Source organism: Bufo gargarizans, chromosome 4, assembly GCF_014858855.1.
Source record: "Bufo gargarizans isolate SCDJY-AF-19 chromosome 4, ASM1485885v1, whole genome shotgun sequence".
NCBI lineage: Eukaryota > Metazoa > Chordata > Amphibia > Anura > Bufonidae > Bufo > Bufo gargarizans.
In genome coordinates this window covers 15,673,335-15,817,513 of record NC_058083.1, presented here as the reverse complement: position 1 = coordinate 15,817,513, position 144,179 = coordinate 15,673,335, and the positions used below count along the sequence as shown (strand labels likewise).

General features: G+C 45.9%; 1 protein-coding gene across 4 annotated transcripts; it reads right to left on the bottom strand.

Moving 5' to 3' along the window:
- Nucleotides 1–47,332: 47,332 nt before the first annotated feature.
- On the bottom strand, nt 47,333–103,769 carry PUM2 (pumilio RNA binding family member 2). 4 transcript variants are annotated; one of them, XM_044289533.1, is made up of 22 exons: nt 103,502–103,769; nt 90,983–91,289; nt 90,266–90,334; nt 88,447–88,549; nt 76,763–76,950; nt 74,553–74,725; nt 73,866–74,136; nt 72,971–73,073; nt 72,234–72,350; nt 71,123–71,277; nt 70,135–70,264; nt 69,913–70,056; nt 69,377–69,661; nt 67,224–67,370; nt 63,086–63,353; nt 62,760–62,889; nt 61,324–61,452; nt 58,582–58,719; nt 56,550–56,675; nt 54,062–54,183; nt 50,338–50,530; nt 47,333–49,628 (listed from the first exon to the last, which is right to left on the bottom strand). In XM_044289533.1, the coding sequence occupies exons 2-22, from the start codon at nt 91,274–91,276 to the stop codon at nt 49,497–49,499; spliced, it is 3,417 nt and encodes a 1,138-aa protein (XP_044145468.1). In that variant the 5' UTR covers nt 91,277–91,289; nt 103,502–103,769; the 3' UTR covers nt 47,333–49,496. The 4 variants fall into 4 exon arrangements, with proteins under 4 accessions (XP_044145468.1, XP_044145467.1, XP_044145466.1 ...); XM_044289532.1 differs by having other exon boundaries at nt 67,134–67,370; nt 69,377–69,658; XM_044289531.1 differs by having other exon boundaries at nt 67,134–67,370; nt 72,234–72,347; nt 103,502–103,767.
- Between the last annotated feature and the right edge of the window lie 40,410 nt (nt 103,770–144,179).

The following is a 144,179-nucleotide window of genomic DNA, read 5'->3' as shown; positions in this document are numbered from 1 at the left end:
AAGTTCAAAATATTTTTACACTTTTGCTCATCAGTGTATCTAGGTAGTAACCTTGGTTCTGGTACCATATCTATGTAGTAGCCTTGGTTCTGATAACATATCGATGAAGTAAAAGTTTTCTATCTATGTAATATCTATGTGGTAATCTTGGTTCTGTTACTACCACTGGGTCCTGCCAGGGATCATCGCCAAAAAGCCAGTGAACCTGAGAACCCTGCTTAGTAGATCTTGCATACACAACACTGACACTTAGGCCAACCATATACTTAAGATCACTCCCAATTCCCACATACACGTTTGCTCGATTTGGCCAAACATAGAGTTCTCAGTAGATTCCTCTGGCAGCAGCTTATCTCATTGAGAACAAAGGCATTAAGTATTTGAAATCCAAAATACCTGATCCTTATCTTACCCAACATCAACCATCGGGGAGAGTCAGGAGGCCCCATACACATTAGATGGCCTGCTGGTCCTGCCAAAAACATCTTGTTTAGCCGACATTTTAAAGTCTGCAGATCAACCCCCTTCCAACAAGCAGCTATTACAGTTGACCACCCCACATGATATGAAGCTTGTGGGATGTTGCCAGTAGCAAAACAGCTATTTTACTCATTTGGACGCTCAACGTCGGAGGATGAAAGCAATAAGTACACGTTTATGAGCTTTATTTCCAGCTGATATGTTCTATACGTTGTGTTGGAGGGAAAGGTTATTTCTACACGTATCTCATTCTAAGCCATGCAAATCTGTATTAGAGAAGACAGGCTCAGGCAAGTCTGAGGGAATCAGAGCTGATGTGTCCCAATGGTCATCATCCTGTCTATGTGATTCAGCACCAAGCCCTGGGTTATGATGAGTCACAATATCTCCAGCTTGTTTTGGAAGTGCAGAAGTTCTCTAGTGACTCAGAAATAAAGTGGATTATAGCTACTTACCTACATAGAGATATTGCTTTGTGACATTTCTGAAGAAGACTGTGGGAAAAATGCCAAAAATAACGCCACACTGAGAACGTGCAGAAAAATATAGTGCTGACCCCAAAAACAAAACATGCTGTGTAGGAAGACTTTTCAATATACTGCTGTTGACTTTAAAAACATATTGTCGTTTCATTTTTTCTTTTCCATAAATTAATGGTACAAGTGACTATACAAAACTGTGTAATATATCTTACCAGAGAAAGATGATTCCTCCTCCTCTTACCAGGCTCCTCTCCTGCTCCCACCTCTTCTTCATTGAAGGTCCTGTCACATGAACCGATGCTACAGGCAATTATTGGAAATGAACTGTTTGTACCCAATAACTACCTGGTTCTCACCTGCATATTCTGTTCATGCAACAATCATCTCCTCTGTATGGAGCTAGTGACCACTATAGCGATCATTTGTCTCCATAGAAAATAATTGTTTCTGGGCGGCAGATCCCTGTTGAGCTGCACAGAAATTATGATTTTTGGTGCCAGCTGAAAGAGGCAATCACCCGATGCCAGTTCATCGGGTCATCGCTGGTACTATACATGGGCTAATTATTGGGAACGAGCGCTTGTACAAATACTCACTTTTCATTCTGTGTAAAAAGACCTTAGAGGGTTAAAAAATGGATAGATCAAGCCAAACCCATGGAAACGGTTAAATATCAATCATTATTCCAAGACGACAAATAGTGATATCAGCTCATAGAGGTAACTGCATGCACAGTGCCCCCTAGTGTACTAGAATGTAATTACAAGCTGCACAGCATAGAGGAGTCAGACAGGGAAGCGAATCCTCAGAAACACTGCAAGTTCAGATATTTGTGAGGGCTAATTTGTTGTGGGAAGATCTGTCGTTTTTACTGATACCAGTGCGAAAACTGCAGGATTCTATAGTTTTTGTTTAAGTATATTGACATGTAAAAGAAAATATGTTAAACATAAAAATGTGATTTAAACAATAGGTCGTTTTCTGATAACACATTGCCTTTAACTGTCACAAGCGGTGATGGAGTGAGGAAGGCTGCACTGGGGGCACTATGGGGTGGGGGCGAAAGTATACCAAGGAGGCAATTATATATAGAAAAAAAGGGGCCATTATTACAATAGCTATACAGAGGGTCAGTAATAATACCACAGAGGGGGCCATTATAATAATACAGAATGGCCCCTCTGTAATATTATTATTATGGACCCTCTGTATAATTATTAAATATTTTGGCCCCTATATTGAATAATTATACAGACGTTCCATAATAATAAGGCTACATGCGAACGACAGTGAAAAACGGATGTGTGATGTGAATTTTTTTTAACGGCCATCACACGTCCATTTTAAGATTAATAGTCGTCTATGGGGTTATTCACACAGCAGTTTCTTTGACTGTCAATGAAAAACGGAAATAAAAAAATAGAACACGTTCTATCTTGTCCGTTTTTTACTGACAGACTTTCCCTATGCAATTGAATGGGTCAATGTTTAGCGTCTGTTTCTCAGAAAGGCATCAGTGAAAAAAACATCTGTTAAAACTACAGTAGGGGTCATTATAATGCAGAGGGGCCATTATAATAATACAGAATGGCCCCTCTGTATTATTATTATGGCCCCTCTGTATAATTATTAAATATAGTGACCCCTATATTTAATAATAATACAGAGGGGGCCATTATTATAATAATAATAATAATTATACAGAGGGGGCATTATAATAATAATAAAACAGAGGGGGGCATTATAATTAGGGATGAGCGAATCGATTTCGGATGAAACATCCGAAGTCGATTCACATAAAACTTTGTTTCAATACTGTACGGAGCGAGCGCTCGGTACAGTATTAGACTGTATTGGCGCCGATGAGTCGAAGTTATTACTTTGTGAAGTCTCGTGAGACTTTGCATAGTAACTTCACAAATTGATTTATACTGTAAAAAACATGTCCCAAACTTGGGTTCGGTTCCAAGTGGTACCTGTTTTTTTTCAGTATAAATGAATTTCTGAAGTTATTATGTGAAGTCTCGTGAGACTTCACAAAGTAATAACTTCGGCTCATCGGCGCCAATACATTCTAATACTAATGTTTCATCCAAAGTCGATTCGCTCATCCCTAATTATAATAATAATACAGGGGGACTATAATATACAGGGGGAATAATATTATGGGGGACTATCTGTCTGGCACTAGCACAGTATTGGGGGCAGCAGGATGACAGTGTTGAGGCACCAGGAGGGGAGGATGATTATTTTTTCTGTGAAACTCTGCAAAGACGAGACGCGGATAAAAGAAGTTATCATGGCGGTCTTATCTCCAAATGAAGACGTTGAGGAAAGAGTCTACATGACAGGAGATGTCACTGGATGTAAGAGGTATGTGGTGCTGTATTCTCCTGTATATATCGTAGCAATGTATGTCATGTCCATCCATATATCTGTTTATGGAGGATTTGGGAGGGGGGGGGGGTGGATATAGAATTTGGCCCACCCTGCCACATCCTGGCCCCAGACTTCAGGTCACACTGTGCGTGTTCTGAATTCTGGGGCCTCATCTTCTACATTATCTGTACTCAGAGAGCTATCACTGTATTATCTGTGGTGTTACGTAGGACTGCAGGTAACATCTACTGCATTATCTGTACTCAGAGAGCTATCACTGTATTATCTGTGGTGTTACGTAGGACTGCAGGTAACATCTACTGCATTATCTGTACTCAGAGAGCTATCACTGTATTATCTGTGGTGTTACGTAGGACTGCAGGTAACATCTACTGCATTATCTGTACTCAGAGAGCTATCACTGTGTTCCAGAATTCTTATTACATGGGAAGTGCATGAAGCTATTAAAACAGGTGTGTCAGGAGTGGTGAAAGGTCCTCTTTAACCTACGTTGAAATCCAACTCAAGGACAACATCTGCATGGAGGTTGTATTTTCTTCCTGTATTTGCATGGGTTCAGTGGCGGATCCGGAAGGGGGCGGGGGGGAGCAACGGGGCAATTGCCCCCCTGAGCTGGCGGGGCACAAGAAGATGAGCACTTCCATTGTAGAAGCACTCATCTCCATAGTCATCTGTATCGCCGTCCTCAGGACAGCGATACAGATAGCTGTGCTGAGGCAGGGGAGGGAGAGGCGTGTCCCTTTCCCTTCCTCTGATAGGCTTCAGGCACTAGTGCCTGCAGCCTATCAGAGGCCGGCGCAGGTGGCGCAATGACGTCATCACGCCGCCTGAGCCGTACAGCGCGGGACACAGGCCAGAATAGGCCTGCATCGCATCGCTGACAAGGAGGTAAGTATGGTTCTTTTTTTTATTTTTTTTATATATACAATACTTTTACTGGCACATGGGGGGGGCTGTTATTGCTGGCACATGGGGGGGCTGTTATTGCTGGCACATGGGGGGGGCTGTTATTGCTGGCACATGGGGGGGCTGTTATTGCTGGCACATGGGGGGCTGTTATTGCTGGCACATGGGGGGCTGTTATTGCTGGCACATGGGGGGGCTGTTATTGCTGGCACATGGAGGGCTGTTATTAATACTGGCACATGTGGGCTGTTATTAATACTGGCACATGGGGGGCTGTTATTAATACTGGCACATGGGGGGCTGTTATTAATACTGGCACATGGGGGGCTGTTATTAATACTGGCACATGGGGGGGCTGTTATTAATACTGGCACATGGGGGGTTGTTATTACTGGCACATGGGGGGCTGTTATTGCTGGCACATGGAGGGGCTGTTATTGCTGGCACATGGGGGGCTGTAATTAATACTGGCACATGGAGGGGCTGTTATTGCTGGCACATGGGGGGCTGTTATTGCTGGCACATGGGGGGCTGTTATTAATACTGGCACATGTGGGCTGTTATTAATACTGGCACATGGGGGGCTGTTATTAATACTGGCACATGGGGGGCTGTTATTGCTGGCACATGGGGGGCTGTTATTGCTGGCACATGGGGGCTGTAATTAATACTGGCACATGGAGGGGCTGTTATTGCTGGCACATGGGGGGCTGTTATTAATACTGGCACATGTGGGCTGTTATTAATACTGGCACATGGGGGGCTGTTATTAATACTGGCACGTGGGGGCTGTTATTAATACTGGCACATGGGGGGGCTGTTATTAATACTGGCACATGGGGGTTGTTATTACTGGCACATGGGGGCTGTTATTGCTGGCACATGGAGGGGCTGTTATTGCTGGCACATGGGGGGCTGTAATTAATACTGGCACATGGAGGGGCTGTTATTGCTGGCACATGGGGGGCTGTTATTGCTGGCACATGGGGGGCTGTTATTAATACTGGCACATGTGGGCTGTTATTAATACTGCCACATGGGGGGCTGTTATTAATACTGGCACATGGGGGGCTGTTATTAATACTGGCACATGGGGGGCTGTTATTGCTGGCACATGGGGGGGCTGTTATTGCTGGCACATGGGGGGCTGTAATTAATACTGGCACATGAAGGGGCTGTTATTGCTGGCACATGGGGGGCTGTTATTGCTGGCACATGGGGGGCTGTTATTAATACTGGCACATGTGGGCTGTTATTAATACTGGCACATGGGGGGCTGTTATTAATACTGGCACATGGGGGGCTGTTATTAATACTGGCACATGGGGGGCTGTTATTAATACTGGCACATGGCGGGGCTGTTATTAATACTGGCACATGGCGGGGCTGTTATTAATACTGGCACATGGGGGGGGTTGTTATTACTGGCACATGGGGGGCTGTTATTGCTGGCACATGGAGGGGCTGTTATTGTTGGCACATGGGGGGCTGTAATTAATACTGGCACATGGAGGGGCTGTTATTGCTGGCACATGGGGGGCTGTTACTGCTGGCACATGGGGGGGCTGTTATTAATGCTGGCGCATGCGGGCTGTTATTAATACTGGCACATGGGGGGCTGTTATTAATACTGGCACATGGGGGGCTGTTATTAATACTGGCACATGGGGGGCTGTTATTGCTGGCACATGGGGGGGCTGTTATTGCTGGCACATGGGGGGCTGTAATTAATACTGGCACATGGAGGGGCTGTTATTGCTGGCACATGGGGGGCTGTTATTGCTGGCACATGGGGGGCTGTTATTAATACTGGCACATGTGGGCTGTTATTAATACTGGCACATGGGGGGCTGTTATTAATAATGGCACATGGGGGGCTGTTATTAATACTGGCACATGGGGGGCTGTTATTAATACTGGCACATGGCGGGGCTGTTATTAATACTGGCACATGGGGGGTTGTTATTACTGGCACATGGGGGGCTGTTATTGCTGGCACATGGAGGGGCTGTTATTGTTGGCACATGGGGGGCTGTAATTAATACTGGCACATGGAGGGGCTGTTATTGCTGGCACATGGGGGTCTGTTACTGCTGGCACATGGGGGGGCTGTTATTAATGCTGGCGCATGCGGGCTGTTATTAATACTGGCACATGGGGGGCTGTTTTTAATACTGGCACATGGGGGGCTGGTATTAATACTGGCACATGGGGGCCTGTTATTAATACTGGCACATGGGGGGCTGTTATTAATACTGGCACATGGGGGGCTGTTATTAATACTGGCACATGGGGGCTGTTATTAATACTGGCACATGGGGGGCTGTTATTAATACTGGCACATGGGGGGGCTGTTATTACTGGCACATGGGGGCTGTTATTACTGGCACATGGGGGGCTGCTCTCGTTACTGGAACATTATTGGGGGCACTATAGGGGCATCTACTGAGGCCACAAAGAAGAGGTATTTTATATGGGTGCTCTGTACAGTACAATTTTATACTGGGACACATTATGGTGGGTACTATGGGGAAGGGGGGGAGAGGAGTACTATGGGGTCATCTACGGGGGGCACTAAGAAGGGGTATTTTATACTTGCAAATTATGGGGGAAACTGAGGGCATCTACTGGAGCATTTTATACTACACTATGGGGGCACTAGGAGGAAGGAGGGTGTGGAGCACTATGGGGGCATTTACTGGGGGCACTATATAGGGGTATTTTATACTGGCACATTATGGGGCCACTATGGGGACATTAGCTCACCTGGGGCATTACAAGGGGGTATGTTTTGCACATTATAAGGAGAATTATTACTACTGGGGGGCATTATGCTGGGCTTTATTACTCCCCCATGGTATGACCCCCTAGTAGCAGCACCAGCCTCTCCCTGCTCTGCTATCCCTCTGCCTCTTCTCCAAATCCTTATTATGAAATCTTTCTCATTAGGATAAAACACATCAGCTCCGCCGAGCCCCCCGGCCAAAGTGTGGAAGTGGCGTCTGAGATCCCCAAGGGCCAAGCCAAGTAACTGTAAGTTTTCATGTGAAATATGTTTGTTATACACATATAGCCTACACTGTGCCCCACAATATACAGTATACCGCTACACTGTGCACACAATATACAGTATACCTCTACACTGTGCCACACAATATACAGTATACCGCTACACTGTGCCACACAATATACAGTATACCTCTACACTGTGCCACACAATATACAGTATACCTCTACACTGTGCCACACAATGTACAGTATACCGCTACACTGTGCCTCACAATATACAGTATACCGCTACACTGTGCACACAATATACAGTATACCTCTACACTGTGCCACACAATATACAGTATACCGCTACACTGTGCCTCACAATATACAGTATATCTCTACACGGTGCCCCACAATATACAGTATACCTCTACACTGTGCCACACAATATACAGTATACCGCTACACTGTGCCACACAATATACAGTATACCTCTACACTGTAGAGTCTGTTCTATAAGCACCATTGTTTTGTGGCGGTGGCGGACAGAAAATAATTTGGAAGTGCCCCTCCCGAGACCAGGCTCTGAATCCGCCACTGCATGGGTTTTCTCCCAAAGACATACTGATAGGGAACTGAGATAGCGAGCTCCACCGGAGACAGCGAGTGACGGTATTGTCTGTACAGCGCTGCAGAATATGTTTATGCTATATGAGTATAATAAATAATATACTGCATAATGTACTGTATCACTTATGTTCACTGCCTACCTCCGCTAGGGAAAGAATCATACTCGTCTGCTCTCTGCCGCTCCGATCCTGCCCATCTTCTAGAGTGTGACTTCCTCCCACCATGGTCACCTGCTCCTCTGCAGCCAACCACTGGTTTTAGCTGGGATATGTCTCTTGTGGACATGTCACTGCTGAAACCAGTCACTGGCTGCAGCAGAGCAGGTGACCATGCAGTGAGCGGGCAAGTACGACTCTTTCCCTAGCAGAAGCACGTCGTGGGAATCAGTGAAACGTTATTTATCCCTAGATAACCCCTGTAGGGCTCATACACACAAAAGTATTTTTTTTTCCGTTCAGGTCTTTTTACAGGTCTGTATGCGGAAGCATTCACTTCGAGTCCGTATTATGTTTCCGTATGTCCATTCTGCAAAAAAATAGAACATGTCCTATTCTTGTCTTTTTTCCACAGACAAGGGCAGGCATTGATACAATGGATCCGCAAAAAAAGAAAAACAGATGCAATGCGGATGTCATCAGTTTTTTTTTTTGTTTTGTTTTGCAGACCGCAAAATACATACGGTTGTGTGCATGAGCCCTTGGGCTGTTTTCAGGCGAGCGAGTGTCACGCTCCGGACTCGCAGCGCAGCTCCCGTACTGGACTTCCAGCACTGCCGGGGTCGCATAGCATTATATTGATTTATGATGCTATGTAACCCTTACAGTTCTGCAATGTACTGGATAACACTGACAGCATTATGTCAGTGTTATCCAGTACACTCCAGAGCTCTATGGGTTACATAACATCATAAATCAATATAATGCTATGCGACCCGGGTGCTGCGCTGCGATTCCGGAGCACGACACTGCCCATCTGATTATGAGCTCACTGTTCATTAGTAGAGTTGAGCGAACACCTGGATGTTTGGGTTCGAGAAGTTCGGCCGAACATCCCGGAAATGTTCGGGTTCGGGATCCGAACCCGATCCGAACTTCGTCCCGAACCCGAACCCCATTGAAGTCAATGGGGACCCGAACTTTTCGGCACTAAAAAGGCTGTAAAACAGCCCAGGAAAGAGCTAGAGGGCTGCAAAAGGCAGCAACATGTAGGTAAATCCCCTGCAAACAAATGTGGATAGGGAAATGAATTAAAATAAAAATTAAATAAATAAAAATTAACCAAAATCTATTGGAGAGAGGTCCCATAGCAGAGAATCTGGCTTCACGTCACCCACCACTGGAACAGTCCATTCTCAGATATTTAGGCCCCGGCACCCAGGCAGAGGAGAGAGGTCCCGTAACAGAGAATCTGTCTTCATGTCAGCAGAGAATCAGTCTGCATGTCATAGTAGAGAATCAGGCTTCACGTCAGCCACCACTGCAACAGTCCATTGGCATATATTTAGGCCCAGCACCCAGGCAGAGGAGGGAGGTCCCGTAACAGAGAATCTGGCTTCATGTCAGCAGAGAATCAGTCTGCATGTCATAGCAGAGAATGAGGCTTCACGTCAGCCACCACTGCAACAGTCCATTGGCATATATTTAGGCCCAGCACCCAGGCAGAGGAGAGAGGTCCCGTAACAGAGAATCTGTCTTCATGTCAGCAGAGAATCAGTCTGCATGTCATAGCAGAGAATGAGGCTTCACGTCAGCCACCACTGCAACAGTCCATTGGCATATATTTAGGCCCAGCACCCAGGCAGAGGAGGGAGGTCCCGTAACAGAGAATCTGGCTTCATGTCAGCAGAGAATCAGTCTGCATGTCATAGCAGAGAATGAGGCTTCACGTCAGCCACCACTGCAACAGTCCATTGGCATATATTTAGGCCCAGCACACAGGCAGAGGAGAGAGGTCCCGTAACAGAGAATCTGTCTTCATGTCAGCAGAGAATTAGTCTGCATGTCATAGCAGAGAATGAGGCTTCACGTCAGCCACCACTGCAACAGTCCATTGGCATATATTTAGGCCCAGCACACAGGCAGAGGAGGGAGGTCCCGTAACAGAGAATCTGGCTTTATGTCAGCAGAGAATCAGTCTGCATGTCATAGCAGAGAATGAGGCTTCACGTCAGCCACCACTGCAACAGTCCATTGGCATATATTTAGGCCCAGCACCCAGGCAGAGGAGAGAGGTCCCGTAACAGAGAATCTGTCTTCATGTCAGCAGAGAATTAGTCTGCATGTCATAGCAGAGAATGAGGCTTCACGTCAGCCACCACTGCAACAGTCCATTGGCATATATTTAGGCCCAGCACACAGGCAGAGGAGGGAGGTCCCGTAACAGAGAATCTGGCTTCATGTCAGCAGAGAATCAGTCTGCATGTCATAGCAGAGAATGAGGCTTCACGTCAGCCACCACTGCAACAGTCCATTGGCATATATTTAGGCCCAGCACCCAGGCAGAGGAGAGAGGTCCCGTAACAGAGAATCTGTCTTCATGTCAGCAGAGAATTAGTCTGCATGTCATAGCAGAGAATGAGGCTTCACGTCAGCCACCACTGCAACAGTCCATTGGCATATATTTAGGCCCAGCACCCAGGCAGAGGAGAGAGGTCCCGTAACAGAGAATCTGGCTTCATGTCAGCAGAGAATCAGTCTGCATGTCATAGCAGAGAATCAGGCTTCACGTCAGCCACCACTGCAACAGTCCATTGGCATATATTTAGGCCCAGCACCCAGGCAGAGGAGAGAGGTCCCGTAACAGAGAATCTGGCTTCATGTCAGCAGAGAATCAGTCTGCATGTCATAGCAGAGAATGAGGCTTCACGTCAGCCACCACTGCAACAGTCCATTGGCATATATTTAGGCCCAGCACACACACAGGCAGAGGAGAGAGGTCCCGTAACAGACAATCTGTCTTCATGTCAGCAGAGAATTAGTCTGCATGTCATAGCAGAGAATCAGGCTTCACGTCACCCACCACTGCAACAGTCCATTGGCATATATTTAGGCCCAGCACCCAGGCAGAGGAGGGAGGTCCCGTAACAGAGAATCTGTCTTCATGTCAGCAGAGAATCAGTCTGCATGTCATAGCAGAGAATCAGGCTTCACGTCAGCCACCACTGCAACAGTCCATTGGCATATATTTAGGCCCAGCACACACCCAGGCAGAGGAGAGAGGTCCCGTAACAGAGAATCTGTCTTCATGTCAGCAGAGAATTAGTCTGCATGTCATAGCAGAGAATGAGGCTTCACGTCAGCCACCACTGCAACAGTCCATTGGCATATATTTAGGCCCAGCACACACACAGGCAGAGGAGAGAGGTCCCGTAACAGAGAATCTGTCTTCATGTCAGCAGAGAATTAGTCTGCATGTCATAGCAGAGAATGAGGCTTCACGTCAGCCACCACTGCAACAGTCCATTGGCATATATTTAGGCCCAGCACCCAGGCAGAGGAGGGAGGTCCCGTAACAGACAATCTGGCTTCATGTCAGCAGAGAATTAGTCTGCATGTCATAGCAGAGAATCAGGCTTCACGTCACCCAACATTGGAACAGTCCATTGGCATATATTTAGGCCCCGGCACCCAGACAGAGGAGAGGTTCATTCAACTTTGGGTAGCCTCGCAATATAATGGTAAAATGAAAATAAAAATAGGATTGAATGAGGAAGTGCCCTGGAGTCCAATAATATATGGTTAAGGGGAGGTAGTTAATGTCTAATCTGCACAAGGGATGGACAGGTCCTGTGGGATCCATGCCTGGTTCATTTTTATGAACGTTAGCTTGTCCACATTGGCTGTAGACAGGCGGCTGCGTTTGTCTGTAATGACGCCAGCTGCCGTGCTGAATACACGTTCAGACAAAACGCTGGCCGCCGGGCAGGCCAGCACCTCCAAGGCATAAAAGGCTAGCTCTGGCCACGTGGACAATTTAGAGACCCAGAAGTTGAATGGGGCCGAACCATCAGTCAGTACGTGGAGGGGTGTGCACATGTACTGTTCCACCATGTTAGTGAAATGTTGCCTCCTGCTAACACGTTGCGTATCAGGTGGTGGTGCAGTTAGCTGTGGCGTGTTGACAAAAGTTTTCCACATCTCTGCCATGCTAACCCTGCCCTCAAAGGAGCTGGCATTGACACAGCTGCCTTGGCGACCTCTTGCTCCTCCTCTGCCTTGGCCTTGGGCTTCCACTTGTTCCCCTGTGACATTTGGGAATGCTCTCAGTAGCGCGTCTACCAACGTGCGCTTGTACTCGCGCATCTTCCTATCACGCTCCAGTGCAGGAAGTAAGGTGGGCACATTGTCTTTGTAGCGTGGATCCAGCAGGGTGGCAACCCAGTAGTCCGCACAGGTTAAAATGTGGGCAACTCTGCTGTCGTTGCGCAGGCACTGCAGCATGTAGTCGCTCATGTGTGCCAGGCTGCCCAGGGGTAAGGACAAGCTGTCCTCTGTGGGAGGCGTATCGTCATCGTCCTGCCTTTCCCCCCAGCCACGCACCAGTGATGGACCCGAGCTGCGTTGGGTGCCACCCCACTGTGACCATGCTTCATCCTCATCCTCCTCCACCTCCTCCTCATCCTCGTCCTCCTCGTCCTCCAGTAGTGGGCCCTGTCTGGCCACATTTGTACCTGGCCTCTGCTGTTGCCAAAAACCTCCCTCTGAGTCACTTCGAAGAGACTGGCCTGAAAGTGCTAAAAATGACCCCTCTTCCTCCTCCTCCTCCTCCTCCTGGGCCACCTCCTCTTGCATCATCGCCCTAAGTGTTTTCTCAAGGAGACATAGAAGTGGTATTGTAACGCTGATAACGGCGTCATCGCCACTGGCCATGTTGGTGGAGTACTCGAAACAGCGCAACAGGGCACACAGGTCTCGCATGGAGGCCCAGTCATTGGTGGTGAAGTGGTGCTGTTCTGTAGTGCGACTGACCCGTGCGTGCTGCAGCTGAAACTCCACTATGGCCTGCTGCTGCTCGCACAGTCTGTCCAGCATGTGCAAGGTGGAGTTCCACCTGGTGGACACGTCGCATATGAGGCGGTGAGCGGGAAGGCCGAAGTTACGCTGTAGCGCAGACAGGCGAGCAGCAGCAGGATGTGAACGCCGGAAGCGCGAACAGACGGCCCGCACTTTATGCAGCAGCTCTGACATGTCGGGGTAGTTGTGAATGAACTTCTGCACCACCAAATTCAGCACATGCGCCAAGCAAGGGATGTGCGTCAAATTGGCTAGTCCCAGAGCTGCAACGAGATTTCGCCCATTATCGCACACCACCAGGCCGGGCTTGAGGCTCACCGGCAGCAACCACTCGTCGGTCTGTTGTTCTATACCCCGCCACAACTCCTGTGCGGTGTGGGGCCTGTCCCCCAAACATATGAGTTTCAGAATGGCCTGCTGACGTTTACCCCGGGCTGTGCTGAAGTTGGTGGTGAAGGTGTGTGGCTGACTGGATGAGCAGGTGGAAGAAGAGGAGGAGGAAGCCGAGAAGGAGGAGGTGGCAACAGGAGGCAAAGAATGTTGCCCTGCGATCCTTGGCGGCGGAAGGACGTGCGCCAAACAGCTCTCCGCCTGGGGCCCAGCTGCCACTACATTTACCCAGTGTGCAGTTAGGGAGATATAGCGTCCCTGGCCGTGCTTACTGGTCCACGTATCTGTGGTTAGGTGGACCTTGCTACAGATGGCGTTGCGCAGTGCACACTTGATTTTATCGGATACTTGGTTGTGCAGGGAAGGCACGGCTCTCTTGGAGAAGTAGTGGCGGCTGGGAACAACATACTGTGGGACAGCAAGCGACATGAACTGTTTGAAGCTGTCTGTGTCCACCAGCCTAAATGACAGCATTTCATAGGCCAGTAGTTTAGAAATGCTGGCATTCAGGGCCAGGAGAGCTGAACGCTGGCGTGTGACATGGTTGAGACGCTTGGTGACGGAGGTGGTGGTGGTGGTGTTGGTGGTACATCCCCTGTTTGCTGGGCGGCAGGTGCCAACGTTCCTCCAGAGGCGGAGGAAGAGGCCGAGGCGGCAGCAGCAGAAGAGGCCGAGGCGGCAGCAGCAGAAGAGGGAGCAGGGGGAGCCTGAGTGACTTCCTTGGTTTTAAGGTGTTTACTCCACTGCAGTTCATGCTTTGCATGCAGGTGCCTGGTCATGCAGGTTGTGCTCAGGTTCAGAACGTTAATGCCTCGCTTCAGGCTCTGATGGCACAGCGTGCAAACCACTCGGGTCTTGTCGTCAGCACATTGTTTGAAGAAGTGCAATGCCAGGGAACTCCTTGAAGCTGCCTTTGGGGTGCTCGGTCCCAGATGGCGGCGGTCAGTAGCAGGCGGAGTCTCTTGGCGGCGGGTGTTCTGCTTTTGCCCACTGCTCCCTCTTTTGCTACGCTGTTGGCTCGGTCTCACCACTGCCTCTTCCTCCGAACTGTGAAAGTCAGTGGCACGACCTTCATTCCATGTGGGGTCTAGGACCTCATCGTCCCCTGCATCGTCTTCCACCCAGTCTTGATCCCTGACCTCCTGTTCGGTCTGCACACTGCAGAAAGACGCAGCAGTTGGCACCTGTGTTTCGTCATCATCAGAGAACATGCTGAGGTGGTATTCCCATGTCCTCATCATCAGGAAACATAAGTGGTTGTGCGTCAGTGCATTCTATGTCTTTCACCGCTGGGGAAGGGCTAGGTGGATGCCCTTGGGAAACCCTGCCAGCGGAGTCTTCAAACAGCATAAGAGACTGCTGCATAACTTGAGGCTGAGACAGTTTCCCTGGTATGCATGGGGGTGATGTGACAGACTGATGGGGTTGGTTTTCAGGCGCCATCTGTGCGCTTTCTGCAGAAGACTGGGTGGGAGATAATGTGAACGTGCTGGATCCACTGTCGGCCACCCAATTGACTAATGCCTGTACCTGCTCAGGCCTTACCATCCTTAGAACGGCATTGGGCCCCACCATATATCGCTGTAAATTCTGGCGGCTACTGGGACCTGAGGTAGTTGGTACACTAGGACGTGTGGATGTGGCAGAACGGCCACGTCCTCTCCCAGCACCAGAGGGTCCACTAACACCACCACGACCATGTCCGCGTCCCTTACTAGATATTTTCCTCATTGTTATCGTTCACCACAACAACAAAAATATTATTTGGCCCAATGTATTGTATTCAGATTCAGCTGGATATAAATTTGAGGCCTAGTATTTAGGCGCTGGGTGACAGGTATGGGTTTAGTGACAGAATTAGACTTGGAAATGCACAGTAGCGGGTGTGTGAAGTTATTCTGAATGACCCTATGTGCACCTTCAATATGATCTACCCTTTTAGGGATAGATTTCAAATAGCTCTGATACAGCAGAAACCACTAAATTTTTAAATTGCTAAATTGGGAATTGTATTTCAACCCAGAACAAAAAATGTGCTTTGACGGACACTAAATAACTTTCCCAGCCACAACAGGACAGCGGTAACGAGAGATTTAGCGGGATATAAATTTGAGGCCTAGTATTTAGGCGCTGGGTGACCGGTATGGATTTAGTGACAGAATTAGACTGGGATATGCACAGTAGCGTGTGTGTGTGAAGTTATTCTGAATGACCCTATGTGCACCTTGAATATTATATACCCTTTTAGGGATAGATTTCAAATAGCTCTGATATAGCAGAAACCACTAAATTTTTAAATTGCTAAATTGGGAATTGTATTTCAACCCAGAACAAAAAATGTGCTTTGACGGACACTAAATAACTTGCCCAGCAACAACAGTACAGCGGTAACGAGAGATTTAGCGGGATATAAATTTGAGGCCTAGTATTTAGGCGCTGGGTGACCGGTATGGATTTAGTGACAGAATTAGACTGGGATATGCACAGTAGCGTGTGTGTGTGAAGTTATTCTGAATGACCCTATGTGCACCTTGAATATTATATACCCTTTTAGGGATAGATTTCAAATAGCTCTGATATAGCAGAAACCACTAAATTTTTAAATTGCTAAATTGGGAATTGTATTTCAACCCAGAACAAAAAATGTGCTTTGACGGACACTAAATAACTTTCCCAGCCACAACAGGACAGCGGTAACGAGAGATTTAGCGGGATATAAATTTGAGGCCTAGTATTTAGGCGCTGGGTGACAGGTATGGGTTTAGTGACAGAATTAGACTTGGAAATGCACAGTAGCGGGTGTGTGTGAAGTTATTCTGAATACCCTATGTGCACCTTGAATATGATCTACCCTTTTAGGGATAGATTTCAAATAGCTCTGATATAGCAGAAACCACTAAATTATGAAATTGCTAAATTGGGAATTGTATTTCAACCCAGAACAAAAAATGTGCTTTGACGGACACTAAATAACTTTCCCAGCCACAACAGGACAGCGGTAACGAGAGATTTAGCGGGATATAAATTTGAGGCCTAGTATTTAGGCGCTGGGTGACAGGTATGGGTTTAGTGACAGAATTAGACTTGGAAATGCACAGTAGCGGGTGTGTGTGAAGTTATTCTGAATGACCCTATGTGCACCTTCAATATGATCTACCCTTTTAGGGATAGATTTCAAATAGCTCTGATATAGCAGAAACCACTAAATTATGAAATTGCTAAATTGGGAATTGTATTTCAACCCAGAACAAAAAATGTGCTTTGACGGACACTAAATAACTTGCCCAGCAACAACAGTACAGCGGTAACGAGAGATTTAGCGGGATATAAATTTGAGGCCTAGTATTTAGGCGCTGGGTGACCGGTATGGATTTAGTGACAGAATTAGACTGGGATATGCACAGTAGCGTGTGTGTGTGAAGTTATTCTGAATGACCCTATGTGCACCTTGAATATTATATACCCTTTTAGGGATAGATTTCAAATAGCTCTGATATAGCAGAAACCACTAAATTTTTAAATTGCTAAATTGGGAATTGTATTTCAACCCAGAACAAAAAATGTGCTTTGACGGACACTAAATAACTTGCCCAGCAACAACAGTACAGCGGTAACGAGAGATTTAGCGGGATATAAATTTGAGGCCTAGTATTTAGGCGCTGGGTGACAGGTATGGATTTAGTGACAGAATTAGACTGGGATATGCACAGTAGCGTGTGTGTGTGAAGTTATTCTGAATGACCCTATGTGCACCTTGAATATTATATACCCTTTTAGGGATAGATTTCAAATAGCTCTGATACAGCAGAAACCACTAAATTTTTTAATTGCTAAATTGGGAATTGTATTTCAACCCAGAACAAAAAATGTGCTTTGACGGACACTAAATAACTTTCCCAGCCACAACAGGACAGCGGTAACGAGAGATTTAGCGGGATATAAATTTGAGGCCTAGTATTTAGGCGCTGGGTGACCGGTATGGATTTACTGACAGAATTAGACTGGGATATGGCCAAAAAATAACCACACTATTGCTGGTTAAATGCACTTGGTGACGGGCGCAGCTTGCCCCTGATGTAGTATATGGCCAAAAAATGAACAGACTATTGCTGGTTAAATGCACTTGGTGTCACAGCTTGACCAACCACACTACTGAGGGTTAAATGCACTTGGTGACGGGCGCAGCTTGCCCCTGATGTAGTATATGGCCAAAAAATGAACAGACTATTGCTGGTTAAATGCACTTGGTGTCACAGCTTGACCAACCACACTACTGAGGGTTAAATGCACTTGGTGACGGGCGCAGCTTGCCCCTGATGTAGTATATGGCCAAAAAATGAACAGACTATTGCTGGTTAAATGCACTTGGTGACGGGCGCAGCTTGCCCCTGATTTAGTATATGGCCAAAAAATGAACAGACTATTGCTGGTTAAATGCACTTGGTGTGATAGCTTGACCAACCACACTACTGAGGGTTAAATGCACTTGGTGACGGGCGCAGCTTGCCCCTGATGTAGTATATGGCCAAAAAATGAACAGACTATTGCTGGTTAAATGCACTTGGTGTCACAGCTTGACCAACCACACTACTGAGGGTTAAATGCACTTGGTGACGGGCGCAGCTTGCCCCTGATGTAGTATATGGCCAAAAAATGAACAGACTATTGCTGGTTAAATGCACTTGGTGTCACAGCTTGACCAACCACACTACTGAGGGTTAAATGCACTTGGTGACGGGCGCAGCTTGCCCCTGATGTAGTATATGGCCAAAAAATGAACAGACTATTGCTGGTTAAATGCACTTGGTGACGGGCGCAGCTTGCCCCTGATTTAGTATATGGCCAAAAAATGAACAGACTATTGCTGGTTAAATGCACTTGGTGTGATAGCTTGACCAACCACACTACTGAGGGTTAAATGCACTTGGTGACGGGCGCAGCTTGCCCCTGATGTAGTATATGGCCAAAAAATAAACAGACTATTGCTGGTTAAATGCACTTGGTGTGACAGCTTCACCCTGATGTAGGCTTTAGCCAAAAAACAACCACACCATTGAGGGTTAAATGCACTTGGTGACAGGCGCAGCTTGCCCCTGATGTAGTATATGGCCAAAAAATAAACAGACTATTGCTGGTTAAATGCACTTGGTGTGACAGCTTCACCCTGATGTAGGCTTTAGCCAAAAAACAACCACACCATTGAGGGTTAAATGCACTTGGTGACGGGCGCAGCTTGCCCCTGATGTAGTATATGGCCAAAAAATAAACAGACTATTGCTGGTTAAATGCACTTGGTGTGACAGCTTCACCCTGGTGTAGGCTTTAGCCAAAAAACAACCACACCATTGAGGGTTAAATGCACTTGGTCGCAGCTTGTGCTGGCGCACCACAAGACACAAAATGGCCGCCGATCACCCCAGAAAAATGTGACTGACAAACGGTCTGGGCAGCCTAAAAACAGTGAGCAATTGAGGATCAGCAGCTCAATGATCCACAGCTGCAGATCGATCAGTTAATCAAGTCCTTTGGAGGAGTTAATCTGCCTAATCTCGCCCTACTGTCGCAGCCGCAACCTCTCCCTACGCTAATCAGAGCAGAGTGACGGGCGGCGCTATGTGACTCCAGCTTAAATAGAGGCTGGGTCACATGGTGCTCTGGCCAATCACAGCCATGCCAATAGTAGGCATGGCTGTGATGGCCTCTTGGGGCAAGTAGTATGACGCTTGTTGATTGGCTGCTTTGCAGCCTTTCAAAAAGCGCCAAGAAAGCGTCACAAAAGCGCCAAGAAAGCGACGAACACCGAACCCGAACCCGGACTTTTACGAAAATGTCCGGGTTCGGGTCCGTGTCACGGACACCCCAAAATTCGGTACGTTCGAGTTCGCTCATCCCTATTCATTAGCCCTTTCAGCCCCAGAGAATTTTTTGTTTTTCACTTCCTGCCTTCTGGGGACATAACTTTTTTATTTTTCTGTTCACAAAGCCGTATTAGAGGGCTTAATTTATGCGGGATAAGTTACACTTTCTAATTCCACCATTTATTATTGCATATGATGTAGTGGGGAGCTGGAATGGAGTGAAATTGGAAATTCTGCAAGTTTTATAGGCTTTGTTCTTGGACCTGTTATTTAAATTCCCCAGGTCATATGCATAGATTTTCTTGCGTTTTAATACTGAAAACATATATATTTTTTTTTTCTTTACACCATATTTTGACTCTTGTAACTTTTTTGAAGTTGTGTATGGAGCTGTGTGAGAGCTAATTTTTTGCAGGGCGATCTTTCCTTTTCATTGATACTATTATGGGGTGTGTATGACTTTCTGATCACTTTTTATTCAATTTTTTGTGGGAGGTGAATCAACCAAAAAACAGCGAATCATCTTTTCCATTTCGCCGTATGGGATAAGTGGGATTACACTTACTGGTAATCTGTTTTCCTTGAGCCTGGATAGTGACCGCCCCCTCCTCAGGACAGGAAACAGGAACCGCAACCTCTTTAAAAGGAGGGACCATCCCTCTTCACACCCGTATTATTCCAAAAACTAAGGAAATAATCATCTAATAATAATAACTTTTTTAAATATATATATAACCCACAGAGAGAAACACGATCCTACGTTTTGACAGTAACCATCCCAGGAACACGATTAAACATCTTCCCTTCTCACAGTTTCTGAGGGATAAACGTATAATTTTGGATAGCAATATACTTACTAATACACTTGAAGTTATGTCCGATAGATTTAAGAAAAGGGGATATCCACACAGTCTACTAAAAACCCAAAGGGAGAAAGTATCTACCATTGAAAGATAGGATACACTGATTAGTAAACAATCCAAGGAAGCCTATACCAGAATTCCATTTATTTCATCATACACTGAATGTAGTGTAGGGATTAACCAAATAATCAGACGACACTGGGGTATCCTGAGAGGGTGCCTGGGTAAGATTACAGAATTTAAATCACCTCCATTGTTCTCGTACCGTAGGACGAGGAATTTACGTGATCAATTGACCAAAGCTGATGTTGGTCCCAAAAGTAAGATGATGCAGACTACACTGACACGGCCAGGCTTGGGCGGTTTCCCTTGCCTGTGCTGTGTCAACTGTCGCTATATTTGTAGGGGTAGCGGATTTACACACCCCAATACATGGGTGATATTCGCTTCCATCTCACGTGTGACTCAAATTATGTCATTTATGTGTTAACATATCCCTGCAAATTACTTTATGTGGGAGAGACGTCCACAGACCTAGAAACTCGATTAAATAACCACCGGTTGTCTATACGCAAAAAACGACGTGACTTACCTGTACCGAAACATTTCACAGACCTCAACCATGCAGAAAGAGATTTAAAGTGTTGGATTCTTGACCATGTCCCCTTGCCTAGGAGGGGTGGTAATAGAACATTACTTTAAAAAAAAAATGGAAGATGCATTGGATTTATACACTCAACCGTCTCAAACCAATGGGTCTTAATGTTGAGTATAATCCAGGAGTGCTTGTATGAAGGGCGGTTTGCCGTCGTAACCCTGTTTTTATTTCGTTCCAATTACCTCATAGGTATATGGTGACATGCAAAATAACACAATTATTATGTTTTATTGAATGATTTGAATAAATTCTCATCCTTGTTTCTTTTTGTCTGTAGATGCTGTAATGGACCGGTGTGGGAGTGTGGTGACCTTTGTCATGCGTCCATTGGAGTTGGATTACGACCTTCGTGCATATTTTTGGTGCATGCGCATGCGTCGTCTTTCGGTCTTATGGATACCACTACCAAAATGGCTGGTGTTGGCTCACAGTTGGCGTGCGCAGGCTCCGAGATGAGTCAGCGTGACCGCTTCCTGTTTGAAGGCTTGCGATGCTTGGCGCAGTACATGTTACAGCACGCCGAGATTTCGGCTTTTTGAATGCATGAGGTCGCCTCCGCACCTGGATGGTATGTACAGTCGTCAGCCCTCTCCCACATTCCGGTGTGTTACACCATTATCTTGATTCACATCACCTGATAAGGACTTATAAGGATGTACACTGATTAAATATCATGAATACACTGTATTTCTAACACAGATATGATGTTACTTATGTTATGTCACTTATATCATGGAAGTATGTGATCATCACTCGATTTTATGTCATTTAATCAAGTCTTTTGACACGATTTTATCTAATGATTTGTTATTATTATCACTTATGCACTTATATAATCCAACCAATCAATAAATCTCATATTTGCCAATAGTCACATGTGTTATTTTCTTGAGAAAGGCTCTATGGATCAGCCGAAACGTCGTCGCTGCTGCTGCTGTATTGTTCCACATGGGTGAATAAACTTTTTCATGGTTTTATAGCTTTTGGAGTGCTATCCATTTTTATATATATAATTTTTTTTTTTTTGGAAGGGAATTAACCGGGTGCTGTCATAGGCTCAAGGAAAACAGATTACCGGTAAGTGTAATCACACTTTTCCCGATCACCTATGACAGCACCCCTGGATCTAAGCAAGATTTAATCAGGGTGGGACAACTGCCTGAAGGACTTTACGTGAAAATATTAGACCCTCATTAGAGAGTAACTGAAGTCTGTAGTGTCTGAAAAACTTGTGAGGGGAACTCCAGGTGGCCGCTCTACAAATCTGTTCTATAGAGGCTGAGGCTCTTTCTGCCCAAGACGTGGAGCCCGCTCTGGTAGAATGGGCTCCAAATCCAGTAGACAGGGAGACTCCCTCGGAGGAATAGGCTAACTGAATAGCCTGTTTTATCCATCTGGCAATGGTCTGGGATGAAGCAGCCAAACTCTTTCTCTTGCCCTGAAAGGAAAGCAGTAGTCTAGAGGAAGCTCTCCAAGGTTGAGTGATCTCTAGATACTGTAATAAACATCTTCTAACATCTAGACAGTGTAATTCCGATTTTAGGTCAAGACAGGAGATTCCATTATGCTAAGATCTTTCTTTTTATTCCCAGCAGCAAAATAGTTAATATAAACAGAGAACCAATTAATGGCTTGATCATTTAGCCTTTTCACTGCTTTTCCTATCTGTTGCCTTACCTGTCTTCTAGCCATCAGTGCTCACTTTCGGTTTACCTCACCGCTCCATCTGCAGTGCGCACGCGCGGCTGGTCCTCAGCCTGCACGCCCTTTCTCCTCAGTGAAGGTTTTCTTCTAACTCGTTTGGTTTCCCGTCAGCTTCAGCGCTACCAGCTGCTTCCAATTCGGCTCTCTTTCTCTATACTTGACTGCCTTTCTCTATACGTGAGCAAATTCATGGCTTCTCGATAATATATATATTTTACAAACAATTTTTTCATTATATTTCTTAAGTGTGCATACATATATATATATTTTCACCCGCCATGTCTGCGGCTGAAACTCCAGGTTCAGGTATTGTAGAGGAAGACCTCCTCCAATCCATTGTAAATGAGACAGTGGCAAAATCCGTACAATGTGTGGTCGATACTGCCATGTCGTCATTACAAAATATCATCACACAATCTGTGGCTATGGCTATTACCAATACGCAAACTGCGCAAAATTCCAAAGACCCTACTACCCCGTCCGACCAATTTTGGTCTACGGAGGAATCCACTTCCTGTTTAGCGGAGGGTTTAAATAAATGAAAAACTGCCTTAAAAAGGCGCTTTTTTTTACCGATCCCACTCCAAAAAAGGTGCAAAAATTACAGGATAAATGGGATCAGGACAAATCTAAAGCTTTTTTAAAAAGCACACTTACCACTGCTAAAGCAGTTAATGTTAAACCATCCACCCCTGAGGTTGTTGGCACGAAGCGAGCAACCTATGGCTTTAAAAATTAAGCCGGAATCATACAACTCTTCCCCTTCTGAATCCTCCTGTGAAGAGGATAATACTTCTGACAGTGAGAATATGTCTTTATATGAGGACATTTCTGATGAGGGAGACAAAAAGCTGGAAAAATAAACTTTCTTAACCTATAATTTTAGATGGGTCAGGTGTCCCTTTTTTTTTTTTTTTTTTTTTTTTTACCCTGGGACCATTAAACATCCTAGGTCAGGAGAATGGGTACCATTACCGCAGGTGTCCAAATTTGTTTCTTCATGGCTCAAAAAGCCATTAGAAAAATTTAACCAAGGAACAAATTACGATCAGAATGCCCTAGACCCACTCTCCCTCATAAAATTTCAGACACTCCGAACATTGATCCAACCCTTGTAAAATTTTTGTCAAAATCGGGAAAAAAAATCCCCAAAAATCCCTCATTCCTTTAGATCGATCCAAGACAGATTATTAGACGCTGTCAGTCCTTTAGCAAAAATCTTAGATTTAGCCGAACAGGCTTCCACCTCGGGCGCTCCAGTGGACTTATCAGTCCTGAAAGGTTGGTCTCAAAGGGCAATATGTTTATTGGGTAACACCAATGGAACTATATGCACAGAAAGAAAGAGGTCTATCCTCATCAGACTAGACCCACAACTAGCACACCTTGCCACTGTACATAGCAGCCCAGATAATAACCCATCTTCTGATGGTTTACTCTTCGGAGACTCTTTTGTAAAAAACAAATAAATATGTAGGGCTATTTTCATCCCTGGATAAAAGCCCAAACTTCTTTAAGGCAAGTTTTTCAAGGCCGTGTTTTTGGAAGGGCTGGGAAACGAAAGGTCCGGTTTCCCAGCTGAGGGTCCCATGAGAGACAATATTTTAGAGGCCCGTTCCCCCCTCAACAGGAATACTCTACCTTCCCAACCACCTCCTACACCACCACCCCTTTTTTTTCCCACAAGAGGAAGACCATGGCGTGCCAGAGGCCATAGAGGATTCCCAAGGTCAAGATCCTCTGCAGGTAAGGAATCTTCTTCTACATTCTTCCCACATTCCCTTGGGAGGTCGGATAAAACATTTTATCCACGTCTGGGCTATGATTTCAACAGACACATGGATATTATACACTGTGAGAGGTTACCAAATCAATTTTTGCTACAATCCAATTCAAACACAAATACCCCATCCAATAATATGTTCACAGACAGACCAGGTTCTGATACAATCGGAAATCAAGGGCACTTTAATATAAATACTCGTACAATCTCCAGGTTTTTTGAGCAACCTCTTAGTGAAAAAGAGGGATGGCGGTCACAGACCGGTAATAAACCTAAAAACCCTCAACAGTTATGCCAGTTAGACATTTCAGAATGGAGGGCATCCATTTAATGAGAGATCTACTTTTACAAAAAGATTGGCTAGCAAAAATAGATCTGAAAGACGCCTATCTCACGGTGCCTATGCACCCAATATCTCAACCTTACCTCCAATTTCTATAGAAGGGTCACAAATATCAATTCACCAGCCTACCATTCGGCCTATCGTCAGCTCCATGGTGTTTCACAAAATTATTAAAACCAGTGGTAGCAACCCTTCGAACACGAGGTGTACGTCTCATCATTTATTTAGACAACACCCTCATTATGGCTCAATCTCTTTCATTAATTCATCTTCATATCCACTGGACGTTAACTCTTTTGACCAACCTGGGTTTTTTAATCAACCACAAAAAAAAAATCTGTATTAAACCCATCAAGACTTCTAGTGGATACTCAATCTGCTACTCTGAGTCTTCCATCCAAGAATTTAGTGTCTCTGCGGACCATCGCACGGATTGTGGACCTACTCTTTGCCTCAATCCAAGCGATTTTTCCTGCTCCCTACACAGCATTTAAGGGAGGGGTTAGGCTATTCGGACGAAGTAACACTAACCCCGGATACCATGGAGGAACTGCTTTGGTGGCTACATAATATCCAGAACTGGAATGGGAAAACTATATTGAATTCCGTCCCAAATATAATTATCGAGTCGGACGCCAGTCGAGTAGGTTGGGGTACTCGGTGTGGCTCCCTTTCCACAGGAGGGAAATGGTCCGAAGAAGAATCTTCCCTTTATATCCATTGCTTAGAACTCTTGGCAAGCTCTTTTGCCCCCAAAAGCTTCACGAAACACAAATCCCACTGTTGTCTCCTTCTTCGGATGGACAATATAGCGGCAGTACAATACATCAACCGCTTGGGAGGAACAAGATCAGAGACGTTAGCCAACATTGACAAAGATTTTTGGCATTTCTGCCTAGAGAAACATATTACTCTGAAGGCAGAATACCTTCTGGGTTTTATCCAACACCATTGCAGATTGGAACTCCCGATTTCTCTCAGATTCAAGTGACTGGAAACTAGACCCCAATATCTTCCATCAGATAGATTTGCTTTGGGGTCCAATGTATATAGACCTTTTTGACTCTCGACTCAATCGTCAACTTCCTCCCTTTTTCAGTTGGCGTACCGATTCAGAATCTCTACCGACGCGCTCTCTCAGTCGTGGCCCTCAAAAATTTTGTACGCTTTCCCTCCTTTCAAACTCATCCCGAGAACTCTTCTCCTAACCATGTCACAACAATCAACTCTGGTATTAATAACCCCACACTGGACAACTCAAACCTGGTTTCCCCAGATACTGACAATGACGATAGATTATCCACAGATCCTTCCGATTCATCCGTCAATCCTTTTAAATCGGACAGGACACCAACATCCTCTGATTCTATCAAACCTTCTATCCTTAATAGCCTGGTTCATCTCCGGCCGTCAGGAGTTGATTTCGAAATTTCACAATCAGCTAGTAACATCCTCTCTGACGCCTGGGCTCCAGGCACCCGATCTTCTTACAGATCAGCCCGGAAGATTTGGTCTGATTGGGGCAGTCAACGGTCTTTGGATTCCATATATGCACCTTTAAATCAGATTATAAACTTCCTGTCTGATTCTTTTGACGCAGGGAAAGCATATAGAACGATTAATGTCTACCGATCAGCCATCTCCTTTTTTCATTCTCCTATCCAAACTTTACCAGTAGGCAAACACCCTTTAATTTGCAAACTTATGAAGGGCATTAAGTTTCGAAGACCTCCTACTCCCAAATATAATTCTACTTGGGACGTCAATTTGGTATTGAACTTGTTTTTAAATTGGGAGGATAATGATCTCCTTCCGTTGAAATTGTTGTCCTTTAAATTAACCATGTTACTATGGCTAATATCTTTTAAACGTGCTTCAGATGTCCGATCTTTAGACATTTCTCGTAGACAATTCCTATCACAAGGAGTTCAATTTTCTATTGTTCGTCGTACAAAAACTCTCTCTTCGGTTTTCTACCCTGCCTTCTCTTTACAGGAAAAACTTTGTGTAGTTAGGTGTGTACAATCCTACGAACCTAGAACTCTACCTCTCAGAAATTCATCGGTATCCCAACTCCTTATTTCATATTGTAAACCCCATTTACCAGTGTCACCAGCAACCCTAGCTAGATGGGTCTCTCAAACTATGTCCTTAGCTGGGGTGGATACTTCTCTTTTTGGAGAACACTCCACTAGAGTAGCTATGTCTACAAAAGTTAGACAAGCCGGAGGATCTTTATCTGACATCTTAAAAGCAGTCAACTTTACCTCCGAATCAACTTTTAAAACTTTTTATTTTCAACCGGAATCACACGTTTCCATGGTATTGTTCAATAACAAGTAACTAGGTCTTAATAATTTGTTTATAGTCATATCTTAGAACATAAGCTTATAACTTGCATAAGGAAGTCTCCTGTCTTGACATAAAATTGAAGATTTTCCTAGTTTTAATGAAGGAAAAAATAGATTTTATGAAAGACCGGAGACGAACATTATCCCACCCTATTGACCCGACCCTTGTTGTTTATATTTCCTTTTTTCCATTTTAGTTTAAAACACCTACTATATTCAAGATCATTTGGTTCTCAACGGGTCATCGAATCCAAATTTAGTCTCCGACGACTGTGTTTACGATGGATGTCTATCTTCCTAATTTTCCTGCTATCCTTTACCATATCATCAAGAAAGAAGGACAATGCCATGTTGGATTAAACCTTATATAACCTATGCTGCCTGCTCATTGGCAACTCCTGAATGCTGATTTACATTATTTTTTGTTCTCTGTTTAAATTAACTATTTTGCTGCTGGGAGTAAAAAGAATGATCTTAGCATAATGTTCGTCTCCTGTCTTTCAAAAAAATCTATATTTTCCTTCATTAAAACTAGGAAAATCTTCAATTCTCTACTATTTTTTAGGATAAGCACATAAAGAGGGTAAGGCTATCTCCTGAAAACGATGAAAAGACGACAACACCTTTGGCAAAAATGAAGGATCTGGCGAGATTATCACTCGATCATCCAAAATATTCAAATCTCACTGACTCCCCTAGCAGATGTAATGGCTAGCAAAAAGGCCAGTTTTAGAGTTATTAATCTTAAGGAGATTTCCTGGATCGCCTCTAAAGGATCTGACGTAAGGGCTGAAAGTACCAGGTTTAGATCCCTAGGTGGAATTTTAACTCTATGGACTGGAGATCATTTTAAACTGCAGTTATAAATCTTTTTATCCAGGGATTAGCAGCCAGCTTAAAATTCAAAAAGAGCACTTAAGGCTGATATCTGTACTTTTAAAGTACTAGGCCTAAGCTTCCTCTTCCAGCCCTCCTGCAGAAATTCTAATACCAGAGGGATATCAGGGTCTTCTAGAAAATCCACCGGTCTATTAGCAAATACGCAAAAGGCCCTCCAAACTCGTAAATAGATCTTCGAAGTGATCCTCTTATGGCTTGTCAAAAGACTACTTCCTCCGATAAACCTTTCTTCTCTAAAATCTGCCTTCCAAAAGCCAGGCAGTCAAATGCAGATTCTCTACCTCTGGGTGAAGGATTGGACCTTGCGCTAACCCAAGGGGAGGCAATCGACATTTTTTGGAGACAAGAAAACCAAACTCCCCATGGCCAGAACGGGGCTATTACTATGACTATAGCACTCTCTTCCCTTATCTTTTTTTAGGACTCTTGGTAATAACTTCACTGGTGGAAATGCATAAAGAATCCCTTCTCTCCAGGATTGAGCTAGAGCAGGCCCTCCAGCTGTTGTACAACTACAAATCCCACAATGCCCTCCTGTAGGCTGATAGGTGTACGCTGTTTGGGCATGCTGGGAGTTGTAGTTTTGCAACAGCTGGAGGGCCGCAGTTTGAGCATGCCTGAGTTAGAGCATCCACAGCTGTTGGACAGTACCCTGGGCAAAGAGAGAAGAATCTCTCTACCTTCTTGTTGGTCTGGGTGGCAAAAAGGTCAATTCCGGAAGGCCCCATAGGGCAACTCTTTTGTTGAAAATCTGCTGATCCAAAGACCATTCTCCCTGACAAAGACTGACTTAAAAAATCTGCTGTCACATTTTCCCTCCCTCTTAGATGTACTGCAGAAATTGACTAGAGAAAATTTTCAGCTAGACAAAAAAACTCTGACTGAGGGACATAAGGCTGAATACATTTTCACATTTCTGCCTCTTATTATCTGGAGAATCTCTCTTAAAGGGGTTGTCCAAGTTATATTTATTGATGACCTATCATCAGGATAGGCCATCAATATCAGATCGGCTGGGGTCCAACACCCCAGCTGATCAGCTGTTTAAAGAGAAGGTGCGTGCCGTGCCAGTGCTGCCTCCTCTTCACTGTTTACCTTCTATCCGTTGCATCGTCAGCAGTGAGCAGGTGTAATTACACCCAAGCCGTCCCATTTATTTCTATGGGACGGATCGCTCCTATACAAGTGTATAGGAACGAGCTGTCCCATAGAAATGAATGCGGCGGCTTGGGTGTAATTACACCTGCTCAACGCTGCAAATGCAATGGATAGAAGGTAAACAGTGAAGAGGAGGCAGCGCTGGCACGGTGCGTGCTTTCTCTTCAAACAGCTGATCGGCTGGGGTGCCGGACCCCAGCCAATCTGATATTGATGACCTATCCTGAGGATAGGTCATCAATAAATATAACTTGGACAACCCCTTTAAGGCCATCAAGATGGCGTTTAGTTCCTTGAAATTGTGAGACTGGGACTGAACTCCCTGATCCCTGAAGAAGAGATTCTACATGAGCCCCCCAACCATAGGGACAAGAGTATGACAGCATGTCTCTGCCACGGAACCTCCCTTTGAAGGTTCGCTAGATTCATCCACCACTCCAGTGAGGCAAGCGTCTGAGGTGACAGACGAATCCGCGAGTCTAGAGAGAAAGGATTTCGGTCCCAAATCTTCAGAATCTGCAGCGTCCTCGAGTAAAACTGGGCCCATTCTACCCCCGGAATGGCTGCTGTCATGAGCCCCATAACTGACATGGCCTCTCTCAGGGAGACTGACTGATGTGATAACAGGTACTGAACCTTGGATCTGATCAGACAAGCTTTGTGTAGGGGTAATAGACACATCTGAGAAGTGGAGTCTAGGATCATTCCCAAAAAGGTGCACACCTGACTTGGAAGAAAACTGGACTTTTCTATGTTTAGATCCTACCCTAACTTGTCCAACACCTCCCTGAACCATAAAATCTGTTCCTCTAGCTGCTTCAATGACTGAGAAAGAAGGAGAAAATCGTCCAGATATGGAATGACTACTAAATCCTTCTCTCTCAAATGGGCCATCATCTCTGCAATAATATTTGTCAATACCCTGGGGGTCTGAGACAAACCGAAGGGGAGAGCTCGAAACTGCACATGTAGGATACCCTTCTCCAGCTGAATTGCCACCCTTAGGTACTTCTGATTACTAGGGTGTATAAGGACATGGTAGTAGGCATCCCTGAGATCCAGAGACACCATATAACAATTTTTGAAACAGATTTAGACTCACAGACTTGATTTATTCCATACAAAATCTTTTGTACACTAGATACCGGTTCAGAAGTTTTAAATGTATTATTGTACGGTAGGAGCCATTCGGCTTTATTACAAAAAAGAGAGTTGAATAAAACCCCTTTGTTCTTTCTTGTAATGGGACCTTCATCAGAACATTATTTTCTAACAGGGAAGATACCTCTGAAATTAGGGCCGCCTGTTTCTGAGAGCTTGAACGATAATCTGTTACTATAAACCTTTTTGGCGGCAACCTCAGAAAATTTATTTTGTAGCCCTCTTTTAGAATGGAGATTATTTATGGCCTGTTTGATATCTTCTGCGATTGTTCTGTGAAGTGAGAAAGCCGACCTCCCACCAGGGCCCTGGTGTCATTGAGGCTGCTTTTCTGAGGCCTCTGCCCCAGAAAAGAGATACCCCTTGGTTTTTCTGGCTGGACCTGAAAATTGCCTAGACCCCTCTTTCCTCCTATATCCACCTTTATTAAACTGAGGATGAAAGGTTTTTTTAGGGGGTAGCTGACTGGTGGAAGGAAAACCCTTATTTTTGTCTGAGGCCTTGTCTGAGGCCTTCTCAAGCAAATCATCCAACACGTGGAATGACATGGAATGGCACACAGTTTGGCTTTGGAGACAGAATCTCCCTTCCAATCTTTTAACCAAATGGCTCTCCTTGCTGAGTTGGATAGGGCAGAAGCTCTAGCAGAAAATCCTAAAGAATCCGCTGAAGCATCCGCCAAGAATCAATAGCATTAAATATGGTGGGAAAGGAACATAGCAGCTGCTCTCTAGGGGTTCCCTCCTCTAGCTCCTCTAGGGGTTTATATGCTCCTCTAGCTCCTTCATCCAAATCTTTAGGGATCTGGCTACAGAAGTGGCTGCTATGGCTGGTCCAAAGGCTCCCCTTGTATCTTCCCAGTTCTTTTTTAAATACATTTCAGCCCTTCTATCCATGGGATCTTTTAGGGAACCCGTATCCTCAAAGGGAAGAGCCGCCTTCCTGGATATTTTGGCAACAGGGGCATCCAATTTTGGGGCCCTATCCCAACAGGCAGACGCTTCCTCCTCAAAAAGGTATTTACGTTTAATAGAAGGGGGAAAAAAATTCTATCTGGTTTGCTCCATTCCTATTAATCACAGCAGCAATATTTTCATGCACGTCAAAGCCCTTTATGTTTTTAGGACCCAGGCCATCAAACATGGAGTTTCATATAGATTGTGGAGCCTTATAGTTGTCTAACCCCATGGTAGCTCTGACTACTCTAAGCAGGGAGTTAATGTTCTCAGCTTGAAAAAGCGGTGTTCCCGCTACATTATCATCAAAGGATTCATCCGATGAAAGTCTCTCTCCCGCTTCCTCCAATCCTGACAGTACATTCTTATCGCTGGAGGGGGGAATAGATGCAGCTGCAGAGGTGCTGGGGTGACCCTCTAAGAGACTGCTAACCAACTCCTTAACTACATCCCGGATCATCTGCTTAAGACTGGTCATAAGAGACGGGGCCTCATCATCTAATAACTTGCTTATACAGACTTGACAGATAGGCTTCCCCCAGCCCGAGGGTAGCTCCTATGAGAAAAGCAAATATTAGATTATTCTGGGGTATTCATCCCTCTTACTCCACCATGGTACCGAGGATTCATTGGTGGTTTCAGTGGGATCTGCGCACTGTGTCTGCTCAATGTTCACACGCCATAAGCACAAAGGAGAAATCAACTGCTAGCTTCTTCTTCAGCTAGCAGTCTGAGCTGGCTGAACTTAACTCTGCCAGGCGCGCGCCAGCTCCCCCCACTTCCGGTCCTCAGCCTACTGCTTCCTTCTACTGCCAAAACCAGAAGTACGTCAAATGCCAGCAGCTGGACGTACGAACACGGCCGCAGAGGTCTGCGCGTCCAGGAGACATGCGATCCTCTTGGAACGAGAAGGGACTGGAGCGGGGGGAAGAGCCAGAGGTTCAGGCTCTGCAGCAGCTCCCAAAGTAGACTTACGCTGCCGGGTAGGCCCTCCTTATACTTTCACAAATGGGGAGCCCGCAGCTCTCCTTGTCCGATATATGGTTGCGATCCAGCCCTGTCCCTTAGGATAGGAAACAGAACTGGTGTGAAGAGGGATGGTCCCTCCTTTTAAAGAGGTTGCGGTTCCTGTTTCCTGTCCTGAGGAGGGGGTGGTCACTATCCAGGGGTGCTTGTTATAGATGTCGGGCGGCACTGTGTGAGTTCTGGGTGCACGGTCCGCGGGCGTCGCCCCAAGTACTTGAATGAAAGAAAGAACCGGCACTCCTTATGATGTAGTCGTCAATATTTTATTCGCCAATCATGGGTAGAGGTGACGCGCGTTTCAGCACATGCAAGTGCCTTTGTCAAACTCAAGCAAACAGCAAGTGGCAATGAAATAAACATAAGCATGTGTTTAAATAGCCCGCCCCTAGTCACATGATAGAAGTCTTCAAGTCATGTTGGCAGGGAAACCAAAATTTGTTTACTAACATCTAGAGAAAAGAAAAAATGAATGCGATCCTTCTGTATCACCGAAGATCGCTATGAATCAATTGCACTGCGGAAACACAAATGGAAACAGTTACATAAATCGAGCACGGATAATGGTTATATACAATAAACATCTCCTATATATCTTCATAAGAAGCTGCTCACCGAGTACTCCCGATTCAACCCTTTGGGTTTCATCATTTGTAGGCGGTGAATCCAATAGGCTTCATGTTTGAGTAGTAACTCCACCCTGTTACCTCCCCTACGAGGTGGCAGTACCTCTTCGATGATTTGAAATATTTGAAATCAAAGTTGTGACACATTAGGTTTCTGTTGATGGAAATGTAAAGGAATTGGCAATAGTACATTTTCATTGCGGATTGTCGATTTGTGTTTAGCAAAACGATCTTTCATACGCATCGTAGTCTCACCTACATAACAAAGTCCACATGGACATTTCAACAGATATATAATAAAGGTACTATTGCACGTGAAATGGCCCTTTATTGGAATTTGTTCCCCAGTATGTGGGTGTGAGATATAGGGGCCTTTTATTATGCTAGAGCAGTGGATACAGCTTAGACAAGAAAAGGTGCCCTTCCTGACAGTAGATAATACCATTTTTCGGGGGCCCTTTTTATTAGTGCCTATATCCGCTCGAATGATTTTATCTTTTAAATTACCTGCCCGCTTGTAACATAACATAGGGGGGTTTTGAAATTCTACAATCTGGGGATAATACCTGGTCACTATATTCCAGTGTTTATTGATAACTGCCCTTACGCGATTAATCCAAGGATGGTACTGTACAACTAGGGGGAGTCTTTTCTGTAATGACTTTATTTGGCCTATTGGTGATGTTTCGCATTTATTTTGCTGATGTTTAAGTAACCATTCCGGGTATCCCCTTTGCCTAAACTTGTTGGTCATCTCGTCAAGACGAGTATTGCGGGGGGAGGGATTACTTACAATTCTATTGACCCTCTGGAATTGTGAATAAGGAATAGACCTTTTGGTGGCAGGTGGGTGATTACTCTCATAGCTAAGCAGGCTATTGCGATCTGTATTTTTGGTGTATAGATCTGTTATACATTCACCATCTTGACCCTTTATGACCCAGGTGTCCAAAAAAGGTATTTTAGAAGAATCGGTGTGTACCGTGAATTTTAACTCAGATCATATACTATTAATGAAAAGAGAAAATTCCTGGATGGTCACAACGTCGCACCGCCATATGCAAAACACATCGTCTATAAAACGTTTCCAAAAAATGCAATGCTCTTGAAATAATGGATGAGGATAAATAAAATCAAACTGTTCAAACTGAGCCATGTAGCAATTTGCATACGGCGGTGTGACGTTGGACCCCATCGCGGTCCCGCGGCACTGTTGATAATGAGTATCTTGAAAAAGAAAATCATTTCGTGTCAGGATTATGGTCAAAAGGGCAAGAAAAAAATCTTTCTGATGTGGTGTGTAATCACTTCGATCCAACATATTCCGCACTGCGGTTATACCTTTAGTAAGGGTTATGGAGGTGTATAAGCTACACACATCTAAGGTCACTAATGTACAATCTGTGTCAATTTTAATTTTTTTGAGCTCCTCTAGAAAGTATTGGATATCCCTCAGATACGAGGGGGCAACCTGTGTTAAGGGTGTGAGAATTTTTTCAAGGATAGCCGGAGGAGTCAGTATTGAATCAGTTGCTGCGACTATTGGTCGTCCCGGAGGGCGTTCCATACATTTATGCACCCTTGTGAGGGTATAAAATGCAGGGGTAATTGGATGTTGTTTAATCAAGAATTCCGCTAATTTCCGATCTATAGTGGCATTTTCTTCGTATTCCTTAACTAAGGATTCAAGCACGTGCTTGATATCAAATACTGGGTCCCTCAGCAAAATTGTATATGTTTCGTTATCGGATAATTGGCCTAGGATTTCTTGTACATAATAATCCTTATCAAGTATCACTAGGGCTCCCCCTTTATCTGCAGGTTTAAATATAAGTGTATCATCATCTAATAGATGGCGAATAGTTTGTCTCTCTATAGTCGAGAGATTCTGATGTAAATAGCACTGCCCCCCTTGCTTCAACTGTGTTACTAGCTTATCAATATCCCTCTTAACAAGCCCTATGTATGTTTCTACTGGGTGTTCACCTCTAGGAGGCATGTAATGGCTTTTTAGCCGTAAGCCAAATTGCTTCAAGGTTCATAAACCAATAATTTCATCAGAAGGTCCAGGGGTGCTGTCATAGGTGAGGGGTAAAAAAGTTTTTATATTTTAAAAGTATGGGCATTTTCGGTTGCGTGGATGTCCATGTCCACTTTCTTTTTATAGTTCCCACAGGGAACTATGATAAGCAGATTGCCATTCTCATATACTCCAAAGCAATAAGGTTTTTCCATGTTCCTATGAAGCCCTGGTGCTCCATAGGAACGTTAGGCAGCCTCTTGTCACTCAGGAGGACAGAGGGTGCCGCACACTGCATCCAGCTCCCTCGATCCTCGCCCATGGGGGTCTGGAACACACCTGTGTGCTTCCGGGTTTCTGCGCGTCCGGATGCCATGGTCACATTGAAGGGCACTAGTTGCAGACATTTGGCCCAAGTGTCTGCTGCAGGCACTTAGCAGCAATGGTGGGCTTGCAAGGGGAAGCCATCTTTAAAAGGCCCGCAGGTCAGGAAAGGGTTAAGAACCAGTAACCTTTTTTTGCCTGTGTTCTAGTAGTCATAGCTTTTATATTTATTTTTTTATTTAGCTGTATGACACCATGAATTTTTTTGTAACAAGTTGTAGTCTTTATAGGAACTATAAAAAGGTATACAATGTATTAAAGGGGTTCACCGAGATTTTTTAACTGATGACCTATCCACTGGATAGGTCATCAGTATGTGATCGATGAGGTTCTGACACCCTGGACCCGCCGATCAGCTGTTTGGGAAGGCACAGGGCTCATAGTAGTGCCTCGGCCTTCTCTGAGCTCACCAAGATATACGCGGTACATAGGATAGCCGCATTCACTTAATTGGGGCAGAGTTGCATCAAAGTCATGTGACCAATGAACGTGATATCACAAGGCCTAGGTAAAGCTGCGAGCACTGCAGCCTTCTCAAACAGCTGATCGGCAGGGGTGTCAGACCCAACCAATCAGATACTGATGAAATTTTGGGGAAGATTTATAAAAAAAAGGAAAAAAAAAAAAAAAAGAAATTTCAACATTGTTCTCTGGGATTTATTTTACATTGAGTAATGGAAGCTCTTAGCGCACATACGTGTCGGGCCCAGTGTTAGGGACCCATCTGTGGAAGCCACCTTGACGCCTGGTAGATGGGCCCGACACGTATGTGCGCTAAGAGCTTCCATTACTCATTTATAGTCGGTATTGTACCACTTTTATCTAGAATGACCCCCATTTCTTAGCTCTATTGTTTGCATATATATAACGGTGTGCAGCCATCTTGTTTTTTGTAATTGTGTTTGCTTAATGGCTATGCACCTGTGATTCTGAAGGTTCTAGTCTAAATTTTCTTGCAATTTATTTTACACTGTTCGCTGTGTGATAGAAGTAACACAATAACTTTATTCTGTGGGTCATAGATATATAAAAAGCAAAAAATCTATTAGCTATTCCGCTCTAGTGATAATTCTTATTTTTATTACTGCAGAGTGTAATGATGTAAAGATAAGATATGGACAGGAGCAGTGTAAAATGCAAACTTTATTGATATTTGTGTGGGGGTTACAAGTGTGACTTTTTTCATGATCAGGATGCTTGCAAATGCCTAGGTTTTAGCGTCCTTTTCTGGAAAAAAAAAGACCCCTCACCGGTGACCATCAAAGAGCTAGTATGCAGATTAATAAGGGGTTGATAACATGCACAGAAGACTAGGCTACTCTCCCACTGGGGTCATGTTTAGTTATACAGGGGGAGAAGATCTGTGTCTCTCCTCTCTGCAGCCTCTATCTTCCTCCAAGCTGGTTGAGATCACAGCCGACTGAGGGGAGTGAGCATTTAAAGGGGTTGTCTGAGATATTGATACTGACAGCCTATTCTCAAGGTTAGGTCACTAAATATCAGATTGCGGGGGTGCGACTCTCTGCCAATCTGTGGCCTCTTCCTAGTCTGGTGAAGTCACATGACCTAGTTGCAGCTCAGTCCTATTTAAGTGAATGGGGCTGAGCTGCAATCCCAAGAACAGCTGATATCCAATGGACGGTGTCAGACCTTTGATCTGATATTGATAATCAATCCTGAGGAAAACCCCTTTAATATCTCAGGATCCCGTTGAGCTACAGCTGTGATCTTGGTTTTAATTTGAAAGCTGAGAATCTATTATTTAAAACAAGACCATGGATCATGGCTCTAGCTGCTGGAGATACGCTCTTCAAAATTAAGATTTGTGCAGCTCTCACTGGGACCAATTTCTAACAGCTGTCAGCGGTTTTATAGCAGCTAGCACCAGGATTAGCTTTCAAATCAAGACTTCAGCTCTATCCCAATTGTTGCCCAAGAAGCAGACTCCCTCTGCAGCCACACAGCCCGAACATGGTTTGTTCAGTTCTTAATCACGCATGTGAAAAGCGACGGCCTGCAGAGGGGTGGACACAGTCTCCAATCCTGTGAAGGAGATACAATCAACGTTACCTCCATGCACACTTCTTACGTGCTCTATAAAGCTTGGGCAACCTTTACCTGTTTTTATTGAGTTTAAGTGTTCCCTCACTCTTTCGAGCATGCACCTAATTGTCTTCCCAACATAGAATCACCCGCAGCTGCAGAGTAGTAAATAAACTACATATGTGCTCCTGCAGTTAATGAAACTATTGATTCTATGTTGGGTGCCTGCAAACTCAATGTATTTCTTTTGGGAGTTATGGGATACTCCAGTGTATCAGATGAAATCAATCAAGCGACAATCGATACTGAAGGAGAGATGAGTGACCCTTTAGGAAAAAGATCAGACGGGACCATAGAAAGACCAAGAAGAAAAGGACTCAGGAAGTCTGAGAGGGAGAAGAGTCCTGGAGGAAGTAACTATTTCCTCACCACCTGATGAGAACTTGGTGATTAATCTCACTGTCAAGGAACCATGAACCAGACGTACAACAAGAGATAAGTGGAAATAAGAAGGCTTTATTGAAAATCAAGCTGTAAGGCAAAAGTCCAAACGGATGGCTAAACCGAAGCAGGGTCTTGCGAAGCCAGAGGTCAGGAACCAGAAGGGTAGTCAGACGAAGCCTGGATCAGGAACCAGCAGGGTAGTCAGACGAAGCCTGGATCAGGAACCAGCAGGGTAGTCAGACGAAGCCAGGATCAGGAACCAGAAGCAGCAGCAGTCTTAGAAGCATGTGAACACAGGAGGACCAAGCAAGGAACTGAAGCCACAGACCTCCTATATATATGAGCTGGGCATCCAGCTCCTCCCAGTGGGAAGGAGAAGCCGCAGGGTGGGAGGCTACAAGAAACCCAGAAACCAAGATGGCCGCCAGCACATGTCAAACGAAGGAGAACAGCAAGAAGGTAAGACCATGACACTCACAGACCATGTGTTACCACCAGGCTGTATAAGGGTCCTCAGCAAAGGACTGGGATATAGCTTAACTGAGCAATTTGATCCTGTTACATTTGAAGTAGACCTATTTAAGGCCACTCGCAAGCTCCATCTACACAAATTATTTAGGGACATGCAGTATACGGGTAGGTTACCCGACACTGCTATATTATAATGTGTAGCTCCCTTTAAGAAAGTTAGGCCTGTAGCCGGCAATTCATATTCCAGCCAGCAGAGGGAGCCCCGAAGTTAGTATAAATAGGCTAGGGCCTAACCCAGGAAGGGTAGTAGTTGGAAGTTCCTAGTTCAGAGTGGGTTCTGAGAGATTCAGGACTCAGTAACTAGTGCAGAAATTGCACCACTGGTGTGGAGGATCATTCCCACCCAGTTTTCCAGGTCAAGTATACCTGAGGTACTCTAAGTAACCGCCTGTCCACAGGAGAAAAGGGGAACCTCTTCAAAAACCTTTGCTCAAGGGTTATCACCGTGATTTGGGTGTCTGGACCTTGAGAGTATTGCTTACAGCCAGGAACTAAAGCAGGAGAGGAAGTAAGCGTACCCCTGCAGAGAGAATAGTTGCCTGAAGTGTATTGCTACATCTAGAGTAAGAGGAAAGCCCTGATCCTAGGAGGCCTGTCTTGAAGATAGCTTTTTGCGGCTGCGCTTAATAGCCTGAACCACTGCTATGACTGTTTTGTAACGTGTGGAATATTCTGGAACTGTACTTACTGACTGTTCATCTATCTTCAAGTATCTTCAGTAAAGTTACCCTGTTATTCAAATATAAAGATTCCTCAATTATTCCGCCTGTCACTACACGGTGTGCCACCGTTCAATTGGCACTGGCGTCACGACATTCATCACCTGCCTGTTCCAGTGCTGACCCGTTTGAAGATGACAGTGAGTCCCAGGTTAGTGGGTTACCCTGCACTACAAAGCCCAGCATACCTAACGCTACACTACTGACCCCCTGGGACACTGCATCGCTCTTTTTGGCGTCACGAACAGGATCGCATGCTTCTGGAGTGCAGAGAAGTGTGAACTGTGTGCTTTAACTATTCCATCACCGTATTGCAAGGACTGTACCCTTTATTCCCAAGTCTGTGGATTATAATTGTGCCTGGTGAACGTCTCCCAAGGTAAAGTGCCTGTCCGTCTGATTAACCTGAGTGATCATCCTGTTGCGCTTACTAAGCACTGCCCTGTTGCCCAGCTTTCCCAGTTGTCCTTCCAGGACATCATTCGTCTGCCAGTGACAGAAAAGCCGCCAGCTGCAGTCAGCGGACGTCCGCCGGTGACCCAGCCACAAGTACCCTGGTGGGAAGAGCTCCATGTCGGGGACGAGGCTACCCCCCAACATCAACGAGAAGGGATCCTACAGCTTGTCAAAGAGCACCACCAGGCCTTCAGTAAACATGCTACTGATTATGGAGAGGTTAGTGCCATACAACACACCATACCTACTGGCTCTCATCCTCCTATCAAGGAGAGATACAGACCCTTGCCGCCGACTTCATATCAGACTGTAAAAGAAATGATCCAAGAGATGAAAGACTCTAATGTAATCCGGGACAGCCGTAGTCCGTGGGCTGCACCCCTGGTCCTTGTAAAGAAAAAGGATGGTGGTATCCGTTTCTGTGTGGATTATAGAAAAATTAACCAAATAACCCACAAAGATGCATACCCACTGCCCCGCATTGAGGAGTCACTAACTGCTCTGGGCTCCTCCGCTTATTTCTCCACATTGGACTTGACCAGTGGCTACTGGCAAGTACCCATGGCCCCCGAGGATAGGGAAAAGACGGCTTTCACCACTCCCATGGGCCTGTTTGAATTCAATTGTATGCCGTTCGGGCTATGTAATGCCCCAGGGACTTTCCAGAGACTAATGGAGCGGTGTTTGGGCCACAAAAACTTTGAAACAGTGCTGCTGTATCTAGATGATGTCATTGTATATTCAAAAACATATGAGGACCATCTGAAACATTTAGCAGAAGTATTTGAAATCCTTATCAAATATGGCTTGAAAGTAAAGCCATCCAAGTGTCACTTGCTCAAACCTGCAGTAAAATACCTGGGGCATGTGGTAAGCGCAGAGGGCGTGCAGCCTGACCCTGATAAGCTAGCGGCTGTCCGTAATTGGCCGGTCCCCACTACCGTCAAAGAGGTGAGGGGTTTCCTTAGCTTTGCAGGCTACTATAGACGTTTTATCCCCCATTTTGCTCAAATAGCCGATCCTATTCAGGAACTCCTGAGGGGGCAACCCAAGAAAAGCCCTAGGACTCCTGTGCCCATTGAGTGGAATGAGGAAAGGGAAATAGCGTTCCAATTGTTAAAAAAGAAATTGACCGAGCCTCCTGTGTTAGGTTACCCAGACTACAGCAAACCCTTCCATCTTTATACCGATGCTAGCAAACGAGGCCTGGGAGCTGTGTTGGCTCAGATCCAAGAGGGAAAAGAAAGAGTGATAGCTTATGCAAGCCGCTCCCTGAAAGGGGCTGAGAAAAATGATCAGAATTATAGTTCCTTCAAACTAGAGTTCCTGGCATTAGTGTGGGCAGTGACGGAGAAATTCAAAGACTATCTAGCCGCCACCCCGTTTATTGCATTCACCGACAATAACCCTCTGGCGCATCTAAATACAGCTAAATTGGGGGCCTTGGAGCAGAGATGGGCCTCCCGCCTCGCCAACTATGATTTCTCTGTAAAATACCGTCTGGACGTACTAATGATAATGCTGATGCTTTATCCAGGCTTCCCACAGAGACAGCTCCTGATGACGGGCGGGATGCTTGGGCAGATGTAGAAATGCCGGCCTTCTATAACAAATTTGCTCAACAGGATCAGGCTCGAGCTACCAATGACAGAGCCACCGCCCCTTCACCCTCCAGTAAGCCCGAGCCCAAAGAGGAAAGATGGGTGAAATTACAGTCTGAAAGTAGAATGCTGGGTGAGTTGTTGGATTTTATTACTAGTGGCAGAGCCCCTGAGAGAATTAGACGTAAGACTGCAGATCCAGAGCTCACCAAACTGTGGAGACAGCGCCATCAGCTCTTCATACAAAAGGGCCTATTACTACGGAGAAGCCTAGACCCAGTATCCAACGAGAGAGTGCATCAGATTCTCATACCCCGACGAGATGCAGGTATGGTGTTGGAGATGTATCATAATCAATCCGGTCATTTTGGGGTCCAAAAGACTGAGGCTAATATCCGCCAGCGGTTTTATTGGGTGGGCATGAGAGAGGACATTGAGAGATGGTGTCGGGAGTGTATAGCCTGTGCCTTAAAACGAAGTGAGCACCACTACGACCCATTGTAAGTACCCGTCCTCTTGAACTTGTCGCCATCGATCATGTGAAGTTGGAGCCTAGTCGCTCAGGGTATGCTTATGCCATGACTATTATTGACCACTTCACCAAGTTTGTCATAGCAGTGCCTGTGAGAGACCAGACGGCCAAGACTACAGCCGAACTGTTCTGGAAACACTTCCTCTTGCCCTACGGATGTCCAGAAAAGATCCTCACTGATCAAGGCCCTGCTTTTGAGTCCCATCTGTTCCATGAACTGTGCCGCTTACACAACTGCAAGAAGATCCGGACAACGGCCTACCATCCTCAAGGTAATGGACTGTGTGAAAAAATGAACCAGACCTTGATAGAGATGCTGAGGGCCGTGCCTCCTGAAACCAGAGGGGATTGGCCCAGTCTGTTGCCACAGCTCATGTACACGTACAACCATACCATCCATTGTTCCACTGGGTATACCCCTTTTTACTTGATGTTTGGCCGCCAAGGGACATTGCCTGCTGATCACTCCTTGGACATACACGTACCTGATTGCATCAACCCATTACCTAACACCGACTGGGTTGCTGAGCACCAAAGGCGATTGAATACGGCCAAAGCCATTGTTCAGGAACGTATGGATTATGCTAGAGACCGACAGCAGAGAGACTATGATCAAGCAGCCCATGCAGAACCCTTGACAATAGGAGATGTGGTGTGGTTGAAAAACAACCGTCGTACAAGTAAACTAGATGTAAATGGGAGCAGATTCCCTATGTTGTCATTGCGATCCCAAATGCTGGGACCCACACTTATGAGATTACCCGAGAAGGCAGGGGATCCCAGATTGTGCACAGGAACCGGTTAAAGCTCTGCCTGATGAAAGAACCCAGTGCTGAGAGTTCTGAATCTGAATCACCTGTGTCAGAGTCATCAATACAGCCTGAGGATCCTATGCAGGCTGTCAGTAATCTAATGTATGACACCGAACCCATGCATTGGCTCCTGACACCATGGTTGAATTTGTTGGTGCCCGCTCCGACACCTATGGTGCCTTTACCTCCAGAAGAGCCGGTTCAAAATGCCCCAGATCCAGTCCTCCTTATAGGGGAGCCTGTTGTTCCTGACCAGGACCCACTGGTGGAGACCCTCCTGTTGCTCGTCTCTCTTCTACCTCGATGCTAAGGGAGGAGGAGACCCCTGTGTTGAGAAGGTCCACCCGGATGAACAGGGGACGTCCGCCAGTCCGTTTAGGGGACTTTGATTATGCTGGTGGTGTCTCTTCCCAGGCAGTTGCTACTGGAAATAGCTTGCTTGACGTTTGTGCGCAAGAATGGACTCCTCCACGTGAGCCCTTGCCTGTTATACACCCGCAGAAAACCCCTGTGTAGTTCCCTTATTATACTTTAACCAAGAAAAATGGACTAACCTGGTTCACCTTAAGTCCGCTGTGCCAGGTCGGCGGCCGTGTCTAAGAAGCAAGAAGACGCCCCTTTCCCTTGCGTCGTCTGTTCATTAAGTTACAAATGTTATATCTTCTGTGTGAAATAATTATTTACCATATTTATAATGTAATGCTTAATTTATGTACCATTGGATGCCGGTTCAGAAAGGCATGTGTGTGAGTACGAGGCCTTACTCACGTTAAAGTCTGGGGGTGTGCAGTATACAGGTAGGTTACCCGACACTGCTATATTATAATGTGTAGCTCCCTTTAAGAAAGTTAGGCCTGTAGCCGGCAATTCATATTCCAGCCAGCAGAGGGAGCCCCGAAGTTAGTATAAATAGGCTAGGGCCTAACCCAGGAAGGGTAGTAGTTGGAAGTTCCTAGTTCAGAGTGGGTTCTGAGAGATTCAGGACTCAGTAACTAGTGCAGAAATTGCACCACTGGTGTGGAGGATCATTCCCACCCAGTTTTCCAGGTCAAGTATACCTGAGGTACTCTAAGTAACCGCCTGTCCACAGGAGAAAAGGGGAACCTCTACAAAACCTTTGCTCAAGGGTTATCACCGTGATTTGGGTGTCTGGACCTTGAGAGTATTGCTTACAGCCAGGAACTAAAGCAGGAGAGGAAGTAAGCGTACCCCTGCAGAGAGAATAGTTGCCTGAAGTGTATTGCTACATCTAGAGTAAGAGGAAAGCCCTGATCCTAGGAGGCCTGTCTTGAAGATAGCTTTTTGCGGCTGCGCTTAATAGCCTGAACCACTGCTATGACTGTTTTGTAACGTGTGGAATATTCTGGAACTGTACTTACTGACTGTTCATCTATCTTCAAGTATCTTCAGTAAAGTTACCCTGTTATTCAAATATAAAGATTCCTCAATTATTCCGCCTGTCACTACACGGTGTGCCACCGTTCAATTGGCACTGGCGTCACGACATTCATCACCTGCTTGTTCCAGTGCTGACCCGTTTGAAGACGACAGTGAGTCCCAGGTTAGTGGGTTACCCTGCACTACAAAGCCCAGCATACCTAAAGCTACACTACTGACCCCCTGGGACACTGCAGACATACCACAGAAAGTTGTCCACACACAGGGAGAGATCCCCTTGGTCCCTGATCCATTAGGTTTCCACATATCCACTAGATATGACACAGAAGAATTAGCCTGTCTTGAATTTCTCACGGGTAGCGATACTGTTAAGGAATCCTCGGGTGATGCCTCTGTGGATCCATTTGAAGGTGGAGTCAAATTGGCTTAATGACGGAACCTCTATCTAAATATGTGGACTGGCTTTTGAGGCCGGCCTTGGTAAGTGCCCCTGCTTACCTCAGGGACACCAATGACTTCCTACTGGCCTTAAAGGAACTGCATTGGCAGGAAGGGTACCAGTTAGTATCCCTCGATGTGGAAAGCCTCTACACCCGCATCCCTCATGGTGCGGGTGTAGAGGCGGTCCTTGACATCGTAACTAACCTTGGAAAAAGTCTGATTTTCTGTCATATCATTGGTGAGGCACTCGAGTTTATCTTAACTAACAATGTGTTCCAGTTTGGAAGCGAGTGGTATAGGCAAAGGCTGGGTACGGCTATGGGGACCCCCGTCTCCTGCACGTTCGCAAATATGTACCTTGCCAGGTTGGAGGATAAGTATATTTACTCCATTAGGAATCCATTTTTATCCAGGTTGAAGGCGTATTTACGTTTTGTGGATGACATATTCATAATATGGGAGGGTACAGAAACCCAGTGCGATGACTTCGTTAAATATCTTAATGCAAATGACATGGGCATGACATTCACCCTCAATTTTGGAGGTACAAGATTAGAATTTCTGGATGTGGCTGTGGGCGACAAGTTGGTCACAGAGGGCTTTAGTAAGCCCACTACGACAGCTTCCATCCATGGAATGTAAAAAAAAAAAAAGCCGTACCCTACGGTCAGTTCATCAGACTAAGGCCTAGTTCACATGAACGTATGGCTTTTATAGTTTTTTGCGGTCCGTTTTTGAGTTCCGTTGTGTTCCATTTCCTTTCCGTTTGCCATGTACAGTATACAGTAATTACATAGAAAAAAATTGGGCTGGGCATAACATTTTCAATAGATGGTTCAGAAAAAACGGAACGGATACGGAAGACATACAGATGCATTTCCGTAGGTGTGCCTTTTTTTGCAGACCCATTGACTTGAATGGAGCGACGGAACGTGATTTGCAGGCAATAATAGGACATGTTCCATCTTTCAACGGAACGGAAAAACGGAATGCATACGTACCACATTCCGTTTTTTTTACGGAACCACTGAAATGAATGCTTCCGTATACGGAACACAAAAAAACGGCCCGTACACTCGCAAAAAAAAACAAACCTTCGTGTGAACTAGGCCTAAGGCGAATAAACAGTAGGGATAGTGGATACCACAAACAGGCATCAGATTTGAAACAGCGATTGTTAGAGAGAGGGTATCCAGAAGATTTACTCAATAAAGATATGAAGAGTAGAGGAGGCCTTCTATCAGGATGATCTATTAATGGGGGATGGATCAGGGCCACTAGTGGGGATTCAAGATTTGCATTCTCTTTCAAATACAGCCCCATGGCAGAACGAATTCGTTCCGTGATATTTAAAGGGTTTCTACCACCAGAATTACTGTTATGTAGCTGACTGACATTAGCGATGCGCTAATGTCAGCACTACATAACAGTATGTTTCTAATAGTAGTTCCTGTAGCCGTTTTTGTTAAAAACGTACTTTTATAGATACGCTAATGAGCCTCTAGGTGCTATGTGGGCGTCACTAGCACCTAGAGGGCTCCGTTCACTAACCATTTCAGCCGCCCATCGTGTCCCTCCAGCCTGCCCCGCTCCTGTTGATTGACGTGAAACTTCAGTATCGAGTACCAATTCCCGCGCCTGCGCCGTGCGCTTCTGTATTCGGCGCAGTGAGTGAATGCCGTGCTCCTGGTGCCGGCTTCCTCATTGTATCGTAGTTGGCGCAGGCGCAGTGAGGAAGCCAGCGCCGGGAGAATACAGAAGTGCACGGCGCAGGCATTGGTACTCGATACCGAGAAGCTTCACGTCAATCAACAGGAGCGGGGCGGGCTGGAGGGACGCGATGGGCGGCTGAAATGGTTAGTGAACGGAGCCCTCTAGGTGCTAATGACGCCCACACAGCACCTAGAGGCTCATTAGCATATCTATAAAAGTATGTTTTTAACAAAAACGGCTACAGGAACTACTGTTAGAAACACACTGTTATGTAGTGCTGACATTAGCGCATCGCTATATCAGTCAGCTACAGAACAGTATTTCTGGTGGTAGAAACCCTTTAAAAACTGGGACATTTTGAGGAGAGATGTAACCTTGAACGAACTCACAGAACAGAAGCCACTTATATCTTTTAGAAGAAGCCATACGATCAAGGACAGACTTGTGAGAAGTAGGTTCCAGACCAAAGGCAATAATTGGCTCAGGAATAATATTCCAAAGGGCAACTTCCGTTGTGGCAGCTGTTCTTTATGTTCCCATAACTCCCAAAAGTACAAAATACATTGAGTTTGCTGGCACCCAACATAGAATAAATAGTTTCAGTAACTGCAGGAGCACATATGTAGTGTATTTACTAATCTGCAGCTGCGGGCGATTCTATATTGGGAAGACAATCAGGTGCATGTTCGAAAGAATGAGGGAGCACTTTAACTCGGTTGACCGAGATTTATAGAGCACGTAAGAAGTGTGCATGGAGGTAACGTTGATTGTATCTCCTTCACAGGACTGGAGACTGTGTCCACCCCTCTGCGGGGGGAAGGGGGGACAGACATCGCCTCTTCCTGCAGAGGGAAGCTAGATGGATTTTGTGTACCCAGGCCCTGGGTGAGCTTGGACTAAATGACAGGAACGATTTGAGTCCATTCCTATAGCTAGATATTGCACATGCAATCGTTATATGTACTGTATTGTTGTATTGCTAGGTATTTGTTGTTGGTCTTTTTGTTGCATGTATATTTTTATACTAATCTTTGAGGAAGGCACAGCTGTGTTGTCGATTGTCATGACAACCGGCAGCGTCGATATTTAAAAGGGCGACGCGCATAATATGCGCCGACGCAGAGCCTGAGGAAGAGATTGTTAGCGCGAAACAGACGTTGCTTTTCACATGCGTGATTAAGAATTGTCTGCCCCCTGCTACTTTCTATATATGGAATAAAAGAACCTGGTTTGTAACACACTGGCGAGTGCCGCTACATATTCTGCCTCTTTCATTGCGATTTGATTAATCTCTTCACTGCGAGCAGCTGTGCACCACCGTGAGTGTGTAGATCTTCAGCAGCCCAGATAACTTTGCTTCGCTGTCTTGTGGACTGTTCGTGTAACTGTGCCGCCCCTGCTTCTACTATTGTGATATGGTTTGTTCAGTATTGTCCTCCCCTGCCCGAACAAACCGTGTCTGGGAGGATCAGAGGGTTAAATCACCTGTCTGTCAAGACCCCTCTACCAGCAGATGAAAGAAATTATGTGTTTGGATGGAAGGAAAAAAATACGACAAAGTAAAGGATTAAAAAGTCTTTTAATTATACACATGTGGTCACAATTCTGCCTTTTAAAAAGATCATTGGAAAATGTACATAAGGCCGCTCGTAAATGTACATCATCTATAGATTATTGATACACTGTTGTATGTTCACCAAAATTGACAATAATTTACATAGGTTTTTTTATCTCTTGGCTTTGAGCAGGCTAATCAAAAATACAGTGCTATACAAAGCAAGCCACTGGCCTTATTACTCGCGAGGCTCTCCTGTGTGAACAGAACTTTATATACACGGACATCTAGATATCATGTCTACTCACTAAGCACAATGGACTGCGTTGTATCCCATCGACGTGTTAAGAGCCGTGGCGTAGAAACGAGAACGGGTTCTCCAGCGCTAGATAAATACATAGCTGGTATTTATATATTTATAGAGACTTTTTACCAAGCTGTAGAAAGACCGGTTTAAAAAACAAAACAAAAACTTGATTTAAAGAAATTTACATTATACAACACTATTTGCCAAGGCAATATAGAGACACCCAAATGTACACTAAAATGCAAAAAAGTTTTTTTTTTTCCTCCTTTTTTTCAGCCCCCTTCCCAGATGAAGGGGTGAAAACGAAGTGACATATACAGCAAAAAAGGTTTACAAATGTACAATCTGTACAACCAACTACAAAATAAGCAAGGCTCGTATTAAACATAGAGACTGTAAACGGTCAACTACTCATTAGTTACACTTATACAATACAAAGCAGATATTTATATATGACCCGGAAAAGGAAAAATTACAAACAGAAAGCCATTCAAATATATATATATATTTATATATTTTTTTTTTTATCCATTTTTTTCATGCGCAAAAAGGGACTTTTATCCACTATTTAAATCTATACGATTTGGCTAATCAAAAAAATCCTAAAAAGGAAAAAAAAAAAAAAACATCACACCATGTAAAAAAAAAAAACTAAACAAAGCAATGATTAAGCGCCAGTGCTTCGCTAGGTGCTAAAAAGGAAACGAAATGGGAGTCGCATTTCTCGCCGACTCCTGTATTTTATCTGTGGATAGAATTTCATTCAGCGGTGACAATGAACAGAGGGATGAATTGAGGCCTCTATTGCATACCAACTGCATGATTTCTGCACCAGGTCCCTTTTTGAGTCAGTGCAAGGGAAAGAAAGAGTTAATGGGCCTTGATTACTAGAAATCGCCTCGGATGGTGCGTACATATTTAATAAAGAATAACTGAAATTAGCAGGTGTCGTACATCGGCTGCTGCTTTATCGTTTTTTTTTAAATCGCACAGGGAATTTTAAGGAAAAAAAAAATGGAGGGGGGGGGGGGAATATAAATAAAAAAAAATCCACAGTTGTCGTGTATCCACACAGAAATCTTTCCAACAGGTAGTAAAGTGTGACTGACCCAAGGCCTGCTACATAGAAACTAATGATGGTGTTCATCCATTCAGGCTTGAAAACATTGGTTCATAACCTGCAGACTACAACCCCCAGAGTGTTCTTGCACTTAAGCGTCGTTGAAGAGCAGCGGTTTGCAAAGCAATGCCTTTAGGCCGCTTTCACACTCTGGACTCGGAGCGCGAGTATAACACAGCACCCGTCCTGACCTCCCAGCACTGCCGGGGTCGCATAGCATTATATTGATTTATGTTGCTATGTAACCCTTACAGTCCTGGAATGTATTGGATAACACTGACAGCATTATGTCAGTGTTACCCAGTACATTCCAGACCTCTAATGCGAAAAAAAATAAAAATAAAAAAAGTTTAAAATAAGAATAGAACTTTATTTACAGATGACTCCTCCGCGCTGATGGGAGACTGACCCGGCCGGCAAACCAGCATTATTAAAATACTGTACTTTCCCTTTAAAAACTACCACTTTTTACAGGAACTTTACAAGGTAAAAATTTACAAAATATGTGACAGCTTGATACAATTACATCATTTACAGGCTCTGGTTTTTGTACTGGCAAGGCGGCTGGGTAAGTCTCCCATGGTGGCCAGAGGGAAGCCCCAAATGTACAGGGAGGAGGGAGAACAATAAATAGTGTGGAACACATCGGCTACGGAGAGAGGAAGCGAGGTGGGAGGGTCGGGAGGATCCTCGTTCATGACGGGTGTAATGTGCGGACTGGGTTCTAAATTCCTGCCTTTCCCTAGAGCATGCCATTCGACGGTCCAACCATTGGCCCCAGGTCACTGCTAGTCTTCATGTAGTACTTCTCCAGCTTGGCCAGTATGTGTTTCCCATAGGTGTATTTACGCAATGTTGTGATGTGTGGTCTGATCTATTAGGAGGAGAGGGGGAAAAAAAAAACTGGTTATTTTAACAGATTTGTCAAACAGACTCCAAATTCTCATAGAGGTTTGAAGAGGTTTTTTCTATATATACTGGCGAGCCATGATATCCCATTCTCTTGAGCCTGTTCTACTCCCTATCATAATCCAGGGTGGAATACGGCTCATTTATTTGCAGGCCACTTGTCTCCCTGTATACTGAATTTTACCCATCATTTAAATCAATGACGATCTACCCATTTTCAGTATATCTCCCCCTAGTGGTGGGGATGATGAAAGACAACGTGTATGTAAAGGGAAACAGGATATTTGAATCTCCGACCCTTACAAAATATATTATGAAATTTAGCAGCACCAAGTTTCAGACAGATTTAGATCTACACCATTTAGGGTTTTCAAGTCTTCCTTAAAGTGGTTGTGCAGAGTCATGATAATGAATATCAGATCGGCAGGGCTCCAACTCCAGGCCGATCAGCTGTTTGAGCAGAGTCTTTGTAGTGGTGGCACAGTGTATTTACAGCTTCCGATGAATAGGAATGGAGTGCAGAGGACGCAGCACTAACATGAGCATGACAGCCTCTTCAAACAGCTGATTGTCAGGGGTGCTAGGAGTCTGACCCCCATCGATCTGATATTGACGGCATCCTGAGGACAGGTCATTAATATCATGAAACTGCACATCCCCTTTAATGTCTTTACCTTATGCATGATGATTTTGCGCTGAGCGGGCTCTGCCATGTCAATCATCTTCTGCACCACGTAGTTTGCATACTGGTCCTTCATCATGGTGTATAAGGCACTGTGAGGACCATCGTTCTGGCAGCAGACCTCGTCAATCAGCAGTGCCCTCTCCGCACGGGATGAGTGAGTAACACATTTCTCCACAACATTACTGAAAAGAGATGGGGAAAAATAGACAGGTTGTAAAAAAGAGCTGACAACATGCCAGATTAGACTACTTTCACACTAGCGTTCAGGGCTCCGCTTGTGAGTTCCGTTTGAAGGCTCTCACAAGCGGCCCCGAACGCATCCGTACTGCCCTAATGCATTCTGAGTGGACGCGGATCCGCTCAGAATGCATCAGTCTGGCACCGTTTGTCCTCCGCTCCGCAGGCGGACACCTGAACGCTGCTTGCAGCGTTCGGGTGTCCGCCTGGCTGTGCGGAGGCAAACGGATCCGTCCAGACTTACAATGTAAGTCAATGGGGACGGATCCGTTTGAAAGTGACACAATATGGCTCAATTTTCAAACGGATCCTTCCCCCATTGACTTTCAATGTAAAGTCTGGACGGATCCGTCTGAGCCACTTTTCGCACTTAGAATTTTTTCTAAACTATAATGCAAACGGTTCCGTTCTGAACGGATCCCATCGTCTGCATTATAGGAGCGGATCCATCTGTGCAGACACCAGACGGATCCGCTCTGAACGCAAGTGTGAAAGTAGCCTTAGCAGAGATTTCCTTTACGGTTTTAATTTATAAAGCGGCAACATATTCTGCAGCACTTTACAATCGGGGGATTAAAAGGGAAACTGTCGGCATCAAAATGGACCATAAACCGCCAGCAGTACCTTAAAGCTGTTATCAGGTTTCTAATGATGTTCTTGTGTAAGATGTCCAAGGAGCATGATCGCTGTAAGGGCTGTTTCACACGAGCGGATGCCGTGCGTGACATCCACTGCGTGAATGACAGCCAAGACCCGATGCGGACAGAAGAAGCACGGAGCCTTAACATGACTGATAATGCTCCGTGCCCCTCTGTGATCTCTTTACTACGAAATCACAGTGAGATAAAGTTGTCACCGTGATTTCGTAGTAAAGAGATCACAGAGAATTATCAGTCATGTTAATGCTCTGTGCTTCTGCTGTCACGCACGGCATCCGCTCGTGTGAAACAGACCTAAAACAACTTATTCCCCCACAGGTCGTATGCAAATAAGGTTCTTGAAGCTTTTGCATTTAAGTCAAGCTCACCCCGCCTCCTTCCCGCCCCTTAGCATTTGATTGATGGCCATTTGGAATCTTTCCGGTACGATTCCATCCTGAGATTTTGTGCATGTGCCATACGATCTCGTTTCGGGCGCCTGCGCATTGATCCCTGGTGTAGTGCACTTCGGAGAACATTACCCTGCATCAGCGTCAGCCTCAGGAGTGCCTGCGTGCTCACTCGCTGAACCAAGTACACTACAGTGGGGATCAATGCGCAGGCTCCGGAAACAAGATCATACTGTGCATGCGTGAAATCTCAGAATGGAATTGCACCTAAAAGAATTCAAAAGGCCATCAATCAAATGTGAAGGGGCAGGAAGGAGGCGGGGTGAGCTTGACTTAAAGCGCGAAAGCCGCTGCCCCCCTTGATTTAAAGAACCTAATTTGCATACGACCTGTGGGGGAATAAAAGTGGTTTTACAGTGATCATGCGCCTTGGACATCTTACACAAGATCATTAGAAACCTGATGCCTTTAAGGTACTGCTGGCGGTTTATGGTCTATTATGGCGCCGACAGGTTCCCTTTAAAATGTACTGAGAATTAGGGATAGACTGATATTGATTTTTTTTTTAGAGCCGATACCGATAACCTGTGAACTTTCAGGCCAATAGCCAATAACTTATATCGATATTCTGTGCATTTTCAGTTTTTAAAAAAAAATAAAAAAAAATCTGTTACGGCGTTCACCACATAGGAGATTTTTTTTAAAATATTTTAATAGTTTGGACTTTTCGGACGTGGAAATATGTGATATGTTTATTTATTGTTTATATATTTTATATGTAAAAATGGGAAAGGGGGTGATTTATACTTAATATTTTGGTGTTTTTTTAAACTTTTTATTTAATAGTTATTTCCCCCCTTAGGGGCTAGACCCTGGGATCTTTTTATCCCTTGTCCTATTCACCCTAATAGAGATTTATGATGGTGAATAGGACCTCACACACTCCCTGCTGCCCTGTACATAGTGCACACAGCAGCAGGGGGCTTAACATGGCAGCCAGGGCTTCAGTAGTGTCCTGGCTGCCATGGTAACCGATCGGAGCCGCAGGATTACACTGCTGGGCCTCCCATCAGAAACTGTCACTGCCACCAATGGGGAGGGGAGAGGGGACCCTGTGGCCTCTGCCACCAATGACTTTAATACTGGGGGAGGGGGGTGGCGCACTGTGCCACCAATGATTTTAATACTGGGGGGGGTGCATGCACTGGGCCACTAATGATAATTAACGTTTAATACAGGAGGCGGGTGTATCGGCGCAGAATCACACAGGGAGCTGTGATCAGTGGCAGCAGTTAACCCCTCAGGTGCGGCACCTGAGGGGTTAACTGCTGCTGATCGCAGCTTCCTGTCATATAGGCTGGGCACCACCTCCTGTATTTGTATTAGACATTAATTATCATTGGTGGCGCAGTGCGCCCGCCCCTCTCTCTCTCCTCATTGGCAGCGCGGCACAGGGGAAGGGAGAGAGTGACTCTTTCTCCCCTGTGCTGCTGAGGGAACAGGAGTGTGCTGACAGCAGCAAGGTTAGATGCGAATATTGGCCAATAATATCGGTAACTCTGATAATCGGTCGATCCCTACTGAGAATATCAGACATTACAAAGTAACACTGTACCATGGTCTGGACATCTTAACTAAATAGTACATAAAGCTGCATAGGCCAGCCACCTGCCAATATATGCAGTGCGTCTGAGTGCATGGGGTATAGTGGATATTGTTTCATGATGGATCAGGTTCTGAAGAATATTATTGACTGGTGGTGGTGGGGGTGAATGGAGACGTGTCATGGTAGAATTTTTGTATGATCCCCAAACAAGGGATCTTACCAGGTTAGTAATGAGTTACAGTAATGAAGAGGAGAATAGATCAAGGCAACAATGAGAGGCTCTGGTTTAGCACTGATGAGCCTTCAAAATGTTGCCAAGGGCTCTGTAGTGGAATACAGGATACACTCCTTTCGGTCCTGCGACTGCAAATTCATTTTTAACCCACCAACCTTCTAATAATAAAGAGATGACTCTGCTCATACTGTCCCAATGTATACAGCAAAGTGCCATATGAGCTACATAAAGCAAGGCACTCATGTAAATAGGAATACACATTTATAGTATCCAACCTTTGTATAACTATCTACTATACAGATGAAACTCGAAAAATTTGAATATTGTGCAAAAGTTCATTTATTTCAGTAATGCAACTTAAAATTAGAAGATTGTGAAAAGGTTCAATATTCGAGGCTCAAAGTGTCACACTCTAGTCAGCTAATTAATACATATCCCTTGAGCAAAGGGTACCTCAAAAATGAAACTTTGGGGTTTCATAAACTGTAAGCCATAATCATCCAAATTATAACAAATAAAGGCTTGAAATATTTCTGGGTGGTTGTGAAAATGTCTAGTTATTCTGAAAACGCAATTATTATTTTTACCTGGCAAACTTGTGCTGGCTCAACGCCAAGACTTTTCCTCTGATTTCAGACACAATCTTGCTCTTGTCCTCTGAACGTCCATGTTCCAGTACATGCTGGATGACATAATTCCCATACTGGTCCTGCAATGTGACATAACAGATGACAAAGTCATGATCCACGCTTCAGATCGGCAGAGACTGTATCATCAGTGCTTTCTATAGGTGGAGGATAACAAAATACTCATGGGAAAGGTCAGGGGTCTCCAAGACCAGTTAGACCAATATCTTGTGCAAAAATTGATGGTGCTATTTGGCACATTTTAAGCCATGCCCCCCCCCCCCCTTCTCTACACTGTCTAGTAAGACCCTAATAACACATAAGTCTGGGGAAAAGCATGTACTCCAGGTTTATTCATTGGTACTTGCAATTTTAAATAGTAGTAGGTGTTTTACTTCCATGCGGTAATATGATAATAGTAAGGACATCTTTTCAACATCTCTCATGAAAGTTTTTGATTGTAGGAATTTTTTTATTGCTATGTACGTCAAGGTGTAGCCCCAGCTTCAGAGTTCAGACATTAAGGGACTAGAGTTGTTGCGATACCAAATTTTTGATTCGGTTTCGATACCATGAAAAAGTATTGCGATACTCGATACCATGCAAAAAGAATAAACAAAAAAAGCCACGTGCATTCCTCATTTTAAAAAATGGCGAATCACGCAGTTTTTATTTTATTTTTTCTGTTCCGGCATTCACCACCTAGATTTTTTTTTATATTTTAATAGTTTGGACTTTTCTGACGTGGCGACATAATATGTTTATTATTTATATATTTTATATGTGAAATTGGGAAAAGGGGGTGATTTATACTTCATATTTTAGTGTTTTTTTTTTTTTTTTACACTTTTTATTTAATAACTATTTCCCCCCCTTAGGGGCTAGAACCTGGGATCTTTCATCCCTTTTCCTATTCAGCCTGATAGATCTCTATCAGGGTGAATAGGACTTCACACTGTCCCTGCTGCTCTGTGCTTTGTGCACACAGCATCAGGGATGTTACCATGGCAACCAGGGCTTCTGTAGCGTCCTGGCTGCCATGGTAACCGATCGGAGCCCCAGCATTACACTGCTGGGGCTCCGATCAGAAGCTGCCACTGCACCACCAATGAGGGGAGGGGAGAGGTCCCTGATTTTAATACTGGGGGGTTGAGATGGGCCGGCGCACTGTGCCACCAATGATTTTAATGGGTTGGGGGGCACACTGCACCACCAATGATAATTACCCCTTTATACAGGAGGCGGGTACTGGCAGATCAGCGGCAGTTAACTGCCGCTGATCGCAGCTCCCTGTCAGGGGCAGGGTGCCGGCAATGCGATTCTGCTGCCAGCACCCGCCTCCTGTATGTGTTAAAGACCGACTACTATATGGGACTCCAGACTTTCACTATCAGGCCACACAGAGCGGCGCCCAGCGATGTCTCAGCACTCACCATTAGTCCTGGGCGCCGCTCCGTTCGCCTGCAGTGCCCCATTACTGTCTCCTCTCCTGCTCCACATGCTGCTGATTACTATCGGAGCGATGGGAGGAGACATCAGCTTCACTAGTGGGCGTTCCTTTTCCCTGCGCTGCGATTGGACAGCGCTACAGCCAGGGAGAAGGAACGCCCACTAGTGAAGCTGATGTCTCCTCCCATCGCTCCGATAGTAATCAGCAGCATGTGGAGCAGGAGAGGAGACAGTAATGGGGCACTGCGGGCGAACGGAGCGGCGCCCAGGACTAATGGTGAGTGCAGAGACATCGCTGGGCGCCGCTCTGTGTGGAAATAAACCTATCATTGGTGGCGCAGTGCGCCCGCCCCTCCTCCGCCCCTCTCTTCTCATTGCCGCCTTTCCTCCGTGGTGCCGCCCCTCCTCCGCCCCTCTCTTCTCATTGCCGCCCCTCCTCCGCCCCTCTCTTCTCATTGCCGCCTTTCCTCCGTGGTGCCGCCCCTCCTCCGCCCCTCTCTTCTCATTGCCGCCCCTCCTCCGCCCCTCTCTTCTCATTGCCGCCCCTCCTCCGTGGTGCCGCCCCTCCTCCGCCCCTCTCTTCTCATTGCCGCCCCTCCTCCGCCCCTCTCTTCTCATTGGTGGCAGCGGCAGCAGCACAGGGGGGAGGGAGGACAGCTTCCTTCTCCCCGTGCTGCTGAGAGAACATGAGCGCGCTGATAGCAGCGCGCTCATGTTCAGAGATACTAGACTGCGCAGAAGCGCAGCCCAGTATCGATAAAACGGAAATCCCGGTATCGTATCGATACCGGGACAAAAGTATCGATTGGGTATTGAAATTTCGATACCCGCAACAACCCTATAAGGGACATTAATTTTCCGCCACCTGACTGGAGTCAGAATGGAGTAAACCTGGCATATAAAGCTGGGCCATCCACAGGACCAATGGTCACGCCAATCTGAAATTAATACCTCTGGAAACCCAGCCTAGCCGTCTGGGAGTATGAAGAAGGAGCATTACCTGCACCAGCTGCTCTGTGCTCTGATGTAATTCTTCCAGGATAGGCATCGTCTGCTCAATTGTACAATGCTCCAAAATGCGCTGTATGACTCTACAGCCATAAGGATGAGTGGAAAGAACGTAAACCTGAGGAAGAAAGAGATATCAGCACAATGAAGAACCTGACAGCCATGACACAGTAAACCACAGCATGGGCGGCATCCCGATACCATTTACTTAATAATGTAAACATGAAAATCAGACACCATATAGGACATGACCATCTTTATCTAACAAAGCTAGAACCAGCCCTGTACCTCACATGGATCCAGAGATCTCCACATTCATTGCTCAGCTAGATTTAATTCAAGCTGGTACCTCAGGAGGCATGTCCTTTCTGCTGCAGCTCTCTCCCCATCACCGCTCAGGGATTGTGTCTAGAGAGGAGCGAATTTCAGGTTATGAAATTTGTTCACGCTTCGTTTAATGGTAAAAAGGTGAATTGCGTTATGGATTCCGTTACCACGGATCATAACGCAATACTATGACGGAATGAACAACGGAATGTCTTTAGAGGCATCCAGTTATTCATTCCGTCATAATAGAAGTCTATGGGCTGCATAATGGATCCGTCCCGTTCTGCAGAGTAGTCCTCTCCTGCATAACGGAAACTGGACGGATCCGTTTAGACTTCTTTTAGGACGGAATGAATAACGGGATGCCTCTAAAGACATTCCGTTGTTCATTCCGTCATAGTATTGATTTATGATCCGTGGTAACGGAATCCATAACGCAATTCACCTTTTACCATTAAACAAAGCGTGAACAAATTTCAAAATATGAAATTCGCTCATCTCTAATAGTGTCCTTTCTGCTGCAACTCTCTCTCTGTAACTGCCACAGCTTCTAACTGGTTGGTGACAGTTGAAGGTTTACTGAGTGAATGTGACCACCTCAGTGAGGAGGACAAGAAAGACTGAAAAGAACTAACAGCAGGTGGCGCTATATAGGTACATTTTAAAACAACTAACAGCAGGTGGCGCTATATAGGTACATTTTATTGAATAGCTCTGTGGCTACACAAACTTTTTTTTAATTACACATAATATAGCCAAGGTACACTGAAGATACTTATTGTAATAATTTATTAGGGAGTCCTTAAGACTCAAAAACCTCCTGCCATAGATATGGATTAGTTGACAATAGTAATCGCATATTGTAGATTTTATTCCTTCTGGTTGTGATACAAGTTTTCGTCTCGCCCCCTCATGCAGTTTTTAAGGACACTGCAGCTTCGTCTACCTCCTTCATATCTATTCATTGAATCACTTTAGGTGGACTTTTTGAGGACCCTGAGAAACTACAGTCCCTAAATCCCGGCCAGTGCAATGTATGAGGAACCTGTAGATTGCACAGAAAGTTTTGTCTCCTTCAAACAGAAGGCCGTGGCTGGAGCGGGCAAACTCTTTACCTGCCACAGAGCTCAATTCTGTGATTGCCAGAGCCCTTACCACAGGCATCATGAACAGCCTTAGGGCTTATTCACACTTCGTGTAGCATACGTCCATGGTACACAGGACAGCGCACAGATCCATTTATTTCCCCTTTCACATCTGCGTTTCTCTTTTCCGGTATTGAGAATTGGCAGAGGATCTCAATACCGGAGATAAATGCTTCCATTTTGTCCCCATTCATTGTCAATGGGGACAAAACTGAACTGAACAGAACGCACCAGAATGCATTGCATTCCGTTTGGTTGCGTTCCCATACCATCTGGCATGGAATGCAGAGCAAAACGGACACAATAAAAAATGGATCCGGCACCCATTGACTGTCTTGGCTATTTTACAGATAATACAACCAGATCCGTTCATAACGGATACAGACGGTTGTATTATCAGGTAAAAACGCAAGTGTGAAAGTAGCCTTACAATGAACAAGGACAGATGTCAGAAACCTCCTTCCCCATTTCAAATAATTTTGTGACAGACCCTCAAGATTATTAATTCTCCATTTATTAGGACATTTGGGAAATGTGCACATACTACACTACCTGTCCTTTGAAGGCATCAATAATGAACTGGAGGGACTGCGGCTGGACACACTCTATACATTTCTGGACCACGTGGTTTCCATTCTGATCCTTCACACACTTCAGAACATGTCCGTCCAGCTCCTTCACCATTTCACTCTGGAAGAGACACGTAACAGATTATCTCATGTGATCAGTGCAGTGTAAATAAAGTAAAATAACCTGAGGACAACTAAGAAATAACCACAGCAAATGAAGATCACTATAACCCATCTACCACTGCTGTATTCTGTACTCACTGCCCTGTGAATGATTAAAGGGGTTTTCCGGAGTATTCCGGTTTTGTTATCTGCTATCCTGTGTATAGGGGATAACTATTAGATTCATGGGGGACCTACCAGTGGGACCCCTAGTGATCACAAGAACGAACACCCCTGATAAACTCTCCCATCCCTGAAATGAATGGAGTAACCCAGTTGGGTGTGCGTGCGGCTGCTCCATTCATTTGCAAGAAACCAGTGACGTATGGAGACATACTGGAAGTGCTCCATGAGAAAATATGTAAACCGTTATTTCCCAAGGAAGAGAACCATCTCGCTAGTGCCACCGTGTGGAAGTGGATCACTATAAGTCAAAATCTGACTTTATAACTAAGGCTACTTTCACACTGGCGTTTTGGCTTTCTGTTTGTGAGATCCGTTCAGGGCGCTCACGAGCGGTCCAAAAAGGATAAGTTTTGCCCTAATGCATTCTGAATGGAAAAGGATCCGCTCAGAATGCATCAGTTTGCCTCCGTTCAGTCTCCATTCCTCTCTGGAGGCGGACACCAAAACACTGCGTTTTGCTGTCCGCTTGACGAAACTGATCCGCCCTGGCACACAATGTAGTCAATAAGGAAGGATCCGTTTTCTCTGACAATAGAAAACGGATACGTCTCCCATTGACTTTCAATGGAGTTCAGGACGGATCCGTCTTGGCAATGTTACAGATAATACAAACAGATCCATTCATGACGGATGCATGCGGTTGTATTATAGTAATGGATCCGTTTTTGCAGATCCATGACGGATCCGCCCAAAACACAAGTGTGAAAATAGCCTAAGCCTTGGGATAAGACAAGGAAATATAACCCAGCCAAACACCCATCCATACACAGCTGTTTTGAGGAACTTGTCCCTTGTCAGTAGCGAGTAGGATTATGGGTGACACTGGTCTCTTTAAAGGCCGGGTTCACACATAAGCGTACCTGATAAGCGCTGTTTACAAGCGTGCTTATCGGGCGTTTACATACGTGCGAAGAAACAAGCGAATGCCCCTTGTCGCATGTTCCCGCTACGTCTATATGCAGGAACGCGCGACAATGCGCCCCAAAGAAGCTACTGTACTTTTTGGGGCGTAGGGCGTTTTACAGCGCGTTCGTACGCGCTGTAAAACGCTCAGGTGAGAACCATGCCCATAGGGAAGCATTGGTTTTTGCCTGTTGAGCGTTTTACAGCGCTTAGGAACGCGCTGTAAAATGCTCAGGTGTGAACCCAGCCTAAGGAGATCCAGCACCCTGCTAGCCAGAATCCTACTCCGTGCTGATGAGTGTTACGCAGCCTGAAACAGCTGACTATGGATAGATATTTGGCTTGACTATTTTCCCTTGTCAAATCCCAAAGCATGTTAAAACGTTAGATTTTGACTCTTAGGAAGACACTTCCTCAAGGTGGCGCTAGCGTGATGGTTCTCATCCTTGGGAGATACTGATAGACATGACGTCACAGCTCCAGCTTTCACCCGACCACTGCAGATTCTTCATAAGTTGATCAGAGGGGGTCCAGGGAGTGGGACTGCCATCGTTCAGATATTGAATATCTCTATCTTGAGGACAAGTCATTAATACTTAAGATCTAGAAAACTACTCAGAAAGTTACATTACAGAGATACCAATCAAGTTAAAGGGAACCAGTTACCGGGATTTTGTCTATAGAGCTGAGGACATGGGTTGCTAGATGGCCGCTAGCACATCCGCAATACCCAGTCCCCATAGCTCTGTGTGCTTTTATTGTCTAAAAAACCCGATTTGATACATATGCAAATTAACCTGAGATGAGTCCTGTATGTAAGAAGAGTCAGGGACGTATCAAATCATTTTTTTTTTTACACAATGAAAGCACACAGAGCTTTGGGGACTGGGTATGGCGGATGTGCTAGCAGCCATCTAGTAGCCCACGTCCTCAGCGCTATACACAAAATCCCGGTGACAGGTTCCCTTTAAGTAAGCAATTTAAACATCTCAGAGTACCCAAGATTATGTATTACCACTAGGGAGGAGCAAATCGACTTCGAATGAAACAGCCAAAGTTGATTCGCATAAAACTTTGTTCTAAGCTCCTGCTCTGTACAGTATTGGAATGTATTGGCTCCAATGAGCCGTTCTTGCTTTGCGAAGTCTCGCGAGACTTCTTGCAATAACTTCAGAAATTAATTTGTACTGTAAAAAAACATTTCCCAAACTCTGGTTCGGTTCCAAGGTACCACTTGGAACCGAACCAGAGTTCGGGAAATGTTTTTTTTTTTTAACAGTACAAATTAATTTATGAAGTTATTGCAAGAAGTCTCGCGAGACTTCGCAAAGCAAGAACGGCTCATTGGAGCCAATACATTCCAATGCTGTACGGAGCTCCTGCTCCGTACTGTATTAGAATAAAGTTTTATGCAAATCAACTTCGGATGTTTTATCTGCAGTCAATTCGCTCCTCCCTAATTACCACCATTTACCTGCTGATCTGGAGATATGGATTCAAGGGCCTTTTGAATAACCCGACAGCCATACATCTGTAATGCCAATGGGAGTACATGTCCGCGTATACGTGTTGCCAGTGCCAATTTCTGATCCATGCTACCAAACTGCAAAATAAACATACCATCAACCGAATGGCAACAGACAAGCAAGGGGATTTCAGACACCCTCAATCAATGTGAAAAATCCTATGTTTTATCATGCAATCGTGTTCCAGGTTACCAGGAATGTGGATTTCTACTTCCTCCCTCACTGATGTCACCAATTTTCCCAGCATCCCTTGTTTTATACAACTTATAGGCTATAAATTAGAGAAGAGGGTCCGGGTGGACGAACACTCAAATACGAAAAAAGTGCGTGATTGGCGTGTTCAAAGGGTATTCTCATCTCAGACATGGAACTCATATTGTTAGAATATGCCATCAATGACAGAAGGGATCAGGGTTCAGATGTGAGACCTGTACCCATCTACAGAAGGGGACCCCCCCCTTCAAAGTGAAGGAGAGCACACTGGGCATGTGCAACCAGCCTCCATTCACTGCTATGGGAGTTCTGAAAACAGCCGAGAGGCCGGGCTCAGCTATTCTCTGAAGTCTCAGAGTGAATGGAGAGCACACAGTTCATGCACGGCCACCACTATATTTCCCGCTATGGGACTGCCAGAGCTCGACTATTATTGGAACTCCCATAGCGGTGAATGGAGGGTGGCTGCACATGCATGGCTGATCTCCCTTTACGTCCAAGACCCCATTAATCTGCAAAGCTTCGTGCTGAGCCCACGAAAGAAAACCTTGCAGAAACCTGGCAAAGTAAACAGGGTCCCCCCCATTTTTGGAGTGTGCTCCTGAGATAAATAAGGGTCTCCTATTTATGAGAGAGCAGAAGGAGAGGCTTCCTGTTATAATCTGTGGATTGCCAGAACATGGATGAGTAGGGCACAAAGATTATTATTTTTTTTTTTTAATCATCCGCTTGGGTTCAAGACTAAAGCCCCTTTCACACGGGATAGTTTCACGCATTGGACTTGCATTGCGTGTTAGCGAGAGCTCCCGTCCTGACCTCCCTGCACTAATTAGAGGGGGGTTGCATAGCATTATATTGATTTATGATGCCATTTAACCCTTAGAGGTCTGGAATGTATTGTATAACAATGACATAATGCTATCATTCCAGGTCTGTAAGGGTTACATAGCATCATAAAATCAATATAATGCTATGCGATCCCGGAAGTGCTGGGAGGTCAGGGCGGGAGCTCTCCCTGACACACGCTGCAAGTCCAATTTGTGAAACTGGCTTGTGAGAAAAGGGTCCAATAAGATCTAGATGGATGTCCTCGCTGATCATTTTCTGTATTAAACGTTCACCTTGTTCTGACTTCTAAGAATGACAAACTAAATGAAGAAAAGTCACTAACTTCAAAAAACTTCTGGATAACGTAATTCCCAAAGACATCTGTCATCAGCTGATAGGCGGCTTGCAGGATCTCGCTGAAAACCACTTGGCGCTCGGCTGGAGTGGCTCGCTCTAGCTTCTGCTGGATAAACCTGGATATCAAATAAAGTGACGTTATACTCTCTATATGTTAAAGATTAACATTTAATAATATCTTGTAACTAGAAAAGTAGGGGCCCCATGACACTCATTGCACTGTTAAATCCTGCCACAAGAGGAGGCAGGCACAAGAAAACACCTGTGCGGCTCTACATTACAGTCTATGGGAGTGGGGCTCCAGTGACAGACCTGGATCCATGCTGGTCTTGGGAGAACTCGACAATGTGACCAATCAGATCCCTGAGCTGCAAGTTTGGAAAGCGGTTGTTGCGGAAGTCTTCCAATAGTCGGCTGCGTCCGGAGGGCATTATGTCAGATCTGTTGTATCGCAGGCGTGAAGGTGGGAAGAGCTGGCTACTGGAGCTGAAGAAACTGGATCCACTGGCAGCGCTGCGAAACTTTGCCTCCGCTCCGGGGGCTGCGGAAATATACCGCCCACTGCCGTTTGTCAGCCCACCTATACAACAAAGTATCTCCATTAATATACAGAAATGGATTAGTGACGATCAACTGACAGCATGGCCGATCACCATAACCCTCTTCTACCTAAAACACTGAATATCTTTGGAAATACTTCCCTTAGCAGAGTTGGGCAAAGTTTTTAACTTATCCTCTATCCACAGGATAAGGGGAAAAAAAATATCTAAATCACTGGGGGTCTGACCGCTTGGACCCTCACCAATCCCAAACCCCCTTCATTCTCCATGGTACTGCTGAAAAATGTTCCTCCAATAGACCGCTCCTCCCATAGACTCAATGATTTAACCCTGCAGTCTATGGGAGATTTACTTCATTCCTATGGAGGCCAGCCACAGAAAGCGCTTTATGGGGACTTTGCAATGACAGGCTTCAGACCGTTCAGAAGGTCCGAGGCTGCCATAGCAATCGAGCTTGGGGAAGCTGTTTGGGCTAGTCAGCGCAGCATTCCCGGCTAAAATCCACTCAGACGCCGAGGTTGCAATTGACCACAGTATCTGAGGGGTTAAATACCCACGATCAGCCTTATCACCAATCACAGGCAATCTCCTCCGGATGTCTGCCATGCAAAACAGCAGGCATCTAGAGGCTATAGTGCCTGCTCAGCTCCTGAGCATGTGCTTTCTTTATGACCCAGACTTGCATCATACATGTACAGCCGAAGTCCTGAAGGGGTTAAAGGGGTTGTGGCACAGGATAGTGAACAACTAACTGATTGCTGGGGGTCCGATCGTTGCTCCATTTCATTCTCTATGTGACTGCCAGAAATAGATGAGCACTGTACCCCTCTGGATTGGGGATAACTTCTAAACTTAGCACAACCCCTTTAATAGGTAAAGTAAGGTCTATAGGCTTGGAAACTATCGTTTGCAATTGGATGGAAAACTGGCTGAAGGACCGTGTCCAGTCATATTCAGAATGGCCCCGGGTTATAAGTGGTGTACCCCAAGGTTCTGTGCTGGGTCCTCTATTATGTAACTAGTTTATTAATGATATAGTGGATGGGAGGAGTAGTAGTGCTTCTATTTTTGCAGATGACGCCAAACAGTGTAGTACTGTGCAGTCTATGGAAGATGTCCATAAACTACAAGCTGACTTAGACACTTTGGGAGAGATTTATCAAAACTGGTGCAAAGGATAACCGGCTGACCAATCCGATAAATCCTTCCATTTACAAAAAGGTTCTGAAAAATTGAAAGAATCTAATTGGTTGCTATGGGCAACTAAGCCAGTTTACCGTTCAATCCAGTTTTGATAAATCTCTTCCTCTGTTTGGGCATCCACTCGGGAAATGAGACCGAATGTGGATAAATGTAAAGCTATGCGTCCAGATACACATAGTCTACACGCATCATATGTCCTAGAAGGAGTAGACTATTCACACAGCCGATTGCATCTGTGGTTCTATCCACACAGACGTTTTTTAAAGGGTTGTGAACAGACGTCAGACGGTAGGACCTGTTCTATTTTGTCTGTTTACACGGCCAGACATCCCCCCCATACCATTGAAGGGGATCTTTTTTAATGGCCGTTTTTCAGAAAAGCATCAGTGAAAAAGCGGACGTTGAAAATAGACCATTTATCCTTTTTTTAACTGACTTTTTACACGGGGGGAGGATTTGAGTGCACTTGTAGATCACACACCAAATAACCGCACAGTGCCAGTCAGCTGCTTCTAAGGCTCGCAGAATACGGTTGTGTATTAAAGAAGTTTTCCTGTCCTCATGTTAGGCTATGAATAGCCAGCACCCCCACCGATCAGCTCGGCCCAAGAACTACAGCTACATCCATTGCAGGTAGTGATTGGAGCTGGTCACTCTGCATTAACCAGCTCTGTCCACTAACCACAATGGACGGAGCTGTAGTTCCAACATCCGGCACCAGAGCTGCTGCAAAACAGCTGGTCAGATAATGAGCAGGGTGTCGTACACCATTGGTGGCCTATACTAAGGATAGGCTTAACAACAGTAAAGGAGTGGACACCCCCTTTAATACTTATGTACTCTTCCCTTTCATTCGCACACCTTCCAATCTCTTGGTTGAGCTTCATGGACTTGCGTCTTTTCTCAATGTACTATATACTATACTGATGGACTATATATAGGACAGGCCATCCATATTGTTGGGGATCTGATTTGTGATACCCCTCAATCAGCTGCAGCCCCATCCTCTTCGTTATTTGCCAGGCACAGTGCCACACTTTTGTAAGTGGCTGTGCTTGGTATTGCAGCCCAGTCCCATTGATTTTGAATGGGATGAAGCTTAAGTGAACTGCAATAATAATACTGTGCAGAGCGGCACCTGTCAAACAAACAATGAAGGGAACGCAGTGGTGCAGCTGGATAACCACCTTTAAGGGTAAATGCACACGTTCAGGATTTATGTGCGGACAACCCACACTGAAATCCGCAGGGAAATCCGTGCAGTCAATCAGCATCAATTGGTGCGGATTTTCCTCTCCCCATTGAAGTGAATGGAGAAAATCCAGTCAGGAAAAATCAAATTGACATGCTGTGGATTTTAAAATCCGCACCGTAGGTCAAAATCTAAGTGAAAAAAAAAAAAAAAAAAAAAAAAAAAAAATCAGCATTGTGTGCATGAGAATTTCGAATTCTCATAGAATACAATGTACATGACGGTGCGGATTTTCTGCGTGCAAATCTGCACTCGATCCAGATCGTGTTCATTTACCCTAAAGGCTATGGACACCTTAAATGTATTTTTTTATTTTTGCATTTTACTCATTTTGGGCAAAAAAATGTTTTTTGTCAATTAGTCTTTATTAAAAATGTTCAACTGTTTCTGAGATACAAGGGTTAAAAAAAAAAAATAACAGTCTGTTTTCAAGCGATCATAGTCTGTTTTCTTGGAAATAAGTCTCCTGACGGCTCATGTGAAGCTCATATCTCTAATCTCCTGACCACATAAGCTCTGATTATAGCTGAATATGGCTTAAAGGGGTTCTGCAGTTTTTTCTGCATCTGATCTGTGGGGGTCCGACACCCGGGACCCCTGCCGATCAGCTGTTTAAGAAGGCAGCGGCGCTGGCAGTAGTGCTGCGGCCTTCTCGCTGTTTACTGCAGGCCCAGTGACGTCACGACTAGTATCAATGGCCGGGGAGGGGCTAAGCTCTGTTCACTTAGCCGTGCCCAGGCCAGCGATACTAGTCGTGACATCACTGGTCCTACGGCAACAGCTAGAAGGCCGCGGCACTACTGCCAGAGCGGCTGCCTTCTTAAACAGGGATCAGCAGGGGTCCCGGGTGTCGGACCCCTGCAGATCAGATGCTGATGATCTATCCAGAGGATAGATCATCAGTTTAAAAGCAGAACCCCTTTAAATAAGTAGTTATGAGATCAGGAGTTCAGAATTAAGAGTTACACATGAGCTGTCAGATGACAGGATTCAAAGAAAACAGACTGATAGCTTGCAGACAGATTTTTAACCCTGGTATCTCAGAAAATGGCTGAACATTTTTTAATAAAGACTCATTGAAATGATTTTTAGCTCAAAATGAGTAAAAAGGAATCTTAAAAAATGCCTCCGAAGGTGTCCATGGCCTTTAAAAAACGTGTAAAAGAGACCAGCAAGAAAAAAAAGGCAAAAACCCTTACATGTTGTGGATTCACAACAAACAGTACAAAGCAAAGCAATGACAGGACATAAAACACACCTCCAAATAACAGATACTAAAACTGGAACACAGACACGATCACTGGCACAGACGCACATAAAACAGCACAGACCAGGCTTTCTTTACCTAAATGCAAACTGGATGACGATCCATGTGATGGAAGTGACGGCGGCGGGGTTAGTGAATGCCCGGGCGTTTGGCTTGGAAGAGGCATACCTATTGGGCTTGGAGATGAGGAGAATCCCAGGCTATTGTAAAAGGGTTGCCCTATGGGTGCCAGGCTGCTGCCAGACCTTTTGTACAAGTCCGAACTAGCAGACAGAGAATCTCTTCTCGAGCCACTACCACCGGCAGAATTCCCGACTGTGTGGAAAACAGACAGAAATACACAACTGAAAACTAGACAGTGCTCATGAAGGAATATCCCAGACTGCAAGACGATGAACAGAGATGACACTGAAGAAAACTGACACACGCCGAGAGAGAGAGAAAAAAATCCTGTAATCCGACGTTTCCTAGACCTGATATCAGGCGTCTGAGGACAACACCTCAAGAAATAACTACTTTCTGTAAATCCAGTTCTTAGGGACTTTCAAATACTTCATAAAATGTTGATGTGATTCATAATCAGATCATAGACTTTTTCTTAGGTGGTATTCACTTTTAAAGGGAATGTAGCACCTATAATTTCACTAATTAAACCAGATATTGATATAGATCCTGCAGGATTTCAGGATTTTATATAATATAGATAATGACATGGACAATTTAAAATTAAAACAAAAATATGTTTGACATAAAAGCTAAAATAGGTCATTTTTCTGATGACATATCCCCTTTAAATCTGTAACAACGTAAAAGGTCCTAGGCTTAAAATTACAACCTACAATATCATAAAACTACGAATGCTGCTATATGCCACAGGTTCTCTGCTTAACCCCTTAAAAACCACAATATTTTTGGCCTTAAACTGGTTATAACGAGATTAAAACTTATCACCTATCCACAGAATAAGCGATGAGTGTTTGACCAGAGAGAGTCCGTATGACTGACCCAGCGGACACTTCTTACAGTGTCCGACTCTTTTTAAAAACTATGTGGGAAATTTATTAAGACTGGTGTTTCTTACGCTAGTGTGTGTATATGTATATACACACACACACACACACACACTAGCATGAGATGTGCCAAAAGTATTGAGAGGCGCATGACCCTTAGGCTTCTTGCACGCTTGCACGCGCTCCCCCCCCCCCCCCCCCCGTTTACGTTCAGTTTTTTGCCTTCCGTATACAGTACCATTCATTTCAATTGGTCCGCAAAAAAATGGGATCTACCCCGTATGCATTCCGTTTCCGTATTTCCGTTTAAAGATAGAACATGTCCTATAAAGGGTCCATTCACACGTCTGTATGGGTTTTGTGGATCTGCAAAACACGGACATGTGCGTTCCGCCTTGCGGACAAGACTAGGACATGTCTGCAGATGCAGACAGCACATTCCGGCCCCATTAAAATAAATGGGTCCGCACCTGTTCCGCAAAATTGCGTAACGGTTGCGGACCCGTTTTGAAGACGTGTGAATGGACCCTTATTGTTCACATAAAGGACAAGGATAGTACTGTTCTATTAAGGGCCAGATGTTCCGTAAAAAAATGAATGCACACGGATGTCATCCGTATTTTTAGCAGACTGCAAAACATTGAAAAAGCCATACGGTCGTATGCAATAGGCCTTAGAGGGAATCTGCAGTACTGCTGATATGGAGTGCAGGTCACTTTCTTTTCACTTCCCCTCGTTCCCCATGCGGTCAGCGGTCACAGCTGCTTTGAAATACATTGTCAGGACTGCTGTGCACGCTCACATGAGTCCTCTCCATTATGTTAGAACAGCTCAGCAGTCCTGTGCATTTCCGTGCAGCTCATAGCGCTGACAGCAGGGAATGGAGTGCAGTAGAAAAATTAAAATTAGTGATCTGCTATCTTTTAATATTTCCATATCTAAAGAAGGTCTGTGCACCAGAAAATGAGATCTATGCCAGCCAGGAGCTAGCTTAAAATTTCCACTGTAATGTATGACAGTTTTCTGACACAGGTTTTGGTAAATTTGTTGGTCAGCTCCCTACCTAATAGCGGCGACTGGGACGTAAAAGGCAGTTTTCTGTAAAAATGCCAGTGCGTTTCGCACTAAAACATAGATCTCTGTAATTTGAAAGTCTGCCAGTATTTCATGCCGCTTGAGGTTAGGGCATCATTAATCTACTTAAATGTTCTCTGTAAAATTAAACATGGAACACAATTTCCATTTACAATATCCTTTCTCCTAAAAGCACTGACTGTCAGCTTTTCCATATCTCCAGGATCACCAACGTACCTGATCCAAAGCCGCCAAAGGCCGAGCCAATAGCTGCACCCAGAGAGGTGCTGCTTCCAAATCCCAGAGATGTGTTTCCAGGTTGCCCGGGTGCATGTGAAAATAGAGAACTGCTCTGGGAGCTGTTGGTCAGGGAGTTATTTCCATAGAATGAGCTGGAATGGAGGTTGGCATTAGGCTGGGACTGCTGCTGTTGGGGTTGCTGCTGCTGAGGGGCCAATTGGCGGAAGATGCCATTCGTGGCTGCTGTGAGGTTGTTTGCACCAGTGGCAGATACTGCAGCTGCTGTCAGGAAAGAATGAAAGGGGGTGAATTTAGAATCCGTTAAAAAAAATATGCCAGCAGCTTCAAAATTATACTGGAGAGCAGCGGTTTTTTTTTTTTTGCACTGTTATAGTTACAATAATTGTGTGTAGTATTTTTTTATTTTTTTTTTTATTTTTTTTTGTGGGATAACCTTTTAACATACTACAACTGGTATACAAGCATGAACCCTTGTAATACTGCTAAACAGACCATCTACCACATACACATACCTGCTTGTGCAGCTGCAGGGCTGATGAGGACTGGCGTGGATGCCACTAGCCGCACTTGGGCAGCAAGCCCTGCTCTTGCTCCAGGACCAACCACCAAGGCACCATTCTGATCGTAATAGGCAGTGGGAGCAAGAACTTGGTAGCCTGCAACGGGAAAAATAAAGGAGTTCCACCACTGTTCTTTACCAACCATCGGCCAAGATGTATATTACCTCATCACACCTGACATGCTAGTAGCCAGACTTTGTCCAAATGCAAGGGCAGAATTTGCCGCTGCGAGCGAGTCAGTCTGCTGTCCCTGCTGTCCTTGGCTGGGAGTGAGTGGACGCTGGTTGGCTGCAGCCCTCATTACCTAAAACATATCCGTTATTGTGAGCTGAATAGCAGCGCTGGTCAGAATATATACAAATATAATATAGATTGATATTTGGCAGTTAAGTCATATTTAAAGGGCATCTGTCAGCAGATTTGTACCTATGACACTGGCTGACCTGTTACACGTGCGCTTGGCAGCTGAAGGCATCTGTGATGGTCCCATGTTCATATGATGTTTTAATATATGCAAATGAGCCTTTAGGAGCAACGGGGGCGTTGCCGTTACACCTAGAGGCTCTGCTCTCTTTAACTGCCGTGTCCTCAACACCGACAGGACCAGGCAGTAGAAATCTCATTATGACTGGCCCCGTCAAAATGGAGAGGGCGTGGCAAGTGCAGAAAGAGAAGAGCTTTTAGGTGCAATGGCAACGCCCAAGTTGCTCCTAGAGGATCATTTGCATATATTAAAACTTCATTTTTCTCAGCAATGTGGGCACATATGAACATGGGACCAACACAGATGAATATGCGCTTGGTAGCTGAAGGAAACAGGTCAGATACTTTCAAATGTACAAATCTGTCAACAGATGCGCTTTAAGATCTACACCAATTGGTTTATTTTATAATTTTTACCACAGTTATGCCTCATTAACACTTCAGTGTTTGGTCAGTGATTTCCATCAGTGATTTTGAGCCAAAACCAGTTGCGGCTCTAAACATAGACCAGGTGCAGATCTTTCCATTACACCCCATGTCTGAGGAGGCTCTGCACCTGGTTTTGGCTCACAGTCACTGACGTGTGAATGAGGCTTTATTGTCCTCTCTGGCTAAATGATAGACTGGCAATTTTATATGCAATCCAATTAATTTAAATGAACCTGCGTTGGATCAGTACCTGCTGCTGACCCTGGTTTGCTTGTGTTGCCGCCTGTTGGTTGTTGCTGTTAGCGGCAGAGGCCGCAGCGGCGGCGGCAGCCTGCTGTTGAAACAGTCCAGCTGGATATACTCCCCAGGGTACGCCATAATATTGTGGTGGTACAACCGCAGGTCCTGTGAGGAAACACCAATAAAAGCCTCATCAGTAATTCACTACTCTATTAACTTACCGAACAAAAGGCGGATTAACATTAAAAGAGCTAACTAAACTTTTATACAAGTTTATTTTAAACTTTTCTAAATAGCCCCAAAATAATTTTGTTAATAAACTTAATTTATTAATAAAGTTGTTTAGTAACTTAAAAAGTTATCCAAAATTCTTGACAGTACATCATTCCCGTCAGCGCTGTACGGATTTCTGCTGATGTACAGAACTCTGCACCGGAGGGAGCACAGATCGCGGTCCTGCCTGCAGTCCCCCAAAGCTAATTCTGGCACAGCACATTGGTACCCTGTATTGATGCGCACTGCCAGGTTTTAGCTGATTGGAGCAGGCTCCTGCCTGTGCACGCGCTTCTCTCAGTTCCAAGGCTCTCGTACCGATGTGGTAAAGAGAGCTTTGAGCTGAGAGGAGCGCGTGCACAGGCAGGAGCCTGCACCAATCAGCTAAAACCTGGCAGAGTGCATCAGGGCTCACACTGGTGCCTAGCAGTGCCGGGGTCCTGGGTGAGAATCTGACCAAGGACCACATTTGCATGGAGTTTGTATGTTCTCCCCGTGCTTGCGGGGGTTTCCTCCAGGTTCTCCGGTTTCCTGCCACACTTCAAAGACATACTCAGAGGGACCTTAGATTGTGAGCCCCATTGGGGACAGCCTGATGCTAACATCTGTAAAGTGCTGTGGAATATAGCAGCGCTATATAAGTGCGTAAAATAAATAATATAAGTTTAGTTACTCTTTGTCTTAGAAGTTTCACTTCTGTGACAGGTAGAAGCAATGTAAGGCTTACATAATTCATGATATAGGTGTCCCATTGATTAAGCAAGCTCTAAGTGCATGAATAACTAGCTGCACAGTGACTGTACATATATACCGGTAACTAATGCAACACCTAACATGCATACACATACCTAAAGTTGCAGCAAGACCAGCAGCGGTGTATGGATCTGTGCCAGGGTGAGCGGTGCTAATGATGTAAGGGTTTGGCATGAAGGCAGCTGGTGCCAGGCCTGCAGAGAACATGCCTGCTGGAGGACAAAGAAACCTTTATTAAAATCATGAAGCACGAGCAAGTGAAGGCCAGCAGCACGTCAGAGAAAACAAAGAGCAGCTTAATCACCCAGATACATTCATGCACGTAGATGACAAATATTCAGAGCCACCTATATGCATAGAAGCGAAGGTTAGATTGGGAGAGGTCTGACTGCAGGTGCCCGATGCCTCATCTAAAACACCTCCTAACTGTAGTCATGTTGGAGAACATCTTGTAGTTTGATAAGGGTCCCAACAGTTGGACCTGCAGCAGCCTAACACTCACCCATGGGGTGGTAAATATATATCTAAATGCTCCTGCAGGCCGTATTAACTGTGGAGAAAAAGCTGCCTATGGTAAATGCTGCCAGCAGCACAGATCATGGATAGAATTTAGCCAAGAAATCAAATACTGGTGACTTCAGCAGCCAAAGTGTGATTGGACAGCTTTAGGTCACAGTGCGGAGCGCAGGCTGGGCAGTGATGGCGCCTATTGATAAGTAATAGCTTACTATGCCATACACTGGCCTAGATACATTATTAGGCTAATGTTATGTATATGAATACAAGAGGCTAATGGAACCCAGTAGTTATATAAAAGGAAATCTTCACATACCGATGTGTTGCTGCTGTGCTGCCGCCAGCGCATACTGTTGTTGCTGCTGTTGTTGGGCTGCATTTAATTGCTGCACCGTTAATGCATTAGGCCTCTGGAAGAGCTAGGGGGAATAAAAGCATTTTACAGATTACTCAGGAAAAAACACATTATGCTGAGTTACAGGGGTTGTCCCAAGATTAAAACTTATCTATTCTATGGATAGAAGCTAAGTGTGATTGGTGGGGGTACGACTGCTGGGACACCACAAATGATAAGAATGGTGCCCTGTGTCTTCCCCCAGATAAATGGAGGAGAGGCTGAGCATGCACGCTGCCACTCCAGCTAGGTAAAGTACTGGCTAAATCAGGGATGGCCAACCTGCGGCTCTCCAGCTGCTGTAAAACTACAATTCCCACCATGCCCTGCTGTAGGCAGATAGCTGTAGATAGTCTGGGCATGCTGGGAAGTGTAGTTTTGCAACAGCAGGAGAGCCGCAGGTTGGCCATCCCTGGGCTAGATGTATGAAGACATACTGGAAGTTCTCCATGGTATGAAGACTTGTTTGCAATGCTCTATGGGAAAAGAATACAAAAGGCGGTATCTCCCAAGGAAAGAGACCCACGTCACTGTCGTCACCTTGACTCATAGGGAGCCAGTTCCAAAAGGTGAAGCCAACAAGCTGATTCTCTTTCCCTGGGAGATACCTCTCTGCATATTCTTTTTCCATGGACAATTGCCAACAAGTCTCCATACACAGCTGGTCTCTTAAAGACCCTTGGCCTGTAACTTTGTGATTTATTTAATCTTACAAAATGAAGTCATGGCAGAGCACTTCAAACTTTGATAAGCCCAATCAAAAAAAGGAAATGTTCCTTTTTTAGGAAACTAACAGTAATACTACTGAAGAACCAACCTGCTGCTGGGTGTTGTAGTCAAACAGCCCTACACCCCCTCCTGCAGAGTCCATTGGTAGTGGGTTCCCGGGGTAGTCAAACTGCAGTGAATCCAGGCCAACTTGTTCTATGCCATCCAGGTTCTGTCCTTCAGGGCTGACAAACTCATCTGTGAGGGGCTTGTTGACCATAGGATTTGAAAGCTGCCCTAACCCTTCAGTCATATTTTGGTTCTGGCCAATTCTATCCGCTATTTCTGTTGGAGAAGCTTGGCGGCTTCCTGGAGTGCGACTGTCATAAAAAAAAAAACACACAAATGAGTGATCCAATACAGAAATAATAAATTACCAGAAGAGAAATAATATCAGATTGAGAGGGTTCTTTAAAGGGGTTGCGCACTAATTTTCAGACCATTTAGACTGGCGGGACCCACGCTGGTGATTAGACTTACCTGATCCCCAGCTCATTCACTCCCGGGCCTCCTCTCGTCTTGGGTCCCTCTATGTAAAACTTCCTGTTTGATGCCGCTGCTCCCCTTACGTCACGTCAAATGCTCATGCGGCGGCAAACCATAGCCGGGACCCAGGTAAGTACAACCAATAACGAGGGTCCCGCCAATCTGAGAGGTCTGGAAATTAGTACACAGCCCCTTTAAGACTCCAGCTATTATAGACATTCTCAAAAAAAATAAAAATCCTAATTCTTACTTAAATTCTTTGCAGTCGGCATCAATCCCGTTAGGAAGCCCTCGGCCATTTAATTTGGAGACTTCATCACCGTCGGTGGACATCAGGTCACGTTTCTTTTCTTCTTCGAATGGTGAAGGTTTGCTTTTCTGCTCTGCCTTCTCTGGTCTATCTAAATCACAGTCTCTAACACCCTGCAGATAAGAGGAGTGATTAAATCTTCCCATGTCATGGACATCTTAATACTGTGGCAGTAATAATCCCTGATGAAAACCCCATCCATCATTTGGTCCCATTTTCACATGAGGAAGAATACAATGGGTCCGTCAGATTTATTTTTCTGGAGAGAATATCACAGCAGGCGACACTATACCGGCCGTCAAAGAGCAACTAATGCAAGTCCTGAAAACTAGATATAAACCAAATCAAATAAGTCAAAACATATTAGACTTGGTCATTTATTTATTTATTAGGGACATTGATTCAATATCAAAATGGCAAAAGTATGCGAACCTTTTGGATTAGAAGATAATTTGAAGGTGAAATTAGGGTGTTTTCAATCAATGGGATGACAACCAGGTGTGAGTGAGTAAAGAACAGAGATCTATCAAAGTCTGATCTTCACAACACGTTTGTGGAAGTGTATCATGGCAAGAACTAAGGAGACTTCTGAGGACCTCAGAAGAACAGCTGTTTTTGCTCATCAGGTTGGAAAAGGTTACAAAATCGTCTAAAGTTTGGACCCAACCAATCAACAGTCAGACAGATTGTGTACCCCAGGAGGGGTCAACCAACAAAAGATCACGCCAACAGCAAGGCGTGTAACAGTTCACCAGGTCACAAAGGAACCCAAACTAACCTCTAATCAACTAATGGCCTGTCTCCCATTAACCAATGTTCACGAGTCCATTATCAGGAAAACACACAGAACAACAATGGTGTGCATGGCAAGATTGCAAGTACCAATATGCTGCTCTCCAAAAATAACCTTGCTGCCCATCTGCAGTTTGCTAAAGACTAAAGCCAGAAGCCTACTAGAACAATGTTTTATGGACGGATGAGTCCAAAACAATAACTTTTTGGTTTAAATGAGAAGCATTAATTTTAGAAAAAACAAAACACTGCATGCCAGAAGAGCTTATGCCATCTGTGAAACATGGTGGTTGTGGTAGTATCCTGGTATGGGCCTGTTTTGATGCACCTGGGCCAGGACGGCTTACCATTATTGATGGAACTATGAATTCTATGCAAATTTTAAAGGAAAATGTCGGGACATCTGTCTGAGAGCCAAATCTCAAGTGAACATGGGTCATGCAGCAAGACACTGACCCTAAGCACACAAGTTGTTCTACCAAAGAATGGTTAAAGAAGAATACAATTAAAGTTTGGGAATGGTCAGGTCCAAGTCCTGACCTTAATCCAATGGAAGTGTTGTGGATAAACCTGAGAAGTGAGCAGTTTATGGAGGAAACCCATCAACATAGAGTTGAAACTATTTGTAAGGAGGAATGGGCTAAAATTCCTCCAAGCTGAAGTGCGGGACTAATCAGCAATTACCAGAAATGTTTAGTTGAAGTTATTGCTGCACAAGGCGGTCACACCAGATACTGAAAACAAAGGCTCACATCCTCTTTCCACTCACATACATGTGATATTGGATCATTTTTCTTACTAAATAAATGACCAAATCTAATATTTTTGACTCTTGATTTAGTTATCTACTTTTAGGACTTGTGTGAAAACCTGATGTAGTTGTAAGACCCCTGTAAGGTATCATGCACACAACCGTATGCCCTCCGAGACATACGGTCCATGAGCGGGCAATATGTCCCGGAGCGGCATACATCGTGCGCATGAGAGCGCACAGCATCATAGGTTACCATGATACTGTGTGAATCGGGCCGCCCGCGGGACTATTGTCCTGTATTCATATGAGTGCAGGACTGTAGTCCCACAGGTGGCCAGATGCGCAAGGTATAGTAACCTATGATGCTGTGTGCTCCCGTGCGCACGATGTATGCCGCTCCGGGACATATGGCCCGCTCAATGTCTCGGTCAGGTGCATGAGCCCCAAGTCTCCACAGGATAGGACTGCACTGCATGGCACAACTGAAGTGACCCGGGTGCATCCTCGGCAGCAGAAAGTCACATCTCACAGTCAACACTGCACGTAGACATCTAGGTGTACATCCATGTGCTGAATGACGCAGGATTCTATACCGCACACTCACGTAGGCTCCTTTCCTGAATCTTGGGTCGAGTTTATCGGCTGGTGAGGAGCTCAAGACATATTCCACCATGCTGACTCCCAGACCGCCGCTTTCTGAGCGTGGCGACAGCACAGAGTTGACGTCATGATTTCCCTGAAAGCCTTGCCCGGGTCTCCTCTGCACCATGATCGGCTGTGACATGGAATGGTCTACAAGAGAAGAAATGGTAAAACCATTAAACCCAGCTCCTGCCCTCCACATCTCAGGTCTTACATGTAAAGATGTATTTGGCAAGCAGATTGCACGTAAGCAACAAATTGGAGAAAAATCACTTACTGTGGGACACATTTTCATTCTTACTTTTTCAGGCGTCCAGTCCTAGTTTTTGACTAAACACAATTATGAGATCCACACGCAAAACAAAATCGATCCTCAATTATTAAGAAACGCGTGGCAGATACCAGGGGTCCTTTTCTTACCAGTGGTTTCTGTTCATTCCGACTAGGCTGTAATGTACTAACTGGCTAGTAAGTAAAGCTGCAGTATTAAGTATGGGGGAGGGACGAAGCCCCAGATGTCATAGGAAAGAAAGAGGACCTGAAACTCCTAGTAGAAAAGTGAAACACTTTTCAATTTTATCCAAGTTATGCCCCTCGTTGGACTAGGCACAGATAATTATGCCTTAGGGTAAATGCACATGATCAGGATTGCGTGAAGATACTGGAGCTGATGAGTTTTTATAAAGGAAAATGTTCTTTTTAATAATTTAAATAACTTTTCTTATTAGAGTACTCAATTAATCATTGTATTAATCGATAGAATATTTGATTACTAAAATAATCGATAGCTGCAGCCCTACGGTCAGTGTTTGGTCAGCGATCTGCATAAGGCCTCCTGCACACGAACTTGTGCGCCCCGTGGCCGTGTTGCAGGGAACTGAGCCCTTAGCTAGAACAAAGAGATACTCTACAAAATCCTCATGAGCCAAGGCCTCCGCACCGCTATCTATTATATGATCAGCTATTCATTTTCCCTATAGAAAAAAAAACAGGCCTCATCAAGTGTTCAATGTCCTGCAGCGGAATCGAAGAATACCACAATTCCCTTTGAAATTAATGTGTTGCTGGTGTGATGTACCGAAGCGCTGGGACATCCAGAACCAGAAGCGGTCGTATCGATTCTGGTCAACCGAAGAGGGTCCCGAAATCCCCTCACAATTTGAAAACAAGGCTATTTACACAAGCCCACCACTGTAAGATCACAGATAATTCTGCATAGAGGCACCCTGGCTGGAGATCAGCCCCATAAGGCTACCCGACACGTTGCAGATTACACATGGAAAAAGCGCAGCGTGATACAGTAGCAGCAAAGTGTGCGAGATTAGACAAATCTCAGGTACACTCTGCTTTTTTGTTCAGTGTGTAAGACGTGTGGAAAATATGCATCAATTCCACAACAAAAACCGCAAGGAACAAGTGCAGTTTTTGGGGCGGATTCGGTGAGGAGAAACACAAAAAATCCACATAAAAAATAAAAATAAAACATTGATTTTGTTTTGAAACCCGCAACCGTGCACACAGGTGGCATTAGGGTTCCCTCACACACAGTTATACCTCAGGCATTTTTTTCTTTTTAGGGGGGAATCCATCAAATAGACCTGACAATCCGTTTTTTTGAGGCGTTCTTAGTATGTATTAGCACCTGATTTATATTATTTATATTTTAGGGGAAAGTATGTGCCCTTCTGTAATGTCACATTGGTAATAAAAATAAAATAAAAAAAGCCTGCAAAAACTAAATTTATCGTGAAAAACGATGCTCAGGTGCACAGACCCATTGACATGAATGGGTCGGGCTTCAGTCCAGATGCAGTGCGTTTGCATCACACTTTGCACTCTGATGGAAAACTCGCTTGTGTGAATGAGGCCTAACTGATGGATATACCTTAAGTGTGAACTAGGCCTTAACCACCTCCGGACCGCCTAACGCAGATGTGCGGTCCGGAGGCGGCAGCCCTGCGCACGACGACGCATATACGCGTCATCTCGCGAGCGCCGGGATTTCCTGTGAACGCGCGCACACAGGCGCGCGCGCTCACAGGAACGGAGGGTAAGCGAGTGGATCTCCAGCCTGCCAGCGGCGATCGCTCGCTGGCAGGCTGGAGATCCGAATTTTTTAACCCCTAACAGGTATATTAGACGCTGTTTTGATAACAGCGTCTAATATACCTGCTACCTGGTCCTCTGGTGGTCCCTTTTGTTAGGATCGACCACCAGAGGACACAGGTAGGTCAGTAAAGTCGCACCCAAACACTACACTACACCCCCCCCCGTCACTTATTAACCCTTTATGAACCCCTGATCACCCATGATCACCCCATATAAACTCCCTGATCACCCCCCTGTCATTGATCACCCCCCTGTCATTGATCACCCCCCTGTCATTGATCACCCCCCTGTCATTGATCACCCCCCTGTCATTGATCACCCCCCTGTCATTGATCACCCCCCTGTCATTGATCACCCCCCTGTCAGGCTCCGTTCAGATGTCCGTATGATTTTTACGGATCCACGGATCGGATCCGCAAAACACATGCGGACGTCTGAATGGAGCCTTACAGGGGGGTGATCAATGACAGGCGGGTGATCACCCATATACACTCCCTGATCACCCCCTGTCATTGATCACCCCCCTGCAAGGCTCCATTCAGACGTCCGCATGTGTTTTGCGGATCCGATCCATGGATCCGTAAAAATCATACGGACGTCTGAATGGAGCCTTACAGGGGGGGTGATCAGTGACAGGGGGGGTGATCACCCTGATCACCCCCTGTCATTGATAACCCCCCTGTAAGGCTCCATTCAGACGTCCGCATGCGTTTTGCGGATCCGAAAAAATCATACGGACGTCTGAATGGAGCCTTACAGGGGGGGTGATCAGTGACAGGGGGGGTGATCACCCTGATCACCCTCTGTCATTGATAACCCCCCTGTAAGGCTCCATTCAGACGTCCGCATGTGTTTTGCGGATCCGATCCATGTATCCATGGATCCGTAAAAATCATACGGACGTCTGAATGGAGCCTTACAGGGGGGGTGATCACCCTGATCACCCCCTGTCATTGATAACCCCCCTGTAAGGCTCCATTCAGACATCCGCATGTGTTTTATGGATCCGTAAAAATCATACGGACGTCTGAATGGAGCCTTACAGGGGGGGGGGGGGGGGGGTGATCAGTGACAGGGGGGTGATCGCCCCCTGTCATTGATAACCCCCCTGTAAGGCTCCATTCAGACGTCCGCATGTGTTTTGCGGATCCGATCCATGGATCCGTAAAAATCATACGGACGTCTGAATGGAGCCTTACAGGGGGGGTGATCAGTGACAGGGGGGGTGATCACCCTGATCACCCCCTGTCATTGATAACCCCCCTGTAAGGCTCCATTCAGACATCCGCATGTGTTTTATGGATCCGTAAAAATCATACGGACGTCTGAATGGAGCCTTACAGGGGGGGGGTGATCAGTGACAGGGGGGTGATCACCCCCTGTCATTGATAACCCCCCTGTAAGGCTCCATTCAGACGTCCGCATGTGTTTTGCGGATCCGATCCATGTATCCATGGATCCGTAAAAATCATACGGACGTCTGAATGGAGCCTTACCAGGGGGGTGATCAATGACAGGGGGGTGATCCGGGAGTCTATATGGGTGATCACCCCCCTGTCATTGATCACCCCCCCCCCCCGTAAGGCTCCATTCAGACATTTTTTTGGCCCAAGTTAGCGGAAATTTTTTGTTTGTTTTAGTTTTTTCTTACTAAGTCTCATATTCCACTAACTTGTGTCAAAAAATAAAATCTCACATGAACTCGCCATACCCCTCACAGAATCCAAATGCGTAAACATTTTTAGACATTTATATTCCAGACTTCTTCTCACGCTTTAGGGCCCCTAAAAAGCCAGGGCAGTATAAATACCCCACATGTGACCCCATTTCGGAAAGAAGACACCCCAAGGTATTCCGTGAGGGGCATATTGAGCCAATGAAAGATTGAAATTTTTGTCCTAAGTTAGCGGAAAGTGAGACTTTGTGAGAAAAAAAAAAAACAAAAAAAAAAATCAATATCCGCTAACTTATGCAAAAAAATTATAATTTCTATGAACTCGCCAGGCCCCTCATTGGATACCTTGGGGTGTCTTCTTTCCAAAGTGGGGTCACATGTGGGGTATTTATACTGCCCTGGCTTTTTAGGGGCCCTAAAGCGTGAGAAGAAGTCTGGGATCCAAATGTCTAAAAATGCCCTCCTAAAAGGAATTTGGGCACCTTTGCGCATCTAGGCTGCAAAAAAGTGTCACACATGTGGTATCGCCGTACTCAGGAGAAGTTGGGGAATGTGTTTTGGGGTGTCATTTTACATATACCCATGCTGGGTGAGAAAAATATCTTGGTCAAATGCCAACTTTGTATAAAAAAATGGGAAAAGTTATCTTTTGCCAAGATATTTCTCTCACCCAGCATGGGTATATGTAAAATGACACCCCAAAACACATTCCCCAACTTCTCCTGAGTACGGCGATACCAGATGTGTGACACTTTTTTGCAGCCAAGGTGGGCAAAGGGGCACATATTCCAAAGTGCACCTTTCGGATTTCACCGGTCATTTTTTACACATTTCGATTGCAAAGTACTTCTCACACATTTGGGCCCCTAAATTGCCAGGGCAGTATAACTACCCCACAAGTGACCCCATTTTGGAAAGAAGACACCCCAAGGTATTCCGTGAGGGGCATGGCGAGTTCCTAGAATTTTTTTTTTTTTGTCGCAAGTTAGTGGAATATGAGACTTTGTAAGAAAAAAATTAAAATAAAAAATCATCATCATTTTCCGCTAACTTGTGACAAAATAAAAAGTTCTATGAACTAACTATGCCCATCAGCGAATACCTTAGGGTGTCTACTTTCCGAAATGGGGTCATTTGTGGGGTTTTTCTACTGTTTGGGCATTGTAGAACCTCAGGAATCATGACAGGTGCTCAGAAAGTCAGAGCTGCTTCAAAAAGCGGAAATTCACATTTTTGTACCATAGTTTGTAAACGCTATAACTTTTACCCAAACCATTTTTTTTTTGCCCAAACATTTTTTTTTATCAAAGACATGTAGAACTATAAATTTAGCGAAAAATTTATATATGGATGTCGTTTTTTTTTGCAAAATTTTACAGCTGAAAGTGAAAAATGTCATTTTTTGGCAAAAAAATCGTTACATTTCGATTAATAACAAAAAAAAGTAAAAATGTCAGCAGCAATAAAATACCACCAAATGAAAGCTCTATTAGTGAGAAGAAAAGGAGGTAAAATTAATTTGGGTGGTAAGCTGCATGACCGAGCGATAAACGGTGAAAGTAGTGTAGTGCAGAAGTGTAAAAAGTGCTCTGGTCATGAAGGGGGTTTCAGCTAGCGGGGCTGAAGTGGTTAAAGAGGACCTTTCATGGGTCCAGACATTTTAAATTAAGCATCAGGATACGTAGGGCATAGTGCAGGGATCTAACTGCACTTACTATTTTTTCATGGCGCCGCTCCGTTTACCCGCTATGGCTGTAGTGCTGTCCAATCGCAGCGGAGAGCGTCAGGGGAAAAAAAAAAAAAAAGTTGCCTTCTCCCTGACGCTCTCCGCTGTGATTGGACTGCACTACAGCCAGGGGAGAAGGAGACACCCACGGAGAACGACTGTCTCCACCTCATTGCTCCGATGCTAAAATTATCATACTAGGCAGGAGAATACAACGGGGGCCACAGCGGGTGAACGGAGCGGCGCCATGAAAAAATAGTAAGTGCAGTTAGATCCCTGCACTATGCCCTACGTATCCTGATACTTTAAAATGTCTGGACCCATGAAAGCTTCTCTTTAAGGCCTAGTTCACACTTAAGGTATATCCATCAGTTAGGCCTCTTTCACACAAGCGAGTTTTCCATCAGGGTGCAAAGTGTGATGCAAACGCACTGCATCTGGACTGAAGCCTGACCCATTCATGTCAATGTGTCTGTGCACCTGAGCATCGTTTTTCACGCATCAAAAATTCTGATTTTAAATCAGATCTTTCCATAAACGGCTGGTGCCCATATATTGCGGATGTGCTGCTTCCGGGCCGCAATACGGGCACAACCAGGCAATGGCCATGACCATGGGCCCTAACTGACCAAATAACTGAAGTGTGAACTCAACCTTAAAAAAAAAACATCACATAACTGCACAAACGTTTTCTTTTTTTGAATCATCATCAAGAAAACAAAGAAACCGCCAGGCAATAAGAAAAAGGAAAAAGCAAACCCAGAGGATATTGAGATTTGAAAAAAACAACACTGATCAAAAAAAAACAAAAAAACACAATGGTTCATGTTCTTCCTGTGTAATACTTGCATGTAACATCTAGGCTGCGGCACACAACCCCAGCAAAAAGAGAAAACACCAAAAACAAAAAAATGCACAAAAAAAATAAAAATAAAAACCCATGTCTGACATCAGTCTAAAGGTTTGCAAACAGTAAACGTCTCTGCACTAATGTTTCAGAAATAAAAACATGTGGAATTGTGACTGGGAATTGAGAGAAATGGAGAGAAATTTTTTTTTATAAATAAATCCCATAGAGAAGAAAACTGGAAACTCATTGCAAACATAAAGTCCACATTCACCGGTGACTCAAACCCCATGAGAATGAGGGACTTATTGTAACCGAGATGACGAAGCAGTTTCCTTGTTATTCCTAAATAAACGTACTCAAGGGAAACTGGCGCCAGAGCAAATCCATTCAGATTAGGACATTCATAGGATACCCAATCACGGCTTAAGAGTCTGTCCAGGATTAGAAAAACATGGCTGTTTTCCTGGTGTGGTATTCTAGCACCACCTCTTAACTTCAATGGAGCTGAGCTGTAATACCGCACACAACCTGATGACAGGGGTGGCGCTGTTTTCAGAAGAAAGCCAACATGTTTTTCTAATTCTACATTACCCCTTTAAAAGGTAATCTGTAACCACGATTTGGGTTATTATCTACAGTAAGGGCTCATTTAGATGACCGTATGTGTTTTGCAGTCCGCAAAATACGGATACCGGCCGTGTGGGTCCCGTATTCTGCCAGCCCTATGATAGAACATTTTTGCGGAGAAAAAAAACAAACCTCAGGCTATGAGCTGAGCGCTGCGATTGGCCAGCGCTCCAGCCTGGGAGAAGGAGACGCCGGCAGGCTCCTCCCAGTTGAGCCGAAAATCTGAAGATACCGGAGCCAATACCGGGAGAATGGAGCGGCGCCCAGGGATAATAGTAAGTGCAGGGAGATCCCTGGGCGCCGCTCTCCATGTCTGTATGCTTAGTTTAGATTTTTTATTGTAGTGAAAGGCCCTCTAAGTTCCACACTAGCCTAAAAAGTATACCTGGGAGTGAGTAAATCCCGGGTGCCGCCAGCAACCAGGACTGTACAGACGACAGAAGGCTCGGTCCACTCTGTAGCTGCCGGCCCCCACATACTGCAGCTCAGCACAAATTCACTGGAACAGGAGCTGAGCTGCAGTACCCTACACGGCCACTACTTGGAGCCTTCTGCTTCCAGATCCTGCACTGGTTTCTGGTGGCAGAAGTTGGCCAAAACAGCTGGTCGGTGGAGGTGTCCTGGGGGTGGGCCAGGAGTATCCAAGTCCAGGAACACCCCTTTAAACAGTGGCAGTTCTGTGTGTGTGTGTGTACGTGCATACGAACATAAGGGCAGGATCTGCACACACAATAGGCCAGATTAATAATGCAGCTACAAAAGTTTGTTGGCATAACTGCGCGAGAATGGTTTTGAACTGGAAATCATATGCATCAAGCCAGGCTGGCCTGTAAAATAGTGGCGATATCCAGGAGTAATGTGTACAGCAAATTCACCAGGTACAACGTATCCGCCATATACAGTGTATGGTCTTCCAGACGATGCTCCCTGAGAAAAGGTATGCAAATTAGCTCTGCTCCAGAAAGAAGAAACCTCTAGTGTCATCTATAGGTAGCTACCCTGTGAGCCAAACTCATTAAATGGATTTCCGGGATTTTCACACTTGCGACCTATCCTCAGTGGGTGTCAGACACCCGGGACCTTCACGGAGCAGCTGTTTGAGAAGGCAGCGACACTTGCAGTAGCTTACCCTAGGTTGTGTGATGACACGTTCATCGGTCAAATGGCCTAAGTGCAGCTCAGCTCCATAGAAGTGAATGGGGATGAGCTGCGATACCAACCACGGCCACTATACAATATACGGCGCTGTGCTAGGTTTACTGAGAGAAGGCTGTGGCACTACTGCGAGAACCGGTCCCGTTCAAGAGAACACAGAAGTAGATTGACATGAGCGCTAAGAGACCCTACAGAGGGACCCCACTGTGGATAGGTGATTAATACTTTTCATGGAATGACACCTTTAGGCTCCATTCACACGTCCGTATAATGGGTCCGCATCCGTTCCGCAAATTGCAGAATGGGTGCGGACCCATTCATTGTCTATGGCGACAGAATGCATGCAGAGAGCACACTATGTGCTCTCCGCATCCGCATTTCCAGAGTGCGCCCCCAATCTTCCGGTCCGCAGCTCCATAAAAAAAATGCAATTGCGGACAAGAATAGGCAGTTCTATAGGGGTGCCGGCCGGGTGTATTGCAGATCCACAATGCACTACGGACGTCTGAATGGACCCGTAAAAGTGTATTCCAGTTACATTAAGGACATCTGTGGACAGAGGATAGCTATTACATCAGTGGGGGGCCCTACCTTTGCACCTGCATGGCCGCTCCATTCATTTCTATAAGAGTTCAGGAGGCTGTCAAGTACAGCGCTCACCTACAGACGTGGACAAAATTGTTGGTACCCTTTGGTCAATGAAAGAAAAAGTCACAATGGTCACAGAAATAACTTTAATCTGACAAAAGTAATAATAAATTAAAATTCTATAAATGTTAACCAATGAAAGTCAGACATTGTTTTTCAACCATGCTTCAACAGAATTATGTAAAAAAATAAACTCATGAAACAGGCATGGACAAAAATGATGGTACCCCTAGAAAACACAGAACATAATGTGACCAAAGGGACATGTTAATTCAAGGTGTGTCCACTAATTAGCATCACAGGTGTCTACAACCTTGTAATCAGCCATTGGGCCTATATATATGGCTCCAGGTAATCACTGTGTTGTTTGGTGATATGGTGTGTACCACACTCGACATGGACCAGAGGAAGCAAAGGAAAGAGCTGTCTCAAGAGATCAGAAAGAAAATTATAGACAAGCATGTTAAAGGTAAAGGCTATAAGACCATCTCCAAGCAACTAGATGTTCCTGTGAGTACAGTTGCACATATTATTCATAAGTTTAAGATCCATGGGACTGTAGCCAACCTCCCTGGACGTGGCCGCAGGAGGAAAATTGATGACAAATCTAAGAGACGGATAATCCGAATGGTAACAAAAGAGCCTAGAAAGACTTCTAAAGAGATTCAAGGTGAACTTCATGCTCAAGGAACATCAGTGTCAGATCGCACCATCCGTCGTTGTTTGAGCCAAAGTGGACTACATGGGAGACGACCAAGGAGGACACCATTGTTGAAAACGAATCATAAAAAAGCAAGACTGGAATATGCCAAACTACATGTTGACAAGCCACAAAGCTTCTGGGAGAATGTCCTGTGGACAGATGAGACAAAAATCGAAGTTTTTGCCAAGGCACATCAGCTGTATGTTCACAGACGAAAAAATGAAGCATATCAAGAAAAGAACACTGTCCCTACTGTGAAACATGGAGGAGGCTCTGTTATGTTCTGGGGCTGCTTTGCTGCGTCTGGCACAGGGTGTCTTGAATCTGTGCAGGGTACAATGAAATCTCAAGACTATCAAGGAATTCTAGAGAGAAATGTACTAGCCAGTGTCAGAAAGCTTGGTCTCAGTCGCAGGTCATGGGTCTTGCAACAGGACAATGACCCAAAACACACCGCTAAAAACACCCAAGAATGGCTAAGAGGAAAAAATTGGACTATTCTAAAGTGGCCTTCTATGAGCCCTGACCTCAATCCTATTGAGCATCTTTGGAAGGAGCTGAAACATGCAGTCTGGAAAAGGCACCCTTCAAACCGGACACAACTGGAGCAGTTTGCTCATGAGGAGTGGGCCAAAATACCTGCTGAGAGGTGCAGATGTCTCATTGACAGTTACAGGAAGCGTTTGATTGCAGTGATTGCCTCAAAAGGTTGCGCAACAAAATATTAAGTTAGGGGTACCATCATTTTTGTCCATGCCTGTTTCATGAGTTTATTTTTTTACATAATTCTGTTGAAGCATGGTTGAAAAACAATGTCTGACTTTCATTGGTTAACATTTATAGAATTTTAATTTATTATTACTTTTGTCAGATTAAAGTTATTTCTGTGACCATTGTGACTTTTTCTTTCATTGACCAAAGGGTACCAACAATTTTGTCCACGTCTGTATCTCCGACATTCCCTTAGAAATGAATGGAGTGGCCGTATGCATGCATGCTCAACCGGTTGCGCTGTTTATTTCAGGCGGTCACAAGGGGTAAGGGACCCCTGTACTCATGATCAGTGGGGGCCCCAAAGGTAGATAGCTATCCTGGGGATAGGGGATAACTTAGGCCCCTTTCACACGGGCGAGATTTCCGTGCGGGTGCGATGCGTGAGTTGAACGCATTGCACCCGCACTGAATCCTGACCCATTCATTTCTATGGGGCTGTGCACATGAGCGGTGATTTTCACGCAACACTTATGCGTTGCGTGAAAATCGCAGCATGTTCTATATTCTGCGTTTTTCACGTAACGCAGGTCCCATAGAAATGAATGGGGTTGCGTGAAAATCGCAAGCATCTGCAAGCAAGTGCGGATGCGGTGCGATTGCCACGCATGGGTTCTAGGTGACAGTCTATTCACTGTATTATTTTCCCTTATAACATGGTTATAAGGGAAAATAATAGCATTCTGACTACAGAATGCTTAGTATAATAGTGCTGGGAGGGTTAAAAAAAATAAAAAAGTTAACTCACCTTATCCCCATGATCGCCTAGTTCCCGGTCGGTCTCTTCTTTAGCTGTGACTAAAGGACCTGTGGTGATGTCAGATCACATGCTCCATCACCATGGTGATGGACCATGTGATTGGAGCATGTGATCTGACATCACCAAAGGTCATTCAGCCCAAGCCCACAGCTAAAGAACAGACCGACCGGGAACTACACGATCATGGGGATAAGGTGAGTTAACGTTTTTATTATTTTTTTAACCCTTCCAGCGCTATTATACTAAGCATTCTGTATTCAGAATGCTATTATTTTCCCTTATAACCATGTTATAAGGGAAAATAATAGAATCTACAGAACATCAATCCCAAGCCCGAACTTCTTTGAAGAAGTTCGGGTTTGGGTACCAAACATGCGCGATTTTTCTCACGCGAGTGCAAAACGCATGACAATGTTTTGCACTCGCGCGGAAAAATCGCGGGTGTTTCCGCAACGCACCCGCACATTTTTCCGCAACGCCCGTGTGAAACCAGCCTTAATGTAACCAGAATTCCCCCTTAAGGCCACAATATAGCTGGAGTATTAGCAGAAGAAAATAGTCAACCCCAGCACTTGAATAGAATCTAATAAATCATTTAACAAAAAACAAAACAAAAACTTACGAGACGCTCCCCACGTATTCTCCCGCCATTCGCCTGGAAGGAACATGCCTTTCTCATCTTTGGCTGGGTCTTCAGGCTCCCAAAACTTTTTGGCCGGTAGAAGCTTTTGAAAGAATCAAAGGGACAGGATTCATAAAAACCGTGAAAAGGACGACATCAGGGTATTGCCGCTTGTGAACAAGTGACTCAACTGCAGCACGTCTGTGCAATTAACCAGAGGCGACAACTACAAAGCCAGATACCCACATGAAACGTAAGCGTCCTATAAGACAGACAACACAGACTTCAAAGCCCAGAGACAGCCCCCACCCCAAATATAGCGGGAGGACTGCCGGGTGACTCTAGGATAACGCTCCATATACAGAGTCAAAGAAGTGGTGTGATTAATGTCTGATCCCTTCAGGATCTCCCAGTATAGGGAGCAGTTAGTGGATATGTTTTATTTATTCTTTCACTGGTGGATTAGTCCTTACTGGTTTGGTTTACAGTTATTTTATTTTTGACGTACCCCTTCAACATATTGGACAAGCAAAGTTGCAGTGAAAAGCACAGAGGACTGATGAAACAACAGCCTTTGAAACAGTTTGTGTTTAGAAAAAAATAAATAGAAAAATACTAAAAATGTTTACGTCCAAAACGGACCCTATAGGCGTTGTCTAAGGTTCTTCCGCCCATTAATAGCACCACTCTTCTCCAGTCTGAACAGGGTTTTACTTGACTAAGGCCTCATGCACACAGCCGTTGGGCGGCCCATTCACTTGAACGGGTCCGAAATTCCGGAGATGCGAAACGGAGCCACGGAATGGAACACCGGAAGCGCTTCCGTGGTGTTTTTTTCCTTTGACGACATTTTTTGCGGCGCGGACAGACCACGGAACCATTCAAGTTGAATGGGTCCGGCCTGCTGTACGGATGTTGCCCTGCATTGGGGACCACACAATTGCGGTCCCCAATGCACGGAACGGTCACACAACGGCGGTGTGCATGAGGCCTAAAGCTGAGCTGCCGTGCCACATGCAGCCTGTGCAGGTAATAGTAGGAAAAATACATTTAAAGTGCACCTGCAAAAAACAAAAAAAGTTTGATCTGTGAGTGACATATCAAAAGGTTTTTATCGGTGGGGTATGAGCGCTGAGACCCCACTGATCACTAGAATGAGAAGAGACAAGCGCCCACATAGTGTGCTGTATCTCTTTGCCGCAGGAGGCAGAATCGAGACAGGCCCACAGACTTTGGGCTCATTCAGACAGCCATATGGATGAGTCCGCATCCATTCCGCAATTTTGCAGAATGGGTGCAGACCCACATTTCAACGGAGCCACACCAGATGAGGACAATGCGCTGTGTGCTGTCCGCATCCGTAGTTCCGTGGCCCCGCAAAAAAACAGAACATATGCTATTCTTGTCCATTTTGCGGACAAGAATAGGCATTTCTATCATAGGCCACCCGTTCCGCAAATTGCAGAAAGCACACGACAGGTATCCGGGTTTAGCGGTTCTGCAATTTGCGGACTGCAAAACACTACAGCCGTCTGAATGAGCCCCTACTATTGAGCCCGTCTCCTCCAGTGAGGAGAGAATGTACTACACAAGAGATCAGTGGGGGGGGGGGGGGGGGGGGGCCGTACTCAGATCCTCACCGAACAAAACCTTTGATATGTCCATCACATAGATTAAAAATGTTTTTTGTATAAACCAAAAATTGGGTAAACTGAACCAGAGCAGGTCAGACAGAGGAGGATTTGTCAATACTTTCTAAATGGTCTACTGAATCATAGAAGAGCTGTGTGCGCATGTGTACGGCGAGCGCCGCTCTTACCTCTCCCATTCCTCGAGATTCTAGAGCCAGAGCCTGGAAGTCATGATTCATGTCATCTACAGACCTCACCTAGAAACAAGACACAGGTGGTCACTATCCTGCAGAACTACTGTCTATACACAGCACTATCCTCAGCCAGCCCCAGAAGACGCCTGGGCTATACAGGACACACAACAACGCAGGGAGTTTAGTCATAACACTATTTTTTAAGATGAAATAGGCAATTTTTTTCTAATTTATGCTGTTTTAATTAGTATTTTAAAAATTGCGATTTGCAGGGACATTTTTAAAATTTATTTTTTTTTGTACTATTTTGAGGCGCATATTATAAAAAAAAAAAACGACCATAGGGGTCCTTACTTTTTACTCCACATTCCCACTGTAACGGGGTCTGCAGCAGCCTTTGAAAGCAGAGAATCCAACATCAGGCAGTCAAATTGCTTGGGCAGCTGGCTAAAGCCTGTGCAGTACATATACAATGACCCAAGGGCGACGCATCATGTGGGAGACCCGCGACACCTGCAGGGCAGCGATGGAGCCAGAACCCAGCGGTGGGGGAATCGGCAAGTACGATTCCCACCACAGGTCTGGTCAGGCTGGGGGTTTGCAAATAAGGTCTCCATGGGTGAACGAACACTTTAGTTATTGGGTTCTCCAGACGTTAAGAAAATGTAATGTAATGTAACAGCAGAGACACTAGTCATAATGGATACTTACCGAAGCTTCCACGCTATCCCCTGTCGGCCAGCGGTGCTTATTCGTGTAGCCGTTCACCTGTTCTCCAGCTTGCCTCTGGAAGAAATATCCCACTGTGGCATCATCCTGAGAGCGGCCGCTCAGAGGCACCTGGGTGCCAGGAATAGCATGTGGGTTATTTCCAATGGGCCCCGATGTTGCTCCTCCAGAGGGGATCCCAACCCCCAGTACCTCCTGCCCATTGCTTGCATGCATTATTCCTCTGGTCTCTTGCCAAGCCACTTCATTCATGCCGACGGTACATGGAACGTTCATTCCACATAGGCACCTAAAGGAAAGAAAAAAGAAATACAAAAAATTTAAATTAAACTAAAGAGACAGACATACAGAGAGAGGAAAAGAATCGGATCCCCACAAGACGAGTAAAACGCCAATCTGACTGCACAGGATCCGTTACCACCTTAGTCTGAATACAGCGCTTTATTCACAATGTAAAAAATCTGCTATGACAAACGTTTGATCCCTGGGGGTCCCTCGTTCCTCACGAGCAGCAGACGAGGATGCACGCTGCCATTCAGTCTATGGAACTTCAGCTGTTCTTTACATCACTGCCCATAGACTTATTATTTATTCCATTCGTACCTCTGCCATATTAAGGGGGCAACCAGCAATCACAGTGTCGCCACTGCCTCCTACTTACTGCACAGCGTTCGCCAGGGGACATTTATAAAAGGACTTGCAACTTTTTTTTAACACGTCATGCAACAGTATTTAGTCGCACGGCCGGGTTTCCTCCATGTCCACCAGTTGGGTGTGCCCGGGCCGCCAGCCCTGGCAAATTTACGCCTGGAAACAGGCGTAAACCTTAGCGGAAAAACTACGGCAGCCAGGTGCAAGGACTGCCACTAATGAGCCTAATTTATGACAAAACGCACGCCTCGTCATAAATTAGAAGAATCTTACGGCAGCGCAAGGTGGAAACTAAGGCGGCGTAAAAAGCTGGTCTTAGTAAAATGTGCCCCTCGGAGAACCATGTATGCTGGAAAGGAGGAGGCAGAAGCGGTCCTTTCCTTCAGGGGCCCGGCTGTCACGAATCCTTGCTGTATACACAGCCCTAAGTGGGGTGAAGGATACATTGACTTTCACAAACAAACTTTTTTAAACTACCGACCCAAAGTTTCTGAAATGGAAAAATGAAGCAGCTATGTAACAGGTCTAAGTTATTTCCAGTTGATTTGTTTCTACGGCTCCTATACAGAGCTATGAGTCTCCGACAAATCAGCCCTACGCAGTCTGATCCGGCAGTCATACTACAGTCATCATCCGTACAGTCGGAGGTTGGGAAGACGTGGGGGCAGATATACGACTGCAGGATCAGACTACACAGGGTTTGTGCATCGTCTGTTACCATGGAGACGCCTAGATTGGCTTAGGAGCTGTTGCAACTGGGAATCTGTCATCAGGACTGGTTGCAAAGCTGCTTCGTTCTTCATTTCAAATGCACTGGACAATAATAACTGGTTGTGAAGGTGGAGAGACCCTTGAAGCCTAGATCATAGGGTGAGAACATGTATTAAAACCTCCTTTTGCTTTCTTTCCTGCTAGCCCTGTAATCTGCATAAAGAAGAATCAGTACGGGGAACACGTTAAATACTTGCATCAGAAGTTAAAAGGTTACACCAGCTTTTAGATACTGATGACACATCCTCAGGATAGGTCATCAATATCAGACAACGGCGGTCCTATACCCCGCACCCCTACCGATCCGGTGTTCAGCAGCTGCTGGCGCTGGAAACTGAACAGCGTATAGGGCCGGAAGCAGAAGGCCGTGCAATTCAGCTCAAAATTCACTTGTAGAATTCCTTCAAGACTATGTACCTTTAGGCCCCTTTCACACGGGCGAGTATTCCGCGCGGATGTGATGCGCAAGTTGAACGCATTGCACCCGCACTGAATCCCGACCCATTCATTTCTATGGGGCTGTTCACATGAGTGGTGATTTTCACACATCAGTTGTGCGTTGCGTGAAAATCGCAGCATGCTCTATATTGTGCGTTTTTCACGCAACGCAGGCCCCATAGAAAATGAATGGAGTTGCGTGAAAATCGCACCGCATCCGCACTTGCTTGCGAGTTTCACGCACGGTTGCTAGGAGACGATCGGGATGGAGACCTGGTCATTATTATTTTCCCTTATAACATGGTTATAAGGGAAAATAATAGCATTCTGAATACAGAATGCATAGTACAATAGCGCTGGAGGGGTTAAAAAATAAAAATAAATTTTACTTACCTTAATGCACTTGATCGCGCAGTCGGCATCTTTTTCTGTCTTGACTTAAATCATTTTTATTTTTTTTTTAACTCCGCCAGCCCTATTGTACTATGCATTTTGTATTCAGAATGCTATTATTTTCCCTTATAACCATGTTATAAGGGAAAATAATACAATCTACAGAACACCGATCCCAAGCCCGAACTTCTGTGAAGAAGTTCGGATTTGGGTACCAAAGATGCGCGATTTTTCTCACGCGAGTGCAAAACGCATTACAATGTTTTGCACTCGCACGGAAAATCGTGCATGTTCCCGCAACGCACCTTTTCCCGCAACGCCCGTGTGAAACCAGCCTTAAGACAAGGGCTATTGGCAGATATCAGTATGACATCCTAGGACTAAGTGAAGAGGACTTCTGAGCTAAATCCACAGGATAAGGGCTTATTCACACGACTGTTCCGCACACCATGTGCTCTGTTCCGTGGCCCCGCAAAAAAGATACAGCATGTCCTACTCTTGTCTGTTTTGCGGACACGAATAGGCATTTCTATAATGGGCCGCCCGCTCTGCAAATTGCGGAAAGCACATGGGCGGCATCCGTGTTTTGCGGACCGCAAAACATGGCATGTTCGTCTGAATCAGCCCAAAATTTTGGCGACTGAAAATCAGTTTCAACCATCTGAATGGAGCGTGAAGAAATCCAGACACCATTCAGATGAATGTTAGTGATTTTCAGTGGCAGAACATTTCTGCAACAAAATCTGCGGCGTGTGAAGGCGTCCTAATAATCCTGAAGAGATGCCACAACAGACTAAAGGAAATGCAAGATAGACACTAAACTCACATCCCGGTATGTCTACGGACAAACCACCAGAGCTGCAGACGGGGGACCCGGGAGCTTTATAAAAGGCTCTACATTTGATCCTAATTTTTTGCTTGTCAGACCGGAACAGGTTTCCCCCCCCCATGCCATGGACGTCTGCAGCCCACATTGTTAGCGGGAAGGGTTTCCACGTGTGTCCGGCTTTATTACAGGGTGAGGGGACTACGTGTGGTACAAATACTCCGGTTTCCCGACAGTAAAGGGACGTAGCCTGCAACATGAGACGTGTGAAGCTGCTGGATAGGACCCGAGGTAAGAGGAGAACTCCACTCCTGTCTTGTAAGGATTACGTCACACAACAGGAAGACGATATGCAGTCAAACGGAGAAGAATAAAGGCGTCCAGATGAGTCAGGACATGCTGGAGCCGCTCGAGGAGCGCAGGACACCACACTGCACCCGTCAATCTGAGATGTCATCACCCCCAAAAAAGCTGTGATAAGGGCCGACACGGGGAAGAATTTCTCCATACAGGATGGATCAGACTCAGAACTTCTCCATTAGGTCTTATTCACACAGTCAGTGATTGGAGGCTTCACAGACAGAAGGTATAAGGGAAAGATCTGCACCTGGTTTTGGCTCAGAATCACTGACTGTGCGACTAAGGTCTTACTCTCCCGTCATAGATTACCTAATGAGCGGAGGGCGAGGACCAATAAGGTCCCATCCACAGGGAAAAAAAACAAATAGGGTTCTTTTACACAAATTTAGTATGTTTTTTTTTTTTACATGACATGCTTTTTTGTGTATTTTTCTGGCATGAGTAATTTATTTTTTACAAAGTGTTTACCCGCCATGGCTTCCAGAGGCATCAGTCAGGACGCTGTGCCGAGAAAGGACACGTCCCTCTTTGGCATGCCGGCCATGTCAAAATCCATGGTTTCACGCAGAATTTTTACAAATTTTTTTGACATGTATTTTGGTGTTTTTTTCTTTTACCACTGTCCCTAGCTGTAAGTCTATGGGAATTAGGAAACCCAGTACCGACACGCTTTTTTTGTTTTTGTTTTTAATATCTTTTACTGGGATACATGGCATTAAAAAAAATAAAAAAAACACACCAAGCTCTGGCATTTTACCTGGGGGTCAATTAAATCAGCTTTGCTTTACAAAGACATGGAGCGCTGTGGTTCTCACTCTGGGGCTCGGATGCTGGATCCTAAGGGTGCCTTCACACGCGGAAGATTTTGTGGCAGAAATAATTTCCATTCACCTTAAAGGGGTTATCTGAGACTAACAAATGCTCCCCCATATGCCAGGCCCCTCACACTGAGAGGGGGGGGGGGAGCAGCCAATGGCAGGCGGTGACTAGCCTCACCTGCGATGCTAGAGAGTAGGGAGGCTTGTCCTCATCACCGCTTGCCTCTGGCTGCCCCACCATGGGGAGCCAGGTAAGTAGATTCAGTGTGAGGGGGCCCGGCATATGGAGGGGCATTTGTTAGTCTCAGATAACCCCTTTATGTGCCTATCCCTGCACTACACCTGAGCCCCTGTGATAGATCGGGTGCAGGTCTAGACCGCCAGTCTAAGCTTACGCCATCTACAGGCTTAGTAAATCAGCCCAAACGCATGTGGGCCGATCCAGCTGAAATCAGCAGGTTCCTGCAATTCTGTATAACAAAACATGCAATGCAACAGCTCTCTGCAAACCAAATAAAGTACAAAAATGCATAATAATTATTAGTGCTATACTTATATTATAGATTAGAGATGCTTGGCAAATACATGTTGTACAAAATTGCATTCTTTGGTGGCCATTTCTTGCATATAATGGAGGCCATTTTGGCACTAAAGATGACAGAAATTAAAGCAGGCCCAGCATGCATGTGGAACCTTGTATGGTAGCCATCATGGCACATAACAGGTAGAATTTAGTGTTAGATCGCCTTGACGAGCTCAAATAATTTTGTACAAAATGCATTTGCCAAGCATCTCTAATTTATAAGTATAGCAATTATTATGCATTTTTGCACTTTATTTGGTTTGCAGAGAGCTGTTGCATTGCATGTTTTGTTTTACAGTGTTCTCAGCCGTAGCAATGTGCCCCTGCGCATTGGGATGTGCTGACTGACCCCCTTTTTACTTTGCAATTCTGTATGGTCAGAGTGGCTAAATGTCACCATATCTGCAGCCACTTATGGGGTTGTCCAGGTGTTTAAGATCCCATGAGCAGGTGATTATATCCGTTTTGCGATTGGATACGGATATAATCCGTGTTGCATTGGAATTTGATGTCAACAAGTCCACATTTAGCAGACAAAGCATAGGACGTGTTTTGCCTTTCTGTGCAACGGATGCAGAAAGCACACGTATTGTCCGCGGCCTCTTTCTATGCCGGTGACGTCACGTGACCTAGGCGCAGTTCAGGCCCATTTGCATAAATGAGGCTGAGCTGTGATACAAAGCACAGCTGCTATCCAATGCAGTGAGCACCGCGGCCTCATTACACAGCTGATCAGCGGGTCCCGGACCTCCACTGATCAGGTCCTGACGACCTATCCTGAGGATAGCTCATCTATAGTAAACACCCAGGACACCTCTTTAAGCAGGACGGCAATAACAGCAATCCGCAGGTGCCTTGCTCTGGAGTGCCCTGTGGTTTGAATGGCATTATGCCCGCTGGGAACCGGTGACTAGCTATTTTGGGGCTGTTCTCTGACACAGAGTCTCCGAGCTGCTTTCTAATCCACGTCTCTTGCACAAATGATCATTATCCTCCAGCGCCTCGTGTCGGGGCCTTTCTGCGTCGTGTCAAGGCCCAAACCAACTGGAACGTGTACAGAGGGAGCTTCCCTTTGATACGGCTGCTGTCTGGACGTGCATTAAGCTGTCGACTAGTTTATTATAGAGCGTGTCGCTCAACGGGTCATTTAGTAAAAATGGGGTCTATGTGTTTGCATCTGCCTGGGTGGTGTGCGCACATCTACGTCTGGATCCCAGGATGAAAGGGGCGCTGCAGACATAACACGTATGGCTTCTATGTCGTGTCCCACGCACCTGCGGCCTGGATTACTTCACACTAATCCCGTATACATACAGAGGTTATTACACAATCTACCCTTTCGGGACCCGGCCAAATTAGATTCTGTTTTTTGTCCCACCTTCCAAGAGCCATATGTTGTTGTTTTTTTTACTTTTCTCATTTACAAAACTGGAAATGTATTTTTTATTTTTTTTTGTAGCACAAGTTGTATTTTTATTGGCCAAATCCTGCATTAAAAATGGGGGGGAAATCTGTGGGGTGAAACCTGGAAAAAAACACAATTTCACAAGTGTTTTTTGAGGTTAGTTTTTAAAAGGAGTTCCCCCAGGAATAAAGATTAAAATTATTTTAAAAATCTGTGTAAACTGGAGATTCAGGGTACCTGCATACGGTGTAGATTTAGGTGACGAAAACCCGCAACAATGCTGCACTATTTATTGCATTTTTTGGGGAAGTTTTTATGCGTTTTTTTGGTGCTTTTTCACTGATCTGACCGTTCCACTGAAAAAGGATGAAATCCGCAAAAGAAAAAAAACGCACTACAAGTCAATTACCGCACCTAAGAAAGCAGCAAAGTGTACATGAGGTTTGTCTAATCTCAGAATTTGCTGGTAATGTATTACGCTGCGGTTTTTCTGATTGAAATTTGCGCAGAAAAAAAAAAAAACGCACGGAATTCACACCATGTGCAGCCACCCTCATTCTTACCCGCTTCCCACCGCTCTGGTCCTCCTTGCTGGCTTCTGCACGTCCCCGGACTGTTTACATCCAGCGCTGCAAGGGCATTCTCACATGGTCCGCTGCAGCCAATAACTGGCTTCAGCGGTGATGCGCCACTTGTTGCTTGTAGGCAGCTATTGGCTGCAGTGAAGCATGTGATCATGACCATGCAGCACCGGATGCAAGCAGTTCGGGGAGGACATGTGGAAGGCAGCAGGGAGGCTGGGAGCAGGAAAGTACGAATCGTCTATTTATGGAGACAATTTATTCCCAGAGAACCCCTTTAAGGCAAAAACGATATGTCCACCGTATTCTGCAGGTCAGTACAATTATGGCAATACCAAATATATAGTGTTTAAGTTTTACTAATTTAAAAAAAAAAAATTGTGGAAAGTAAATTTTTCAACATATTCTGATCAGCAGGGACGTGCAGTGCCCGCTGATCACATGGTGAGGATAGGCCATCACTTGCAAAGTAGTGGACAATCCCTCTAAGAACAGCCATAGGGTTCAGAGTCGCGGGTAGGTTGAACTTGACAGCGCATCAGCTTGAACACAATACAAAAAAAATATATATATATAAACCACATGTAAAAAGAAGCCCGAGTTGGGGCGGGAGCTCCGGTCAGTAAACAAACTAAACCTCCTCTACAAATTCCGAGCTACTCCGTTTCTGACCAAAACAGTTTACGCACTGAATCCCAGGGATGGTAACCTCCGAGCTCTACAGTCAGCAGCCATTCGGATTCTGCACACAATGGCCTCTGCCTCACCGTGCCGCCGGAAAAAAGAGCTGATTGAGGTGGACCCAACGTTACACAACTGCGCCAAGGCTGCCGCCGACCACTGCGAAAACCCCAGGGAGCCGTGACATGGGAGGCGCCAATGCTGCCCACAGCTACCATACAAGAGCGCAGAGAGAACCAGACACAAACCACATAAAAGTACTGCACATCATGAGACAAAAGACAAACAAAACTACAAGAAGGCAGCTCAGAAAACCACTGAAGGCCTACAAGAGCTAGCTTCCTGAGAAACTAATCTCGAGAAAACCTCAGGTTACCCCATGCATTGTCCTCAGACACAAAAACACGCGTGCTTCTACAGAAGTGGGAATTAGACAACCCCAGGGAAAAAAGGGAACACAACCCATTGGTTCTTTGCCTGCTTCATACAATAGTTGGGGGGTCTCCCAAAAATAAGTTGATCACAGGTCCTCCAGAAATCAATTGGGGTTAAAATGGTTTTCGAAGAGTTCCCCCCCCCCCCCCCTTTGATGACCTTTTCTCTAGATAGGTCATCAGTATCTGATCCGGGAGGGGTGCACACAGCAGCAGGGAGCCGACTATGGCAGCCAGGGCTTCAGTAGCGTCCTGGCTGCCATGGTAGCCGATCGGAGCCCTAGGATTACACTGCTGGGCCTCCAATCAGAAGCTGCCACTGCACCACCAATGGGGGTGGGAGGTGACCCTGTGGCCACTGCCACCAATGATTTTAATACTGGGGAGGGCGCACTGCGCCACTAATGATAATTAATGTTTAATACAGGAGGCGGGTGTGTCGGTGCAGAATCACATAGCCGACACTGCGATCAGCAACAGCAGTTAACCCCTCAGGTGCGGCACCTGAGGGGTTAACTGCGGCTGATTGCAGCTTCCTGTCATACAGGCTGGGCACCGCCTCCTGTATTTGTATTAGACGTTAATTATCACTGGTGGAGCAGTGCGCCTGCCCCTCCTCCTCCCGTGATGTGAACTCGCCCACACATATCCAGACTTTGGAGCGGAAATACAAAGAAAAAAAAAACTGAAATTCAATTAGAAAACTCACATCCGTGTGCAGGTAGCCTAAAGGTGGAAGGGTAGGGACACGTGTAGCGGCGGTCGAAAACTACGCCTACATTCGTAGACGTAACTTGTGGCTCCGTGGTTTGCAGACCTCAATACGGCCACGGTCATGTGCACGCAACCTTGCCTTCAAACTCTTAAGACCATCATGCAGATTTTTGGGCAAAACCATGCGGTCATTAAAAGGGGCTGTGCAGCCAGTAAATACTGGATGACCTATCCTCGGGACAGATCATATATGATTGGTGGGGGTCCGACACCCGGGGGTCCTGACGATCAGCTGTTTGAGGAGGAGGCGGTGTTCGCACGAGCAAGGTTACACTGTGCGTCGTCTCGCTTTTACAAGTGCTCGGCGCGGAACAAGCACCGGTAACTAATCCGCACGCCAAGACTTCAGACGCGCAGTGTGATACAGACGAGGAAGACTCTCTTCCGCAAGCACCGCCTCCTCTTCAAATGGCTGATCAGCGGGGGTGCTAGGAGTCAGTTCCCCTCTGATCAGATATTGATGACATATCCTGAGGACAGGCTGCATAACTATGAACCCCAACCGCACACAGGTGAATTCCCCCGCCGCGGTGCGCGTCCTTACCCATAGGCCTTATTCACAGATGCGCGTTGTCCGAATTCTCCACACGGATCCACTGAACTCAACTATTCATCTTGTTTTTTACCCCAATCCGTGGTTCCGTAGAAATAAAACAAAAAACACAGAAGTGAGCGCTACTTTGGCCCGTTTTTCTGAAGCAAACGAAACCCATCCAAGTCAGTGAAAACCATGGACACCAAACGGAAGTCGGGAGATGCTCTGGAAAGACGGATGAGCTGAAAGCGGCCACCTTACATTTTTGCAGTTTTAACCAATAGCAGTTCACGACAAGACCACGTCAGAGCAAAAACAGCAAACTGACAGCTAAACCCGCTCAGGTTCACATGTGGTTCGGATGTGGCGCAGAAAATCCACAGGCCAACCGGCACCCCATACCCTGTGGAGCACCCTGAAAACGGACGGAGCGTTGGAAAAGCACGCTGCCACTCCATTCATTTCTATAGGAGCTCTCAGGACCCCCACCGATCTGCTGGATAGGGGATTACTTTCTATACCCGGAATAGCCCTTTAAAGGAATTTTCCACAGCAGGTCCGTTAATAAGGGCTTATTCACACTTCGCATCACATCCATGTGCCGTACGGGTTTGCTGAACTCTATGTGGACTCCAACATCCCCGTTTTTCCAGGGAAAGTAGCGGGAGCGTGAACTACTTCAGCCCAGGTTGCTGCCAGAGCATGCCCATTCTATTCAATGGGTCCACGAAAACCCATACTGGTGCCACCCATGTCTGGTCAGTTTTTTTCACTGACCCACTGCATAGAAAAGTGTAAAATATTTGTTTGTTTGTTAACAAAAAAGTTGCTCTCTTTTTGAAAAAAAAAATAAAAAAAATCACACAAGACCTTCGTGGATGCAAATCTTGGATTCGAAACATGTTTCTGCATCCAGAAAACAAACATGGATGTAGGACTCAGCCCTCAGGCTAGGTTTTCCCATGGCAGGCGCAGGGCGGTAGTATGCCAAAACCATAGCAGCTTGGCGCAAATTGCCACGATTTCTCTGCAAGCACGAATCAAGCGTACGGAAGTATGGCAGTCATGTGAAAACCCAACCTGTGAAACTACAACCCCCAGCATTCGTACAGACAAGGCATGCTGGGAGTTATAGAGCACTGCTATGCAAGATCTGCTCTAGCGCAGGAAGACGGAGGATGAATGGTTTTCCTGAGTACATTGTTATTCAGCGTCCACTGCTGTGATGTGACCAAGACGTCTTCATTTACAGGAATGTTCCTCGAGGAAGTGTCGGCCTCGGCCCGTTCTGTCAGCGACTTATTCAGGGATTATAGGAGTTATCATTCTGCTTTTCCAGACCACATAACAGCACCCGCCTCCAGGTATAATACTCTGCCCGCTACCTACAGAGGAACATGATCAGGCAGGTGCGAGAACCAAAGTCTGGGAAAGTAAAAAGTGACAACCCCTGTGAGACCTGTAATGGTGGCCCCAAGGTTGTCACCCGACAGAAGCAGGAACTCCATTATTTATTGTGGTGTTTTGCCAAGGGTGAAGTCCATCACCTACTACGACCCTCAGTGAGCGAGCAGAGCTATGCCTGTCACTAACGGGTGAGAACCATGGATGGTCGGCCAGGCAATCGAGTTAGTGGTCAGAACCATGCTCACGAGTTTGGACAAATTCTAAGGAGGTCATCAGAAGTCATAAGCCAAGCTTCTGCTGGAGCCTCATCTCCACCAGGTAGCCAGAGAGGCATGATAACTGCCCCTGAAGACCCAGGAACCATTCCTGACAGGGAACTCAGAAGGTGGCTGAGATGCACCCAGAAGCAATTCCTGCCAGAAACTTTCCACAACAGAAGCCAGTTCCCCCAAGGCAAGGTATCTGTCCCCTCACATGAAAGGCCATCCCCACTAGGTGTCTCATCACAGGAAGACCTACTGTCCCTGGGAGGGTTCCCCCATAGGCCTGCCAACCGCCCCCACAAGCCACGCGGCCGCCCCCCAACCGCAGGCCAGGTACTCTTCCCCACGCCGCCGGCCCACCCCGCAGGCCAGGTACTCTGCCCCACGCCGCCGGCCCACCCCGCAGGCCAGGTACTCTGCCCCACGCCGCAGGCCAGGTACTCTGCCCCACGAGGGGCCCCCCCCGCAGGCCAGGTACTCTGCCCCACGAGGGGCCCCCCCCGCAGGCCAGGTACTCTGCCCCACGAGGGGCCCCCCCCGCAGGCCAGGTACTCTGCCCCACGAGGGGCCCCCCCCGCAGGCCAGGTACTCTGCCCCCCCGCAGGCCAGGTACTCTGCCCCACGAGGGGCCCCCCCGCAGGCCAGGTACTCTGCCCCACGAGGGGCCCCCCCGCAGGCCAGGTACTCTGCCCCACGAGGGGCCCCCCCGCAGGCCAGGTACTCTGCCCCACGAGGGGCCCCCCCGCAGGCCAGGTACTCTGCCCCACGAGGGGCCCCCCCGCAGACCAGGTACTCTGCCCCACGAGGGGCCCCCCCGCAGACCAGGTACTCTGCCCCACGAGGGGCCCCCCCGCAGGCCAGGTACTCTGCCCCACGAGGGGCCCCCCCGCAGGCCAGGTACTCTGCCCCACGAGGGGCCCCCCCGCAGGCCAGGTACTCTGCCCCACGAGGGGCCCCCCCGCAGGCCAGGTACTCTGCCCCACGAGGGGCCCCCCCGCAGGCCAGGTACTCTGCCCCACGAGGGGCCCCCCCGCAGGCCAGGTACTCTGCCCCACGAGGGGCCCCCCCGCAGGCCAGGTACTCTGCCCCACGAGGGGCCCCCCCGCAGGCCAGGTACTCTGCCCCACGAGGGGCCCCCCCGCAGGCCAGGTACTCTGCCCCACGAGGGGCCCCCCCGCAGGCCAGGTACTCTGCCCCACGAGGGGCCCCCCCGCAGGCCAGGTACTCTGCCCCACGAGGGGCCCCCCCGCAGGCCAGGTACTCTGCCCCACGAGGGGCCCCCCCGCAGGCCAGGTACTGGCAGTTATTGGATAGGAGCAACTTTGCCACCAACTCTGCAGGAGCGCCCTCACTGCCTGTAACATCCCCCGTGTCGGGCAGCAGCCCCCTCCCCGCTCGGTGCCGCCCGGTGCTGGCTGCACAGCCCCCGCACACCACAATGCTCGGACCTCCATGTAGTGTCCATTCCCGGGCTCTCACACACACTAGCAGCCTGCCCCCCTTCCTCCCCCAGCGCGGCCTACCTCGTCGCCCGTCCCTCCCGATCCCCGGGCTCGCCTAGTCTGCGCGCCGCTTACTCACCGCCTGGTTCGGTGACTGCTCCAGAGCGAGGCTCGGGCCTCATAGACGGAGTGTGAAGGCTGCTGGAGGCCCGAGTCACTGCAACATGGCGAGGAGGAGAGCGGCGGCCCAAGTGCTGCTGCTACTACTACACCTCCTCCTGCGCACTGCAGCCTGGGAGAGAGGGAGGGAAGGAGGGAGGCCGGGCGCCTCCTCACTGCGGCCTCCACCTGGCCGGCCTCACCTCCTGCAAGAACCTGGGAGTACAGCAGTGCGATCACCACTGTGCAGCCAGGCAGCCGGAGGGAATTGCCTGTCAAGCCATTTCTGTATATATAATGCAAAAAACCAAGTTGGACCAGCACCTCCAAAAAGGGGTTCAAGTGGGGGCGGCCCAGGCTGCAGCGTAACACCTCCCCCGGCCAAAATCTCAAAGAGGGACAATAGCACCAAATTTCGGAATACTAAGCTTCGCCTCTAACTCCGCCCAATCCATATCTATACATGCCCGATCACACAGCGCGTTTTACCGTGGAATTTGCTACACTGAAATTTCTCCCAAAACCCGCAGGCGACTTAAAGCTGCGGATGCGCCGAGAACGGACATGGATGTATTGGAGGCAGAGAAGACACGGACGCCGGCGGGTCTTCTCTGTATGCTTAGTTTAGGTCCTCTTTAAAGCTACCTTCACACTCGCGTTTTTGCAGGATCCGGCAGGGTTCAGCTAAAACGCTTCCGTTACTGATAATACAACCGTCTGTATCTGTTATGAACGGGTCCGGTTGAATTATTTTTAACATAGCTGAGACGGATCCGTCATGAACTTCAATGAAAGTCAATGGGGGACGGATCAGTTTTCTATTGTGATCCGTCTTGCTCCGCACTACATCACGCAGCGTTATTCTGTCCGCAATGAGGACGCAACCAAACGGAACAGAATACATACTGGTGCACTCCGTTCCCTTCAGTTCAGTTTTAGTCCACATTGACAATGAATGGAGACAAAACTGAAGCGTTTTCCTATGACGGATCTCAATAGCGGAGAGGGAAAGTGCAGATGTGAAAGTAGCCGAGGTACCAGCCGGTTCCTTAGCCGACTTCAGATTCCTGAACAGGCCCCTAGTGCCCCTTCACAGAAGATATATCTACTTGTGCCCCCTTCACAGTAATTATGTCCACATTGTGCCCCCCCACTAGTAGATATGTGAACACTGTGCCCCTTCATAGTAGTTTTGCCCACATTGTTCCCCCACAGTAGTTATGCCCACATTGTGCCCCCACAGTGGTAATGCCCTATTTGTGTCCCCACACAGTAGTTATGCCCACATTGTGCCCCTTCACAGTAGTTATACCCACATAGTGCCCCTTCACGGTAGATATTCCAATATTGTGCCCCCACAGTAGTTATGCCCATATTGTACCCCTTCACAGTAGTAATGCCCACATTGTGCCCCAACAGAGTTATGCCCATAGTGTGCTCCCACACAGTAGTTATGTCCCCCTTTCAGTAGTGCCACTTCCATTAATAAAATAAAGAAAAACACTAGGGCAGTTTCCACGATGATCGGAGCATATCCTGCGCTCCCCAGTCACACACATTGTGCCCACTGGACTGTATAGAAACATAGAGTGTTTCGGCAAATAAGAACCATGTGGCCCATCTAGTCTGCCCAATATACTGAATACTATGGATAGCCCCTGGCCCTATCTTATATGAAGGATGGCCTTATGCCTATCCCATGCATGCTTAAACTCCTCCACTGTATTTGCAGCTACCACTTCTGCAGGAAGGCTATTCCATGCATCCACTACTCTCTCAGTAAAGTAATACTTCCTGATATTACTATTAAACCTTTGCCCCTCTAATTTAAAACTATGTCCTCTTGTAGCAGTTTTTCTTCTTTTAAATATTCTCTCCTCTTTTACCTTGTTGATTCCCTTTATGTATTTAAAAGTTTCTATCATATCCCCTCTGTCTCGTCTTTCTTCCAAGCTACAGTCCCTGACAAAACTCTTGTCGCTTGTGTGCAAATTGACCTGAAGTGCCGCTAAAATATATTTCTAATCAAGATTTTGTTACAAGAAATGGGTCATTTTAATCCCAACAGCTTTTGTAATAATGTTTCAGTGCAGAACGAAACTGACAAAAAGTATTCTAATATTCACAGCTTGGTAAAGCCCATTGAGTCAATTTTTGCCAAGACATAAGTGTTGTCGCCTTGTGATATGAGCTTCACCTGTGACTAATAATGGATCAATTAGGTCTCAGGTGTTTATAAAAAGAACCCCAGTACACTAGACCTTTACATCAACTAGACCTCTGCAAACATGCCTAAGATTCACCCAGAGACTAAAGTGTTGATTATCAAGAGGCTGAAGACCAGATCCACTGCTGATGTGGCAGACACCTTCAATGTGTCTCAGCGTCAAGTTCAGAGGATAAAAAAAGATTTGAAGAGACTAGAGACGTTTTGGACAAGACCAGGTCAGGCCACCCCCGCAAGACAACTGCTCGAGAGGACCGTTTCTTGGCTCGAAAATCCAAGGCCAGCCCATTTTCCACTGCAGAAGAGCTCCACGAGACCTGGTCACCTGAAGTCCCTGTGTCAACCAGAACAGTTTGTCGGATTCTGTCTCGAAATGGCTTCCATGGTCGAATCGGTGCCCCATAAGCTAGCACTAAACAAAAGACAATTGAAAAACCGTGTGGCATTTGCCAAGGGCCACAGCCTGCTAAAAGGATGGACGCTGGAAAAGTGGCAGAAGGTGGAATTTTCAAATTAATTTTCTGTTGAATTACACCACAGTCGCCGCAAATATTGCAGGAGACCTACTGGAACCCGCATGGAGCCGAGATTTACCCAGAAAACAGTGAAGTTTGGTGGAGGCAAAATCATGGTCTGGGGTTACATCCAGTATGGGGGTGTGCGTAGGATGTGCAGGGTGGAAGGCAACATCAATAGTCTAAAATACCAAGAAATCTTAGCTACCTCTTATATTCCCAACCATAAAAAAGGCCAAATTCTGCAGCAGGATGGTTCTCCATCGCATACTTCCATCTCCACATCAAAGTTCCTTAAGGCGAAGAAGATCAAGATGCTCCAGGATTGGCCAGCCCAGTCACCAGACATGAACATCATTAAGCATATGTGGTGTAGGATGAAAGAGGAAGCATGGAAGACGAAACCAAAGAATATTGATGAATTCTGGGAGGCATGCAAGACTGTTTTCTTTGCTATTCATGATGACTTCATCAATAAATTGTATGAATCCTTGCCAAATTGCATGGATGCTGTCCTTCAAACTCATGGAAGTCATACAAGATATTACATTTGGATCTCACAGCACCACTACTTAATTTGCTGACATATTTTTGGATTTGCAGTAAAGTTGTTCAATTTCTGTATAGGCGACACAACTTTTGTCTTGCCAAAATTTGACCTTTCTGTCTTGATTAAATGATAAATCTTTTTTCAGTAAAACTAATTTATTTCAGTGCATTAAACATCATTTGGGAGGGCTTTAGCTTTTCATATAAGCTATTTCTAACACCAATTGATTATTTAAAAGTCAGGTTAATAGCAGGAGTTTCTACAAAATAGAGCGACAAGACTTTTGTCAGGGACTGTATACATGTTAAGGTCCTTTAACCTTTCCTGGTAAGTTTTATCCTGCAAACCATGTACTAGTTTAGTAGCTTTTCTCTGAACTCTCTCCAAAGTATCACTATCCTTCTGGAGATATGGTCTCCAGTACTGAGCACTATACTCCAAATGAGGTCTCACTAGTGCTCTGTAGAGCGGCATGAGCACCTTCCTCTTTCTACTGGTAATACCTCTCCCTATACACCCAAGCATTCTGCTAGTATTTCCTGCTGCTCTATCACATTGTCTGCCTACCTTTAAGTCTTCTGAAATAATGACCCCTAAATCCCCTTCCTCAGATCCTAAGGCTAGGACTGTATCACTGATTTTATATTCTGCTCTTGGGTTTTTACGCCCCAGGGCCATTATCTTGCACTTATCAACATTAAATTTTAGTTGCCAGATTTTTGACCATTCCTCTAGTTTTCCTAAATCCTTTTCCATTTGGTGTATCCCTCCAGGAACATCAACCCTGTTACAAATCTTTGTGTCATCAGCAAAAAGACACACCTTACCATCGAGGCCTTCTGCAATTTCGCTGATAAAGATATTAAACCATATGGGTCCCAGAACAGATCCCTGAGGTACCCCACTGGTAACAAGACCATGGTCTGAATATACTCCATTGACTACAACCCTCTATTGTCTGTCCCTCAGCCACTGCCTAATCCATTAATCCATTCAACAATATGGGAGTCCAAGCTCAAAGACTGCAATTTATTGCTAAGCCTTATATGTGGGACAGTATCAAAAGCCTTACTAAAGTCTAGATAAGCGATGTCTACTGCACCTCCTCCATCTATTATTTTTGTCACCCAATCAGAAAAATCAATAAGATTAGTTTGACATGATCTCCCTGAAGTAAACCCATGCTGTTTTTCATCTTCCAATCCATGGGATTTTACATGTTCCACAATCCTCTCCTTGAGTATTGTTTCCATTAATTTCCCCACTATTGATGTCAGGCTTACTGGCCTATAGTTGCCTGATTCCTCCCTACTACCTTTCTTGTGAATGGGCACAACATTTGCTAATTTCCAATCTTCTGTGACGACTCCTGTTGTCAGTGATTGGTTAAGTAAATCTGTTAATGGTTTTGCTAGTTCACCGCTGAGCTCTTTTAATAGCTTTGGGTGTATCCCATCAGGCCCATGTGACTTAGAACCTCTTCCTCTGTAAAGACACATGCATCAAAAGATTCATTAGTCTTCTTTCCTAACTTAGGTCCTTTTTCTTCATTTTCCTTTGGAAAAACTGTACAGAAGTATTCATTGAGGCAGTCAGCTAGTTCTTTATCTTCTTCCATATACCTTCCTTCTTTTGTTTTTAATTTGGTAATTCCTTGTTTTAGTTTCCTTTTTTCATTTATGTATCTGAAGAATGCCTTATCGCCTTTTTTCATCGACTGAGCTTATTTCTCTTCTGCCTAGAAGCTCTTATAACTTGTTTGGCCTCTCTCTGCCTAATCTTATAAATTTGCCTGTCATCCTCGTTTAGTTTTTTTAAAATAATTACTAAATGCTATCTGCGACTCCCCCCTCATTACTCTAGAAAAAAGACGACTGAGGGGAGATCTAATTACTATGTATAAATATATCAGGGGTCAGTACAGAGATCTATCCCATCATCTATTTATCCCCAGGACTGTAACTGTGACGAGGGGACATCCTCTGCATCTGGAGGAAAGAAGGTTTGTACACAAACAGAGGAAGATTCTTTACGGTAAGAGCAGTGAGACTATAGAACTCTCTGCCTGAGGAGGTGGTGATGGAGAGTACAATAAAGGAATTCAAGAGGGGCCTGGATGTATTTATGGAGTGTAATAATATTACAGGCTATAGCTACTAGAGAGGGGTCTCTGAACCAGGGAGTTATTCTGATTGCCTGATTGGAGTCGGGAAGGAATTTTTTATTCCTCTAAAGTGAGGAAAATTGGCTTCTACCTCACAGGTTTTTTTTTTTGCCTTCCTCTGGATCAACTTGCAGGATGACAGGCCGAACTGGATGGACAAATGTCTTTTTTCGGCCTTATGTACTATGTTACTAGATCATCTAATTCTTTGACTTGGCTAGGTGGTCTATATATCACACCTACACGAGTTACCTTATGATTATCAAGCTGCAAGGTAACCCAAACTGACTCTAAATTGGTCTCGCTAACTTGTATCAAATTAGATTTCATGCTATCTTTCACATACAGGGCCACCCCTCCCCTCTTCTTGCCTTCTCTGTCTTTCTTGTATAGAGAGAACCCTGGTATTGTTATATCCCATATAGTATATAAAAGATGGAGGGCACTCAGATGTCTGTATATAGAGAGAGAGAAAACAATTATAATAAGGTATATCTCTTTTCTTTATTGCTTCTAAAGTTATACCTTTCTGTAAAAATATCAATATATCAATAAATAAATATTTTTCAAGGATAGTAGGACATAGAGGAGTAAAATCTTATTTCACAACGATACAGATTTCTCAACTTCTGTCAGGAACACTATGGTCCTTCCTATTATGACAGAGTGTATCAAATAAAATATTTAAAATGCTTGGAATAAATAAAATAGATCTAAGTCCTTATATGACTATAAACCTACTCCTGCAGATGATCAGTCTGCATGTAGGAGTCATATATCCTGTATTGCAATCCTGGGGTAGTAGGTCCGTTTAAGTCCTGGGAATGTATTTACTTTTAGTAGAGAGCCGGAACAGTCTTACCCCATATGAGTGAATTCCAAGGCGCAGCTGTAGGGAGATCTCCTTACTGTGTTTGTCCGGTCCTCTGTGGTATGTAGCGGTGGTGCGCACGTGTTCTCCGGCGTCTTCTGCGTCTTCTTCTCAGATCGCTCTGTTCCTCTCTGCTGGGCCGGAAGTGATGTTCCTATAACCGGAAGTGACGGTCTGTTATTCCGACCAGCTGACCGATTTAGACAGCGGAGTGCGGACACAGTTCACCTTTGTGTTTTAGGATGGACTTTTTTCTGCAATTCTTCCATACATTGTTATATCCCAGTCATTAATCCCATTGAACTACGTCTCAGTAACAGCCACTAAATCTATATTCTCAGATGCCATTATAGCCTCAAGTTCATTGATCTTATTCCCTAAACTGCAAGCATTTGTAGACAAGACTCTGAGCTTGTCATTTCTTAATCTATGTGCTACTGGCATCTTCTGGCATTGTTTCGGGGGGCAGCCGGACAGTTGATGCAACCTCCCGTATATCATTTCCAAGTGTGTGAAAAGCTTCCTTCACCTTTGAAACCTCATTGCAAGCCAGATTATTTGTCCCAAGATGGACAATAACATCCACCTCCCTTTCCTGCTTTGCTTGCTTAACAATATTAAGGATCCGTCGTCTATCCCTGCTAGCGGTAGCACCAGGGAGACATCTCACAACACCATTTTCCTCAAACTTCACACCTCTTATGATGGAATCTCCCACCAACAGCTGCTTACTATCCGTCCTCACCTTCTCCTTTTTGTCTTTGGCAGCAGTCTTGTATATTTTAGGAATGGGAGATGATTGTTTCTCACCCACTGTGCTTGAGCCATCCTCCATAGGAATGGGAGATGATTGTTTCTCACCCACTGTGCTTGAGCCATCCTCCATGTTGCTCTTGTACTCTGAAAGTGCTGCAAATGAATTATGGAGAGCCACAGACTGTGGGACATGTCTTCTATCAACAACTCTCAGTCTACCAGAACCTGCAGTAACCCATCTTCCATTTCTAGGGGGCCTCTGTGGCAGTGGCATTGCAACGTTCTCAGCCTGAGTTTGTTTAACGGTTAATTTACAAATCTCAGATTTCAAAAATGCAATTTCCTGCTGCATTATGGAGAGCTGTCTACAGATCAGACAGTATCCAAACCTCTGAAGAGTGGAACCTGAAATAAAAGCACAACAATTCCTGCACAGAACCAGGTCTGCCATTTTAAAGAGGGGAAATATTATAAACAAACAAATCTTACTTGTTTAGATTGTATCCACCTCCAGATTACCTCCTGAATATCTCCAATGCACTTATAAAAATCAGCACTTGGAAAAAGCAGCAAGCAGTAATTAGGCAAGCTAATACTATGTGGCTATATATACACACACTCTCACAAAAGCTCCTCCCCCAACAACAAATTTAACACCTTAATCACCTATGCTCATTTGCAATTAGACAATAGTGATAACCTGTCTAACAAATTCCTCACCTGTTTTGAAACACAGTGTCTGAGTATCCACCGGAAACACAGCTGAAGTTCTGCTACAGTGGAAAAGCTCTGAGTTAGGGTACTTTCACACTAGCGTTTTTCTTTTCCGGCGCTGAGTTCCATCCTAGGGGCTCAAATCCGGAAAAGAACGTACGGGTGAGAAACCCGTCTAGGGACGTCAGGGCAGTCAGGTGCCTGCCTCAAGGTGAGTTAGGGGTCATCACCTTTCCCTCTCCCTTGGACAGGGCCTTCCCTTTTCCCTCCCTTTGCGTCACATATGTGATCGGCACGCCGGTCGTGATATTATATCTGGTCCTTATTTTGTGTAGGTAGAAACAAAAAAAAAAAAAAAAAACATTTTCTTTCTGCCTGTTTAGAATCCAGTATGGATCCTATTGCTGCATTGACAAAGCAACTTCAAGGCCTGTTTTTGTAGGTGGCAGGATTGAAGGCGTCGGTCCTCCAGCAACAGCAGCAATTGCAGCAGACCCCAAGCCCAGCGGTTGCTATGGGTAACCAGGTTGCTGCGGAACCCAAGGTTGTTGTTCCTGACATATTTTCTGGGGGAAGGGACAAATTTGTGACGTTCCGTGAGGCCTGTAAGTTATATTTTAAGCTGCGCCCTCACTCCTCAGGTAATGAAGAACAGAGGGTGGGGATTGTTATTTCCCTGCTTCAGGGGGACCCGCAATCCTGGGTGTTCTCTTTACCCACTGATTCTCTGGCTCTCCGGTCTGTGGAGGAATTTTTTGGGGCTTAGGGTCTCATATATGATGACCCTGACCGAGTCGCCCTGGCTGAGTCGAAGTTACGGAGACTCCTACAGGGAGATCGGCCAGCAGAGGAGTATGGCTCAGAGTTCCGTAGGTGGGCTATGGATACCCAGTCGAACGACCTGGCTCTCAGGAGTCAGTTCTGCTCTGGGTTATCCGAAAGGGTTAAGGATGCGCTTGCGTTGTATGAGACCCCCTTTTCCCTTCATGCTGTTATGTCCCTTTCTATTAGAATAGATAGACGTCTTAGGGACAGATTGAAAAATCCTGAGCAATTGGTAACCCCTCCCAAGCAGCAGTTAGTCTGTACGGACCTAGACGAGCCTATGCAGCTAGGAGGAACTACTCGTCAGGTCCGTCCTCCTGAGGCTCGCCGTAGGCGTGGGGTTTGTTTTTTCTGTGGGGGGAGGGGTCATTTCATTAATGTCTGTCCTTCCTTACTCAAAAACAAAAGACCGTCGGAAAACTACTAACCCCAGGCTGAGTGGAGGATATCAGCCGGGGGGTATACGTTTCTTCCATATGAATATCTAAATTTGTGTTGCCAGACTATTTCTTTCTTTCTAGACAGTGGAGCAGGGGTAAATTTGATAGATGCCCATTTTGCCCGGACTATGGGTTTGTCTCTGTGTACGCTACAGAGACCTATTCCCATATTCGCTATCGATTCTTACACCTTCGGGTAGGGGACCACCATAACGAGTGTCTTTCATGTTATGTTCTGGAGGGCCTTCCCTCTCCAGTGGTATTGGGTCTTCCCTGGTTGGTAGCGCACAATCCAGTGGTGGATTGGCAGGCCAGGAAGATATTGGAGTGGAGTAAGCATTGCAGAGAAAATTGCTTAAATAGCAATTGCTTAGTCGCCTCCATAGCTACTCTACCTACATTTGTTTTGGACTTTGAGGACGTTTTCTCTGAAAAGGGTTGTCAGAAGTTACCACCTCACCGTCCTTATGATTGCCCGGTTAACCTGATTCCCGGTGCAAAATTACGACCAGGTTATATAATCTTTCGGCTCCCGAGAGACAAGCCATGAAAGATTATATCTCAGAGAGTCTGGCTAAGGGACACATCAGACCCTCTTCATCACCCTTGGCTGCAGGGTTTTTCTTTGTTAAAAAAAAAAGATGGGGGCCTGCGTCCTTACCTAGATTTCCGCGAACTAAACCGAATAACCATCCGAGACCCATACCCTCTTCCTCTCATTCCTGACCTATTTAATCAGATTGCGGGTGCTAGGTGGTTCTCCAAACTTGATCTTAGGGGGGCCTACAATCTGATTCGTATCAAGGAAGGGGATGAGTGGCATTATGAAAATCTAGTCATGCCTTTCTGTCTGACCAATGCTCCTGCTGTCTTCTAACATTTCGTTAATGATATTTTTAGTCATCTTATCGGCAGGTTTGTTATACCTAGATGATATTTTAATTTATTCGTCTAATCTGAAAACACACGAGGTACATGTCAGACAGGTACTGCAGGTCCTACGGACGAATAAATTATATGCGAAAATTGAAAAGTGTGTCTTCGCCGTTCAGGAGATACAGTTCTTGGGATATCTTTTATCTGCTTCAGGTTTCCGTATGGATCCTAGGAAGGTCCAGGCAATTTTAGATTGGGATCTTCCTGAGAACCTTAAAGCAACAGTTCTTGGGTTTCGCAAATTTCTATAGAAAGTTCATTAAAAATTATTCTGTGATTGTCAAACCCCTTACTGACATGACTAGGAAGGGGACTGATTTTTCTAAATGGTCTGACGCCTCTAAAATTGCATTTTCCTCTCTAAGGCTGAATGCACACGGCCGTTTTTCACGGCCGTGAGCAGTCCGTGGAACCACGGGCTGGATTCCTGCTGAGAGCAGGAGCGCACAGCGTCATTGGTTGCTATGATGCCGTGCCCTTCCTGCTGCCGCCGCAATACAATAATACACTGGTATGATCTATACCAGTGTATTACTGTACTGTGGCAGCAGCAGGGAGCGCACGGCGTCATAGCAACCAATGACGCCGTGCACTCCTGCTCTCAGCAGGAATCCAGCCCGTGGTTCCACGGACTGCTCACGGCTGTGAAAAACGGCCGTGTGCATTCGGCCTAAAAGAGAGGTTTACCTCGGCACCTGTACTAATCCAACCTGATGTCTCCCAGCCTTTTATTGTTGAAGTAGATGCGTCAGAGGTGGGAGTGGGGGCTGTACTGTCTCAGGGTCCGTCTCCTGGCAAATGGCGTCCTTGCGCTTTCTTTTCTAAAAAACTATCTGCAGCGGAGAAGAACTATGATATTGGCAATAGGGAACTATTAGCTATTAAACTAGCGTTTGAAGAATGGCGTCACTTTTTAGAGGGGGCAATCCACCCCGTCACAGTGATTACGGACCACAAAAAACTTCTGTACCTCGAATCAGCTAAGCGTCTCACCCCTAGACAAGCTAGGTGGTCGCTATTTTTTACCAGGTTTAAGTTTTTCATGAGCTATCGTCCTGGGGCAAAAAATACCAAGGCAGATGCATTATCTCGTAGTTTCCCTGGAGGGGGTAATGTGGGTGATCCGGTACCCATTTTACAAAAAGGAGTGGTTGTCTCTGTTGTTGTCACGGCTGAGGATGGGGGAAACCCTCAGCTGTGCGATGCCAGAAGATGTTAGTCGCCACTTGGCCAGGAGCACAGGATCAGGGAGCAGGTAACTTCCTATAACGTCCCTAATCTGACCCTGACTCTTAGCTGTATGAGCTAACCCTGATGGTGGGAGGGCTCATACTCCGTAACCTTGAAGTCCCTACTAGCCCTCAGGGTGGCCCTTAACTAGGAGCAGACGACCTGTTCCTCCTGGATACGGAGGAACGTGAGTCTCACTGGCCAAGCTGCAAGGAAGGGGAGACATATATAGACATATAGATATGGCAGGTGAACAACACTAGTTCCAAACTAACCTGCCACAGCCTTGCTGACTGGAACCCATGCACCAGGTATTGCTGTCCACACAAACACTAAGGAGACAGAACAACACAACACACAGGAAACCAGGACATCTATAGCTGTAATAAACATAGAAAGGAACACATCAACTAGACATCATACATGGGGTTTTATGACCACAAGGGTGGCCCTCACTAGCAGATGGAATAGGATACCAGGAGGATGACTCCAGCAACATGCCTGGAGTACCCCTCAGACATCTGATCTCCACAGAGGCTTTATAGCCCAAAGTAGCCACACCCAGACAGAAACACACAGGAAAGGGAGTTAACCCTTCCAACACAAACCAGGGGAGTGAAACCACTTAAAGGGGAATACACACACAAGTATCACACCGCAGCTGTTACCCCCGGCAACGACATGCGTGGCAACCATGTCCTAGAAACAGCCCGAAGGCCGAGACACTGCAACCACATGTACACAGACACAACGTTGCCGCAGACAACCGCAAGTGAAAGGAACAACACAGTGCACACACACATATAAACCCCGTGCACACCAAAGGATAAAAGGCACACCTATAAAGACAGGTTTCCGGGTACAACCCCATGCACCTGGCAGCAAGCTGCCCAGCGACAGCTCAGGCTGCTATACTGCCAAATGTAACAATGTTGCCAGTGGCAACCACACGTGAGGCAACAGACCACCGTGTGGTTGACAACAACACCAAACCGCAGGCAACCGCATGTGGATCAGGAGTCACGACCATAACCATGGTCGTGACAGTTGTACACTCTGTTCTGGAGGGGAAGGTGTTAGAGGCCCAGGGGGACAGCCCGGTCTCTTGTCCCTCAGAGAAATTGTTTGTACCATTAAACCTGCGTCTCAAATTATTAAAGGAACATCATAATTCGGCACTTGCTGGGCACCTGGGTAGTAAAGCAACCTTGGAGCCATTGTCTCGTCGTTTTTGGTGGCCAAGGTTGCATCAGGATGTAATAGATTTTGTGTCTACTTGTTCTACTTGTACACGCGCAAAAGTCTCTCATACACGTCCAGCAGGGTCTTTATTGCCACTTGTCATTCCCAATAGGCCATGGACACATCTATCAATGGATTTCATCACTGACTTACCTTTGTCTGCGGGTAAAACAGTTATCTTGGTAGGAGTAGACAGGTTTAGCAAAATGGTACAATTTATTGCGTTACCTGCACTACCTAATGCTAAGACTCTTGCTCAGGTGTTCATCAGTGAAATCGTGAAGCTTCACGAGGTCCCTTCCGATGTTGTTTCAGATCGGGGAACCCAGTTTATTTCTAAGTTTTGGAAAGCTTTTTGTTCCCGTTTGGGGGAACACTTGTCCTTTTCCTCAGCTTTCCATCCTCAGTCGAATGGACAGACTGAGCGTACCAACCAAAACCTTGAGACATACCTAAGGTGTTTTGTGTTTGAAAACCAAGAGGTGTGGTCATCATATTTACCGTTAGCTGAGTTTGCTATAAATAATCGCCGTCAGGAATCCACTGGCAAGTCACCATTTCTCGGCGCATATGGTTTTCATCCCCAATTCTGTACTTTCAAAGAAGGGGGGTCATCAGGGGTTCCCAAAGAGGAACAGTTTTCATCACCTCTTTCATCTGTATGGCAGAAGGTGCAAGCTAACTTGAGAAATATGGGAGGTAAATATAAATGCATGGCTGATAAGAAACGGTCGCTAGGTCTGGACCTAGGAGTGAATGACTGTGTGGTTATCTACTAGGAATATTAAGTTAAAGGTTCCCTCTTGGAAACTGGGTCCTAGGTTCATTGGTCCTTACAAAATAGTAGCCATCATTATACCCGTGGCTTTTTGTCTGGAGCTACCTCAGACTTTTAAAATCCATAACGTCTTCTATAAGTCGTTACTCAAAAAGTATGTTCCACCTCTAGAACCGTCACCGCTGCCACCCCCTTTTGTTATTGTTCTGGTAATCTGGAGTTTCAAATATCCAAAATTGTTGATTCTCGTCGGGTCCGCTGCTCTCTTCAATATCTGGTGCATTGGAGGGGTTACAGTCCCGGGGAAAGAATGTGGGTTCCACCGTCAGAGGTAAACGCCAACAGGTTAGTTCAGGCTTTCCATGCCTCTCATCCTGAGAGACCTGGTCCTGAGTGTCCGGAGGCGCCTCGTGGAAAGGGAGGTACTGTCTCGAGGGTGTCAAGAGCCACGTCTGACTCCGTTATACCCGAGGTCAGGAAGTCGCAGCGGGTGGCTGCACCCTCTATGTCTAAAGATCGCGCTGTTTCTTAATGGTAGCTTTCTGTGTTTGCCTTGCAATCCTTTTTGGCTCACTCAGGGATCCGTAGCTTCTTCTCCTCAGCTGTTTCTTGTCCAGCAATCCCAACCTCCTTATAGTCTTCCTCCCACTTCTCTGGTTGCCAGATATAGAGCTTCCTGCCTGGACTTCTATACTGACCCACTGGAGCTGTGATTCCTGGTTGTTGTTCCAGAGCGTTACCCTCCGGATCCCTGTTGGGCTTTTGTTGTCCGCTGTTGTCGCCCACCTGGGGTTATATGTTTGTCTGTATTGTCTGTCCTCTCCTTGGTGTTTTCCTTTAGTGTTAGTGGTGAGGACTAGTGTCCCCACCGCCCTATTCACTACTTAGGGCTCATCTTAGGAAAAGCCAGGGTTTAGGCACGTGATCGGCATACGGGTGAGAAACCCGTCTAGGGACATCAGGGCAGTCAGGTGCCAGCCTCAAGGTGAGTTAGGGGTCACCACCTTTCCCTCTCCCTTGGACAGGGCCTTCCCTTTTCCCTCCCTTTGCGTCACATATGTGATCGGCACGCCGGTCGTGATATCAGCACTTGGAAAAAGCAGCAAGCTATATAGTATAGAAGGGCACAGGATGAATCCCGGCCTGCACGCTCCTCCTACACAGCCCTGCAGCGTGATGTATGACCACACGGTGCCTGTGGGGAGCGCCAGCAGCTGAATGGAGAAGCAGAGAGAGGACGGCTCTCTGCTTCACCATTGCAATAAACTGTCTCTGCGTGCTAAGGATGCAGAAACAGTTGAGAGCAGGGCATACCTCAGCCCTCCCGGGACCACGGGACAGCCACCAAAATCCAGGACTGTCCCGCTAGATCCTGGACAGCTGGGAGGTATGCATTAGCTATAACGCAGGGGGCTGATCCCATGCTGGGTCTGCGCTACCCTCACTCTTCACCTCAATGGCTAGTTGGATTTTTAGAGGACAGGGACCCCCATTTTAGTAATTGGTGGAGGTCAGCTGGACTCCTGCCCATCCTGTGGAAGTTGCGATAAATCCACAGGATTACATAATATGATAATATAGTTACCATTGAGGCAATTGGTTGGCCGGCAGAGGTGAAGTGCTTGAAGACGGCACGTCACTAGTCTAATGGTCTGGCAGAGATGGGAGACACAGCACTGGAACCACGAGGCTCTGACCAGTTAAGTGGTCTTTTAATTCGGAGCCCATAGCCGACAGGTATTCGACAACCCCTTTACGACTGGTAGGGATCTGATCTCAGGAACCACTCAGAAGGGTTTCTTCAAAGTTTTATCTGGGTCAACTGGTAAGCAAAAAAAAAAAAAAACTTTGAAGGAGCCCTTTCTTCTTAAGATTGGAGGTGAACCAAGGTCCCAAGGAATGACATTGCATGTATCACACTGCACTGTAAAGTGAAGGCATTTGTGTTATTGTATGTCGCTGTCATCTGAAGAGGACATTTTAATATTGTTTTAATATTGATGATTTTGGCATACAGCTCATGAAAACCCCAAATTCCTATCTAAAAAAATTAGCATATCATGAAAAGGTTCTCTAAACGAGCTATTAACCTAATCATCTGAATCAACTAGATAACTCTAAACACCTGCAAAAGATTCCTGAGGCTTTTAAAAACTCTGGTTCATTACTCAAAACCGCAAACATGGGTAAGAATGCCGACCTGACTGCTGTCCAGAAGGCCATCATTGACACCCTCAAGCAAGAGGGTAAGACACAGAAAGAAATTTCTGAACGAATAGGCTGTTCCCAGAGTGCTGTATCAAGGCACCTCAGTGGGAAGTCTGTGGGAAGGAAAAAGTGTGGCAGAAAACGCTGCACAACGAGAAGAGGTGACCGGACCCTGAGGAAGATTGTGGAGAAGGACCGATTCCAGACCTTGGGGGACCTGCGGAAGCAGTGGACTGAGTCTGGAGTAGAAACATCCAGAGCCACCGTGTACAGGCGTGTGCAGGAAATGGGCTACAGGTGCCGCATTCCCCAGGTCAAGCCACTTCTGAACCAGAAACAGCGGCAGAAGAGCCTGACCTGGGCTACAGAGAAGCAGCACTGGACTGTTGCTCAGTGGTCCAAAGTACTTTTTTCGGATGAAAGCAAATTTTGCATGTCATTCGGAAATCAAGGTGCCAGAGTCTGGAGGAAGACTGGGGAGAGGGAAATGCCAAAATGCCTGAAGTCCAGTGTCAAGTACCCGCAGTCAGTGATGGTCTGGGGTGCCATGTCAGCTGCTGGTGTTGGTCCACTGTGTTTTATCAAGGGCAGGGTCAATGCAGCTAGCTATCAGGAGATTTTGGAGCACTTCATGCTTCCATCTGCTGAAAAGCTTTATGGAGATGAAGATTTCATTTTTCAGCACGACCTGGCACCTGCTCACAGTGCCAAAACCACTGGTAAATGGTTTACTGACCATGGTATTACTGTGCTCAATTGGCCTGCCAACTCTCCTGACCTGAACCCCATAGAGAATCTGTGGGATATTGGGAAGAGAAAGTTGAGAGACGCAAGACCCAACACTCTGGAAGAGCCGCTATCGAAGCATCCTGGGCCTCCATAACACCTCAGCAGTGCCACAGGCTGATTGCCTCCATGCCACGCCGCATTGAAGCAGTCATTTCTGCAAAAGGATTCCCGACCAAGTATTGAGTGCAGAACTGAACATAATTATTTGAAGGTTGACTTTTTTTGTATTAAAAACACTTTTCTTTTATTGGTCGGATGAAATATGCTAATTTTTTTAGATAGGAATTTTGGGTTTTCATGAGCTGTATGCCAAAATCATCAATATTAAAACAATAAAAGGCTTGAACTACTTCAGTTGGTGTGTAATGAATCTAAAGTATATGAAAGTCTAATGTTTATCAGTACATTACAGAAAATAATGAACTTTATCACAATATGCTAATTTTTTTAGAAGGACCTGTACTGTTATGGGGAGATCGGAGGCAGAAACACACTTATGCAGACATCTGAGGCAGGCGCCCAGTGTTTTGGGGACATCGGAGGCAGGTGCACATTGTTATGAGGACATCAGAGGCAGGAGCACAGTATTAAGGGGACATCTGAGGCAGGCACACACTGTTATGGGGACATCTGAGGCAGAAACACACTATTATGGGGACATCTGAGGTAGAAGCACACTGTTATGGGGACATCTGAGGTAGAAGCACACTGTTATGGGGACAGCTGAGGCAGAAGCACACTGTTATGGGGACAGCTGAGGCAGAAGCACACTGTTACGGGGACATCTGAGGCAGAAGCACACTGTTATGGGGACAGCTGAGGCAGGAGCACACTGTTATGGGGACAGCTGAGGCAGAAGCACACTTATGGAAGTATCTGTGGCAGGTGCACACTGTTATGGGGACAGCTGAGGCAGACGCACACTGTTATGGGGACAGCTGAGGCAGGCGACACACTGTTATGGGGACAGCTGAGGCAGGCACACACTGTTATGGGGACAGCTGAGGCAGGCGCACACTGTTATGAGGACAGCTGAGGCAAAAGCACACTGTTATGGGGACATCTGAGGTAGAAGCACACTGTTACGGGGACATCTGAGGCAGGAGCACACTGTTATGAGGACAGCTGAGGCAGGCGCACACTGTTATGGGGACCGCTGAGGCAGGCGCACACTGTTATGGGGACAGCTGAGGCAGAAGCACACTGTTATGGGGACAGCTGAGGCAGAAGCACACTGTTATGGGGACAGCTGAGGCAGGCGCACACTGTTACGGGGACATCTGAGGCTGAAGCACACTGTTATGGGGACAGCTTAGGCAGAAGCACACTTATGGAAGTATCTGTGGCAGGTGCACACTGTTATGGGGACATCTGAGACAGACGCACACTGTTATGGGGACAGCTGAGGCAGAAGCACACTGTTATGGGGACAGCTGAGGCAGGAGCACACTGTTATGGGGACAGCTTAGGCAGAAGCACACTTATGGAAGTATCTGTGGCAGGTGCACACTGTTATGGGGACATCTGAGACAGACGCACACTGTTATGGGGACAGCTGAGGCAGAAGCACACTGTTATGGGGACAGCTGAGGCAGAAGCACCCTGTTATGGGGACAGCTGAGGCAGAAGCACACTTATGAAAGTATCTGTGGCAGGTGCACACTGTTATGGGGACATCTGAGACAGACGCACACTGTTATGGGGACAGCTGAGGCAGAAGCACACTGTTATGGGGACATCTGAGGTAGAAGCACACTGTTATGGGGACAGCTGAGGCAGAAGCACACTGTTATGGGGACATCTGAGGCAGAAGCACACTGTTATGGGGACAGCTGAGGCAGAAGCACACTGTTATTGGGACAACTGAGGCAGGAGCACACTGTTATGGGGACAGCTTAGGCAGAAGCACACTTATGGAAGTATCTGTGGCAGGTGCACACTGTTATGGGGACATCTGAGACAGACGCACACTGTTATGGGGACAGCTGAGGCAGAAGCACACTGTTATGGGGACAGCTGAGGCAGAAGCACCCTGTTATGGGGACAGCTGAGGCAGAAGCACACTTATGAAAGTATCTGTGGCAGGTGCACACTGTTATGGGGACATCTGAGACAGACGCACACTGTTATGGGGACAGCTGAGGCAGAAGCACACTGTTATGGGGACATCTGAGGTAGAAGCACACTGTTATGGGGACAGCTGAGGCAGGAGCACACTGTTATGGGGACAGCTGAGGCAGAAGCACACTTATGGAAGTATCTGTGGCAGGTGCACACTGTTATGGGGACATCTGAGACAGACGCACACTGTTATGGGGACAGCTGAGGCAGAAGCACACTTATGGAAGTATCTGTGGCAGGTGCACACTGTTATGGGGACATCTGAGGTAGAAGCACACTGTTATGGGGACAGCTGAGGCAAAAGCACACTGTTATGGGGACAGCTGAGGCAAAAGCACACTGTTATGGGGACAGCTGAGGTAGAAGCACACTGTTATGGGGACAGCTGAGGTAGAAGCACACTGTTATGGGGACAGCTGAGGCAGAAGCACACTGTTATGGGGACAGCTGAGGCAGATGCACACTGTTATGGGGACAGCTGAGGCAGGCGCACACTGTTACGGGGACATCTGAGGCAGAAGCACACTGTTATGGGGACATCTGAGACAGACGCACACTGTTATGGGGACAGCTAAGGCAGAAGCACACTTATGGAAGTATCTGTGGCAGGTGCACACTGTTATGGGGACATCTGAGACAGATGCACACTGTTATGGGGACAGCTGAGGCAGAAGCACACTGTTATGGGGACATCTGAGGTAGAAGCACACTGTTATGGGGACAGCTGAGGCAGGAGCACACTGTTATGGGGACAGCTGAGGCAGAAGCACACTTATGGAAGTATCTGTGGCAGGTGCACACTGTTATGGGGACATCTGAGACAGATGCACACTGTTATGGGGACATCTGAGGTAGAAGCACACTGTTATGGGGACAGCTGAGGCAGAAGCACACTGTTATGGGGACAGCTGAGGCAGAAGCACACTGTTATGGGGACAGCTGAGGCAGAAGCACACTGTTATGGGGACAGCTGAGGCAGAAGCACACTGTTATGGGGACATCTGAGGTAGAAGCGCACTGTTATGGGGACATCTGAGGTAGAAGCACACTGTTATGGGGACAGCTGAGGCAGAAGCACACTGTTATGGGGACATCTGAGGCAGAAGCACACTGTTATGGGGACAGCTGAGGCAGAAGCACACACACTTATAGAAGTATCTGTGGCAGGTGCACACTGTTAGGCCTCATGCACACGACCGTTGTGTGCATCCGTGGCCATTGTGCCGTTTTCAGTTTTTTTTCACGGACCCATTGACTTTCAATGGGTCCGTGGAAAAATCGGAAAATGCACCGTTTGGCAGCCGCATCCGTGATCCGTTTTTCCTGGCCGTGAAAAAAATATGACCTGTCCTATTTTTTTCACGGCCAACGGTTCACGGACCCATTCAAGTCAATGGGTCCGTGAAAAATCACGGATGCACACAAGATTGTCATCCGTGTCCGTGATCCGTGTCCGTGATCCGTGTCCGTTTTTTCCTATCATTTCAATGGCAAACTTGACTTACATTTTTTTTTCATTTTTCATGTCCGTGGATCCTCCAAAAAACAAGGAAGACCCACGGACGAAAAAACGGTCACGGATCACGGACCTACGGACCCCGTTTTTGCGGACCGTGAAAAAATACTGTCGTGTGCATGAGGCCTTAAGGGCACATGTTTGGCAAGTGCACGCTGGTATGGGGTAATTTGCAGTAGAAACACCCTGATATGGGGGTAATTGTATTAGGCCACTTTCACATGGCTATAATACAACGCATTTTAGCATCTGCCGTATCTCATCCTCTGGGGTCTTTCCATCTAAGAGTCACTGCCGCACAGTCCTCCCCATCCCCTCCCTGCTATGATCAGCATTACGCTTATGGAGCAGGTATGAAACCTGAATCTCTTCAATGCCATAGACCAGTGGTGGGGAACCTATGGCCCCCGCTGCCAGAAGGGCCACTAAGAGCCCTCTCTGTGGGTACGCGCACCATGTAAAAAGTCTAAGATGCCCTAGACCTTTCCTGCTATTCACCAGCGCAGGGCACGCTATGAACGGAACAGGCGGCCCAGCGATGCTGACGCTGACTGAAACAACCAATAACGAGCCTCTATACAGAAAGGAGCTTTGTTATTGGTCGCTTTGAGCGGGCTGCCTGAGCATCCGGCGCATCGCTTTCAAGATGTGGTGGTGCACAGTTTTCACCCAGAGGCTCCCAGCAGGGTAAGCGGCCATCCTGGGTGGTGGGGTCCCTGATGTTGCAGTTGTGAGCAGCGGGCTTTATCGGGGGTCCCAGTTCTGAGACCCCCGGTGATCTCTATGACGAGCAGTCTGAAGCACTCAGTAGGGTGGTGCTTCTCACTGCTGAGCGCTGTAGTGAAGATTTTCTCAATATAAAATCTATGCGATGTCTTCACTAGTGATGAGCGAAGTTTTGTAGAATTCGATTTGGCTGCTTTGCCGAATTTTACCAAAATGTAATCAAAAGAAGTGGATTTCTTTGTAAACGGTGAGTGCAATGACAGGGAGCGGCCGGCGTGGTGACGTCGCCATGTAGGATTTCAGACGAGATCTTCAATCAAGATGGTGGCAGGCGGCCGTGTTGGCACTTTGCGAGAAATAAGTGGGTTTTGGGTTGCAGTTTGGGCACTTGGTCTCTAAAAGGTACTGTCACAACCAGACAGCTGAGAAGCTCTGACAGAGGCCGTTCAGAACCTCCTCCTTGAGTTTCTGTGTTGTGGTATTCAGCTCCTCCTCTCGTTAGTCTCTCTCAGCTGTCATGTGTTGGACTAATTGCTTCCCTTTAAATTCTTCCCCAGAAGGCTTTTCTGGGCGGCTTATATTTCTTCCTGGAGTATGTGTGCATGCCCATCTGGTTCTCCTCTCCTCTACAAAGTTAAGTGTTAAACTGTTATCTGTTATTCTCTGTTTGCTGGATCCCAGGTGACCCTGACTCCCTCCGTGTCTGGTGTAGGGAGCCGGTGGTCGTGTCCCCTCACTATTGTAGGGTGCTCAGGGGTTATATAGTCAAGGTACGTGGATATGCATACCTCCACCATTCGGATCTATGCATAGGCTGAGCAGCCAGGGAAAGTGCCAGGTCTTCTACAGGGGTCTCCCTTTTGTTCCTTAGCTTTTGGATCCAGCGAGTCATTTATGCATGTTGTTTTGCCTTGTTACCTGTACACATTCCGTGACATTATAAGCCGCCAAAACCGTCTTAAGCATGGATCCGGTTTCACTTTTGGCTGAACGCTTCCAGGGTCTTTTAGTGGAGGTAGCTGACCTCCGTAAGACTTTTTCTCAGCTTCAAGTGACCGGTTCAGCTTGCGTTCATGGAGCTTGTTCTGAGCCTAAGATCTCGCTCCCGGATACGTTCTCCGGGGGTAGTGAGAGTTTTGTGCGTTTTAGAGAGGCTTGCAAACTCCATTTTCGCCTTCTTCCCCTTTCCTCTGGAGATGAGGAACGGAGGGTGGGGATCATTATATCGCTGCTCAGAGGTAACGCTCAGTCCTGGGCCTTTTCGCTGCCGGAGGGGGCACGGCCTCTCCGTTCAGTGGATGAATTCTTTTTAGCCCTGGGTCAGATATATGATGATCCGGATCGTATTGCTCTGGCGGAGTCTAGACTACGTCTCTTATGCCAGGGTAAACAATCCGCAGAAATATACTGCTCAGAATTTCGGAGATGGGCAGCTGATACTGGTTGGAATGATGCTGCACTCCGAAGTCAATTTTGCCATGGTCTTTCAGAGGGATTGAAAGATGCATTTGCCTTTCATGAAAGGCCTATTTCTTTGGACTCTGCTATGTCTCAGGCCGTTCGTATTGACAGGCGTCTTAGAGAGAGAGGAGAGATCTCTCCTTCCTGTCATACTCGGTCCCAGGACTGTGCAGCGGTCCCATTCTGTGCGCAGGGGTCTCAGTCGCTGTCAGCCCCTTCTGAGCAGGAGCCCATGCAGCTGGGGTTGATTGCTTCTGACAATAGAAGATTCAGCCCGCATGGGACGGTTTGTTTTTGTTGTGGAGGTATTAATCATTTGGCAAATATTTGTCCCTCTAGGAGATTCAGGCAGTTCTCTGGGTATAATAAAGAAACAAAGAGGAAAAAATCTTTGAAAAATGTTCCGTCTGTTACTATTGGCATGGTTGAGGCGGAAATTGAAGGTTTTCCGTTTGCTTGTAGTTCCCGTTTTGTCCTGCCGGCTAGGGTGGCGCTAGAGAGCAAGAACACTTTTTGTGAGATTTTTGTGGATAGTGGAGCAGCGGTCAATCTCATTGATAATCAATTTGCGATAACTCATGGTTTCCAGGTGTGCGCTTTGAGAAAGGATATTCCTGTTTTTGCTATCGATTCCGCTCCACTTTCTCAGAAATCATTAAAGGGCATAGTTCACAATATCCGTTTAATTGTGAGTGATGCTCATGTTGAGGATGTGTCATGTTTCGTCCTTAGCGGTTTGCCCACCCCTCTGGTGTTGGGGCTGCCCTGGCTCACTAAGCATAACCCCACCATTGATTGGCAAGCGAGGCAAATAAATGGTTGGAGTGACTTTTGCAGAGAGAATTGCCTCACGACATCTGTTTCTGAGGTTGCTACTAAGACTATACCATCTTTTCTCTCTGAATTTTCGGATGTCTTCTCTGAGAGTGGAGTTCAGGATTTGCCCCCGCACAGGGAGTACGATTGCCCTATTAATCTCATCCCAGACGCCAAGCTGCCTAAATCTCGTTTATACAATCTTTCCCAACCTGAGAGGATCGCTATGCGTGCTTATATCTCTGAGAGTCTGAGAAAAGGACACATACGACCCTCGAAGTCACCTGTTGCCGCTGGTTTTTTCTTTGTTAAGAAAAAAGATGGTTCTTTAAGACCTTGTCTGGATTTCAGGGAGCTGAACAATATCACAATTCGTGACCCTTATCCGCTTCCTCTGATCCCGGACCTATTTAACCAGGTTGTTGGGGCTAAAGTCTTTTCCAAATTAGATTTAAGAGGGGCATACAACCTGGTCAGGGTCAGAGAAGGGGACGAATGGAAGACGGCCTTCAATACCCCTGAGGGCCATTTTGAAAATTTGGTTATGCCTTTTGGTTTGATGAATGCCCCAGCCGTTTTTCAGCATTTCGTGAACAGCATTTTTTATCATTTGATGGGAAAATTTGTATTGGTGTATTTGGATGACATTTTGATTTTTTCTCCCGATTTCAAAACTCATAAGGAACATTTACGTCAGGTCTTTCTCATTCTGCGGGAGAATAAATTATATGCGAAACTGGAAAAATGTGTGTTTGCGGTTCCAGAAATTCAATTTCTGGGGTTTCTTCTCTCCGCTTCTGGTTTTCGCATGGACCCCGAGAAGGTCCACGCTGTGCTTGAGTGGGAGCTTCCTGAGAATCAAAAGGCGCTGATGCGTTTTTTGGGCTTTGCCAATTATTACAGGAAGTTCATTTTGAATTATTCTTCTATTGTTAAACCACTCACTGATATGACCAGAAAGGGGGTAGATTTTTCTTCTTGGTCAGTAGAGGCGCGTAAGGCTTTTTCTGATATCAAGGAGAGTTTTGCTTCCGCTCCCATCTTGGTGCAACCTGATGTTTCGTTACCCTTCATAGTTGAGGTTGATGCTTCTGAGGTGGGTGTGGGGGTGGTCTTGTCTCAGGGTTCCTCTCCTGCCAATTGGCGACCGTGTGCCTTTTTCTCAAGAAAACTCTCCTCCGCAGAGAGAAATTACGATGTGGGAGATAGGGAATTGTTGGCCATCAAGTTGGCTTTTGAGGAATGGCGCCATTGGCTAGAGGGAGCCAGACACCCTATTACCGTATTTACTGACCATAAAAATCTGGCCTACTTGGAGTCAGCCAAGCGTCTGAACCCGAGACAGGCCAGATGGTCGTTGTTCTTTTCTAGGTTTAATTTTGTTGTCACGTTCCGCCCTGGAGTTAAGAATGTGAAGGCAGATGCCCTGTCACGTTGTTTTCCGGGAGGCGGGAATTTTGAAGACCCGGGTCCCATTTTGGCTGAAGGTGTGGTGGTCTCTGCTCTTTTTCCTGAATTGGAGGCAGAGGTGCAGGCAGCCCAGTCAGAGGCTCCTGATCTTTGTCCTCCTGGGAGGTTGTTTGTGCCTCTCGCTTTAAGACACAAGATTTTTAAAGAACACCACGATACGGTCCTTGCTGGGCACCCGGGGGTAAGAGCCACACTAGATCTCATCGCTCGGAGATTCTGGTGGCCTGCGCTTCGTAAGTCGGTTGAGGGTTTTGTGGCAGCCTGCGAGACTTGCGCTCGTGCCAAAGTCCCTCATTCACGGCCATCAGGTCCTCTCCTTCCCTTACCCATTCCTTCCCGTCCTTGGACACATCTGTCCATGGACTTCATAACGGACCTGCCTCGTTCCTCGGGGAAGACTGTGATTCTGGTGGTGGTGGACCGTTTTAGCAAAATGGTGCATTTCATCCCTTTTCCTGGTTTGCCCAATGCTAAGACGCTGGCGCAGGCATTTGTTGATCACATTGTCAAATTGCACGGTATTCCTTCAGACATAGTCTCTGATAGGGGCACGCAGTTTGTTTCCAGATTCTGGAAGGCCTTCTGTTCTCGCTTGGGGGTTCGGTTGTCATTCTCTTCTGCTTTCCACCCGCAGTCGAATGGCCAGACAGAGCGCGTCAATCAGAATCTGGAGACATATCTGCGTTGTTTTGTGGCGGAGAATCAAGAGGATTGGTGTTCTTTTTTGTCCCTTGCTGAGTTTGCTTTAAATAACCGTCGTCAGGAGTCGTCTGATAAGTCACCATTTTTTGGTGCATATGGGTTTCATCCACAGTTTGGGACTTTCTCGGGAGAGGGGTCTTCTGGTTTACCTGATGAGGACAGATTCTCCTCGTCTTTGTCATCTATTTGGCAAAAGATTCAAGATAATCTAAAGAGTATGAGTGAGAGATATAAGCGTGTGGCTGATAAGAGACGTGTGCTTGATCCGGACCTGAATGTTGGTGATCTGGTGTGGTTGTCTACCAAGAATATCAAATTGAAGGTTCCCTCCTGGAAGTTGGGTCCTAGGTTTATTGGGCCTTACAAAATCCTGTCTGTCATCAATCCTGTTGCATACCGTCTTGATCTTCCTCAGACTTGGAAGATCCATAATGTTTTTCATAAGTCCTTATTGAAACCTTATGTTCAACCCATTGTACCCTCGCCTTTGCCTCCTCCTCCGATTATGGTTGATGGGAATCTTGAATTTCAGGTCTCTGGGATTGTGGATTCTCGTCTTGTCCGCGGTTCTCTTCAGTACCTTGTTCACTGGGAGGGGTATGGTCCTGAGGAGAGGATGTGGGTCCCAGTGACGGACATTAAAGCCTCTCGTCTCATCAGGGCTTTCCATAGGTCCCATCCTGAGAAGGTGGGTTCTGAGTGTCCGGAGTCCACTCGTAGAGGGAGGGGTACTGTCACAACCAGACAGCTGAGAAGCTCTGACAGAGGCCGTTCAGAACCTCCTCCTTGAGTTTCTGTGTTGTGGTATTCAGCTCCTCCTCTCGTTAGTCTCTCTCAGCTGTCATGTGTTGGACTAATTGCTTCCCTTTAAATTCTTCCCCAGAAGGCTTTTCTGGGCGGCTTATATTTCTTCCTGGAGTATGTGTGCATGCCCATCTGGTTCTCCTCTCCTCTACAAAGTTAAGTGTTAAACTGTTATCTGTTATTCTCTGTTTGCTGGATCCCAGATGACCCTGACTCCCTCCGTGTCTGGTGTAGGGAGCCGGTGGTCGTGTCCCCTCACTATTGTAGGGTGCTCAGGGGTTATATAGTCAAGGTACGTGGATATGCATACCTCCACCATTCGGATCTATGCATAGGCTGAGCAGCCAGGGAAAGTGCCAGGTCTTCTACAGGGGTCTCCCTTTTGTTCCTTAGCTTTTGGATCCAGCGAGTCATTTATGCATGTTGTTTTGCCTTGTTACCTGTACACATTCCGTGACAGGTACCCCATCACTGCCATAGACCTGTTACCCCCAGATCTCTGAGAAGTTCTGATAGACGTTCTTCAGTACCTCCTGCATGATCTTCTTTTGTTTTGCTTTCGCTTTGACATCTCTCCTCCCTCTCCCAGCTGTCATCTATTAGCAGTGATTGCCTTTCTATATATCTCCTCCCATACTGCCTCACTTTACGGTTTATACAACTTCCTGGATTGTGTTCTCTGTTGAAGTTGCTACAGCTGGTTCTTCAGATAAGTCTATTTCTGTATTTTGTTGTTATCCTGTTGGCTTGATTCTAGGTGACCCTGACTCCCTCCGTTTTCAGTGCAGGGAGCCGATGGTCGTGTCCCCTCACTATTATAGGGTTTGCAGGTGGCACTCAGTCTAGGTACGTGGACATGCAACTTTCTATCACAGAGATCTTTGCATGGGCTGAGAAGACAGGGAGAGGTTCAGGGCTTTAATAGGGGTCACCCTTTTGTTCCTTAGTTTTAGATCAAGCCAGTCGGATCCTTACTTGTAACTTCTTGTTTGCTGCTACACCATCCGTGACAAGACCATTCGGGATGCTTAGGTTAACCCCTTGACTGCCCTGAATGCCAGTATCCAAGCAGTGATATTGGCACTGACTCCTTCAATACCCAGAATTGCAGACCTTGAGGCACTTAGTTCCTTACCTTCTCATGTGTCACTATCCACTGTCAGAGGTTAGGAACCATCTTGACAGAAGTTATCCTGGGGCTGTAGTTCTTGTGGCATTGCTGTTGACTAATGGGTGACTACTCTACCCACCACAAGAGCAGGGACATCCAGTGTAGTCACTTGCAGGCTGAGCAGCTTGTTGCTAGGTGATGAGCCAAAATTACTAGGGCTCTGTCAACTAAACAGGGATTTTGAAAACAAGGTTTTGTCAGTGTTATCCTTTAAGGGTCTCAAATTGACAATCCCTGACCATATTCCCTGTCAGTGCATATAGCGGTCTTAGAGAGATGCCCCCTGCTGGGGACAGACAGACCCAACCCATCCATGCATTACACACCAGGTATGCTACATTTGCTCTGGAGCAGTATGCTCCCTAGAAGCGGCATCCTCGTCGGTATCATCTGATTACCGGGGGTGCGAGAAGCCGACTGCCAACCTGCCCCATGATCAGTGCATAGTACATACATCATGGCGGTAAGATAAAATACAGGATTATTCTCCAGAGTCTTGGATTAGATCATCGGAAGAATGGAAATAGAACGTGACTGTCTGCTGGGACATCAACTCCTATTAATAAGAGGGAGTGGAGGGATCCATCTCCCGGACCCGATAAGCATATTGCCAGGTGGAAAGGGAAATCCCAGCAAAGTCTTTAAAAAGATTGCCTAGGAGCCTCCCTGTTAGAGCGTCCTCTAGTGGCTGATCATGTGTATATGTCCAGGCCTATTATACTGCATGCTGTACGGTATAATCAAAAAGCACAGGGATAATACACACATCTTCTTTCAGGAAAAATACTGCTACATAATAATTCACTAAACCCAGAGGTTGGCAGATGTAAAGTCCGTGTTTTCCATCAGTGATTGTGAGCCCAAACCAGGTGTGGCTGTAAACACAGAACAGGTGCAGATCTTTCTCTTATACCTTATGGCCTCTTGCACACGAACGTATTGGTTCTGTTCCGTGCATTGGGGACCGCAATGGGTCCGTGATCCGTCCATTCCACAAAAGGATAGAACAAGTTCTATTTTTTTGCGGAACGGAAGCACGGATCGGAACCCCAAGGAAGCCACTCCGTAGTGCTTCCGTGGGGTTTTGTTCTGTGCTTCCGTTCCGCACCGCATCTCCGGATTTGCAGACCCATTCAAGTGAATGGGTCCGCATCCGTGATGCAGAATGCACACGGACGGGTGTCCGTGTATTGTGTACCCGCCGTATTCGGTCCGCAATATGGGAGCGGAACCAATACGTTCGAGTGTAAGAGGCCTATGTCTGTAGAGGCTCCACTCCTGGTTTTGGCTCACAATCACTGATGGAAATCACTGACCAAACACTGACGTGTGAAAAAGGCTACTCTTAGGCCTCTTTCACATGGGTATTGCAGGAAAATGTGCGAGTGCGTTGCGGGAACACGCACGATTTTTCCGCGCGAGTGCAAAACATTGTAATGCGTTTTGCACTCGCGTGAGAAAAATTGCGCATGTTTGGTACCCAAACCCTTTGGATCGGTGTTCTGTAGATTGTATTATTTTTCCTTATAACATGGTAATAAGGGAAAATAATAGCATTCTGAATACAGAATGCATAGTACAATAACGCTGGAGGGGTTAAAAAAAATTAAAGATTTAACTCACCTTAATCCACTTGATCGCGCAGCCCGGCATCTCTTCTGTCTGTCTTCTGTGCTGTGTGGAGGAACAGGACCTGTGGTGACGTCACTCCGGTCATCACATGATCTTTTACCATGGTGATGGATCATGTGATGACCGGAGTGACGTCACCACAGGTCCTGTTCCTCCACACAGCACAGAAGACAGACAGAAGACAGACAGAAGAGATGCCGGGCTGCGCGAGCAAGTGGATTAAGGTGAGTTAAATCTTAATTTTTTTTAACCCCTCCAGCGCTATTTTACTATGCATTCTGTATTCAGAATGCTATTATTTTCCCTTATAACCATGTTATAAGGGAAAATAATAATGATCGGGTCTCCATCCCGATCGTCTCCTAGCAACCGTGCGTGAAAATCGCACTGCATCCGCACATGCTTGCGGATGCTTGCGATTTTCACGCAACCCCATTCATTTCTATGGGGCCTGCGTTACGTGAAAAACGCACAATATAGAGCATGCTGCCATTTTCACGCAACGCATAAGTGATGCGTGAAAATCACCGCTCATGTGAACAGCCCCATAGAAATGAATGGGTCGGGATTCAGTGCAGGTGCAATGCGTTCAACTCACGTATCGCATCCGCGCGGAATACTCGCCCGTGTGAAAGGGGCCTTAGGGCTCATGCACACAAACGTATTTTCTTTCCGTGTCTGTTCTGTTTTTTTTCCGGCCTGTATGCAGAAACATTAATTTCAATGGGTCCGCAAAAGAAACGTAAGTTACTCCATGTGCATTCTGTTTTCATATGTCTGTTCCGCCAAAAAATTGAATATGTCCTATTATTGTCCACATAACGGACAAGGATAGTACTGTTCTATTAGGGGCCAGCTGTTCCATTTCGCAAAATACGGAATGCACAGGAACATCATCCGTATTTTTTTGCGGTTGTGTGCATGCACCCTTAGTTCACACTGATTTTGGAGCCTTTCTGCCTCTAAATCAGCTACAAAAAACACCTCAAACCACTCTTCCATTCATTTCAATGGAAAACAGCACTTGTTCTTTTTTTTCTTTTTGTAAGTCCACGCCTTTTTTGTGTTTTCTGCGCGTTTTCTGGCGCAGATCTGATATTTTAAGTGTGTTTTTTAAAATTAGTTGTGTGAACTGGCCCTTACAAAGAACCAAAACTGTAAGGCCTATTGCACACGAACGTATGTTTTTTTTAGTATTTTGCGGTTTGCAAAAAACGGATCCGTGGAACGGAACAGCTGGCCCCTGATAGAACAGTACTATACTTGTCCGTTATGTGGACTATGATAGGACATGCTCTATCTTTGAACGGAACGGAAATACGGAAATGGAATGTATACGGAGTACATTCAGGTTTTTTTTGCAGACCCATTGAAATGAATGGTTCCGCATACGGACCATATACGAAACGCAAAAAAAGTAACGTAAACGGAAAAAAAATAAGTTTGTGTGCATGAGGCCTAACTTTCAAATTAGTGGGGGTTGAAGCAGGTTACTTTCAGACTTCCAAATACGTATGAGATTGTTTAAAACAAAAAACCCTTTTAAAGGGGTTGTCCAGGATTTTGGTATTTTTCATCTATCCTCAAGATAGACCATTATAGATATTCCAGCTTCTGATATTGATGACTTATCCTCAAGAAAGGTCCTCATTAATATCAGATTGGCCTGGGTCCGACTCCGGCTGTTTGAAGAGATCACAGAGCTTGTATGAGCGATGTGTTCTCTTCTCTGTTTACCTGCTCGCTGTTCGACATCAAAACAGCAATCAGGTGTCATTACGTCTCCTCCGTCCCATTTACTTAAATGAGACGGAGTTTATCTACACCTGCTCCTTCCCACTCAAGTGAATGGGACAGCGGAGCTGTCATTACATTGCTCGCTGCTGCGATGTTGATGGCGAGCAGGTAAACAGTGAAGAGAAGGCGGGGCTCATAACAGCACTGAGTTCTCTTCAAACTGTAAATCGGCGGGGATGCAGAGGGTTGGACTCTGGCCCATTTAATGTTGATGACCTATCCTCAGGATATCGGTAACTGGACAACCCCTGTAATATCAGATTGGAGGGGGTCTGACACCCTGCACACCTGACGATCAGCAGTTGCCTTGTTGTTCTGGTGCCAAAACTCAGCATCAGAACTACATAATAAGGCCCATTGTGCAGTGGACGGAGCTGGTAACTGCAGTGGACCCCTGCTGATCTGATGTTGATGGCATGGACAACCCATTTAAGGTCTTCTTCATGTCTTTAATTGTTGGATGGTTGGCTATATCATCTGCCTTCTGATAAAAAGTCAAAGAGGCAATCTTCTCCAATATATAATTCTTGCAGAGTGAGCTGTAACCTGAGTCTCTGCTGGTAATCATGCATCCTCCCTGTGCCGCAGTTGTATGGGCACCTGCCTGGAGTTCACCAGGGAACGTCCAAAACAAAACACAAGTAATGGTTGCTTATAATAGACGTCGGCTCTGAGGGGAATTTAACACCTGTACACAATGGAGCCTTCAGCCATATTTTATGAGGCATTTACAGCTATGTAATGCAGACAGCTCCTGACTTCAGTCCTCCTGGATTATCCGGTATATATCATCCAAGGATCTGAGATATAATACCGACCCTAATAACAAAACTTTGAAAGGAGACAGGAGTATAAATGAGGTGAAGGTTTGAGGGAGCACCCTGTGTGTGATACGGCAGAGAAGCTCCATGTACTGCCAACTACATGACATTAAAACCCGCACAGCTGTGATCTCAGCAGGTTCGGGGAGATGAGCAGCATTAAGGGGGTATTCCAAGATTTTTTTATCCTCTGGATAGGTCATCAGTATGTGATCGGTGGAGGTTCAACACTCGGAACCACCGCTTATCAGCTGTTTGAGAAGGAACTGGCGCTCGCAATAGCTCCGCGGCCTTCTCTCAGCTTTTCCTAGGCCAGGTGCTGTCACGTTCATTGGTCACATGGCCTAGGCGCATAGATGTGAATGGGGCTGAGCGCGATACCAAGAACAGCCGCAATACAATGTACGGTGCTGTGCTTGGCGAGCAGAGAGTAGGTACCACTGTAAGCCCGATGCCTTCTCAAACAGCTGATCGGAGATGGGGGGGGGGTTCAGGTGTCAGACCCCCAACAATCAGATATATTGGAAAAAACTTTTAATATGTACAAAGCAACATTCAGATCCCAATTCTCCGATGTGTAATGCAGATTCGGCGGGGGCACTGATATAGTTTTGGAGGCTGTGGCGGGAACACTGATAGGGGCATCTAAGGCATGTTTTTTTGGTCCATAGACAATGATGGCCTATCCTCAGGATATGTCATAAATATCAGCTCAGTGGTGGTCCGACACCCAGCACCCCTAACGATCAGCTGATTTGGTCAGGAGCCGGAAACTATACTATCATGGAATTACCTGGTGGTGCTCCCGTGACAGGCCCCTCACCTCTATGGCAGCGATGCTGGGATGGCATTGTTCTGCTGCTATGGCAGAAAGCCCCACTGACACGGGAGCTGCTCAGCTTGTCAGGGAACAGTGGCGTCAGGCCAATCAGGTGTGGATCCGGCATCACTTGCCTCCCTCCAGAGAGAGATTTAATCAGGCGAATGCTGGACATAGAGGCCCATAATATTTGTTCCTGCATTGTTACTACTCTCTAGATTGCTGGTTAGGCCTCATGCACACGACAGTATTTTTTAACGGTCTGCAAAACGGGGTTCCGTTGTTCCGTGATCCGTGCCCGTTTTTCTTCCGTTGTGCTTCCGTGTGTCCGTTTTTTTTGCGGCCCGTCAGAAAACAAGGAATGGTGAAAAAAATAATAATTTTCTCCACCCAGGATACTGGTATAAATGAAGGTCATCTGAGTATGGTTTTGTGGCCATTTTCTGTAGTCTTTACAGAGTACAGAGGTTCATTTGGTTGCTTCTCTTTGCTGTATCACCATGTCGGATTCAGAGGAAGAGGTTTTACTGCATTGGCTTGTTTCTCGGCAATGGGGACAGCGCACTTTTTTGTTGGATGAAGAACCGAGTAGAAGGCGGCGATTTTGTGTCCATCCGATTGTTTCACAACGTTACCCGAAAGGACACTTTCATTTGCTCTACAAAGATCTGCGGCTGCATCCAGAGAAGCTCTTTGCCTTCTGTCGGATGTCAGTGGGTACCTTTGATCGCTTGCTGTCATCTCTACGTACTGTCCTTACCTTCATGGACACCAATATGAGGCGCAGCATTTCTCCTGAGGAAAGGCTCATTGTCACGTTGAGGTAAGCAATATTTTACATTTAAAGTTTCGCCAGTACTGTGCACTGCTTGTGTCAGGAGGAACATGTGCTAGAAAATGGCTGCTGTGAGACATGTGCCTCTGTTTGCTGAAGTAACCTTTCTTTGCCCATAATCTATTGTGGTGGGTTTTTTTTTGGGTTGGTTTTTTAACCCGATAATCCATGTCACATAACATCCCAATATTGATTTTTTTTTTCTTTTGCGCAAGTTTCAAACTTGTGTTCAGCTAACGGCCTCCAGACACTCCAATAATCCTCAGTAGTTTGTTGAAAATTGTGTTTTATTCAGTTAGTCAGCCATGTTACAGCAGGCTGTAACCTACCTGTCTGAGTGAATAAATCACCATTTTTTGTAAATTACTGGCAAGTGCAGGGGGTTTTTGTAGTGTCTGGAAGAATTGGGTCCCTCTGTCAGGATCCCTATCTGCGTGCACCACCTGGCTTGAAGCCTATATACCGGTCTGTACCCTATTTTGTAGGATTGTGCTGCCAACCCCTGAGATTTCCAGCTAACGTCCTCATCATGTCTAATGTTCACATAATTTTGAACTTGCACATCACTTTCATCATTTTAAAGGGGCTAAACACAGTTGTTGTCACTTAGTTGTGGTAGTACTGCCCACACCCCAATAGCTGTTAGTGTTTTGCTTATATTTTTTTATTTTTTGGGGGGTTTAATCAACAAAGGACATATGGCAGTGATGGCGAGCCGTTTTCAGACTGAGTTTCCAAACTTCAACCCAAAACCTACGTTTTTATTGCAAAATGTCAACACGGCAATTTAACCAGAATACTATAGTCCAATATAGTTTAGCTTCATTGTATTTTATCATTTTGCTATAATGGCCGCTTAAATTCAGTGCCGCCTGTCCTATTCATAGTGTTCCCTGCATTTTGAGTTTCTTTTGGGAACCTCGACGATCTCGCGAATTGTATGTCACACTTGCCATGTCATCTGGCAGCAACTCCGAGAGACGGTGATGCCGCAGGCCAAGGCGGACAATTGAGTTCAGATTGCTGAGGGCTTTCAAAATTCTGCGCAGTTTCCAAACTGCATCGGGGCAATGGATGGCAAGCACATCCGTGTGAAGAAGCCGCCACACTCAGGGAGCCGTTTCTTCAATTATAAACAATATTTTTCGGTAGTGCTGATGGCTGTTGCTGACAGTCATTACCGGTTTATAATGGTTGATATCGGGGCCTATGGAAGCACTGCGGATGCTCGCATCTTTAGTGCTTCTAGAATGGGTGAGCGGCTTTGTGCCAACCAGCTTGCCCTGCCGAGTCCAGAAGACTGCCCGGATATGCCAGTCCGCCGGCTTCATTTGTCATTGTGGCGGATGAAGGGTTTGCATTGACTCCACATGTTATGCGGCCCTTTCCAAAGCGTGGTTTGGATTTCAGGAGGCGTATATACAACTACCGGTTGACTCGTGCCCGTCGGTATGTTGAGTGCGCTTTCGGGATACTCTCTAGCAAGTGGAGGGTGTTTTTGTCATCCATACAGATGGATCCTGAGAATGCTACCCTAGTGATTGAAGCTTGTGTTGTTCTACACAACTTCACCAGGATTCACGAGGCTTCCTCTTCTGTTGACATGGAAGATCTTCCTACGTCATCAGATTTGGGTTTGGAAAGGACCCTGCATAGACGACCTGGGACTGCAGGCATTGCAGTTCGGGAACTCTATGCAGACTACTTTTACAGCCCAGAGGGCTCCTTGCCATGGCAGAGGGACGCTATTCGTGGCAGTTTTTGAAATCTTCTGGGCTCTTTAGTAGTTTATTATTTTGTAGATAGCTTACTAAAAATTATTGTGGTAGTTGAGTGTAGGGACTCGCAAGAGAATGAGGACCCTTGACGTGGGCTTGCGGGCTGAGATTTTTTGGACATCACATATTTTAAACTGCATATAACTAAATATTAATAATGTTTTCGCCTAAATGTAAATTGACTAAAACATCTTTATATTTGGCATATCTGGTCCAATTTTTTTTCTAATACCTCATGATCACAGTATCCCAAAATAAAGATGTTGTTCATCAAAATAAAGTGTTGCTTTGTGAGCTACAGTGCATGTGGAAGTTTTTTTACATTGTGTTTAACTGTAAATGTTTTGTGGAGTGCGCCAAAAAAAACAACAGTCAAATTGTTTTATCCCAATTAAACTTTAAATAAAATATTGGGATCACCAATCTAAAAGCAAAGGCAATGTTGATAACATAAAAACAAAGACATATCAAGTGCTATAATATAGTAAAAAACAAAAAAAATAAAATTACAAATCCAAAAGGTCCTGGGTAAAAGAACCGGGAGCAAAGGAGGACCGTGGCCGTACATGGCCCTTTTGTGGTGCTCCAGTTGGCAAACTGCCCGGGTAAAGAGGCTGACCCACATGATGGATTGGGCCCTGAGTTTGCTGGTATTGAGGTTGTGGGGGGAAAGATGGCCCTTGGGTGGTTTGGGGAGGCAGCTGATAGGGGCCTGTTTGCTGCTGCTGTCCAGCATTTACAATCTCATTTTTTAAGGCATTAATTTTACCTAGAATGTCTCCATGGTAAGGGGCACTCATGATGTTTGTCAGGAGTGACCTGCTTCATTAGCGGCCCGAGTTCCCTTAGCATTTTCTCCTCCAAGCCATCACTCCTCCTCTGGGCAAGAAAATCTATGACGCGTGCGTCAATCATTTCCTGATTCTCTTGCCCAGAGGTAGAGGGAGGGACTTGGCGGCGACGTCTGGGCTGCGGCTGCACAAGTCGTGGTGGACTGGCCAGTGGTAGGGGGGCCTGGGCCAGTGTAGATTCCTCTGGATCCTCTGCCGGCGTTGGTGCGGGACTTGTGGCGGGGGAGAAAACCGCAGGGGTTTCACTCCCAGGCGTCTCCGAATCTTCAGAGGCATCCAGACTGTCCACAGTACTGTATTTGATAGAAAATAAAAAATGAAATTAGATCATTTGATTTCATAATTTCAAAAGTACATCATTTATATTAGGTGTAAACTGCCGTGTGTATACAATATATACGGACTGGCAGCATACATCCGATATTTGATTTTACACAATGAATAACAGCTTCTATGTGAATAGTGACATTAAAAATGTAATTAAAATTTTAATTAAACGATGGGACATGTCTTGTAACGGCCCAATGTAACACTATTTGGAACACATTGTTTGGCGTTTGGAGCTGTCCAGCGTCAGAAGAGGATTACTCATTCAAGGACCAAAACCAGTGCTGATATTCAGGCCATCTCGTCTGTATGTGGCCTGCTTCCACCATCCAAACATACAAGATGTAATGTTAACCTAGTAGAACATCATTTATAGAGAAACAACATGTACCAGGCCACACTTGAGGATGGTGAGAGTAGTAGTTTTAATCCTACTGGTCAAGCGTAGTTGAAACATCATTATAATCCATTATCATAGGATTAGGTTGTTGTCATTTTATATGAGCAATGTAAGGAATCCATGTTGTGCTTGGTGGTATACCACTGAACCTATATAAATGACAATGCCAATACCTAATGGGTATCAAATTCAAAAACATACAAAAGTAAGATAATAGGTATCTATGGGAAAAATATTACCACAACCCAAAAAAACGCAAATGGATACACTATTCAGGGCTCCCATAAAAAAGGAGGGTTTATCCTACCTTTTTAAATTTCACACCGATCCATAGGATAGGTACAAAAGAATATATTGGTGTGTGACCAACCGCCGTCAAACACGATGATCAACTGTATGAGGAGATAATGCGTGCAGTGCGCACATGTCATCTCCCTTCTCTATTCTAGATCAGATTGCAAACATCTTTGTTCCGGGACCGTGAAAAATTGCTTCACAGGAACAAAACAGAGAGGGGAGGCGCTATCTGCGCACTGCACGTGTCGTCTCATCATACAGCTCATCAGCGGTGGTGCCTGGTGTGACTCCCCCACAAAAATGATGGAGACAACCTACACCAGGCATGTACAAACTGTTGGCCGCCAGCTGTTGCACAACTACAACTCCCAGCAGGACTGGTCAGCTTACAGCTATTCTGGCATGCTGGTAGTTGTAGTTTGGAAAGAGCTGGATGGCGTCAGTTTTGACATGGCTGACCTACTGAAAGGATAGGTCTTCAATAGTACAACACAACCCATTACATTCTTGTACACTTTTGCTCACCCAGATTCAAACCTAAGTTTAAAAAAAAAGTTAAATGACAAAAAAACATTAAAAATACTTACAACCTCAAATCCATAACTGGCCTCAGAAACTGCAACTGTGCAGTGTAAATATATGGGCGTTTACGGGAGGTTCCCTCCCCACTCCGGCCTTTGCTGGTGACTTCCCTCCGGAATTGGTCGCGGCAACTTGCCCATCTTCTTTTAGTTTGTTTGACTGTTAAGAAATGACATAATAGACAAATCTGTTTAAAAAAAATGTAATCTGAAAATACATACAAATAGTAATATAAAAAAATAAATAAAAATTGTTCAAGAAGTCAAAGCACAAAATTCTCTAAATTGGACAGATTCAACAGCACCTGGTACAGTCCTGCAGGTGTGTGGATACTAATGAAGAAGTACAAGATGGAGGAGACGAGTCGTGCTAGCCATTTGGACTAAAATACTTTACAATATGTGAAGGTGACAACTCTAAGATGCTCAATTACAAGGACACATGTGTCACCCCCAAAAAAGTGCCCAGACATGTGATTAGACATGAGTACTGTATGCTGTAGCAAAGGGAGGGACAGCCATTTAAAGTTAGAATTGGTGTGGCATGGTATTTAGTGCACGACAAAATAAACACTATTGTGACCTCAGGGAATTTAAAACTACATCATTTTGGCACACAGAGGGCAAGGACGGCACAACTACATTGCTATCACTTACCTAATTCTGCCCGGCCTCGGCTATCTGCTTTGGCCCATTCACTCTTCCTCATGATCAGGGCCACTTGCTCCCACGCAGCACCCTTTCTCCCACGGTCCAGATAGCAATTGGCTCTGGTATCCCAGAGCTCGGGCCTCTCCTGGACCAGAGTAATGAGTCTCTCCACATTCCAACGCGGCATGGTGGATGCAAATAATAAGCTGAAATGGCTGCCTCACCACACACAAGCTGTTAGGCACAGGTGGCTAGCAATTAGCATAACCTGTGACCTTAAACTTCCTGTATATATATACATTTTTAATTTTATTGGCACAAGTTTTGCCAGACACTTTGGTCATGGCAAAAGATAGAAATAAAACGGACGCGGATGTCAATCGGGTGTGCAACCGCGTTTTTTCACGGTCCCATTGACTTGAATGGGTCCGCGAACCGTTTGTTGTAAAAAAAAATAGGACAGGTTATATTTTTTTGACGGGCTGGAGACACTGATTACGGACGCGGTTGACAAACGGTACATTAGCCGAGTTTTCAACTGACCCATTGAAAGTCAATGGGTCCGCAGAAAATCACGGCAAACAGAACAACGGCCACGGGTGCACACAACGGTCGTGTGCATGAGGCCTTATCTGACTTTGACCTTCCATTATCTGACTCAGTTTTGTCTCTAAAGACATTTACTCATGGTTTTTACACAGCTTTTGACCCTTTCCTACCTTGTTAGGGCCTGTGCACTTAGTCAAAATAGGGACCGTCGCCAAGTTGGGGGCCGCTACCTAGAGCAAATAGTCCAAATAGGTAGAGATGTTGGTGTCGGTGGAATTCAGGGCTGCACTGTTCCCCTACCTATATAATATGAAGCACTTCAGTCACCTGTAGCAGATACAAGTCCACACCGGGAGCTCTGCTTAACCCAGCACTGGATTTGCAAAAAATTGTATAGTGGCTCACCTGATTAGTGACTGGAGTAAGGTGCTCTAAGTCGTGCCTGATCCACCCAATCAGAAAAAGTGTACAGAAAGTATTGGTATAGAGACCGGCACTCTAAATCTGAGGTCACGCAGAGGGTTAAATATATAAATAATTTAATATCAATAATAAAAGTACAGAAACACACCCATGAATAAGATAACATTGGATAAAATAGAAAAGGATAACCCCCCTGTATTATGTAGGTATTAGTTCTGTGACAATTCACATTGACTGTAATCACCTGATGGGGAGAGAAGAATGTAAACAATATGAAGAGTATAGAAAAGGAGCCCAGTCTTGTGCCATTTAGCTGCCAATATAGATGCTCTATTAGTCCACATCAACTCTGTCTCTAATGGGTTCTGTCCTGTATAGCCACCATGTGGTATTTATAATATTGCCATCAGTTCAATATGTAACGCTGCAGAATAGGTTCTTAAAGGGACACTGACAGGCCCAATAAGCATATTTAGCTATATATATATGACTGCACAGGTCTTCTGAAGTGTATTAAAATCATATAAGTATCCCCCCTGTCCAGCTTATAAATACAGTAAACTCATGTTTTATAACCTGATAGAATCGCTCTTCTTTCTACCCAAGGGGCGGCGTTTCAGCTTCACTTGCTCCCAGCCAGCCGCGCCCCAACCGCCGCTTTGAAGCGCCGCCCAACTCATCAATATTCACTTCGCTGGGCGGCTTCTGCTGTCCCCGACTTTACAAGATCCGGCGCATGCCCAATACAAAGCTATGGGCATTGGACTCCATTTAATCTTCAGCGCATGCACCCGGCACCCTCACTGGCCGGGATCACATCGCGCCTGCGTCCCCTCTGTTTCTTAGAGGCCGCTTCAGCCTCTGCGTTCTGCGCCTGCGCCGGGCACTCTTCAGAGCAGCGCTTCAGAGCGGGGACAGCAGAACCCGCCCAGCGAAGTGAATATCGATGAGCTGGGCAGCGCCTTAAAACGGCGGTTGGGGCAGCTGGCTGGGCGCAAGTGAACTGAAACGCCGCCCCTTGGGCAGAAAGAAGACGATTCTACCAGGTTATAAAACATGAGTTTACTGTATTTATAAGCTAGACAGGGGGTATACTTATATGATTTTAATACACTTTAGAAGACCTGTGCAGTCATATATATATATATATATATATATATATATATATATATATAGCTAAATATGCTTATTGGGCCTGTCAGTGTCCCTTTAATGTTGTTTGTGGAGCAGATATAATATTTCACCACAGGGTGGCAGCAAAGACCAGAACTGAGCACGTAGTAAGTACTGTATCTCAGCTCGCTCAAAATATGTTCAAAAGGTGTACACACATAGCGCAAGTTTGTAACAGTGAGTTCCATCCGTTATTTCCGTGTGCAACATGCTTAATCCCGGTCAACAGCAAAATACCGCTGCTCTGGTCAATGCACTAATCAGATATCACCACTTCTGCCGATGCAATTCACCGCGGACCAACAGGGACAGTCAAGAATTATCTCAGCATGTATTTTTCAGTACTTCCACTGTTAAGTCCATTTGGCAGATAGAATAATAGCAGGCCCGTGCTCACCGAGGTTCAACAGTGGCGTCACACTGTACACGGGTGTGCTAGGCCGCTCACCTGTCCCGGCGTCCGCCCGGAGCTCTCGCTATTGCCGAAGGCTGGATGCTTTGCCTGCACTTAGCGTCCCACGTGTTGCCTTCAGTTCGGGGTCCCACGTGTGTGTCGGCTCCGTGTGTTTTGCTTGCGCGGACAGATCGTTACTTGATAATATTAATGGAAGCGCTTCCACTTTCGCTGCCCGGTATATTCCTTCTCAGAGCGGGGTATACGGGTGTTCTATCCTCTCTTTTACACCAGACG

What these genes read in the sequence shown, in the direction of transcription:
- PUM2 (XM_044289530.1), bottom strand. Translation starts at nt 91,276, where the DNA reads ATGAACGTTCCATGTACCGTCGGCATGAATGAAGTGGCTTGGCAAGAG. An exon ending in TCTGGCTACTAGCATGTCAG is followed by an intron (nt 70,057 to 70,134) that starts GTGTGATGAGGT and finishes TTCCCGTTGCAG; the next exon opens with GCTACCAAGTTCTTGCTCCC. An exon ending in AGCCAGCACAAGTTTGCCAG is followed by an intron (nt 50,531 to 54,061) that starts GTAAAAATAATA and finishes ATCTCTTTTCAG; the next exon opens with TAATGTTGTGGAGAAATGTG.